The 144179-nt window shown below is 34.8% G+C and overlaps 8 protein-coding genes across 15 annotated transcripts in view; 4 read left to right on the top strand and 4 right to left on the bottom strand.

Moving 5' to 3' along the window:
• Window positions 1-37395: 37395 nt before the first annotated feature.
• LOC117337810 lies at window positions 37396-39062 on the bottom strand. Its single transcript, XM_033898932.1, is given in 2 exon segments — window positions 37396-38568; window positions 38570-39062. Coding segments are annotated over 2 exon segments (1092 nt in total). The 5' UTR covers window positions 39037-39062; the 3' UTR covers window positions 37396-37943.
• Window positions 39063-39710: 648 nt separating this feature from the next.
• Window positions 39711-43603, top strand: LOC117337809 (CCAAT/enhancer-binding protein gamma-like). Its single transcript, XM_033898931.1, has 2 exons — window positions 39711-39848; window positions 41170-43603. Exon 2 carries the CDS (start codon window positions 41252-41254, stop codon window positions 41639-41641), a length of 390 nt encoding a protein of 129 aa, XP_033754822.1. The 5' UTR covers window positions 39711-39848; window positions 41170-41251; the 3' UTR covers window positions 41642-43603.
• A 229-nt stretch (window positions 43604-43832) lies between these two features.
• LOC117337808 (39S ribosomal protein L38, mitochondrial-like) lies at window positions 43833-50840 on the bottom strand. Its single transcript, XM_033898930.1, has 8 exons — window positions 50658-50840; window positions 49615-49737; window positions 48363-48571; window positions 47596-47714; window positions 46685-46843; window positions 46325-46461; window positions 45499-45586; window positions 43833-44303 (listed from the first exon to the last, which is right to left on the bottom strand). The coding sequence occupies exons 1-8, from the start codon at window positions 50809-50811 to the stop codon at window positions 44102-44104; spliced, it is 1191 nt and encodes a 396-aa protein (XP_033754821.1). The 5' UTR covers window positions 50812-50840; the 3' UTR covers window positions 43833-44101.
• A 1014-nt stretch (window positions 50841-51854) lies between these two features.
• LOC117337807 (protein broad-minded-like) lies at window positions 51855-85054 on the bottom strand. 5 transcript variants are annotated; one of them, XM_033898925.1, is made up of 36 exons: window positions 84999-85054; window positions 82917-83145; window positions 81267-81425; window positions 78577-78772; window positions 78305-78379; window positions 77829-77954; window positions 77399-77474; window positions 76902-77005; window positions 76048-76109; window positions 75558-75702; window positions 75054-75110; window positions 74517-74622; window positions 74001-74141; window positions 73244-73333; window positions 72727-72866; window positions 72271-72306; window positions 70998-71125; window positions 70323-70524; window positions 69748-69839; window positions 69307-69445; window positions 68261-68348; window positions 67860-67978; window positions 67414-67533; window positions 66415-66503; window positions 65975-66085; window positions 64008-64119; window positions 63592-63682; window positions 63282-63305; window positions 59655-59789; window positions 58578-58661; window positions 58257-58326; window positions 57084-57205; window positions 55528-55682; window positions 54846-54986; window positions 54459-54647; window positions 51855-53923 (listed from the first exon to the last, which is right to left on the bottom strand). In XM_033898925.1, exons 2-36 carry the CDS (start codon window positions 83072-83074, stop codon window positions 53810-53812), a joined length of 3996 nt encoding a protein of 1331 aa, XP_033754816.1. In that variant the 5' UTR covers window positions 83075-83145; window positions 84999-85054; the 3' UTR covers window positions 51855-53809. The 5 variants fall into 5 exon arrangements, with proteins under 5 accessions (XP_033754816.1, XP_033754817.1, XP_033754818.1 ...); XM_033898926.1 differs by having other exon boundaries at window positions 84995-85051; XM_033898927.1 differs by having other exon boundaries at window positions 85004-85039.
• Window positions 85055-85162: 108 nt separating this feature from the next.
• On the top strand, window positions 85163-98828 carry LOC117337822 (protein NipSnap homolog 3A-like). Its single transcript, XM_033898944.1, has 6 exons — window positions 85163-85337; window positions 92694-92922; window positions 93990-94148; window positions 94801-94914; window positions 95285-95353; window positions 95599-98828. The coding sequence occupies exons 1-6, from the start codon at window positions 85278-85280 to the stop codon at window positions 95658-95660; spliced, it is 693 nt and encodes a 230-aa protein (XP_033754835.1). The 5' UTR covers window positions 85163-85277; the 3' UTR covers window positions 95661-98828.
• A 5387-nt stretch (window positions 98829-104215) lies between these two features.
• Window positions 104216-109777, bottom strand: LOC117338638. Its single transcript, XM_033899995.1, has 3 exons — window positions 107678-109777; window positions 106531-106807; window positions 104216-105797 (listed from the first exon to the last, which is right to left on the bottom strand). Exons 1-3 carry the CDS (start codon window positions 109757-109759, stop codon window positions 104479-104481), a joined length of 3678 nt encoding a protein of 1225 aa, XP_033755886.1. The 5' UTR covers window positions 109760-109777; the 3' UTR covers window positions 104216-104478.
• A 14314-nt stretch (window positions 109778-124091) lies between these two features.
• On the top strand, window positions 124092-127707 carry LOC117337964. Of its 2 annotated transcripts, none has more exons than XM_033899122.1 (3): window positions 124092-124203; window positions 126396-126471; window positions 127026-127707. In XM_033899122.1, exons 2-3 carry the CDS (start codon window positions 126430-126432, stop codon window positions 127659-127661), a joined length of 678 nt encoding a protein of 225 aa, XP_033755013.1. In that variant the 5' UTR covers window positions 124092-124203; window positions 126396-126429; the 3' UTR covers window positions 127662-127707. The 2 variants fall into 2 exon arrangements, with proteins under 2 accessions (XP_033755013.1, XP_033755015.1); XM_033899124.1 differs by having other exon boundaries at window positions 124113-124215.
• A 16272-nt stretch (window positions 127708-143979) lies between these two features.
• The window catches only part of LOC117337313 (proline-rich transmembrane protein 1-like), a gene marked incomplete at its 3' end in the record, with an annotated part of 6903 nt that continues 6703 nt past the window's right edge, over window positions 143980-144179 (top strand). For 2 of the 3 annotated variants that reach the window (XM_033898231.1, XM_033898230.1), the window contains 1 exon segment: window positions 144113-144179. This exon segment is cut by the window's right edge and continues 63 nt beyond it. Coding sequence is in view for 1 of the 3 variants with exons in the window: in XM_033898229.1 (XP_033754120.1) it covers window positions 144070-144106 (37 nt within the window). 3 annotated transcript variants of the gene reach the window in all.

Consider the following 144179-nt stretch of genomic DNA (forward strand, 5'->3'; position numbering starts at 1 on the left):
CCTCTCCTAATATTCCAACATTTTGTCTTTTTTCTGGATTTTGATGGATCTAACTTCTATTCGACACGTGCAGGAGGGGAAAAAGAATATGCCTGCTGATCAGGGGGATGGAGAGACCGATGATAAGGCCCGATGTACCTCACTGCATGTTGACCGTAGAAGGTGACTAACAGTGGGCCCCCTGAAGAATCGGGGGTTTTCTTCAGTGTCTTCTATTAAGGAGATATTGAAAATACCTAAATAGATCTTCTGTCCCTATTACAGCACTTGGAATCTTAAATCTTTACTTTTCTCCTCACTGATCTTTCTGTACTTTGTTTTCTTACTCTACTTGTCTCCTTGACAACCGTCCTCACTTTACCCTGGCTGTTGGTATCTCCTTGACAACCGTCCTCACATGACTCTGGCTGTTTGTTGGTGTCTCTTTGATAACCATGCTCACATGACCCTGTCTGTTGGTGTCTCCTTGACAACCGTCCTCGCATGACCCTGTCTGTTGGTGTCTCCTTGACAGCCGTCCTCACATGATCCTGGCTGTTGGTGTCTCCTTGACAACCGTCCTCACATGACCCTGGCTGTTGGTGTCTCCTTGACAACCGTCCTCACTTTACCCTGGCTGTTGGTGTCTCCTTGACAACCGTCCTCACATGACCCTGGCTGTAGCGAGGACGTTAAACGTGCAAAAAAAAAAAAAATAAAATCCAACCCGAAATTCAACATGTTGCTGCATGTCCTGTAAGGATATAAAAAATCCGCATCGTGCAGACTTACTAAGTATACATTACATATACGTTATCAATTACAAAAATAGTGTGTCGTTTACAGAATCTTTGTTACACTAGTATGTGTGTTAACATTGTTATTAAGAGTTTAACCAATGGGGTCAGAGAAGTTATGAATTAATGAAATGATATACTATTCCTTTTTACCTCTTTCTAGAAAATATTTTAAATCTTTATAATGTTCAATAATTGATCCCCATACTTTGACTAAAGACCAACAAACTGTCATCCTAAGTAGATGTTTCAGGAACTACATTCTACATCCTCGTCTGATCACCTGACACGACCTTCACTAGTCTTTTAATAGCTATTCAGTACCAAGGTTATGCACCTTACGTATAAAACCAACCTTATATCTGTACGTCATAGCATTCTTTGAAATTACTAAAGCCTCGTACAAATATACTTTAGCGTTCATTTATTGTAATAGCTTCAATAATATAACAATTCATGCTTATTTTTGGACCTTAACGCGACTTATTGTTTAACATTAATACCGCTATGAATACTCGTACCCTTAAATAGATTAACGTCTTTATTCGGTGTATTTAAATATGACGTATAGGACCTATACTATTTCTTTGATTTCACAACACATTCATTCATTTAAATCTGTATCTAAAACGTAACCAAATAAATAGGATTAATATATGACGCAAGTAATTAGCTACTTATTGAGATCTCGTTCTCAGTTATAAATGACTTCAATGCTGGAGTTCCAAGCATATTGAGATACATGATTGCATCGTGTCTCCAATAACATTCTCCCCTTTTAGATTTAACATGTATAGAAATAGAATCATTTAAAATGTCTTCATTTTAATGGCGTGACTGTAGCACAAAATAAATTACCTCAGCAGTGGATAAAAAATTGAATACAAAAAAGGCCGACTAACAAGAAATCAGGACAAAGAAATAGAAAAACAACCTCTAATTTATGTCAACAAATAAAGGAGAGAAGACGAAATAATTGAACATACATATGGACAAAAACAAAGGGAAGGATATCAAGTACAATACAAAACATTATCTCTGCATCAATATCAACAGAGGATATAACAATGTACACATTATCTGTACTATATAGCGTACATATCATTGTAGAACAGAATCGCTATCGTGTAGAGGTGTATCTGTATGTTGTGAGCCTCATATTGAAGGATTTGAATTTTAGCGGACATATTGTATTATTTTTCAACATAATCCCCTTCAGTATCTATACACTTTTGCTAGCGGTGTTTAAGGGCCTCAATGCCACTTTTATATAGCTCTTTTTCTTGTCTGTTCAGAAAGTCATCAACTGCATGTATGACGTCATCATCGGACTGAAAGTGGATGCCTGAAATATCTGTTTTCAGTTTTGGAAATAGATGAAAGTGTGATGTAGCGAGATCAGGTGAATAAGGCGGATGCTCAATCAATTTAAAGCCTTTAGTGTCCATTGTTTCGATTGTTGTTTAGCCTCTAGGTTAAAATGATGGACCCTTGTTTCATCCATAGTGACAAATCTCTGAAGAAAGTTGGCAGGATCTTCCTCAAAAAGGTTAAGATTAACACGCGATAATATGCGCCTGATGTGCTTCTGATCAACTGTCAGAAGTCTTGGTACCCATCGGGCCGAAAACTTTCTCATTGCAAGATCCTCGGTCAGAATGGAATGTACTCTTTCCTGTGAAATGCCAAATCTACTGGCTATATATATTCATGTGACTCGTCTGTCATTCATAACAATATCATGAGCTTTATTGACCATTTCTGGGGTTGCAACATTGACAGGCCTTCCAGGACGGGGATCATCCTCAAGGCTCTGTCGACCGGGGCTAAAATTCCGCCATCCACCTTTTCACTGTAGCAAATGAAGAAGAATATTTCCCTAGTGTTCCTATCATATCATTATGGATATCCTTAGGTGTTAAAACGTTTTTATGCAAATATTAGATCACAACTCTTTCATCGATTTTGTCCCTTTTGCAAAGCCACTTGTCTTGTTTACTTTAGAGTGCTACCTCGTCGATATAAACTAACCAAATTAAACCAGTCCTTGGGTTCACGGCCATATAAGGCCAGGGAATAGTAGGACTTAAAAGAACATCCTTGAGTACCTCATTCAGTACGAGGCTTACAGCATATCAATCAACCCTCGTAGCATGCCATCGCAAAATCTTAACCCTGACATTGGAAAATGGAGAATATTGTGCGAAAGTATTGTACCTTTACCGACGATGACGACAGACGACAGACGACAGATCAGAGTCTGGTTGGTTTTCGGCGATGACTACAGCTACGTGATGTCCCTAGATTCACTGACGGTTTTATACTTACTGTATCCAATACTCAAGGCACATTGAATGCCTTCCATGTAGGGCGTAATAATTGTACCTGCTGTTCCCAATTGCATGGTCGTAAGTGGCGACTAAATTTGAGATCTTGTCTTTCTCTTCTTTCTAAACGACATTCTTCTTCCCAATATTTCCCTTGACACAGCCTCAATTTTCGCCTTTAGTTGAGCGTTCGCCCATGAGGAAGGCTTTGGGCTCTGTCCCCTAGCCGAGACATACTGCAGTCTTTAAAACAGTAGCTGCTACGCCTGCTTAACGTTCAGCATTTTTGGGAGCGAGACAACTGGCCCGCTCGTTGTCAGTTTAATGTGACCGGTCGGGTGGGGTGTCCTGTTGATGTCTTTAGTAGTATGCTTCAGCAAGGAAGGCCGAGGCATACCAGAATCTATAACAATTGTAGTTGCTACTCCTGCTTAGCGCTCAGCATTTTGGGAATGGGACGACTAGTTCTCACGTTGTCACTTTAATGTGACCGGGTGATGTGTACTGTTGGGTGTCTTCGGCAGTATGCTTCAGCGAGGTAGCACTATAAAGTCGGCACCTGTTCCGCTCTATAACTAGGCGATATATATAGACTTTAGTTTGTCTGGTCATTGAGGCATAACATAAAACCTACTTCACAGGGACGGCCGCTCAAGTGTCAAGGGAGACGTTAGGTAGACAAAAAGTGAGGCAGTGTCAAGGGAGACATTAGGAAGACCAAAGGTTTGACGGTGGTAAGGGAGACATTATGAAGACCAGAGGTTTGACAGTGTCAAGGGAGACATTAGGAAGACCAAAGGTTTGACAGTGTCTATGGAAACATTAGGAAGACCAGAGGTTTGACAGTGTCTATGGAAACATTAGGAAGACAAGACGTGTGACACTATCAAGGGAGACATTAGCCAGAAAGAAGGGAAGACAAGAACCCAAGTTTAGATTATAAAAGAAGATTATATTAATCTGTAAACCCTTCAAGAAGAAGATAATAAGGCAACTGGTCATCTTACACTTTGTCGGCGATATACGCCATACATGTTTTCTAAGTAGGAACCTTATGGCACGTTTAACAATAGTTCACAATCTTTTGCACTTACGCCGCTGTTCATATCATAAATGCAAGATATTTCCTTAAAATGTCTTGATGTTGACCATAATTTTCATCAAACTTTTTTCACATTTTAATATACAGGAATACGTTAAACAATACAAACCAAAACCGGCTTAATTGTCATCCTGATATGACTTAAAAATTAATATTTTGTAATTCAACCTGTCATAAATTATCATATACAATTGTACTCCATTTAAAAACTAAATTTTCTGTATATGTAAATGTCCCTGATTATAAATGAGTGATTTCTTTTAAAATTGTATATTCAAGTTGTTTTCACGTTTGCATCAACAGTTCCACGGTTACAAGAGGAAGCAAAACCTACCGGAATACTCTCATTTATACCAATACTGACGAACAAGTTTTATTCATTTAAAATATTAATTAATATAAATAAAACCCTCACAGCTTCTTTCATCTGACAAGAACAAACTAAACTTCCGCAATTTTATTTTTTTATATATATTTTAGATTTCCGGTTGTAGTTATTGTGACCTTAATCTGTATAGCGCGTTCCTGGTTTTTGACCTCTATACTACGTCATAGTCACAAGACTAGTATTTAGTCTATTGTAATCAGATATGTGATTAGCGTAGTAAAGCATTCAGACAGTACAGTGTGTGTAAAGCAGAACATTCCGTACCGCCACACTCGTTTGTACGATCGGCCCTTATCTTGACCTTGGGTGTGTATGCGGGTAGAAACATTCATCGTTTATGTGGTTGTGCTAGTTCAGATCGTGACTACCTAACAAAACACTATTATTCATGTTATACAGGTTTACCTGTGCTGGCAATCCTCGCGTTAATTCTACCCGACTGACTCTGGAACATAACAAGTCGATATCACGTAGTCGTCCCATCAAGTCGGTTACAGTCACATTGATCATTTGGGTCTTGCACATTAAATAGACAAAACATCATTATTTGAATTGTCTTGCTGAATCAAAATTAGATGGGTATGTATGTAATTAATCTAATGCTTTTGATGGAATAAATTGAAACACAAATGCGACTTTTGTTCCAGTTATATGACATGAAACAGTGTATATCACTAGCAGGTTGAATTGGCAGGGTCATGGTACCTAAACATCCTGGTGGTAAAAATGTAAACTTAAACAATTGCTAAACAAGATATTATACAATGTATCAACTTTTATTAATCACACTTGTTGGCCCGGATTGAAGCGCGCGAGGGGTCTAACTGTAGGAGACCGGAGTATCCGTGGAAAACGCACGTGGTCGGGCAGGTGACCCCATTCCTTTTCACGTCCGACTGCCGTGGGGAATCGAAACCCGGCTGCCTGGATGAGAGGAGGTGTGTTACCACTGTGCCACCCGACCACTTCCTTGAAGTTCCTATCGTGATACCACCGATATCAGATACCTATAAAATTTAGCTATGTTTATTATTAATAGACCAAATTAAAATTTAAAATTTTAACATGGTTACAGCACTCGAAATATTGCTTATGCATTCTGATCTCCATGAATTGGATTTTTTGCAACTCTATATTCAAACTCGGTCAAATTTTTATCAAAGCTCTAGCGCGGGTTGATAGGACACCGAAACAACGCCATACTGCACACATGTTAAAACCGGTCGGAATGCATGATAATGGATGAATTATTCCCACACAACTTATGGTTACTACAACAAAGAGATCAACAAAACACAATGGTCAATCGATCTATCACGTGCAGAACTAGCCAAAATTGACAGAACGGCGGGAAATCGATTCACTAAATACACTTTATAATCTGGACCTAAGTTATACGGGTGACCTCAATTTATATCTGGTAGATATAACTATTATTAATGGTATTAACATTTACAAAATACACTTCCCGACACATGGTTACAATCGGTGTCATGATTAAGTAATATATGGAGTAACAAGATTAATTACCTGATAAATATAATCAAATTATGTTTTAACTGTCTTCCGATTAGCATGCTTTTAAAACCCAGGCTGATAATCCATGTATTACATGACGATTAGTGATATATTGGTATACTGATCATGCAGTGGGTGGTTGGCTGACCTAGGAGTAAGGTGAAGGTCACCTTTTCACATGATATCGGTCACCCGTCACAACTCCAGCGCTTTACTCGATACAAGTTAAGTCGGTGCAGTGTGTTTTATTAACCGTAAGCCGAGTAAATGCAGTCTCGTTGCCTTCCGATATGTTATAACTGTTTTATCATTGTTTCTATCGAAATTAAAGACAACAGTTAGATTGTTCAGTAGTCTAGAACACATCTGGTTTCCCCAATGGTATCTTGTAGTTTTAAAAACTGGGTATATTTTCTTCCAAACATTATCAAATGAGTCAAAAAATGGCAAAAAACAAAAACAAAAACAAAAACAAAAACAAAAATCATAACGTTGTCCACAATTTATTTTTTAACAAATTATTTGTATAAATTTATTTGTTTTATAGTCATTGAATATATTACAGATTTATCTGAAGACAAACAAATGTGAATAGGACATTTTAATATGACTTGAATATTTCCTACAACTGAATACATGACATCCTTTGACTCCTACGTCATCAGATGATGCTGGTTTGCAGTCGTCACATGATGAAGGGTACCGGAATCAGCCGAGGTTAGCCGAATGGCTGGTTTGGAAGTATCCACCGTAACTATACAGGCATAGAAGTGTAGAGTAGTTGTTCCACAATTCAACACTTGTGTTAGTTTTGGAAATTGTATTTAAATTAAGGAATTTAAAATATAATTTTCTTGTCTGAATTACTGTCACTGGTCTCATGATCATAGTAATAACTATTTAGTAAGACTGGTTGTTTATTAATGGAAGCATATACATCTATATCAAAATTAATCCACCTCCTTCTTCATGATCATAAAGATAGCACGAGTAGAACGAAAAAAGGAACATGAGAAATGGGAAAAAAGGAATATTCGACAATAATGGCTTCCCTATACAAAACTGATCATGCCGAAATACAAGTGATTACGCATAACAAGAGAAAAATTCTAACCAACACATTTTCTGGAATATAGGATTCTCAGAAGGAAGGGAAGATGTTTTGAAGCAGCGAATTGAATTTCCTGCTTTTTCGCGGTTTTTGACAAAACATTAGCTGAGCCTATTACAGGTCTCTTATTGTAAATATAGGAATAACAGAAGCGTTATTCAGTTTACGTCTAACGACGACGTATTATATAATTAAGCCTATTAATAAACCAATACCAATTGCTAGCTGTAACGAGTATGATGTATGATGTCTGAGTCATGCAATATTTGATATTGTCCTCCTCGTGCATGTCATGACAGACACTATCTATGAAAACGCTGTGTTTTCATAGGTCATCAATGCAAATTCGAGTAAACTTTGGCGGCATTCGAGTGTTTGCCATACTGCTTAAATCTTTCCCACAAGTGTGGATCGTCGCATAAACTATATTTATTTTACGAGTTAAACTTAGATTGCTTTTATATTTGGTATACCCTTTTGTATGAAATGCACGTATGAATGCATCGCCTGAAATTATACCAGGAAAAAATAACAGTCCTCAAACACCAAGGAAAAAAAGAATATACAGTTTTAATTTGGATATTTCATTATTGTTTATAAACAATCATTTTACTTTCCACGGTGCAAGCAATTGGAGATTAAAGGTTTGGTGGCGATGCTTCACATTTTGGAATATCCAACAGCACATTTGGAAATCAATTAACCAGGGGTCACCTCCTCGTCCAGGTGACGTCTCGGATGGCACATGAGACCTAGTTAGGGCGCGCGAGATAGCTAATCATATGTTTATAAGCAAACCGTCTTTGTGTGGTTTTGGAGATCTAAACACAGATGTGAGTCTCTCTAGAAGGAATGGAATTTTAATCGACTCGGGTAAAGACACCATCCACTCCATCTGAAATGTCATCCTTACTCTGCGCTGATTTAAATCATATTACCTCATTTAAATTCACATGTGTACACATTTAGGTCATTCAACATCACATTTCAATATGATATATACACTGATATTCTCTGTAGGATGAATTAGTGACCAGTCGTTATATGTCCTTATCTAGATGTTTATGTCCGACTATATAATACCACGGATGGGTGGAGGAACACAAGACTGGGACTACAGTACCAATAACCGGGCTACGCTGATATTTTTTATATACTCTTAAATTTCTTTTAATTAATTTTCGCCTGCTATAATATTTGTGTGATTTTTTATCCATGTACACAATTTAGAGTGTACAATTTTAACGCATTATACATGCAGAATAAAGGTGGCTTTCACGCTTAAAATGGAATCTAGCATAACAAGCGACAAGATACTGAAAACCACACAATTGCTATGTGACACTGGCGATACGTGTATTCTCAAGATAAACCACTGTCTAGATCTAAGATCTGTAAACTATTTCTTACTCTAATCTACCAGCGAGATCAGACAGTCATAAAGAGTATTTCTATGATGAAGTAAAAAGCCGAAAGAAAGAAAGTAAAAATAAATTCGGGAAAAGAATTGGATTCTACCGTGGTTGGTTAGTATAATTTGTCGCTGTGTCCTTTTTTGTCAGTAATATTTTCTAATACTATATTATTTGTTATTATTAATTTCATTAATTCAAATTTGTTCTATTGATACCCATGCTACCTTTCTGAAAAAAAACATCCACGACATTCAGACACTTTCCTGACAAAATATTCCCCGACATTTAAACACCTTCTTGACAAAGTCACCTCTCACATTTAAACACCTCCTTGACAAAGTCACCCCTGCCATTCAGACACTTTCCTGACAAACCAATCCCCGATATTTAAACACCTTCCTGACAAAGTCAACCCTACATTCCAAACAAACTCGACATTCAGTCACCTTTTTGTCAAACTCATTCCCGACATTCCAAACAAACTCAACCCAGCATTCAGTCACCTTTTTGACAAACCCATCTCCGACATTCAGGCACCTTTTTGACAAGCCCAGCATGGACATTCAGACACTTTTTGACCAACCCTCCTCCGACATTCAGAACCTTTTTGACAAACCCACCACCGACATTCAGACACCTTTTTGACCAACCCTCCTCCGACATTCAGACACCTTTTTGACCAACCCACCACCGACATTCAGACACCTTTTTGACAAACCCACCACCGACATTCAGAACCTTTTTGACAAACCCACCACCGACATTCAGACACCTTTTTGATAAACCCTCCTCCGACATTCAGAACTTTTTTTGACAAACTCACCACCGACATTCAGACACCTTTCCGACAAATCCATCACCGACTGATATTCACACAGTTTTTGACAAAACCATGATCGACGATCTTTAAATAAAGATTCCAAAAAATATTAATCTTAAGAACTTGAATCGTATATTATCATTTCCTTGTCGACAGTTTGTTTTACCGCCAACCACAGACTTGTATTAACAAGTGAAAATAAGTAAGGTGTTGAATTTAGATGAGAACACCAGAACGAGACGTTCACGTGGAAATGTCTAAGCTTAGAATGCTTATGGGCCCAGTTCAGAATATACAATAACAGTTGACATTCTTTTGAAATCCCACGTCAAACATTATAAAATGTATTGATTAACGGGACCAATACACATCCCCATCCAGCTCTGAGCGATTTAAAAAAAATACATATTATGAGTTTTCAGGTTCGGCTTCTTTGTATCAACAATTTAGTTCCTTAGCATCACTGTGAGTCCTAGAAAGACGAAACGCCTGTATTGTGCCACGATACTATCACTGACAGGCCCTAGAAGGACGAAACAGCTGTATGATGTTCCTAGTATCACTGACGAGTCATAGAAGGACGAAACAGCTGTATGATGTCCCTAGTATCACTGACGAGTCCTATAAGGACGAGGCAACTGCATGACGTGCCTAGTATCACTGACGAGTCCTATAAGGACGAGACAACTGTATGATGTCCCTAGTATCACTGACGAGTCCTAGAAGGACGAAACAGCTGTATGATGTCCCTAGTATTACTGACGAGTCCTAGAAGGACGAAACAGATGTATGATGCAATTTAATTCATTTTCGACTCAGATCTACTGTATCTTACTCTCGATTTGTATTGAAAATTCCTAATACCTTTTGTGCCGTTTTTACACTGCTTACATGAAAATACCATAAATAAACTTTGAAGACGAGTAAGCTATATAATGTGCCCCGTGATTACTTTTGATTAAATTACTAAACGTAATGCCATTCTGTATCTACTGATGTAAATCGTCATCATAAACATGACAATTGACAATAATTAAGGTTAAATGTTCACTATATGCTTAACCGAAATAATTGCATTCAGACAAACAGGTTGTACAAATAAGCTTTACTATGATGGATTACGAATACTGTCACACGTTTCGTAAACAATTTGCGGGGACTGATTATAACAAGGTTATTTAACGGAGTCCACTCCTTTTTCTCACGCAGTTTACGATGTTGGCATAGAAAGGCGGTTAAAGTTTATCCGGAAAACACTACTTCTGTCCAGAAACTAGGTTCCTGATTTCATCTACGAAATACCCGCGCTAAAACATACCGCCGAGTAATTATGTTATTCGGAAATCATTAACATATTGCGAAATTTAACTTCCAAACGATCAACCCCAGGTTTAAATAACAGAAATATCCTTAAATAAGTTAACTCATGTGTTCCTTTTATAACAGGTTTGGAATAAAACGAGTTTAATCTAATAAGTAATTCAATATAATCCGGTTAAAATACAGACATCATTAAAGTTTTAAACATGTTCACCCCCGACCGTGTTCATGTCTACCACATATGACTTCATTGTGGATTTGATTGATTATATATTTTAAAAGTATATTGGTAACATTTATCGTGCTTCCTTTATATCGTCTTTGATGTTAGTAGCTTTAACATGCATATTCCTATTTTAAATTCATAGTTATTGATTAAGTTTCTGTGTTCCATTTTCAATTTCATTAATAACCTTACAAATGGAAGCGTGAAGATAAGGGGCACTATCAGATGCTGATCTGTTTGCATTCATAGTTCTATAAATGCATTTCCCCAGGTGACGTCCGTATACAGACTCACAAAAATTCCAGCAGCAGAAGATATTACTAATAAACATTTTCTACTAATGAGAGATATGATGAATGTGTAGCGTACCAATAACATGGTCTACATATAAAGAATTCATGCAAGATGCTATTTTTGATAAGGGCAAGATATTAATAATCGTAAATCACATAAGTTGTAATTCTTCCCCTACAATAAAATGTAAAACTATTCACGTCAAACAATAAGGTATTTAACCTGTTTGGTACGATTCCAGTTGTCAATAGCATTTGTTGAATAGATTAGAATATTGGCCTATTGTTGCCCGTCCGTAACTAACGCCCACGAATAATGTTTACGTCTCAATAGCTTTGCACGAGGTACCTATTCAAATGATATTTACAACAGGAACAAAGCATTGAACATTTCATCCTGAGCTAAAGACACATATCAGTTGTACTTTAAGGTTGCTTTTGAATGGTTTTGTGATAAAGAAATTTTAATACACGTACATGTATTGTCATGAAATCCAGTTATCAATATCTTATGTTATCCTTGTAGGAAGAATTAGCATCCTTATTAAAAACACCTCATCACCATGCATTGTAATAATAGTAACATTATAGCAAGTGAAAGTATGATATGTGAAATATTTAAACAATCAACAGATAATGATAAGGACGGATGCATTTTCATTGTTAACTATGCATGCTGCAACTGACTGCAACTGGCTGCAACTGGCTGCAACTGAAATTGCAACAGGCAATTTTCCGAAAAAGATCATTTTCATTTATTTTTTTCGCCAACAATTGATCTTATTTTGGAAGCACAATATGTTACAATACTGTTGTAGCATGGATAGGATCGCGACGTGTGTTAGGTAGGCTAAAGAACAACAGGCGATGGATAATGATTAAATTACTAAACCAAAGTCACGCATCACGACAAAAACTTTAAACAAAACTGAGACTGGTGAAGTTCTGCTGATGTGGCAGAGCGAATTCACAATTACAATGACCGTTTGTTATTGGTGAACTTTCTACCCACACACTAAGATAACATGAGGCATAATGATCATACTGAACATTTCAGTGTCGTCAGGAGTCCACATCAGCTTAAACAGTGGACCAGCGCAGTGTTCACATCCTCATAAAAACTCTGACAGCTTCAAGAAAAACAATTTTCCAAGCCAATATAGGACGTGGATATAAAATGTTAAAATCATTATATTCATGGCCTCATTGCGCCGCTTTCTACACTGCACAGCGCCGCAATGAAATTTACTTCTGGACATGCCATTCATAATGCAAACCTTTGTCAACTTAAAGTACATAGTACAATGCACAATTCGCTTATAAAAGAAGCTTGACCAGTATCAAGACAAAGGCATTATTGCTGCCATAAAAAAGAAGCCTTCCGGGTAGAATACCTGGGTACAGGTCACCTTTATCTGACGTAAATCAATGGCTACACATTTGTAATACTCATTGCTCTATCTATCACCCACGCAACAACGGTTGCTAACGATAAAACCACAAGCAACATATATTTCGTAATAATATACAGTAAAAAATAATATATTGTCAGAAATATACTCTAAATACTTTACAACTCAAACACTAATTAGCGCTGCCTTTGGGAGATTTTATTGCGCCATACTGCTTCATGGACGAAGAACAACATTAGAAAATTAAGACTGATTAAGGGGCATCTAAACAGCAAATCCAGCCAAAACAGTTGATATTTTACAAGGCTATACATCCCTACTAGGGTGTTATTTAATAGAATAATTTTGAAAAAAATAATTTTGATATGTATCATGTCAAACTGTGGGCCTTGCTGTTGACATTCAATTTGTTCAGTAGTTCGTAAATTTCAACAAAACATGAGAAAAATGCATGTTTCAGGGGGACATAATTAACTCATTTGTATCTCATTTATTGTGCAAAACAATCATGTCGTTTTGATCACAAGGGTCTAAAGCACAACATAGGAGCATTGGTTTGACTAGATTGGACTTTATGATATGTATTAACACTGATTTTATTTAGACCTTGAAATGCAAATGGCGGTTGTGAATAAGATCAGACAATTATGGCATATAAGAAGGTATTTCAAACGTCAAAAATGCTCTTATTAGATACTATAGAGAACTCTAGACATGGCAGGAAGACTGTTTTTAGGGAAAAATGTTCATCCGTTGAGTTTGGGGTAAAAGATATATATTTCTGAAAAAGGCCCAAAACTCACCAGTTTGACAATTTGTCTTAAAATGGTCATTCTTACTATAATCAGATGTCTTAAATGTATTATATAGGAGAATTTTTAATGGCTGAAATGCCTCCCTTTATGCCATATTTGTGTGATATCATCCACAGCCGCCATTTGCATTTCAAGGTCAAAACAAAACATGTCTTTATACCTACATAAAGTCAAATCCGGTCAAACAAATGCTCCTACCCTGTGCTATAGACACCTGTGAGCATGACATCTGGGCTATTTTTCAGGTTTGGTTATTTTTGTGGCTTAGAATTATTCCATGCTACAACTTACCACAAAGTAACTCTATAGAAGAAATTGTTAGCATCTACATCAAATTATTTGTGATTTTAAGACACTACATGTCCAAACAAACATTTTGGTATATTACATGACTATTTTTGTGCAATGTTTAAGCTATTTATTCGTGTTTGAAATTCAACATTATTCTGCTATATAGATGACTCTTAATGCTGCATTTTGCTCTCAATTTTGAAACGAAACTAATTGTTAAAAAAATTAACCAGATAAATTTATCAATTACTTGATAAGATTTAAAACATTGAGTATGTCAAGGCAAAATCAAACACGATGTAAAACCAACTTGTCGACTTGTTCAGTGGGAAGCAACAGAGAAAAAAGCACAAGCTTTTGAAACTGCAATGCCCATTGCGAAGTTTAGGGCAGCAACCATATAAACAATAGAAACAACATCAACCATTGGATAGTCCAAGGCAAAACACCAACAGACAACAGAACATGCATTGTTTACTGAGTGGTCAGTAGAAAACACAAGCAACCCTGTATAAAACATTCCAACATACCAATACAAATGGTATTACTCACAGCTGGAATTCAAAAGAAAAGTGAAATATACACACCATTCTTATGACGATAGAAATATAGTAAAGGGAAATAAAATTCACACCAGCATACGTTTGTAAAATTTGTGTTGGTCGTCAAAAGAAATTGGAATCAATAACAAAAGAGAAAGCGAGACAAAAGGGAGACCATCATGATATCGTGATACCAGTTTTAGGGAAGGTAGCGTTACTTATTCCAATGTTGGTACCAATAAAGATCCAATACCAACCTTCTGTTATCGCCAGACAGCTTTGTAGGTCGTCACCGACTGTCGACATCATATAAATCGAGTAATTTCAGAAGAGTAGATACAATCCTGATAGAATATATTGACAAAATAGTTAATTCGTTAGCACTGTACATCTTATCCTACAATGAATAGTCAACCATATTGCCATTGTAAAAATTAATTAGTTTCTTGGGATAAAGTGAGATCAAATTGTATTATACATTGTTCGAATTTTTATTATTAGGAATCGTAATTCAACGGAGTTCCAAAGCGAAGTTGTCTCTTGACAGTATTTGATTCATTAACATTTCTCCAACCAGGACAATATAAAGTTCTATGACTATGAAATGCTTTCGCTGGAGCTCGTGGCAAATTAATTTTGCTGTACATATAACGCTCAACATTTGGGGTGTGGGGCGACTGTTTCACTCTTTGTCAGTATGATGTGACCAGGTGTCCTCTTTGGCGTCTTCGGCAGTATGCTTCTTTAAGGTAGCACAATAAAGACGGCATCAGTTCCCATGCCGCGCTATCACAAGAAGACAAACACGAACATATCACAGCCTTAAAAAAAGACGCGCACGAAACCACCACACTCAACAATATCAGTTGATATAACGTAAAACAATGCAAAACCTAACCAAAACAATGAACATTCTCAGCGTTAAACAATAGGTAAATATTTTACGATTTCTTCTGGCAAGGTTTTGTATGTTTCATTAGTAAACAAATATTTGATTGATTGATATGATCCATGGGTGGTTATTGAAGACATCGTTATCTATGTTTGTTTACACAAATACGACCGATATACCTCAAAGGCAGTTCTCGTTTTAAAATGTTGGGTTTGGTGTTATGCATTAGATTTGAAAATTTGCTTATAGATATTCAAAATAGAATGGTAAAAAGTAAAAGGTACATATGAATGATGTGTTGCATTTCATAAATATAAGTTAATTATTACATTTGTTATAAAGTGTATATAGAACCTTCGGGTTATAGGATAAAATGATTTAATATGCATTGGTGTAATAAATCCCCCTTTATCAACTGAATTGCCAAGTACAAAATGTTATTGGCTCAACAAAACAGCTTTTGCCAATGAAGCGGCGTGAATCATTTTGGTGCATAAATAAAATAATAAGTATCAGATTAGTTCGGCCTGTTTGATTTCTGTATGTAAAAAGTTTTGGGACTATAGTCCTGTGCATTTCCGAAAACATGTAATCCTTACCTTACGGGACATTCGAAAGGGAATTCATTTAGACCTAATTAAGATAAACAAAGGAGTCTATATTTTAATATCACTGATTTTGCGTTAGGTAAAAATACACTCTGACCTTTTCCTTGAGCCACCCCCTCCCTCCCCCAGCAATTAATTTGCATTAAGTTGTAACCAACAACAATACATTTCGAAATTATATATATTGGGAAATATTTTCGTATTTTTCTGCTGCACGTGTAATTTACTAGACCCGGTAGTGGAATTTCCCCGAAACCCAAGACGGCCTTAACACTGGTTAACCAATAATGTAAACATTTACTGTCTCTCCTAGCTACATCTGGTGAGTATTCCCCCACCGAGTGCTAATTTTAGCACACTCATGTGATCATTGACGTCATAAGGTTCATTCATTGATCTAAGTACGTACACTGTAGAGTGTATAGTAAATTTACCTGATTCAGTTAACAATACGAGACGTACTATTGGGCGGGTTGCCAAGTGTTAAATATAATCTGTCTCGTTCTAAACTTATCGTTAAAATACGTCACACCATGGCATGAATAGATATTTGCGTCAGATGACGCGGACTCTATCAGGGGGGTATGGCTTCATGTGACTATTAGTCATAGGGAAAACCCGATGTCTGATAAATGGGTCGAGGACATCTTACAATCGCCCTCCAACACAGAGTGCACAGGAAGTATTGGACCCTGTGAACAACAAGAGTGTATTTCAAAATCCAGCACCCAGCTACCGGATTTATTAGTAACAGAATCAGTATTGATACCATTGTTGCTTTTTATTAGAATTTATTCGTATAAACTGTGTTTAAATTCTTATATAGAAAATATTTCAAATAGTAATGTATTAACATATTTATATAGCATTCCAATTAAACCAAAGTCTTAATCATTCCAACATAATAAGGTAATTCAGTCGCCATAGAAACCATAGTGAAGTAGCATGTATAGCGATAGATAGCTGTTTATCATCTGATGGACTATAATCACATAAGTGATAATAATTGTGTACAAGAAGTACACAGTTACCATAGATATGGCTACAATTATAAGTATATCACTGATGAGATGGACAATTACATAATACTAAAGTGTAGTATTCCTCTGATGGACCGCAGCAATAGAGAAATTTATTCATTGTTTATATTTACTGGCCTAATCACCTGGACCCAGTTGTTCAAAAAGGTGATTAGCTTAATCACTTGACTAGTGCATGAAAATCTCATTTCTCTTTTACTGCAAAATCTGTGTATGCATATTCCTTAGAATAGGGCGGTAGGAAGAGAATGACGAGTGTTATAGTTTCCTGAAATTTTGTCAAGCTAGTATTGCCACAAATGATTTTGTCAGGATTTTTAAAATGGTGTTAACTGTAATTAGCCTAATCACCTTTAGAATGACTGGGTCCTGATATCTGAACTATGGTACTAATTAGTCTAAACATCTGATATCTGAGCTATGGAATTAATTAGTATAGTCATCTCATATCTAAACTCTTTGATATCAAATCTATTTTGTAACCGTAATCCAATCACCTGATATCTGAGCTATTTGAACTATTTTATTAACTAGACTAATCGCCTGATATCTGAGCAATGATATTAACTAGTTTTTAACTAGACTTATCGTCTGATATATAAACTATATCATTAATTAGACTAATTACCTGATATCTGAACTATTTTATTAACTAGCCTCATCGCCTGATATCTATTTCATTAACTAGACCAATCGCCTGATATCTGAGCTATTTTATTAACTAGGCTTATCGGCTGATATCTGAACTATGTTATTAACTAGATTTTAACTAGACTAATCGTCTGATAATACAGCACTGATTGAAAACAGTGAGCATACAGTAGCCGAAATAGCTGGATGTAACAGTAGTTGCAATAAGTTAATTTAACTGGTGGTCAATTACCATAGTGACCAGTCTGATGTACGTGTAATGGTTAGTTTCCATTTAACATGGTCTTCAGCTTGGTTTACGTGTAATGGTCAGTTAAACATGGCGATCAGTCTGGTGTACCTCTTGTGGTCAGTTATATATAGTAGTCAATTTGGTATACTTTTGGCGGTCAGTTACTATAGTGACCAGCCAGGTGTACCTTTGTCGGTCAGTTATATATTGGTAGTCAATCTCAATCTGGTGAACCTCTGGTGGTCAGTTACCTCAGTGATGAGCCTGGTGTATCTCTGCTGGCTAGTTACCATAGTGAAGAGCCTGGTGTACCTCTGTCGGCCATTTACCATGGTAATCAGTCTGGTGGTGTAATATGATGGTCAGCAGACATAGTAATCAGTCTGGTGTACATCTGATGGTCAGTTACCTCGGTGATCAATCTGGTGAACCTCTAAAAGTCAGTTTCTATTGTTTTCTGTCTGGTGTACCTCTGATAGCCAGTTACTATAGTGACCAGTGTGACCTATCCGGTGTACCTCTGATGGTCAGTTTTCACAGTGATCATTCTTACTCTGGTAAACATCTGATGGTCAGCCTGGTGTTCTGCTAATCGTCAGTCACCATAGTGATCACTCTTAATTGTGTACGCTTGATGGGCAGTTACCATATTAATCAGACTGGTTTATCTGTGTTGGTCCGTTACCATAGTAATCAGCTAGTCTGTTACCATATATAGCATTGTTAACCTAGTACATATCTACGTCGACTGGTTGTCATTGAGATAACGCCCATTTAACCTTTTTGTATGTGTGTGTCAAAATCACGTAATGACTATTAATAGACATTCACATTTCAGATTTGTTTGTTACAATAACTTTATGAATGGCGACAAATATTTCGGGGAATTCCCGATCCTTGCCACTCCCATCAGGATATACGTACTGTGACCGATTTTTTCGACTCGTATGAGTAAATAATTCACGCACCACAACGCGTGTCTCAAGTAAGTTAAGTTTACAACGTGATCTTTGTCCTATTCAAATATAACAAGAATGAATGAAAAGGGATGAATGAGTGAATTACTATTGTACAGCGAGTATTGACATTTTTAGTTATCTATTGAAACTATTACTTTGAAAAACGTATGTTCCATATTCTTTAGCATAATATATATATATCCCATTTTCTTATCAAAAATCTAAAAAGAGAGTAAAATAATCAATTATTTGTGAGGGAAGATGACTGGAGGATCGGTCTTGATGGACAATCAGTAAACTTTCAAATAAACATTTATCAGTGCATGTGTCATCGTTTACTAATGTACACATTTTCTTAACAGAAATTTTTCCATGGAGGAGTGTTTAACAGGAAAACAGGGAAAGTGCTACTTCATAGATAAATAGGAACAGTAAAAGAATAACGGAAGCTGTATCATGTATTACACAGACTGGTATTTATCTGTGTTAATCAAGACATTTTTTCCCATAAAGACGCCAGATTTGTTGCTTTCGATTAGTCCAGATATCTGGAATATCAATCTCTTTGTATATTTGTTCTGTATTGGGTTTAACTCATTAAAGCTTTTGATGAGGTCAATGTATACCGTACTCTATCAAAGATGTTTTTTTTCTGTACTAATAAAACCACGGATTAAAAAGTTAAAAAAAGTATATAATGTTTATAAGTGACAACATTCCTTTGCCTATTACTTGATTAGCTATTCAATATTATATAATTGTGAATATCTATTATTGCTAGTATTATGTTTAATTGTCAGTGTAAGTAAATCCTGACATTGTCAGTGAAAGTATAAATCCTCTGACATTGTAATACAATTTCAATATTGCACGAACAAATTGCACAGTTCAACTCCTTACATACCAATGACATTATTCAAGAGCTACTCACAAAAAATGATAATAATCCAGGGTTTGGCTTACCAGTAACACAATATTATATAGGTTTAGGGTAGGTTTTAGTTTATAATCAAAACAAAAACTAGCTTTGGACATTGGAACACTATAAAGATTAATACAATACCTGGATTCAATTCCCTTTTCTGACTGAATTAATGGATTCAATCGCAACCTTATGTAGTGTTCGTATAGGAATCAATTACATTCAATACAAATTATAAAGTGGTCAATATCGTCATCATGGCCGTGAGGACTAATGTTAGATAAACAAATTAATGTATGATATTGACAAACGAAAGTTATAGGAAATCGATAGGACTGTATAACGTTACACAACAATAATTCTCGTAAACATTGACTTTGACTACATACATATATAGGTAGATAGGTATCACCTCGGTAAGATGATGATCTATCCCATAGCGACTGTGTCATATCGACAGGGTACACGATATGAACTGATTATATTTACACGTATTTTGTTTGTTATCGATCTGATCGACAATGTAAATAAACAGAAGATATGGTTTACTAGATATTCAATCAGATAGTGACATAAACGTGTAGTCGTTGATTCCAAGGACAATAATATAAACAGCTTCAAAGCCTTGACTTCGATTCAGAATACAAATCGAAGCGTTGTACATTAAGTATATTATGTAACCCCAGCACTCAAACATAAACATGGCATGTTAATCCCTGTGTTGTTGATTAATTAATCAGGAAATCTACCGTCTTGATTACATTGCTGTTATACATGCCTTCATAGTTTGTTATCCATTACATTTTTAAATACAGATGTTTAGTGAAAATACAATGCGAATTGAGAGCCATGTGGTAACTATGTAATAGTCATCTCTCATATACCAGATAATATTACTGATGTTATGCACAAATAACAGAAAATGAAAAAAGGAATGATGGCATCAAATTGAAATGATTTGAAATTGAGCATGATTTTTTTTTTTTCAATAGGAAGACATCTGAGAAGGTACACCATATGATATTTGTACCTGTACAATACAATATAATGGTTAAAAGCTTCATAAAAAGTCATTCTCACAAAAGTTGTTTTATTGCAGTATTTCATATATAAAAAATGATCCAAAACAATTGAACCTGTGTTTATAATGAAGTTATATGATTTTAAATTAAACCAACATATTAGCTAGAATCATGTATGACAGTATGACAAACAGGACTGCATCAGGCTAAATCAGCAACCCGAATTCTTCCATCCCAGTGCATCACACATCACACCATACTCATCAATGGTATATTGTAACACCACATCCTTGACTTCCACTTAAGACCCTCCCGGTTATCGGAGAAATACGTTTCGCTGCGTAACCAGCATATCATCATGATACGTATGAACAAAATATTTAACGAATGAAATTAGTAAAAGATTATTGATAAAAGGTAGGAAGTCAGGACCACACTACGGTACATTTCCAGATATATGATATAAATATTTATTTGGTCGGCATGTAAGAATATACCCCCCCCCCCCCCCCCCCCAAAAAAAAAACCCCCAAAAACCCCACCAAATCCCTAAATAACAAAAAACGAACAAGCAAACAAAAACACACAAACAAACAAACAAACTAACTAACAGGCTCATATTCTCAAGACTGTCGTTATTTGATAGTTAGATAATGTAATATTTAAAAGTTCAATTGCTTAGTAGTATATCACCTATTAGTAAATAATTTGTAGTATTTATAACATTTCTATTTTATTTTGTCATACAGAAACCTTTGATTTAACATTTCACGACATTATAATATAGTGTTGGAATTATATTTAACTAATACTAAGATTGAAGAGATCTGACTATTACTCAGGAGTATATCTACAAACCAGGGATGTCGCTGGCATCTCCAGTATATCTCAATGAGAAATATAATCTTCAACATTCTTTATAAAGTATTATAATACCCATATTCGGAAAGGAAAGCATAATCATGTGCCTAGTTTGTGACCCGATAGTTACATCGATGCACTATACAGTGTATATACCTGTGTTCAGAAATGATTCATTGACTGATGATCTCGTGAAGCTCGCTAAGCGATGATATATGAATACAAACAAACTTATTATTAATGAAAACAATTTTGAGGCAAATCCCTCCTTTCTCGTTGTAACATGTAACTGTTTACCAGGTAAAGGCTTGTCCCCTGGAAAAACCAGAAAGCAGCTGGTCGATTACCTTACGTTATGGTCTATCAAGCTTACACCTGCCTAACGTTGTGTGAAGATTATAGCCACTCTTCACGTCAAGTGAAGTTTTATAGCTTTACATAAATATATCTGTTAACTTGATTCTAACTGCATCATAAATCCGTTGAAAGTAAATAGCTATTTTATGGAAGTTTAGTAATATTTACGTATCTAGAATATTTAATTATGCACAGTATTTGAAATGCATACAATTATATTACCACTACTTCTCCACGTGATATAAATGGTGTCTGAATTTATCAGAAATTACAGGATTTTCAAGATAGATATTTGTTGTTAATCGAACTTTAGTCACGTCGAGCTTCATGACGGAGTCAGAATAAGGTCAGAGTGCTTTAGTCAGTATTTTCCATGGCGGAATTGGCTAAAGGTCAGGTACCATATTCCAATATTTACATTAGAATTCAAGTTCTTGAAGCCTCGACAGCTTTAGTAGTGATTATTTTTATTAGTGTTGTTGAATGGAATACTCAACTTAACGCATCGGACGTGTACTACTGTATTGTAACCTACAACGATGACATCGTATAAGCAGTACTTTAAAACGTGCTTTGAGAATCTAACTGTTCATAATGGTTGAATGTGTTCCCTGTATAATCCCCTGTCTATTGATGTCTGATGAAATGATTACATAGTTCAATAGGGTTGTGTAAAATCGACTTTTTATTCCCCTGTTGAATGTTTGTGTAAATTTACTCAGTATTTTATTTATAAAAGCTTTTCATATTTGCTGGTTAAACACGGGAAAGCGCATGGCTTCACCTCATGATCAGGTATAAATGTTCTCACACTGATAAATTGGATGATATCAATAAAGTATATGTCTCTCACTTCCCTGTCACATGTACGTCTATTCACCATATAAGGTAAATGTTTGATACAGGTGTAATTAAAACCATTTAAACCCCATGTTTATTAAAATTGTGATATTTTCTTTCAGACATTTTTATTATATCGATGTTTTATTTTTTAAACAGACGTATTGTCGACTGGTTCTATCCATGTTCCCTGGTATGTATGCTTGGATTCCCAAATTAATCTGAATTACTGGGGCATGGAATTACGTGAGAGAATAAACTCTACCAACAAGAGCATGGCTGGTATTCAGCTGACATGTGCAACCTGACTTTTATATAATATGTACTAGATTCAAATCGATGAGAATAAGTTATGTAATGTGTACATTCCACTTTGACCTAGTAATTCCAACCGCTTAGATAAATTAATGTTGTTGGACAATGTAGACTATAATCGATATACAATAATAGCGATACACTAGTGTGGTGAAACAAGTCCGACAATATAGCACGCTCGAACTTTGGACTACGATAATACAGCGCTCTTACCCGAGCTGAAAATTATGTCAATATTTACCTGAATGTCGGAACGAAATATGATTGACCGATCTTCGCGGGGGTAAATGCTTAGTGTTTGGTTCACGCATAGATCAAATATGGACAAATGAGGACAAATTAAGAACCTACAACACACTGATATTGAACGATGGTTAAATTATTTACCTCACTATCATTATTATTTTACATATTATGAAATTGCTGGTTATCTCGAATAAACAATGAAGGATTACTATTAACAGCCTATATCATCATTAATACTTACACTGTTGACATGAAATGACCGTTAAAATCTAAAAGTATTTATAGTAAATATTTCCCTTAAGACATTAAAATGTTCGCGCAAGCATTAATTTAGAACTTCTCAAATTACCCTGAGCTTTTGTGTTTAATCAGTGTACAATTTATCACTGCCAAGCACGGGCCGTGGAAGTACTAGAATGTCAACGACCGTGCTGTCATCTTTACAATTAAAAGACACACAGTGTTCAATCTCTATCTTGTGTTTGATATACAGTATATTTCATAACCAAAATGTCTTTAACGCAGTTCTAATGTAAAAGGCTAAGGAGATTGATGTCATCATAATTAAGATAAAATGAACATAATCCGACGAAATTGTCACTTGATATTTCAAAACAATTTCCAGATATTTACATGATTATTATCATTTACGCAAATGATGAAGTAGCTTCCCACGAAAGTCATTTTACAAAACACAAAGCATTACACGTATACCTTCATATAGGACCTTTATGGGCACTTGCTATCCGTGACAGTGTTTATCGATGGATCAGGACTCCTTGCTGATGAAGCAGAACTTAGAGAGGAGCATGCTATTCGGAACAGGTACAGGCATTCTTTAGAAAGGAAAATTAATTGAATCACTTACACTTTCCCACTTACAATCACACAAACAGTTCGATTGTACTAGATACTTTAAAGGAAATTTACACAAAACCACTTGAAATTAACTTCTTTGACATATCGTCAGAAAAAAAAAGAGAAAACACATGACAAATGTGCAAGTGAAACTCTCACAACGGGAAAAGCCCCGGAAATGTGAATTATCATGATGATTACAGCTATTTCAGTATAGCGGTCCGAACCTTGTTTATGTTTTTAGTGAAGGTAATATTTGCCCCACAATCATTTGACCTGGGATCAATCGAACCTGATATCACCTCTATGGTGGTGGTAGACTGCCTCAGTATCGCTAAATAAACACTGTGTGAACACATTTTTACAATGTTGACCTAAATACAACTTTCTGATCTGAAAGCATAATTTACTTCAACAAAGTATATGCAAATAAACAACAAATAAGAAATCTTCAGAGTTGAACAAATACCGGGTAACTAAATATTGTTCACGAAATTTTCAACAAGAAAAAAAGGGGGTAACATTTTCGCCTCTTAAGTTTAATTGTCCATAGTTATATGTTTTATCTGATAGAGTGACGGAAACTGTAGACATATTGCTAAATAAATAACCATTGTTCTCTGTGTTTGCACATTTTTACACTGCTGACCTTAATATCGGATCTCTGTAGATGGAAAGCGATATATTGATTCCTTGATATGGAAACAAGCAGGTAATATTTTGAGTTTAAAAACCATGCATTTAATGTATTTCTTGTTGACGTTTAATTGTTGAATGTTCAAAATTTATGCTATTTAGGAAAAAGCAGTGGAATCATAAATTTGCATTATTTTTTTTCTCTCACCTGCTAGGTAAGCAAAAAAAATCCAGGTTGATAAATTTTCTGTTTTGACAAGATTTATTTTCCCCTATTTGTAAATGACATCTACATATATATTACGCCTGTCCCTTATTCACCTACGACATTATCACGAAAGGTTTACAAGAAATGAAAACTACAGTCAAACCTGGCTTAGTGTCCACCTGAATTAAGTGACTCCCTCTCACTCGAGACCGTATTTTCCCCTCCAAATGATAGTTACTACATTGGTTACCTGAAACTGGATTAGTAGACCACCTGTTATACGTGACCTTTTTTTTTATTGCATTCCTTTGAAGGCCACATATGACAGGCTTGAATGTCTTTGCAACGGCGTAAAACTCAATTTATTTCTAAATATATATATGAAGAAAAAAAGACTAGCACGGGTTGCTGAATTTCCTTTTACAATAAAATATTGATTACCTATGATCAATAGAGATATCAGCCATTAGTGTCATTCTTAGGTGTATGTACTAAGGGGCCTACTGTAGAGTACACATCAGTTACAATTCCTTTTTAATATATATTAATTTCTTGATGACATTTTCTTGAATTTAAAAAAGAATATCTCAACAAAAGATCAGTATTCCTATGGAGAATGCAAACACAACTTCTGACATATGCAACGACCATTAACAGTCTGGTTAGGATAAAATATATTGAATTTGTAGTTTCAAAAACAAAATTATTTGTAGGAAGTACATATTTCTAAATCAATTTTTCAAGTATTTTACCTCCAGTATGACAACAAAGGACATCTCAATAACCGTGGCAACATGCTATACGTCCCGTTATAGTGAAATATCAGCCTCCCCTTATACAATCCTCTCTCGACACATTCCAAGTATCAGGATTTCATCTACAGAGTCTTCATAATTATCTATATACATGTATACTATATCGGAGTTACGTACCATTCATAATAGTTTTTGTCATTGCTAATATATCATTGTGTTCGTCATTACATGAAATATAAAAAGGTCAATAGACAGCGTCTATGTACGTCATGGAAAGGTTCATGGGAGTCATATGCACTTAAACTTCTAATTTTATTGTTTTGATTAGCTTTGTCCCATATTTTAAATCATATAATTTTCGGTATGTGACGTGTGTCAGTTAGACCGGTACCACTTAAGGAGCATGAACCAGACTTTGAGAATCACCCTATGTTTCTAACGTAAATTCTAAATATATCTCATCTCTTTTATATCTGCCTTCTTATCAATATTGTCTGATAGTATAAAAGCACCAGATTATTGACAAACATAGGAACGTTCAAGGAGAGAAACACAATCTACATGAAACTACTCTCATTCTTATTCACAGATTTATTTTAACATATCAAAGGAATAATAGGTAGCATTAGAGTAAGGTGCGCTGATTACAAAGTGTAAATGTCAAAGTACAATGTCTTTATAGTAAAACATCTACCCCATTAGGGTCAGGTTAAGAATGTAGGGAACGACCTATATACTGGAGCCGCCGAACTGTATTGTTTAGCCACTATCTTTAGGAGGCGATAAGTCTTTCGAACTGTCCTACTAATCGTCATGTTCAGAGGTGTCATATCTTCGTACGCGGAAACAAGATCAATATTGACCCTGAGTGAGTGAGTCTTAGCCGAAAAGAAAACATACACAAAGTCTTCGGCCAAGAGGACACCGCTGAACCTATGACATCTTTACCTGGGTACCAATTGTAAGAAGAAAACCTGGCCAGAAATTGAACCTTGGACCTCTTGAGTCTAGACGGACGCTGACCAACTGAACTACAAGACGAATGCCGATTGACTATTTCGAGTTCTTGAGCATTAATATACAGCCTCGTACATCATAGAAGTAAATAAAAAAAAAAAAAAAAACCAGGACAATGTCAAGTTAAAGAGCAAAATTTACCAAATATTCAACACACCAATTCATAATTCACTATAGCATCAATAGATAGGTTTATATGTACATAAACACATCACGACGAAGTCTACCTAAACATATCAAGAAAAGGTCTGCAATAACATAAAGGCACATATCACGTACAATGATGTAGATGTTCTGTACTAGTGTATTCTCTGTATACATGCAAGTATTAAAGAATACTATCTTTCTTTCTCCTAATATTAATTGCCATATGCTTCAGAATTTTTGTATTATGCTCTGAAATTGAACTTGGTTAGTTGAATCTGGAAAATGTTATTATTACAAAAATAAATAAATAAAAATAATAAAAAATAAATAAGAAAATAACAATATACACAATACCGAAACTTTGACAGCCGCCTTTAATATAATAAACGGATACATTGTGATTTATATAATACATATAGTATGACTTGATAATGTGATAATACAGGTAAATATCTACCTGTATATATGCACATTCCCAGAACAGACTATAATTGGCGTGCCATTGTTTTCCAGTGTTTATATAATTCTTTTGATCCCCAAAATGTGGGAGAAAGGAGAACAAACCAATAACACCACCTCCGCCATAAAATAACACATCAGGACGAAGTCTACATCTGTCATAACATAAACACATCAGGATGAAGTCTACATCTGTCATAACATAAACACATCAGGACGAAGTCTACATCTGTCATAACATAAACACATCAGGACGAAGTCTACATCTGTCATAATATAACACATCAGGACGAAGTCTACATCTGTCATAACATAAACACATCAGGACGAAGTCTACATCTGTCATAACATAAACACCTCAGGACGAAGTCTACATCTGTCATAATATAACACATCAGGACGAAGTCTACCTCTGTCATAACATAAATACATCAGGACGAAGTCTACATCTGTCATAACATAAACACATCAGGACGAAGTCTGCATCTGTCATAACATAAACACATCAGGACGAAGTCTGCATCTGTCATAACATAAACACATCAGGACGAAGTCTACCTCTGTCATAACATAAACACATCAGGACGAAGTCTACCTCTGTCATAACATAAACACCTCAGGACGAAGTCTACATCTGTCATAACATAAACACATCAGGACGAAGTCTACATCTGTCATAACATAAACACATCAGGACGAAGTCTACCTCTGTCATAGTCATAAACACACCAGGACGAAGTCTACATCTGTCATAACATAAATACATCAGGACGAAGTCTACATCTGTCATAACATAAACACATCAGGACGAAGTCTACATCTGTCATAACATAAACACATCAGGACGAAGTCTACATCTATCTTAACATAAACACATCAGGACGAAGTCTACATCTGTCATAACATAAACACCTCAGGACGAAGTCTACATCTGTCATAACATAAACACATCAGGACGAAGTCTACATCTGTCATAACATAAACACATCAGGACGAAGTCTATCTCTGTCATAACATAAACACATCAGGACGAAGTCTACATCTGTCATAACATAAACACATCAGGACGAAGTCTACATCTGTCATAACATAAACACACCAGGACGAAGTCTACATCTGTCATAACATAAACACATCACGACGAAGTCTACATCTGTCATAACATAAACACATCACGACGAAGTCTACACCTGTCATAACATAAACACCTCAGGACTAAGTCTACATCTGTCATAACATAAACACATCAGGACGAAGTCTACATCTGTCATAACATAAACACATCACGACGAAGTCTACATCTGTCATAGTCATAACATAAACACTTCGGGATGACGTCAACAATAGACCTTAACACATCACGACAAAATCAATCGCGAGATGAATTCTACATAAGCTTTAATGCAAAAGAACAAAGTATACAGTAGCGCCAGCACACCGTGATATTGCAACATTACAACATGAAATGAAAAGAGCATCCACAACATCAAAAACGAGAACAAATTATGAAATATCGCCAAAGATTAAAGAACAGTTTATCAACTATACAGACACGTATGCGTTACGGCAGCACTAAGGCATTGGTATCAACATTAATTGATAACTTCATCAAAGCAAAGCATAGCAAGACAAAATTGGTCAATATTTCCCTAGTGTCCAAAAGTTACAAAATCTACCACACATTCAATCCATAAAGATAAAATCTGCGGCAGTTTAATTACACCGGGAAAAAATTTACAGCAATTTCAAGACAAAAGTACGATATATAAACCCCTGTTTCATCTTACACAGGCAAAACAACAGTTTAACACACGATCGTACCATCACAGATAAAACAACAGATCAACATACCACAACACCAACACATGCAAAACAAGTTAAACACACCACACCACCAACACAGGATACAAAATGTCGCATAATGCGCCACATGAACAACACACAAAGACAGCAACTCGTCAACAAACAAGGCAACATCTCCGCAGCAAGCAACACACAAAGACAGCAACTCATCGATAAACAACACACAAAGACAGCAACTCATCGATAAACAACACACAAAGACATCAACTCATCGATAAACAACACACAAAGACATCAACTCATCGAAAAACAACACACAAAGACAGACACTCATCGATAAACAACACACAAAGACATCAACTCATCGATAAACAACACACAAAGACATCAACTCATCGATAAACAACACACAAAGACAGCAACTCGTCAACAAACAAGGCAACATCTCCGCAGCAAGCAACACACAAAGACAGCAACTCTTCGATAAACAACACACAAAGACATCAACTCATCGATAAACAACACACAAAGACAGCAACTCATCGATAAACAACACACAAAGACATCAACTCATCGATAAACAACACACAAAGACAGACACTCATCGATAAACAACACACAAAGACAGACACTCATCGATAAACAACACACAAAGACATCAACTCATCGATAAACAACACACAAAGACAGCAACTCATCGATAAACAACACACAAAGTCAGCAACTCATCGATAAACAACACACAAAGACAGACACTCATCGATAAACAACACACAAAGACAGCATCTCTGCAACAAATAACGACACAAATTACCATCGACACAGAGTAGTGGGTTTGTACAAAAAGCTAGCAACGGGAGCTGACGAGATTTCAAAACGAAAGGCAAGATTACAGACAGAAACAATTCAACAAACGACTTCAAGGATGGTAGAAAATCGTCCTGATGTGTTACATAGTACGGGTTTGTCGGCTGATTTGTCCAGGACGTTAAGTAAAGTGTGTCAGAATTAAAGAGCGAGTCCTTCGGTCTGTTGTTTGTTTGAGATAAAACCTAAACGTCCGTGTCCACAATCCGTGTCAGAGAGAACTGGAGAAATATTTTAACAATACTTTGTGTTTATTGCATGGAAACCATAACTAAAAATCCTGAATCCCTCGGATATGATTGATATGGTCACGTATGAATAATTTATGTTCAACCGTAATTGCTCTAAGCCAATCTACTCATACTGCGGACGATCGATTGCCTGTGTACAATTGACACCACATCCTCTTGTTTAACGGGTAGTGTCAGAATGGACAGCTAGTGTGGTTCTTCTCGTCTCTGTTCCGAATAGCGTTAAACGGTTCGATATGGCATTAAATCTCATCATTTATCTGTTGGAATACGGGGTTAAGAAAATACAATCCAAAATGTATCCAATATCTATTTGTTTATCATATTGATGGAAGATTGAGAATTGAATGAGTTGCGAACTAAAACATAAGCTGTTTATTGTGGATATGCCTGCATTTGACAGAGTGTGATTAAGTAGGTATAATATGTCCCACTCCTTCTTGACATGTCATCGTAAGACCCGGATGTTGCTGTCTCCTTGACACCAGTCCACATATAACCCGAGCTGTAGATGTCTCCTTGACACCAGTCCAATTATGACCCGGACTGTTGCTGTCTCCTTGATACCAGTCCAATTATGACCCGGACTGTTGCTGTCTCCTTGACACCAGTCCACATATAGCCCGAGCTGTAGATGTCTCCTTGACACCAGTCCACATATAACTCCTTTACAATCATCATCATAAGATCATGAGTGTTGACCCGTCCTCAAGACCTGGATGTTAGTCAGTCCTCATATAACCCTCGGTGTTGGGCCGTCCTCACATGACCTCAGCTGTTGACCTGTCCTCATATGGCCATGGGTATTAGACGGTCCACATATGACCCTGAGTGTTGACCCGTCCTCATATGGCTTGGGTATTGGACGGTCCACATATGACCCTGAGTGTTGACCCGTCCTCATATGGCCTTGGGTATTGGACGGTCCACATATGACCCTGAGTGTTGACCCGTCCTCATATGGCCTTGGGTGTTGGACGGTCCACATATGACCCCGAGTGTTGACCTGACCTCACATGACCTTTGGTGTTTTGCACGTCCGCACAGCTCTGGCTGATGCCTATGCTTTTGTACACACGGTAATTGCTTTTGTATCAAACACCTATGTTTTGCATATTTGTCTACTTTTCATCTTACAGCATTTCAAATGAAATGTATATTTGAACAGCTATCCAAAAGCCAAAGTATGAATAATAGTATCTTTCTCCAAGAAATAATATCACAATAAGATATGATAGTATTACAGATATTGTGATTATGTGTTAAAGAGTTGAGTAAACTCAGTGTACAATACATACTACATTGTACTTAGTCTAGTAGCGTGTATTTTATTTTCAAATATTATATTCTTGTTATGGAGAACATCCTTGTACGTATACATGCCCGATATACCTACGCTTGTTTAACCACCTATAGGAACACGCGTCCTTATCAACTTAACCTGTGGCATGCCATTTATTTTCTGACCTAATGAGTCCTGGGTAGATCGATGTGTGAAGTAGGTCAGATAAAGAATTTGTCGGTCATTAACCCATGACATTCATAACTACCCACCAAACAAGTCCGTAACTCGTCAAATCAGGTTTGATGTGTACTTTATAAGGTAACATAAAATATGATATAGCTAAATACTATTTCGACATTGTTCTGTGCATGTGCAGTTGCACTTTCTGTTATGGTACATTTAAAGGGACATCACGGTAAACCAATTTTTATTTTGTATTTTTTCATATTATTGGGTATATCTTTAAAACAAATATCTTAATGGACAATAACCATTCGAATTTGATGATATATGTACATAAAAAACATCAATTATTAATTATAAAAAGGTTATCACAATTCGTTGATCAATAGTCTGAATATGCAAATTTTGTGACATATACGATAAAACGCTTGCGCACAACACACTAAAACACCTGAAAACAAAAATGGCTTCCAATGTGAATCGACTGCGGTTGAAAACGATAACAGCTTCTGCAATGAAGAGAATAATGGGAAAATGGGTCAAACACAGTCCTAGAATTAAACTGGGGAAGCAGTACAATACAGTTCAAACATGAAAACAGCAGTAATACGGACGCTGCTCGTATTCTGCTTGATTGTTTGATAATAGGTCATGACAATCTTGGTAATATTTACACAAACTCGGTAATAATGTAGCTACATAAACTCAGTAATATTTAAACAGTCTGTACCAGTACATCGCTACTGTCACTATACTATATGTACGGTGTTTACACTTATTTATATACAGAACGTGTTATTTAACATTTAAACCACTGTATAATATCATTATCCAACTAACTCAGATGGAATGTTTGTGTTGCCTCGATTTCAAAACAGTCACGTAATGATTTAAAAATAATTTCCGCGCTAAATTTAGAGGGGGATTCCCAACTAAATCAAGTGGTCAAGCTGGACATAGGGATCGACTGTAAACATTTGGACAGCACAGAAACATAACTGGAAAGGAAGAAAACACGTGCATTCAATGAAAATTATAACGTTTTTACCGTGATGTCCCTTTAAGTGAAAGCATGTAAAGAGCTCATAGATGTTACAAAGGGATATGGGAATTTATATTTTGCTGAAAAAAAGTGTTTATTGTGGAAACGACACGACTATTGAATTGCAGTTTCATTATTATTATTATTGTGTGTTTTTATTGCTCTGTATTGTAGATGACTATACGGGACGTGTGGTTGTATACTTTATCTGATGGCTTGTATCATGTTTCACTGTCTTGTAAACATTTGGTTGTAAATAAATATCAACCTCAATGCAGGAATATTTTAATATAGGTTGTACACATTAACGCGTCGCTATGTCAATTACTGTATGTCAGTTTACATATATGTATATCAAGTGGTCTTTACCTATATAGCTGTCCCTGCAAGCAGGGTTGAGAAGCCTACCTACTTCCCCCGTGGCATGGTCGTAAGGGACTACTAGATTTGGGATCTTATCGTTACTCTTCTTTCTAACAATTGTCTTCCTCCTAATGTCTCCCTTGACACTGCCTTACTTTTGGTCTTTAAACGAGCATTTGCCCCGGTGAGGAAGACTCTGGATTCTGTTCCTTGCCTGAAACATACCAGAGTCTATGAAAATGGTAGTTGCTACTCCTGCTTAACACTCGGCATTCTGGGGATGGGACGACTAGTTCGCCCGTTGTCGGTATAATGTGACTGGATATGGTGTCCTGGATGTCTTCAATTGTACGTTTCACTGAGATAGCACTATAAAGTCGACATTAGTCGAACATACTGCCGCCTCGTAAAACACAAACATGCATCTCACACACAGGGGAGGCTGTCCTTGAATGACCATAACTGTTGATAGGACGTTAAACAATACTAAACCATCTCACACACAGGGGAGGCCGTCCTTAAATGACCATTGCTGTTGATAGGACGTTAAACAATACTAAACCATCTCACACACATGGGAGGCCGTCCTTGAATGACCATTGCTGTTGATAGGACGTTAAACAATACTAAACCATCTCACACACAGGGGAGGCTGTCATTGAATGACCATAACTGTTGATAGGACGTTAAACAATACTAAACCATCTCACACACAGGGGAGGCCGTCCTTAAATGACCATTGCTGTTGATAGGACGTTAAACAAAACTAAACCATCTCACACACAGGGGAGGCTGTCATTGAATGACCATAACTGTTGATAGGACGTTAAACAATACTAAACCATCTCACACACAGGGGAGGCCGTCATTGAATGACCATAACTGTTGATAGGACGTTAAACAATACTAAACCATCTCACACACAGGGGAGGCCGTCCTTAAATGACCATAACTGTTGATAGGACGTTAAACAATACTAAACTAAAATTTACATATCTTGATCTATCCATTTTCATTCTAAATACACACATTTTAGGTTATGGCTTCAATGAAAAGAATCCTATTTTTTTCTTACAAGCATATTGATCACTGTCTGAAAATGTTGGCTGCCAACAAGTTTTCCTGGACTTTGCTTTGTCATCAGTCTATTGTAAATAAGTAATACAAGATTCCATGGTCTCTTCACCCTGACCGAACGCTTCCATCTCCCGGGAATTAATATCGGCTTTTACTTTCATTAGAACTACTCGTTTCTATCGATGCCTTCTTTTCAATGAATGAACTGAGTCCTAAATAATCTATCTTCCCCCGCAGTGATGTGTATTAGATTTCCGAATCCTACCCTGACACGGTGTGTTTTGTGAATGACCGTTACGTATCTGTCGTATCCATTCAAGGTCACCTCCCTCGATGGTAAGACTCAATTTAATCCCTTTAATCAATAGGAACACTTATTTATTTTTCCGAAAGTCTACTTCTGTAACTTATGTGACTTCAGAGAAACCAATGAAAATCTGTTACGATATCATTAAAGTGCGTACATGTTTCTCAATATGTTAATTAATATTCCAATTACATGTAATATCAATATTTCCTTTTTAGTTCGAGATATCTTTATCATTCTTCGTGTATGATAAAAACGCCTGTCGAATTTACTAAGGAAAACTTAACTTTGTTATGAAATTCAATAGATTTTCGTCATGCATTAACCTATGTTGCTCAAAATTTAAGGATAACAACGCTTACTGATATATACCTACACGCATGCACACAAGCTATTATTTTTCCTATTTTATATATATACATGAACGTACTTCAGCTGGAAGACAACCAAAATCCATGTACATTTCGAAACACATAAGATCGGCTATATGAATTTGGTTTAGTCATTGTTTTGTTTATAAATCTATTTCTTCTTTCACTTATTTCCATTTCTCGTGTATACGATTTCTTGTCTTTATATCCAAGTTTAACCGACATTGTTTTACTAACATTGTTCTGTTTTGTTTGGTAATATGGACCACAGGTCCTAGCCTCGTCGGTCAAGTGTCAATACATCCATATATATATGGGACGAGGCTAGGGCCTGTGTATGGACCTTAGCTAGTGACAGTTTACCATTTAACTGTTGGACTTTTTTCTTGTCCATAATAATATCAATGTTATGCAGCTGTGTTATTTATTTCCATAATCATACTTTAACTTTTTCGACTACATGTATTTTACATTCGAAAATTAGCCGAGTGTAGAGTTTTCTGTCTTGATTATATTATATGTTTTTTCGATACTGAACTGTTTAGTTGATAGTTAAATTCTTTTAAAAGGTGCGATATTCATCATTTCACCAGATAGTATAGTCTGCCAAGGTGAAGTTCTGAGAACCATATTTTATTTCATAATATTCTTAAGGAAAGGACGGTCATATATACAAGTTGTTAAGTATGGCGATTGAAAGATATATTCATAAGATTAGGAATTCCTCGTACACTTTACTACTTAGTTTGGGTCATTTTTTAAAAAACAGATTAGGTTGATTATGTACTTAGAACTCATTCCTAGCTCACCTGTCCCCAGGGACCAAGTGGGCTTATTCCGTCGTCTGTCCTGTCTTCAAATTTTTCTTTTAAACGACATCTCAAACATCGAGTGGCCTAGACATTGGGTAAAATCACATCATCATTATAGAGTCATCGTGGGTCTGTTACACAAACATGAAATAAAGGTTAAAAAACATGAATTTGTAGTGAAATTTCTCGGCATTTGATAAATAAACCCGTGCTTTTCTGTTAATCATCCGGGAGTTCACGTTCTTTAGATGTTTATTTCATGCTTTACTTATGAATGGTTGATGTGACCGAGCAGATTTGAAGGAAATTGAACGAAGATAAACCCAGGAAGTAGAACTAGATAAAAATATATATTCATAAGTATAAACAAAAACATAGAGAAGTTTTAAACACCAAACTACTTCAAATGCCTAGAATTAAGATATGTGACTGGTAGGTACCTTGGATGACGCCTGACCAAGTTTGCGAAGGTAAATGACCTCGACCCATTTTCAATGTATTAAGGGTCAACGAGTTCTTTTCATTAACTGAACAATTAAGTGGTACGTACATGGCCATTGGGCCTCTTGTATGTATTATTGACCTTTTTTCTTGTTGATATCTCTCTAATTCACTGTCCTCCTATCTAATACACTACCTTCCTCTCACATTATTTATGATTACTCCATTTTCAAACACAAATACCGTTAATAAGACAGACGAAGAAAAAACATTCTGTTATTCAATTCTAGAACGTCAAAACAAGCTATTTATTAGTTCTGTCAAAACTATGTTTTTGATATTGAAAGACAAAATGTTTATCTCCTTTTTTCAAATCTCTGCACCTGCATATACATATCATATGGACAATATATGTATGACACGTGAATGATCCAGGAGTTACGTATCCTGGTATCTGAAATGTTCATACTTCTGTAAACTTTCCGGTTTTTTTTTAAAAGAGATAAGCATGGGAAATGTTGTTTTGCGTAACGTGAAAATCATAAAAAAGTGGGACGATTCATTTCGGCTTTAAAAGCTGGTTCCGTATGAAAATACCAGAATAAAACTGCATGGCTTATTAAAATTCGATTATATGAAATATCTATTGTCGGTCATGAGTGCAGGTCGTTATAGAGTGCCATCTACCTGGCTGCTGTGCAGGTCCAAACCAGTCTGTGTCACTAGACATGTCAATATGGAAGGTGCGTCACACGCTTATGTCCCCTCTCCTGCCAGTGCATTTTCAGTCCCTAAATTGATTTTTACTTCAGCAATTTTTGTATGAGCCCATTTATATATAGATTTCTTTTAAATGCCAGAAGGCATGTTCTTTTCAAAATTGCCGACATCAGAAATATGGATTTAAAGATTTTCACTTCAGTATTTTGTACGAGTCCATGTTCTAATCACAATGAAAACATTAGAAGTTTTTTTGTTGTTTTTCATGGAAATTGAAACTGTTAAATCATTAGAATAAAACTGCATCGCTCCTATCTGGTAGTGTGTGAGGTTAATGAAATAAAAAAAATATGCAAAAGGGAACTTCCATGAAAGCATATCTGGCTCATACAAAGTTAAAAAAAATAAAATCACAATGCTCAGTTCAAAGATGCGACTAAATATAGAACAATACTAAAAATAAATTATAGAAATGCAAAAGTTGATTAAATGTAAAGATAAAATAAATTTATTGGCCACCACCAGAGTGTTCTTGTATCCATTTGCATCAATACATAATGCACGTGAATAAAGACAAACAAATATATATTGATTTATCAAATTTTATATAACATATTGTACTAGATTGTATACCAAACGTAGAAAAGCTAGCATGGAAACACTGTAAATGGTTCCCAGCAAAACATTCAGCACAAATATTAACGTTGATGTCACTTTTATATTTGTTTTCACAGTGTTCGTGCAATTGTCTGCAGCAGGTCTCACAGCTGTTTAAGACCGATAACACACGACAATTCAGTATAAAAGTTCTGGTCCATAGCTGGTCCCGTAGTAAATAATGTTGATGATGTTGAATATGATATCCATTTCTCCGTTGGAAACTGTCCAACTTTAACTTTGTCCATTTACACTTAAAAGATTTGCTGCCATTTTTTTCAGTGCCATTACTGTTTCTATTTCGATAAACACACCAATTATCAACATACAAAATATTTATAAAGTCAGCTAAACTATATACACAATTAAGAGTCAATTCTTTGTCAGGATTTTCCGATGTCGGCGATGAGTTTAAGAAAGTTCTCTGGTAAAGCTGCGCCCACATTGACGAAAAGACTTTTTAACACGTTCAGTTCTTTTGACAAAAGTTCAACTTTCTTTTGTAATGACTCGTTTTCACTTAGCAAACCATCAACACGGCCTTCTGTCTCGACTTGTTTAAGTTTTGCCTTGTCTCGGCTCTTCCTCACAGCAACGTTGTTTCTCATACGTTTATCCCTGTATTCGTCACTTTCCTTGTCAAGTTGACGTTTCCTACTTTGCCTGACTGGACCGGTACCAGATGGTTTCCGTCCCGGTCTACCCCGGGGGAGAGGACCCCGAGGTGAAATTGGCTCCGATGAAGATGATGCTGTACTTGGAGTCGGCGACAAGGGTGCCGGAGTACGCGGCGGCGTGGGTGGGGCACTCGCACACGTTGTTGATGGTGTCAACAGGCGAGTGACCGGTTCGAGGAGAACGCTAGACTGACAGGAGGGCAGTCCCAAATCCTCGGGCTTGATCGTGACAATCTGTTGCCACTCCGTCGTCTCAGTTTCCCAAAAGATCCTGAACAGCCTGTCCTTGCTGCATATATTCCGATTCAGGTTGAACACTTGATAGAAATTCTTTCACACCCGTACGAGGGTTGTTTTCATTCACAACTTCGTTTCCGGTATCTAAATTGCTCGAGGTGTGACCACCCTCAAGATCAAGAGAAATATAGTCCTCCAAATTTGTCTCCCCTATTAGCTGACTGTTTAAAAGTTTGTCTATATCTACAGAGTTCTCAAGCATAGGATCCAGGTCAGGTAACTGTAGTTTTTCTTCTTCTCCATTCACGACGAAAAATGCTTTCTTCAGCTCCTCAATTCCTATGTCGTACAGATGTGGGGATTCCGGCCCGAAAGTGGTCAAGTTTCCGTTCGGACATGGTGAACCCGGGAAGTTGTTGTCATTAACGGATAAAATTGGAATATCCAGCGCCTTGCCTGTTGTTGTTAACAGGTTTGCCTGGAATACAGACCGGGGTCCGTACAGCACGCGCGAATCGCTAAGATTGCGGTTAGAGAGGTTCTCACTTCGATTGTTAGACATACCCAATGACGATTCCCTCGTCAGTGGTTATATTTATAACGAAACACCGCGGACTCGGCCTGTATTCATACGCCAAATCAATCCACTTTCATTTCCTCAATCCTTTATAATTAGAAAAATGCAAGCACGCCTATAATGTTTTATATCATTGAGCAAAAGAAAATCACAAAACTAGAAGTTGTCACTTTCGTTAAAATTATAAACGTATTTCTGTAACCGGTGGAACTACATTTTAACCAACGCCATGTCAATTCAATGAATCACGTTATTTTTAGCATATGAGATCATACTGGTCTATGATTGGCTATATTTTTAGCCATGACGTCTGCCTCATTTTGCCAGTGGAATATCCCCAATGTTAGTATAACCTAAATATAAGTCGCTATCATTATATTGCTTCAAAATGATCGAAGTGAGTGCGTGAATCTTTGTACGTCAAATTAACTCTTGTGATTCTTTTTTGCCCGTTTAGTTGAATGCACGTTTTTATTCCAACAAATTATAACACAAACATATTTTAAACAAATTATGTTTTTATTTCATCCTTTTAATCATTTTCTATTTCAAAACGTTATATTTGTACGAGACATATATTTTTGAAAATAATTGACCAATCAAATGGCGAAATTATATCAAGTGCGTTGCTTCGTAAGTTAGGGGTTTTCCGTCTTTCATTGGCTGATTTGCTATTGCATCACAGTTATTCTGTGTAGATTATCAAGCTCAGTAATTTTCTTACCAATTTCCAGTGGTACGAAGTCAACATTTGAAGGAAGAATCGACAATTAGAGGGCTTATAAGCACGTTGTGAGGTGAACATATATTTAATAACGACTTATTTATATTGCAGATAAGTTTTCTGGTTATAACAAAGCAGGAAATCTGTGTTTTCGTTACGAAAGCACACCGATTCCCTTTCTAGGTTTCTGTTTAGGTTAGATTTGCATGTGATGTCGCAATCACTCGGTACTTGACAGCTGGTGTTTTGTTGATGTTATACCAGACAGTCGTTCTACATTTCACTGACGAATGCTATAAGAAAAGGTTCTTAGTCGTAGCGAAAGCTATTTTATGGATTTTCTCTCTTTTTAGTGTCAAACTGTCTTCGTGCGTATTTCATCAGATAGAAATATTTCTATTGTCTGGTCCCCATTCCTTATCGATACTGATTTTCCACAAAATCAATACAAAGTAGCACACTGTCTTGGTCGTGTAGCTTTCAATGGGACACCAAAGCACACTGATTTACCAGTTTAGTTTCTAGGGAAAACTTTGGCCAAAACTAGTTTGATCCCTGATGATCCTGTTACATTGGAGGTAAATAGAATCAGGATGTAGTTTTCAGAGGTGACCATGCTTAAAATGGTATTCCTCAGGAAAAACTTTATGCTAGAAGGTCCTTTTAGCTTGATTGGACCTCTGAACACTAGCTGGATGATCTACCAATTCAGCTACGTGGTCCCCTGCATTCATCCCAGTTCAGTTCCGCTACAATACAGTTGTAGACCGACTGGAAAACAGGTTTGAATCATGTTGTAAGCATTCGACATAGTGTACTTTTTGCATTACTGATACATTTGTTGCTGTTGACCATTCAAAGTTCAAGCTATAGGAGTTTCAGAGGCTCTGTAGTTAGAAAACATTGATTGATGTGCATTTGGGGTCTAACACATACCATAGTTAAGAAGGGCTTTAGTATAGTGTTCTAGTTTTGTGTTACATAAAAATTTTCTCAGAGCTGTGGACTGGAAAGCTGGTGGTCCATGGCTCCTTGCCTAAAACTTGCATTTGAATAGGAATACGATTCATATTTGAAATTCTTGTTCGAACTGATATTCAAAAATGACAACATCATGTAGTTGCTTTTGTTACAAAGATCTGACAGTGTGTTTATTCAATATCTTCATCAAAGATTGAACTAATGACATCTGGCATAAAGTTTATAAGTCATGAGTTAAAACTTTCAGGTGGTTGTATAATGTATGTTAATTTTAAAATAACTTCTCAAACTCTACTAGTACCACAGCCTTACTGAATAAGGAAAATGCAATATTTTGCTTTTGAAAAAAAACAAGTGTCTTTAAAAAAAGTGAATTGCAGTGTGATTAACTTCGACTATTTTTTATTTGGTAGGTTCCCAGTGCCATAGACAAGAGTGAACAGGACCACTTCAACAGCTGCACCACTGTTTATTTTCAGTTTAATTTTGATAAGTATGCCTCCAAAGAGAATTATGGATTACGAGAGCATGTCCGACTCTGACTCCGATGATGAACATCAATTAAGCGGAAATAAGAAGTCAAGATACCAGAAAGGCAGTGACGAGTACACAAAGAGGAGAGAAAGAAATAACATTGCTGTCAGAAAAAGCCGTGAGAAGAGCCGTGCCAAGGCTAAGGAAACTAGTGAGCAGGTTAACAGGCTTCGCAGTGAGAATGAAATGTTGGAACAGAAAGTTCAAATTCTCTCCAAAGAATTAAGTGTTTTAAAGGATTTGTTTTTAGCTCATGCAGGAACAGTTTCTCCGGGCTGTGGAGGGCAAGGCAACACCGAGATCAAAGAGGCCTCTACAGACCACGAGTACTCGAAGATGAATTCCCAGTGACTAGCGGCCCAGCTTCGTCTTTTCTTTAAAAACTTGACTTTAGTGGAGATGACTTTGTGCAGTAGTGTATTTAATTTTTTTGATAAAATACAGAAGCGTCTGTTTTTTATCAGTGGGTTCTTATAGCATTTCTTGTCCCTTAATCTATCATCTATATATTATTCATTGTTTAATCTGCATCAAACTTTTAAAGTAAATGTCATGATAGTGCAAGTACTTATATTACGGACATCCTTGGTATGTGTGTTAAATTATATTAATGACATTGATTGTGTAATGGTTTGTATATGTACATACTATAAGAGTTGATCTATAGAGGAAATACTGATTTTGTCATTTTTTAAAAATAAATCTTGAGCTGTCGTGAATGGTTTTACTTCAGGCAACAAGATTGAAATGTTAACTTTATTCGATCATTTTTTCATTATATATCTTTAATTGAATTTCTCAGATAAATATTATTTTTTCATTTACCTTCGAATCATATTATCTTTTTTAAGTTTAATTTATTCAGTTTTTAGTCATTAAAAAAGCTGTTCAATGTGTCGAGAAATGTTCTTGACAGTATTTTACAATGTAAGGGAGGTTAATGAAAAGAACATTTATAATTGAATTGAAACTAATTAAAGCTATATATTTTACACTTTTAATTTCCTCAAAGATAATAGTTATTGTAAGTTCATTGTTTATTATTATTCTTGCTGAACCCAACTCTTTTGTGAAGTTTTCTTGACAAGGATAATGGAAAAAAACTAGACAAATTTTGAATAATTGGACTAAAAATACTTAAAATTTCTCAGTTTTCATGCAAAAAATAGCAAAAGTCATATTTTAATTTTTTTTCATGTGTCCTACAACTGATTTAGATACATTGTATAATGTTTATGATATTACTAGTGTAGATATTCATGCCATCGAGTATGCTCTGATCCAGATTAAGTCAGGACTAGTTTCACTGTGGATATTCAAGTTGTTAAATAAAAGATGCTCTTTTTTTTTAATCTGTAGCTTTGATAGTATTAATATTGTCCATAATATTTAATGTTTGTTTATGGTTTAATTATTTGGTATGCCAAGAATTGTTTGCCCAGTCAGATATTCACACATCACAAACTAAATCCATAGTATTTCAGTGTTCAGTTTGTCCTTTACATTGTATGTTGCTTTGTGTGATAATGTTTCTAAATTACATTTGATTTTAGTTATGAGCTGTACAGTATTAAGAAGGTAGATTTCCCGATTAGTTTGCATTGATTCCAACAGTAAAATCATGAATATATTACTGATTATCGTGTTTTAGTCACGACATAAATTTGTCTTTATAATTATCTTTTTAATACATTTTTGCTTGTTTTTTTCATAGTTTGTAGCTCGCACCATATAATTAAACAGTTTGAAGTGTTGTAGAGTGGTACTTGATATATGAATGGTCTAGGGGAAACAACTCTCCAGTGGAAGAGGAGAAATTTTGATAAATAGTGCAACTTTCCTCTGATACACTGATAGCATTTGCTAATATTGATATAATAATTGGAATAACATAACAAAGAATAAAATATAAAATTTAAGTGTATTGTACAATGTGTAAGCTTTGAAACTCGAACTTGGTCTCATATTATGGCCATTGTTCATTTAACAATTTGAAGTGTATAAATTGATTCATGGACATTTTTGTGTGTGCTTCTATTTGTCAACTCGGAGCCTAAAAGCCAAACCCAGTGACAGTTTATGGTTTATGTCGTTGCTATAAGTATATATTGTATGCTTGGTAGTGGTCTGTCTCACTGCAACTTGGCACAAATTTCCAACTCAAATATGTGACTGTAATATTGTACTTGGTTACATATTACACAGGGTTGATAATTGGTGTTAAGTACCTGTGGTCAGTCTGAATTAAGTATTTCATTATACTTTATGTATACATATGTTCACAATATTGTGTATTAAATATTATGAATTATATTAATGTATTTGTTTTTAATTGAACGAGTCCGAGAGAAATCTTCGAAAAACTAATACATTGTATCACAACTAAGTACAGTATAGTGATTTTAATATCAAAAGAACAGTGTACCATTTGTTATAAAGTACAGAAATTTTGATATCACAAGAAGTGTTCCCATTTAATCATTAGACAGAATTTCCAAGTAGAATTAAATGTAGGCAATTAAATAAAAATACAATGTACAAATGTATTCTAATATCAATTTATTTACATAAATAATACACTACACACATACGTACACACATGCATTACACATTCTATATTTCCACTTTCAAGCCTTTTGTTTATTATCTTATTGAAGTACTGAACTTTCATTAACATTTACCCAATATTTCTAACACAAACATTATCATTATATGCATCGCTAAAAGATCTTTCAATATTATGAATGTTTTCCTACATTTCAAAGATCCGTGAAAACAAATCTCTACTGGACTGTAAAAAAAAAAAGTATTTCAATTCAGGTCTTCCCATTGCATTTCCCGAAGACGCTTGTGTTTGTTTTTAAGTCTTAGCCAGCTTGGAGCATATTTTTCCTGGACAAGGTTGGGATATTTTGGTCTGGGTGAAGGTGGAGACAGAGGTGATAGTGTCTTTAATTTCTCCTTTAATACTTCTTCATTGATATCCTTCACATCACGGTATCTGTCAAGGTACCTGTAGGGATTGTACAAAAGACAAGACTGAATAGCATCTTTATATATAGATTTAGTATCATATACCAAATAATTAATATACAAAATCAGTACTAAAGAGTGCTAAACATTACCTCTTATATCGACAGTAGCGGGTGGAGGTAGGGTTAAGTCCTACCAATATAATGAACAGTTTGTTGAAAATTTAACAGAAATGGAAAATTTGATTCCACAATCATGACAATACATCAAAGTAATCCAGTTAGTTGTTCAGGAAATGTGAGCTTTTAAAGGCTGATGAATACTGTGCCATAGCAAACAACTCAAAAGTATCGTAAAACAAGTAGAAGAAGAGTCCTTGTCAGTGTATGAAAGTATATATGAAAATTCCTTCGACAATTGGTCTACAGAAAATTGAAGTCTCATAGCCTAAGTCATTTTTCCATAGACCCATTTTGTAAACACATACTGTTGAAAGCAGCATAAGTATCTGTGTCGTGCAACCGCTTGCATCATATATACTCACTCAAATGTTTGAAGCCAATAACGTGCTGTTCTCGGTAAAAAAAACACCTCGATGGTATATTTTATATGATTGTTTGTCAGAAAATATAGGAATGTTGTTTAAATGAATTGTAATGTATGTCAGGACTCAAACTTTTCATAGTCAATGGGGCCAACACTTAGAAATTTTATATAGACTGATCAGGTTTTCTATAGCCTCTGACCATCGGACCACCTTTACTTTCGAACACTGCCTTGTTGACACAGTAATACATGGTTTAAACAGATTTTTAATCCCAAAATTCAAGCACTTTTCAAGCATTTTTTCTCAAGTTTCCAGGTGCATGTTTTGTCCAAACTTGTATTAGGAATCAAAGTAATTTTTGTCTTTGACATGATAAGAAAGTTTTATGTCATGTATTAGTCAAGTACACAAAAGACTGTTTGTAATAGATAACCAAATATCGTAATCTGGAAATTATCGAAAATTAAAGTAAATAATTCTGATGATTAAAAAAAATCTTTTTATAATTTTCTTTTGATAAATAACTCATTTTTAAGGAATCTGAAAATGCATGTTTACAGCAAGTTAAGAATGAATTCAAGTGCTTTTCAAGCACTCCTTAGCAAATTCAAGCACTGACTCCAGATTCCAGCACTTTCAATCATCTGTACGAACCATGTAATATATTTGTTCACACCATGTAACTTACAGGTTGAAGGGTTTTGCTTGGGGAAACTTCTCTTGTTTTGGATGATAGGGTGGTGGATGCATGAATTCAAATGATGGCTCCTTCATATCTGAAATAGAAGAATATTACTCAATACAACAGTTACCAGATACTGTAAGGTTTGAAAAAGAAAGTTTCCTTAATCTTTTTCTCACATTCCTTAATTTAGGAAACTATGGAACATTATACAAAGTAAATGATTTCCAAAATGTATTTGAATTCGTTAATGCAACAATTGCCAAAGATAATACACCTAATCAACATTGGAGCATCACCTGATATCAAAATTTTGTAGATTGAATGCTTAGAACCTGGACAATTGATTGTCCAAATTCAGTCTGGTTAAATGTTTTTTGTTTGAAATTGCAGCACAGGAAGAATCCGCAATTGAGCTTTGTATGCAAATGAGAAATTTGACAAAATATTGATAGTGTATAGTCAAAAATCAAGAATCAAAAAGTCAGAATCAAAGGCCAAGTTACAACTTTGATAAATGAACTAGTACGCTTGACCATTTTCGTTTATTGCGGTCCAAACAATTGGACCATTTGGACAAGGTTGTTTGTTTCTGAAATAAGGATGGACCTCTTGATTTTTTTTAAAATCTTCAAACGAGCTTCGACAGTACTTTCTTCAAGACCTGCATTAATATCTCGGTTCGTCAAGATATATGCTTGAAATATTACATTTGAAAACAGATGGACCAGTTTGTCCGCATAAACGAAACAGGCCCCTATAGTGTTCAAACTATCAAACAAAGCATAAGAACCATGAAAGCCCTGAAACATGTTTTGATCAATAAGCCTACCTAATTTGTTCCAAAACGTTTTAGTCACTGAATCGTCCCATTCACTCTGGAAAAATGCCATAGACACTGGTGTGATATCATCTTGTAGGTTTTTATAGAACGTCGATGTCCGGAAAGTTCGCTGCTGTAGTGACATGCTGAAGTAAAAAATAAATTTCATTCTTAACAATTTCTTATTGTGATATGTGACCAATACCGAATCCTCAAACTGCCTTGATGGTGATATGTGACTAATACCGAATCTTCAAACTGCCTTGAATGTACACTTATCATTCTTGACATCCTATCAAGGGCATAAATCATCAAGGTTTCTACTTCTCTGAAACGTTACACAGTACTTGCTTTTCTATACCTACTTACCAATTATCTGGTCTTTTCTCCTGAGAAAAGTCTATTTCTTTTTCCTGTTCATACAGGACAAACACATATCTGTGGAAACCTGTACCACGGACAGGAAATGGCGGCAGGTAGCAACAGAGTTCTTCCCCTTTACTAATATCATCACCAGGTATGTTACCACTAAAAAAAAGAGAAAATGGAGTAAATTGGGATGGGGGTGTCAGCGAAAAAAAGTTAACAAGAAGCTTGTTTTCTTTTTAGTTTCAAAAATCATTATATTGTCTGCTTAACTATATATAATTGGAAATCCACATCTAGTATATGAAATATGATGCTTACAATCTTGTTTAAGGATGAACCCCAGACCAATGATGAGAGTTGATTGAAACAACCCATCATAATCAGATTCTGATAATTGATGAAAAGGGTTTGTGTTGAGTATTTTATAAATTGGGTCTTTTTCATAAATAGACTCCCTGAAAATAAGTGGCGTGCTTCTAATTTTCAATGCTTCAAAGGCAATTTGGTGGGCATACTATTGTTGTATTGATGTTGTTTTCTGATTGTATTCCCCCATGAACAGCCAGGGTAGAGGTACAGTCTTGTTGTAATAGCTGGTGGCTATATTATTGGACAGCCTGAAAGCCCATAATATGCCATCCTGAGCAATGGGAATGAAGTGTCTTGCCCAAGGGACACAACCATAAAAACACAGGACAATTCATGATCCGAGCTTTCATTAGAAAAACAAACCACCACAGGTAGGGATTGAACACTCACCTCTGCATCTTAGCTATAACAACCCCCTGTACAATCTGATTAAATTGATATTTTCTGAGTAACAAAGCATGGACAGATAACTTTAATCAGATTGCCCCCTGTAAGAGCTAAGAAGACAGAAAACAGTTGAAGTCCCAATTTATAAAACTTACACAAGCCAGTGTAGGTATTCAACAGCATTTTTCTGAAGATGGCTGTCAGGAGCAGTGAGGGCCAGTGTGTACAGTTTGTCAGGAGCGAAGTCATACTCTACTTGTGGCCGTTCTTCTACCTGTCAACAAAAAAAGAATTTGAAAGTCTTGATTGTATTTAGTCAACAAAATCTGTTAATCTGTGTGATTCAAACCCACATCAGATATATACCTCTATAACTGTTTCTCTATTTCATCTTTTCGTAATGCAGAGTTATCTACTCTTGTGAGCAGGTATTGATTGTTACATCATTTGTTAGTGAGAATAAATTTGAAAAAAACAACTTTCTCACGCAAACTGATGATGTAACAATACCTGCTCACAAGAACAGATAACTCTGTATTACAAAAAGACGGAAAATTTAATAGACTATTATAGAATGATAAAAATTATTCAACTTTTGAGCTATTTATTGTGTAGCTATTCAAACATATTATCAGTATTGGTGTGTTCTTAAAATCCTGTGAAAACAATTCTGACATAAAAATTATGCACACTCCTTTTTTTCCAAAAATAAATTGATGAAAAATAGCTTTGCATAAAAAAGAAATGATTCCCTATATTGAATCTATAAAGAATGACACAAATCTGTTTTCTTGTTATATACCCTGAATATCACTGTAAATGCTTGTTTTTTCTTAAACTGTTTCCTCCAATTATCTTAACACCTGTATACAGCATACAAGTAGACTGAAAAAAACCTTGGTCATTATAAATGTTAAATGACCTCTGATGGAGAAATAATATTTCCATTGTAAACAGCTGTCACGGTTTCATTGTCGTATTCATAGAAGACATTCAGAGGGAATTGTGGATAGAAGTAAGCATCATAGAAGAGGTCACGATACACGCCGTAATGTTGTGCCACAGCCCGCATATTCTTGCTCCAACCCATGCCGTACCATAAGTCATTAATGGATTTCATTACAGTCTCGTCTGCAAATGAATACAAAAAATTTAATAAAAAAAAATATTTCAGAGATTATAATGTAATTTAAAAATATCAAAAAGATCAATACAAGATAGTATAAAACTGCAAATTAATAATTGGGATTTTTTTGTTGTGTTTTGTTTTTGCTCAGACAGGGAAGTTATTTTCCAATAGCAAATTATCTCCCCTTAATTTTTGTTTGCTAAATGCGTTGTACGCAAAATGTGTTGTCCGGTCAAAAATGTTGCTCTTGCACTTTCTCCCCCATGAGAATTTTTAAAAGTTGGCAAGTATGATGATTTAAATTGGAATGTCATGATGCATGCATTAGTTCATAACCATCATCCTTTGTACATGTGTTAACCATCTAGGTCCAGTTGTTCAAAAGGTGATCAGGCTAATCGCAGTTTAATATCAATTTTAATATCCTGATGAAGGAATTTCTGGCAAAACAAACTTGACAAAATTATATGAAAATATAGCACTAATCAGTCTCTCTAGTACCTGTCTATATTAAGGAATGTACACACACAAGTTTTCAAGTAGAAGAGAAATGAGATTTTCACTAATTAAGTGATTATAGTTAATCACCTTTTGAACAAATGGGGTCAAAAATTAGGTCACTGTAATTATACATAAAGTTTGGATTTGGATTTTTTCCTCTACGAACAACAACCACCTGAGGTAAAAAAAGGAGCCACAATGAATCAATTGCTATCAACATAGAATTCTAATCATTCTCACTCTACTGTTATTGAAGTCAAACATCAAAGCAAAACAATACTGATATGTTAAATGTTTTACCTTTCAATTATACACAGATACACAATTACTTGTACTGTACATGAATGCCATTGTCTATTGTTAGTTACAGCCATATGTAAAATCATCCCAATTCAGGCAACTGGATTTCCCTTATAAGATAAACAGGAAAACATAGCCCTCCAGTTACATGATTAAGCTTGCTTATTCAACTTTGGGGGAATATTAAATTCCCATCCTAGTATCTCTATTCTTAATTCTGGCTTTGTTAAAGAGATACACCTACCATCTTTTGAATCCAATAACTGCTTTTCTGAATCTTCCAACTTCTTTTCAGGAATGTCAAACTCCTTTGATGTTGGTAGTTTAAATCCAATGTTAATCACCCTGGGTTTCTCTTTGCTCAGTGCTGTATCAAGAAATAAAAAAATACAATGTACTTTAAATTTTAACTACACATACATTCTGTTTGCCTCTGAATTTCCAAACGATCAGAATAAATTTAGACTTAGCTTATTAATTACACAAACATAAACGTTGAGGACATGTGCACTCTATATTATAACAAGTTACAACCAGAAACGGGTATTTTTTGAAAAAGCGTTTTATAATCGATTCCAATGTTGCATATTGTACCGATGCATAAATAGACATGAAATGATGTTACTAATTAAAATTAGACAATTTCATTATAACTTAAGTTCCTGACCTGTGATTTTATTTTGTCTACATTGTATGTCGAACAATTCACTTTTTCTTTTGAAAATTATTCATAACTATTTCAATTTCCTTATATTTACATTGTAGTTTGCATGAGAAAGTTACGTTTTTTCTCTCAAATTTATTATGTTACTCTCACAAACAATGTACATTTTACATATCTACAACATGCTGAAAAACCTGTCAAATTTTTTCTTGTGGACCACAGGGGCATGTCTAGTTTTATATTACAAAAAATAGTCAGAAATACCTATATATATTGAAATATATATAGGTATTTCTGACTATTTTTTGTAATATAAAACTGGATATGCCCCTGTGTGTGGACAGAGACGTATATAGAACTATATGTCTCTGTTGTGGATAAGGATTGTTATTTAAATTTAAAACGAAGTTGTGCCATTGTGACAAGAATGTGATCTTCTGAGTCCCGAGGATGTATTGAAGTACTAGAATCGAGATTGAACTTTCAAATGAGCAGCTGTCATTCTCAACAGGTAATAAACAGATAACTCAAAGTACAGTAGATCTAGATCTACAGTACAGTACAGTAACGTTCGAGTCGAAAACTGTCATCGATACAATGCTATTCTGAATTATAGAACATACCCGTAACACGTTCATCATATGTTTTAGCTTCCTCGGGACCTTTCCCTCTATGTCTCCACTTCCACCGCTGTCTAATGTGTTGTTTAATTATTCCAACATCTGTACGCAGAAAATTTCGAACACATGCCGACCCAACTCGTATGGAGGTCGCCATCTTGGTTGACCTTGGGTTAGCTCCCCTGGACTATGCTTGATTCCTGAAAAATGGGGGTTATCTCCCTTGGACCATACTGCCAAATGAACAGGAGGCCATACATTGCTGAAAGACATTTGCACAACGTTACTGTAGTTGTAGCGCTATAACACAGAATCAAGCTCAATGATTTTTTTAGATCCAATTTGCTTGTTTGTTGGGTTATATATTGTTTTATATGAACAGCCATGTCAGGTTATTTTGATGCAAGGTATCCTTGTAGTAGGGAGTGGCTACATCACTGAACAACATTCAGGAGGCCTGTCGCATGCCATCCAGAGTAAAAAGGTTATTGAAGTGTCTTGCCTCAGGAGCATTGATTGGTCCAATTAACATCACAATGAGTGAAATTTAATGCTGTATCTCATAGTCACGCTAGGGGTTCCCACATTAGTTGCCTCTTATAGAGTAACCTTTGAATGGAGTTACTATTATCATTAACTATTAAAATTAAGTATAGCTGCTGCCTCATTGGCATTAGCATTGAGAGTATGTGTTATTCAATTGGGTTGTCGTGCTACAATATTTAGGTCATGACATTTTGCTGAGAAACCCTTAAATTGAGACTAGGTATATCATCAATATAGGTGTATAGATTTTTTTTATAAAAAGACCTTAAATGTTACAACTTAAAGGCTTTCATTCTTATCCCTGTTACTTACATTGATTAGCTTCAATCTCCCTTGTCTTAAAATATATCAAACTCAAACCTGCAAATCACGATCGAACAATATTTTCTAGTACAAATTATTCTAGGTCAAATCTAACACATCCATTTTAATCCATGCCGTAGGATAACAATTGATGAAAAAGTTTGTTTTTTTTGTTGAAATTTTTTCTTGCATTCAAATTAAGTCTGCATGTGCTAGCATTATTATGAAATGTGAAAACCTGGTTGATTATAATTCATTATGTATATCCTCTTGCTGGGAAATGGTAAGATTTATGTCATAGACCTAATAATATTTTATTTATTTTTTATTCAATGTAACAAAACACAAATGTAAGTTCTAAACATATCACTTTATTTCGGAATGTAAAAGTCATTACATTAAATAAATAACACGGTGAACACATGTATCATAGTCATCACTAAAATGTTTGCAAGTAGTGGCATTCAGTTGTGTCAGGTTGTGATTCTGATGACAGGTGATATTGTCACATGAACGAAGTGCATGATGATAGGACAAACTCAGGAATATACTTGAAAGCTGAAGACGGATTAGTGTCCTGAAAAGTTTAAAAGTTTTGAATTACAAAGACAATTCTCGACATCCAGAAAATCTGATAAAATAGTAGAGTTGTCCAAAAATTAAGTTACAAAAAAATTTATAATTCTGAATATAAGAAATGGATGAGAGGCAAACTGCATGTGTACATATTTAGGACCAACTTCTAGCAGTATAATCTTCAGGATAATCCCAGAGGAAGCCATTGTCAGATAAAAAAAACTGATACTGCTCTCTTCATTATTTTGTTTTCTTTTACCTAAAATGGTCCTCTTTAGTTTTGATAAAATAAAAATTGATAATACTGTATATAATACCGCCCTCAGTTTAACAATGGAACATTGTTATCATCTAAGTTTTCCTGAATTTGTGCTATGTACACAAAAAGCTACATGTAATTGCATGATAAATAGTTTTCAATATGAAGGTAAGTGAAATAATTGATGTTCAGATAAAATGCAGGGATGAACAACATCGCCTTTGTACCAGGTAATTGTTCAGGTGAGATGGGAATATAGAAATGGAGACATCAATTATTCTACATTTTAAGTGGGTACATGAGGATGAAGTGAAAAAAATAAACTTACTACAAAGTTTACAACCTCTCTTTATCAACAACTTTGTGATTATAAGTTCAGTTAAATTTACTGCCATTGTGTGAAGAAGTTATATCATGGAGGGAATGTTATATGGACGGATCATATGTAACAAAAATATCTTAAATTGTTGTCCTTGATTTGGACGATGATCAGGGACAACTTACACCACTGATACAGAGTGATACAGTACACATGGTAGGGTGTGGGGTGAATGAAATTACTGAGATTCACATCATTGTATGACAGGACATTATATTCACATACAAGGTATTTGAAATAAAATATTTATACATGTAACGGAATATATTCAATGAATTAAATTCTATGTAAATGTAACAATGATTCACAGTACTATTACTACAAAGTAGTAAAAACAATCAATTTAAATATCACAGAAGATACATAATTCACAACTTTATTTTAACATCTGATTTCAGTAGCTACCTAATCGTTATAAATCCTTTCATTCTTAAACCATTAATACAATAATTACAATTTACAATCTATACAGTTAATTACAGTTATTATTTCAAACTCCGCTAACTCAAAAACCTTGCTTAACTTGAAGGAAAAATTCAGTTCTGACAGTAAAGAAATCTCTCTGGCAAAGATTGAGCCACACACCTCAGATCTTTACCAAAAGTTGCATTAGTCGATACTGCACAGACCAAGATTTCCTAGCCTTGATATCTTAAAATTTCCATTACTGACTTTTATCATTGGTTAAAAGAAGTGTAAAAATTCTATGTAAAATATACCCTGTTACCTCGAATACACAGGACATCTCAAGATTTTCCATGGCCCCATTGACTTCGAGACAACAAAGTTAGACTGTACTTCATTATATATTTCAGATACAATAAATTAACTGGTTCATTATTTTCCTCCATGCATGATCCTTTTGGAACCAGATAACTTTCATGATTTCTCAGGTTTTTTTTTTTTTTATAAAAATGAGATAATGAGATGATTTCATGAATTCAACGTTTTGAAAAAATATCATTGCACCAATTTTTTTGAACAAAACTGAATTATTGTCTTTAGTATTTTTTCTGTTATCACTGTTTAGGATTTCCTTCCACAGATAGAAACTCCATCAAAGTTGGTCCTCACAAATCAGATTATCAGAAGTCAGGGCTTTGAAATGTTTAACATATCAGATAGCACTATTTTTCTGTAGCGTTTTTCCAGTTCGTTCATGAATCTCAAATTTGAGGACACATGGAAGCCATCTATAGCAGTTTCCTGAAAAAGTAGAAACATTAAAAACCAATCAGTCTATTAAGTACATTGTATATTAATAATAATGTCACTTTTCACACAAACAATTGTTTATGGTTATCAAATTTTTTACATCTTTCAGCAAAAAAAGAATTTCTGTAACTTTCAAATGCTGAACATTTTTCACTTTCAGGTATTACATTTAAAATTAAAAAGAAACCATTTTAATTCACTTACACAGAATTACATACAGAAATATATGCAAGCATTTCCACTGAATCCAAATATCAAGCACAATAAATGAAGTACATTTTTGTATGGCTGTTAGTTTTGATTTTTTTTTGACAAACAAACCTGAAAACCTTCATTCTTGACCAAACTCTATTTTTATAATTATCAGTACACTTTGTATGTCATTGTGTCACTCTGTCACCCCAGAAACAGCAACATCAGGGGTTGATAAGTGTGAGTATTGCCATTAGAATACACAAGTATCATTTTACATCTTTGAGAAAAATGATCCCAATTGATAATACTTGTTTAAGAATCAATTTGTTACCTTGAGGAAGATGATGAGATCTTGGGTCTGCATGTGTTCCATGATGCGCTTCTGCATGTGACGTAGGATGGCTACACACAGGTACACCTGATAGTCGATTCCCATGACGATACATACACACACATAGTGACAGATATCCTGCCAGTCCAGGTAGTCCCAGAAACATTGTTTCAGCCAATGTACACAGATCTACAACACAAAGACAACTATTTGTAGGAGAATTATTTTGGGGAATTTTCTAATCTGCATAATATGAACCTTGTATTTGTCAGTTATCAGTAAACATACTAATAGTTGGACAGTTAATGACACAAGGACCTTGGATCCGTACCTGACTACCAATATGGTATTGTTAATTTTCTATAGTATGTCTGATATGGAATTTACCTGTGCAGGTGTGTATCCTGACATCCTGAAAGCTGAGGCCACTAGAGGGAGCTCGATCTGAAGGATGAGTTCAATATTATGACCGGTACTGGAGAAGAGCGGAGATATACCGCTGGACATGAGAGCACTTGGCAGGTGAACCTGTAAAAGATAGCCATGGTTATAAATTCTAATTGCCAATGGTTTTGAAATCTGAATCACTTTGTGTACAAACTCTACAAAGTAACATTCATCTAAACACTGATGGCACAGACTAAATCTGTGTATCACACTTGTCATATGAGAATTTTTTTTCTTATACATGTACTTATATTTAATCTGCTTCAACAGGTTTAATGAATACAGAGTATCAAACTTGTCACATCAGAAAAAAGTTTTCTTATAATTATATTTAATCTGCTTCAACAGGTTTATTGAATACAGAGTATCAAACTTGTCACATCAGAAAAAAGTTTTCTTATAATTATATTTAATCTGCTTCAACAAGTTTAATGAATACAGAAAATTTCCATTTATGAAAATTGATGTAAAATAGGCTGGTAGCGACAAATTTGCATACAATGGTAAAAACATACTGTAATAGGATACATTTTATTTTTCAAACAAAATTTTTCCAAAATGTAAATACATCCACATGTAGTATCTTGAACCTCTACAGCTTCTACAGTAAATAGAGACTTACGGAGGAGTGGAGACGAGGAGTCCAGAGATAGCCAGAACAGCCAAAGGTGGAGAACTTATACAGGAACTGCCAGGACTTCTCTATGTTACCATTAAATATGAGAAAGACAGTGGCAGCAAACCAGTCAAACCCGGGGTAGTTACCCTGTAGGAACTCTACACACAGGTTAAGGAGTCTTATTAGATATAAACATGAGAAACTACATGTAGATTATACGTAACATTTGTTTGTTTGCGGGGTTTATCGCCTCATGAACAGCCAGTGTCATTTTAAGGCGGGGTCTCCTTGTAGTAGTAGGTGACTACCTCACTGAACAACATATGGGAAACCCACTGTATGCCATCCAGGGTAAAGTGTTGGACACAACCACAACAGCGCAGACCAGCTGGACACAACCACAACAGCGCAGACCAGCCCGTTTCTGAGCTTCCCAAGAAACACAAACTGACACGGGTAGGGAGCATCGAACCAAGCACTTCGATCTTCACCTGAGGTTACATGGTTGGCACTCTAACCAACGGAGCCTTTGCGGCCCTGGTAATATTCACTGTGGATAATTTCATTATATTCGTGGTCAATGAATATTAATAGCACAAAAGTAAATACCGAGTGAATATTAATATATACAAACAAATGTATACAATTGTTTACTGCAGAATGTTTATAAGGCGCGACTGCACAAAATTTATTACCCAAGAACTTGGTCTGGATGGGACAACTGTGAAATTTAATAACTATACAATATGGAAGAACCATCACTATTTTGATGGTGATGTTTTTGGATGGATACCTTGCAGTATTCAGTAGAGGTCTTCACTAAATGGTGAACATAATATCAATTATTTTTTTTAAATTTCAACATTCATGAAAAGTAATATTCTCTATTCTAGATTCCGTCAACATAAATTTGTACTACTCTGGTGGTGGTAACATATCGTCAATTTACTTTATCTTAATAATTTAAACATTACATTTTGCATCTGTTTGTCCGCTTTGCTCACAAATCTTGTCTACAACATCAGTGACTTTGTTATAAAGTAACTTGCTTTATCAGTATAACATTAATTAGCTTAATAAGCACACTTACACAAAGTATTCTCTAAAGCTTGTTAACTTCAAAAAGGTTGTTATTTGCTATTTTCAAGACAAGAATAAAATCACAAAATTAAAGACTGATTTAGAATAGAATCTATTTTTAATACTGTTCTGCACAGGGGCTTGGCACGATTTTCCAAATGATTGTCCATATATATATGTATTATAGTGTCAATACATATATATATATATATATATGGACCATCATTTGGAAAATCTTGAGCTATCATAAAAATCACTTTATGTTTATGCTCATCAGTGGCCTTGACTTGTGGGTTGACCTTGACATACAATAATTGTATGTACATGTATTTGACTAAAATCAATACTTGTTCACTTTCCTACCCAAATATTTTAATGGTATTTTAAAACTTAAATAAATGTAGTATTATTCTATGATAAAAAATAATATCTGTGAACATGAAGTCGCTGACAGTAGCTACACCTGGTGACAAGGATACTAATATTAGTGTCTGCCGACTTCTGCTGCTGCTGTAGGAAGCATGCACACTGCTTGATCAGGTGAGTAAGCTTCTCTGTGACATCTGACGAGGTGTGGATCAACTTCAGGTGTATCCCATACCTGTAATGTTAAATAAGGTTAAAGGTCACAGTAGGTCAATAATACTTAAATTTATTTCATAGCTCATAAAATAGCATGTATTTAATAGTTTAAGTTAGAAAAGGCTTCTCCAGTTTCATTTACCCGGTAATATGTGAATATACTTTACAGTTGCAAATTAATATATCAAGATCTTCGAAAAAAAAGTATTTAAAGTAAACAATTAAAATGTATGCCTAGTTAAACATGCAGTATATAATGAAAAGTATACACATGTATGTATATGTACTATTATACTTCATACAAACAAATTACTGAGGAACCTATCAACATGTAATGCTACAAGCCAGATACTTATGTATAGTAACAGTACATTCCAGTTAATCAGGTAACGCTTAATATATTTCATTTATTGGGGTAAAAATTCAAAAACCAAAACCATTTTCTCTTGAATCATGTTAAAAAAAATCGTTTAATTGGGTTGGAAAAGTCGTTTTTTTCGGTTATTCGAATACAATAATTTGACCAAAAAAAAATAGAAATGCTCCGATTTTCACGAAAGTCATCATGTATTTCTTTAAGTTTTAGACATTTATCAACAAATAGGGTAATTTAGATGGTTAAAATGTCAAAAAACGGTAAAATATTACCTTAAACGATAATGTTATGTCGGGGTTTTGTCATATTCAGAACTGTGTTGTTGTTAATTCTGCCTCGTGGGGTTTTCCCCCAACAGGAAATCGATTAAGAATTGTGGGTAAAATTAAATGTTATTTTTAGAGTCAGCAACAGGCCAAAGTAATGGGGGTTTAAAAGCATAATTAAGCTACTAGACAATTAAACTTTTACTTCTGGGATGTAAAATCTTCAAAGCAGAAACCAAAACAATTTGTAAGAGAAAGAGGATTGATACTAATTTTGGTTTATTATGAAAGTAAATCAAAATCCCTGAATTGACTCAGCCTTATATCTTAAAATCCTATTCAGAAAGAATGTCTGATATAATGAACCATCTCCTATAGTCCTTGAGATTCATTGTACACAAGTTTTACTGTACAAGGACACTGCATACCGGATAGCTATTTTGATTCCCAGTGTCTGGAGTGGAGACAGATGATACCCTTTCACAGCACTGTCTGTACCTGTATACAAGACAACACTAGTTATAGGAGTAATATATGTACAAGTGTATAGGAAATATTAAGAAAATATTACTTTATCTTTACCTGTGTACCTTTGGAAACTCTGCATAAATATCAAGACAATTTTGTCTTTTCAATATCTAAATAGGGGTAATTTGCCATTTCAAAGTATATTTTTGATATTTTTACATTGACAATTTCATGTGAGAAGTTAGAACTAAGGCCATTTATAGACCAGCAGACAGACTTACCAGTATAGTCCAGTAGGGGAAACACGCACTCCTCCGGGACTTTTGATATCTGGGGGACACACGTCTCCAGCAACTGTTGTATCACTGATAGAAAACATAAAATTTAGTTATTAATAGTTGTGCTGGGCTGAAGCAGGTCCATTATGGATGAAGGTACAAGGTAATACAAATCTAGCTTGTCATAGACAGAATTTGCTCTAAATCTCTAAATTTTCTCATTCAATGTCTTGCGGCAGTTTTGTCTTAACAAATTTTTTATTTTCTTTATTTTTGCACACAATAACATTTATGTACTACCTGGTGTCATTTCATTAAAAATACATTGTATCCCTGTTATTGACCTTGACCTCTACGGATGTAATAATCTTCCTCAACTTTACCCTAATATGGTCCACATATGACCTTTGTTTTTACATCTCCTCATCTTTGACTGACCATATGATATAATTCATGTAGCTAATATCCAATGCCCTTGCTCAATTATCCATGTCCTTGACCTTGATCACCTTTTCGTGTCCTTTGCCTTGAACATACCTTCTAATGCCTTTACCTATACAATGTATATAACTGTTTAGAGTTCCTGATGCCCTAGACCTATGTACATATTAACCTTAGATTTCCTAGTGACCTTTACTTTCGAATTCCTGATTCCCTTGATAATTTTGACTTACTAGTACTCATGCCATTGACTTTGGAATTCCTGATTCCCTTGATAATTTTGACCTACCCATGCCATTGACTTTGAAATTCCTGATTCCCTAGATGATTTTGACTTACCCATGTCCTTGAATTTGGAATTCCTGATTCCCTAGATAATTTTGACTTACCCATGCCCTTGACTTTGGAATTCCTGATTCCCTTGATAAATTTGACTTACCCATGCCCTTGACTTTGGAATTCCTGATTACCTCGATAATTTTGACTTACTCATGCCCTTGACTTTGGAATTCCTGATTCCCTAAATAATTTTGTCTTACTCATGCCCTTGACTTTGGAGTTCCAGATTCCCTAGATAATTTTGACTTACCCATGCCCTTGACTTTGGAATTCCTGATTCCCTTGATAATTTTGACTTACCCATGCCCTTGACTTGGTCTGACTTGGCAATAATCATCTTGGTGAGAGTGTTTTTACATCTTTCCAGCCATGTAGTCTTTCCACGGTCAGCTTTGAATGTCTTGGTGTTACTTAAAAACTTTGTTAGGTCATTTTCTGTAACACATACACAAGTTAATCAATTAAACTGTTCACTGTGGATCACACACTTCAGGGTACTGTAGTTATGCTGAGACCATGCTAGTGTACCGAGATAGATCACCTACTAACTACACCTTACTGGCTGTGGTAAATCTAACTCAGAAAGCATAACTACTGCACATAGTGTGAAAGGCACTAAAATAGATACAGTCTTCTAAACCCAGGTTATATTTCTGTACTCACTAAAGATACTATTCTATACATCTACATTCTCCATACTCCAGGGGTTACATTGACTTTCACTCTCTTCATCCCTGGAATATGTCATAACATTGAAGGCTAAGTTACCATCAAGTTTATGACAAAACTTGTTTGATCCTTTGATGTACAACTAACAAGTTTCTAGGTCACCCCACCGTAGAATTGACTGATTTAGAACTTGGTTGTCACTTCTCTGTGATCTCCGACAGCAATGCAGCATCAGCCTTGCGATTGGTCAGGTATTTTTCTGGACATCAATGAAATACAGCTAGCCATGTGCCTTTGATTTTGCCATGACATGTTCTGGGTGCTGGGAAGTAATAGTGAATGTAACCCCGTGTAGTATGGTACTTGCTGAGACCTATTTCAAAAAGTCATTCTTTTACAAGTCTTGACTGAATACAAGGCATTCCTAAATACTAGAACTATTATACCTAATAAAATAAATCAACGAACCATCTTCAGGTACAAGTCTGTACTCCTTAGAAATTACTCATCTATAGGTTAATACTCCATTCATTAATTCAACATACAATGTATGATATCAAAACCAGTTATTAAGAGTATTTTGTTAATAATGTGTACCAGGTCAATTTGTGTAACTCCTGACCACTAAGTACCCTTAAACAGAAAACTTTACATCAAACTGTTCTTAATTCTAATAACTACCTCCAATACTATTGTTTACTGTTGAATAACCTTCATGTCTATCTGACCATATCTAAGTCTGGATTCTAAACAGTGTTACTGGGATTTATGCTTAAACTATTTACAGTTATATTATTTATCATAACACTGAAACAGTTCTGCTTCAAAATCTCACCTGAAATAAAGATTTAATGAGTTCTCTAAGATGATATAACTCTGGGGCAGATTTGAAGAAAAAGCAGAAAAGGAAGCAGGATTTTTTTCCAGAAGATAATTTGCTTTGAAGTTCAACATTGATCAATTCAGCAATAAGCCAGTAATACATTGTCAGAAATGTAATATCATTGATGTGATATCAAGTCATTGATGTAATATCTAGTCATCGATGTAATATCTAGTCATTGATGTGATATCCTGTCATCAATGTTATATCTGGTCAATAATGTAACATCTAGTCATCAATGTGATATCCTGTCATTGATGTAATATCTAGTCAATAATGTAACATCTAGTCAATGATGTGATATCCTGTCATCGATGTAACATCTAGTCAATGATGTAATACCCAGTCAATGATGTAGTATCTAGTCTATGATGTAACATCTAGTCTATGATGTAACATCTAGTCAATGATGTTATATCTAGTCAATGATATAATATCTAGTCAATGATATTATATCTAGTCAATGATATAGTATCTAGTAAATGATGTAATATCCAGTCAATGATGTAATATCCAGTCAATGATGTAATATCTAGTCAATGATGTAATATCTAGTCAATGATGTAATATCCAGTCAATGATGTAATATCTAGTCAATGATGTAATATCCAGTCAATGATGTAATATCTAGTCAATGATGTAATATCTAGTCAATGATGTAATATCCAGTCAATGATGTAATATCTAGTCAATGATGTAATATCTAGTCAATGATGTAATATCCAGTCAATGATGTAATACCCAGTCAATGATGTTATATCCAGTCAATGATGTAATATCTAGTAAATGATGTAATATCTAGTCAATGATGTAATATCTAGTCAATGATGTAATATCCAGTCAATGATGTAATACCCAGTCAATGATGTAATATCCAGTCAATGGTGTTGTATCTAGTCAATGATGTAATACCCAGTCAATGATGTAATATCTAGTCAATGATGTAATACCCAGTCCATGATGTAATATCTAGTCAATGATGTAATATCCAGTCCATGATATAATATCCAGTCAATGATGTAATATCCAACCAATGATGTAATATCTCGTCAATGATGTAATATCTAGTCAATGATGTAATATCCAGTCAATGATGTAATATCTAGTAAATGATGTAATATGTAGTCAATGATGTAATATCTAGTCAATGATGTAATATCCAGTCAATGATGTAATACCCAGTCAATGATGTTATATCCAGTCAATGGTGTTGTATCTAGTCAATGATGTAATACCCAGTCAATGATGTAGTATCTAGTCTATGATGTAATATCTAGTCAATGATGTAGTATCTAGTCAATGATATAATATCCAGTCAATGATGTAATATCTAGTAAATGATGTAATACCCAGTCCATGATGTAGTATCTAGTCAATGCCGTAATATCTAGTCAATGATGTTATATCTAGTCAATGATGTTATATCTAGTCAATGATTGATCAACAACCAGTCATATATCATCTAGCCATCATAACACACCAGGCCAGGGTTGACGTACTGGTTTTGATTAACAATGGAGTATGCAGACTGAGGGTGTAGAAGTGAAAGCCTGACAGGATAGGCTAATTATATACATTAATGTACTTTATCTTCCTCTCAAGATAATAACCGTCTTTTCTGATCAACCACTCAATTAGTTGACATTACTATACAAATCCCTTTGTATCTATTTATAACTGATAAATCATAAACTCACATTACAAATCTCATCTTTCTCTCATAATTTTCCTGTCAGACACATACTACTATTATTTTTTGTCAACCTATAATATCTGAAGTACATTTTGTAACAGGAGAGAAAGGATAAAATGACTTGATTTGGACTTGAATCAGTGACCTCTGATTATAAGTGGGTACTCAATTCAATTGAGCATCTTGACCACCAGCAATGCATTTGCTGTAACAGGGTCTGTGACAGATGCAACTCAACCAAAAGCTACAGAATTTGATCTTAATCTTTGATTCAGGGACACTGATCCTTGTGACGCAGTGACCTTGACCTAAATTGGTCAGATGTTGTTAAATTCAGACCAAACTTTGCTTCATAATGCCATAACAAAATGATCATCACTGAAAGATACAAAATTTGATCTTGTGCTTTGGACCTACAATGTATTGACCTTTTATGTAAGTCGGTCAATAAATACTCAGACAGAGAGACAGCCAGCTGGCAAGACAGAGTGATTACTATAGGACACCTGTATTGCCAACAAGGGCCCTCATTAGATGCTGAATGTGAACCACTTAAACTCATCAAGTCTGTGCTTATTAAAATAGCTGTAGTTTATAGAACACAGTGAGTGCAGGTCACAGAGTGCATCAGGGAAGGGCGGGATTACACAGCTTGTCAACCTGCCAATCACTCTATACAAACCTTCCTCTCCTGATTCAACAAAAGCTGTAATCAAATCTCACAATGTTACAAAAATAAAAATAAAACATCACACTAAAACCATTTCATATGTAAGACAGTGATCATGTGTCTTTACCAGTTCCTTAAACTTTCTTATGGTAGTATTTCTTTCTTACACTAATAACTTATATCAAATGTCAAATGCAGACTTAACAAAAATTGAAAAACAAGACAAAATCACAGCATAACTTACCTTATACAAAACAAATAAAGTAAAATAATAAAACATCAACTAAAAACTTTCGGCTCTCTGCATGAACTAACATCTTACCTTGTTTCAGTGTGGTTCTTCCTCCCAGACTGGGTGTGTATTCCCGCGGAACAGGGAATGACGAAAACAACGGGAACGGGTAGACAGAATCCTGGGGGAAATATAAAAAATATTGTACTGGAGTGATGTCAACATGTCAACAATACATCGACAATATCTACAGAGTTTAACGAGGTTACAGGTACTTAGCTGACCTCTACAAAGATTTGACCGGTCTATATCAGATATTTTCAGGTTTGGTCAAGAGCTGATGATACTACTACAGACAGGTTGACAATGATTAATGTAAAAAATATCAATGCTGAATACAATTTTTTTTTTTGATATTCAATTTTTGTTCTAAAGACTTATAGATTATATAGTATTTAAAGATTATTTAGAATGTATTTTATTGATAATGATTGTGTTTGGCTTACCTCACTGAGGATACGGGGTGGTAGAACTCGCTCAGATGGTCCCCCTATTAGGTAAGACTTGACCAAAACATAGTTCCTCTCCACGGACAGCATGTCAACGATAAGGTCATCACTGTACAAACAACGATAAGGTCATCACTGTACAAACAACGATAAGGTCGTCACTGTACAAACAACGATAAGGTCATCACTGTACAAACAACGATAAGGTCGTCACTGTACAAACAACGATAAGGTCGTCACTGTACAAACAACGATAAGGTCGTCACTGTACAAACAACGATAAGGTCGTCACTGTACAAACAACGATAAGGTCATCACTGTACAAACAACGATAAGGTCGTCACTGTACAAACAACGATAAGGTCATCACTGTACAAACAACGATAAGGTCATCACTGTACAAACAACGATAAGGTCGTCACTGTACAAACAACGATAAGGTTGTCACTGTACAAACAATGATAAGGTCATCACTGTACAAACAAAGATAAGGTCATCACTGTACAAACAACGATAAGGTCATCACTGTACAATCAACGATAAGGTCGTCACTGTACAAACGACGATAAGGTCATCACTGTACAAACGACGATAAGGTCATCACTGTACAAACGACGATAAGGTCATCACTGTACAAACAACGATAAGGTCATCACTGTACAAACAACGATAAGGTCATCACTGTACAAACAACGATAAGGTCATCACTGTACAAACGACGATAAGGTCATCACTGTACAAACAACGATAAGGTCATCACTGTACAATCAACGATAAGGTCATCACTGTACAAACAACGATAAGGTCGTCACTGTACAAACAACGATGAGGTCGTCACTGTACAAACAACGATGAGGTCATCACTCATCACTGTACAAACAACGATAATGTCATCACTGTACAAACAACGATAAGGTCATCACTGTACAAACAACGATAAGGTCATCACTCATCACTGTACAAACAACGATAAGGTCATCACTGTACAAACAACGATAAGGTCGTCACCGTACAAACAACGATAAGGTCATCACTGTACAAACAACGATAAGGTCATCACCGTACAAACGACGATAAGGTCGTCACTGTACAAACGACGATGAGGTCATCACTGTACAAACAACGATGAGGTCGTCACTGTACAAACAACGATAAGGTCGTCACTGTACAAACAACGATAAGGTCATCACTGTACAATCAACGATAAGGTCATCACTGTACAAACAACGATAAGGTCATCACTGTACAAACAACGATAATGTCATCACTGTACAAACAACGATAATGTCATCACTGTACAAACAACGATAATGTCATCACTGTACAAACAACGATACGGTCATCACTGTACAAACAACGATAAGGTCATCACTCATCACTGTACAAACAACGATAAGGTCATCACTGTACAAACAACGATAAGGTCATCACTGTACAAACAACGATAAGGTCATCACTGTACAAACAACGATAAGGTCATCACTGTACAAACGACGATAAGGTCATCACTGTACAAACAACGATAAGGTCATCACTGTACAAACAACGATAAGGTCATCACTGTACAAACAACGATAAGGTCATCACTCATCACTGTACAAACAACGATAAGGTCATCACTGTACAAACAACGATAAGGTCATCACTGTACAAACAACGATAAGGTCATCACTGTACAAACAACGATAAGGTCATCACTGTACAAACAACGATAAGGTCATCACCGTACAAACAACGATAAGGTCATCACTGTACAAACAACGATAAGGTCACCACTGTACAAATAATCAAAGGTATCTTCTTTGGCATATATGTATCAAGTATTTGAATCATTCTTAACTTGATTTATGTACATAAAAACGGTAAGAAAATTGTTCTTTTTCTTAAAAAACTTAAAATAATCAATAATTTCAGGGTATACCTGGGTACTGACAACATCCCTAAACAACTGATGGTTTACTTACCGATCGCTCGGTTTGTTTTCGCCCTGTGCCTTTAGTAAGACATCCTGGAATCTGTATTGGGACTGTAGCAGTAGGAATGTATCTCGACACGAAATCATGACACTCAACACCCTGTAATGTCAGAGTCATATCATCTTTATTCAGCATTTCATAATTTATCAATCACATAAAAACTGTTTTAATAGTGTTTTTATATACAAATAATTACAAAACCGCAATAAAAATCCACTCTACACACAACATTAAAGTATTTCAAACTAGGTATGAATTCAGTTATAAATTATTAAATAAATTGTAATTAAATAATTTACAACTTGAACTTAATCAAAGAATGATTTTGTTACAAATCTGATGACAATTTCACTTTGTGTTCATTTGAATGACAATGGAAGAGCTCAGCCATTGTTCATGATAATAGAGCCCACACACTTCTGACCTACCTTAGACCAAACACATGGGAGTGCTCATAGTTAAAGAGAGAATGTATCTTTCCTGGGGAATCCACAAGGATCAGTCGATCAATAAAACCCTGTCAACAAAAACATAACCATGTTATATAAGGCCGGTAAAACCTTCTTTTCCAATAGCCTTCAAGATGTGCAGAACTCAATTTATCTACCAAAATAAAGACCAAATGGGCCAACTCCTTTTATCTGGAAATTTGAACAAAAATGATCTGGAATATTTGAAGTTGGTTCTCCAGCATGGTAAAAGACCAGACAAAGTTGCTCCAAAATTTGTGTGTACTGGTGAAGAAGTTAAATCTAACTGCCTCATAGTTTGTCAAAAGAAATAGTATGAAATTTTAACACATCTCATAATCGTGTAAATACAAGTCAAGGGCATTTGTTTGAACACACATTGATAGCCTTTTTTTCTAATCATACTTCAAGCCAAATATTTAACTACTCGTCCATATCTACTTATCTGTAAGAGGATTTTACACATTTGATGTAAATTTTATGGTGATATAAGGTAATTTATTGTGATAAACTTGATAGCCCTTACCAAGCCATGCTATGATATAGGCTACATATCACACCATTTATTCAACAGTCTGTAACAAGTAATCGGAGAGACAAGTAAGTCAGTTGAATTTTGTAATTTTGTCTGATAATGTCAGATCATAATACAGAATGTACATTTATAGTCTATCAACAGTTAATCTGGTTGTTGACAACAGAAATCCTCACAATGTAACACTTTTGCAATTTGTCTTTTTAGAAATTTGATTAAATTGAGAGTATCTTTTCACAGAATAAAATTATTTTTAAATGGATCATTTTGAGAGTGTAATTTTATGACATATTTGTAAAAGTATTTTGATGATTTTTTTTGTAATATCTTGGAAAATAGGTTCCTTCCTTTCTTGTGCACTTACAACACACCAACAAGTCAAAATATTGTGGATAGTGTTTTATGGATGGAAGTGTACTTACGGCAATGGTTTCTGGCATCTCACGAAAAGTGTACTCATCCTGAGTGGGAAGAGGTCTACGGGCAAGAACCTCATACACAGCAGGAAAGGAAGCCAGGACATTGAGGAGGCGAACCAGGTGCTGTAATCATCATATAACATATTACTTTATACAGCTTGTATCACATGGATTCACAAAAGATACTGTAAATGTACATATTTTATTGTTAATCTTATTTCAGCGTCTTTCGCGCTGGAAGCATTCTCCTTAATTATGATTGAGCTAATTGAAGTTTATCTACATTGGTTTCTATGGCAATAATTGTGGGTACGCCAATTCATCATTCCACTAATCTGTCTTAATTTGATTTTGCCTAAAATTTGGGTGCGTCAAATATAGTATGTATAGAATGTTTTCCTGACTGAACATTGAATTGATGAAATAAACAACAATGTGTGACCGTGTACCTTGTGAGAATGCCTATCCACAGCGTCTACAGGCCAAGTCTTAGCACTGTACAGCGGTGCATCTGATAGTCCACTCTCCATTACTGACCACAGTTCTGCTATCAGTGCTTTAATGTAGCCTACAACACACAATCCAATCATTCATCATAAAGATATCACAAGTATTAAAAAACATATATATATGAATTTTATCATACATATTATTACATGTGTAACTGTATGACAATACATATATAATTACTTGTATACATGGGGGTTTGACACATTCATTTGGCCCAGAATGAAATATTTACCTCCAGATCACTTATAATTAGCTCCTGTGCTATAACATCAACAAAAGATCCCCCAATTTCCATAAAAAAACTCCCATATAAACCTGTGACTCTCCAATTATTTTTTACCTGTTTTCTGTAGAGCGACCATCCCTGGAGCAGTCCCAGCCACCTGCGTCACCATGTAGCCATATCCAAACTTTTCACACTTGCTCACCTATAAATCACAAACCATATCATTTAGAAGGTATCCCTGAGCAACAATAACCATAAGTAAGGTTGCTTTCTGCCTTCAACACAGATAAGATATCTGGAACCAAAGAAATAAATGGTCCCATGAGAAAATGAATTTTCTATTTCGAGGACCAAAAACCTTCTTTGAATTGAAAAGGATGAGCCAGACTGACAGAATGAAGATGTTGTATATAAAGTATTTTCTATTTTTAGAAACAACCTTAGAAATGTTGGAATGGTGACAAGAGCTATCATGTTAAACAAGAAATCCCAGACGGATCTTGGCGCCCACCATTAAATCATCCATATCAGTCAAATGAAAGACTTATCTTTTCTCTTCTTTTCCCTTCTTTCACTCTTCCTTCATTTAATAATTTTATATAACACTATATAGCAGAAGCAACGTGCTATTGTCAAAATCCATGATGGCTGTCTATCGGCAATGTTGTTTTCAGATCTGTCCCAAAATGCAATATCCACAACTAGGGACCAAGGGGTCCCCAAGGGGTTCCATCATGAGATGGTGGGCTTATTTAAAACAAGAATAGGCTGTTGTTTATTTTCATATTAAACCATAAGTTACATACTTGATGCTATCACCACCTTCCAAAAGTTTGGGCATCTTTTAAATTCAGAATGGACCGAATTATAGCAATCTAAAGAAATTCTATCGTACTATGATTCTATATTTGGTTTATAACTTTCGGTCTTATAAGTGATCACTTTTACGACAATGTTATAATTTTTTTCATTTGTTGGTGTTGATTAGATATATTTCCATACCATGGAAGTCATTTTATTGACAAGCAGTGTTTATACACCATCAGCGCTGTAGCACCTTTAACCTTGGAAGCAATCCCCAGCAAGTACTTTTGGGAAAAGATACAATGAGAAGAAAACATATTTCCTGTTTAGATGTAACAATGGGATACACTATTTACCTGTAACTTCTGTTCGTAGCGTATATACATGTAGGACATACATTCGTTGATGGCACCAGTCTGCTGAAGGAGGAGAATACCTTTGGCTGTACTAGCGAAGTTCAACAGATTGTCTCTCAGAGTGTCCTCCCATACTTGTCTGTCAGTGGTAAGGGCAGATAACTCAAACAATAGATAGATATAACAAAGGGACAAGGCACATACTGTAAACAACCGTGATAGAAGTCAAGGGAAGACAACTCAGTATATACATATAATAATTATATACTTCATTTTATTTTATGCTTAAAAAATGACTTATATGATGTAAACTTATTTTTACAGAAAAACATTCTAAAAATTGAAAATAATAATAGCCATAAAAAAATAGATATTGCATTCTTGAAACTATTCGATAAATTTCAACAACAAGAGTGACGAAAGGATAGTAAGGCTACTTACATGTCAGCCTTGCCTTGTCTTGTAGTGATGTCGGTGTCAGAGCTGTTGTCTGACGGGGTGGGTGTCACAGCATTATCAGCATCTCTGTTAGCCTACGATAAAAACAAGTACATCAGTATGAAATAGGTGTCACATTTCTTGTCAATCCCTTCCTTAGAAAAAGTTTACAATAATAGAACAGAATTTTATGTCTCATTGTTCTAACTTTGACTTTCAATAATGACCAAGTCACATCAAAGACAAAAAAATAAATAAATGAGCCCAAATTCTGATTCATATCAAGTTAAAATGCATTTTTGATGTTCCAAATCTCATCTTTTTGTTCTGAGATGTGTTGTAAACTCTATTACATATAAAGTGCCCGTAATAGCGGGGTGGTCATAATTATGAGGTGGTCGTTAAGTGAGGTTTCACTGTACACCAAATTTAATTGCTATATCGTGTAATTTCTAAGAAGCACTTAATTTAGATGATTTCTTGTGGATTTCAGTAAGCTGATTTAAAGAGCTTAATTAAAGAGGCAATGTTGTTGGCTTACAACAGAAATGTGAGTCAAAGGTCACCACATGACCTACCTCTCTCCATGCGATGGCTCCTACGCTGTGAAGGTCGTAAGGGTAGAGTACCAGTAGACCCTCACAGGTGTTGTACAGCTGACGACAGATGTACAGGTAAGCTCCAATCACGGCCTTGGAAGGGGCGGGGCCAGCTTCGTGAGGTAACTCCCCTAATAGTGCCTTTCTCGTAAACTTGGCTATGATGTGAGCCGCTGATGACCTAGCCAGATAAAACATACATGTGACATAGACAAATTACTGAAAATGTTATATAGATGACCTGACTAGACAAGAACTTTCTGTGATATGGACAAGCTAGGCACATCATTCAACAAACATAGATGAGCATTTCTGATAAATGGGACAATGAAACCATGAAAAGTCATTCAAATTTAAATGAACTAGATCTGCTCTGAAGCTTGGCTTTATTTCATACATTTTAAATTAAAGAGTCCTTTCATCAGAATAACAACACCTGATTTCGTTATACTTCAAAGGGGTAGACATAGTACAACATCTATATGAACATTATCTTACTAGAGAATTACTTTTGGTTAATAACGGTACTTAACTTTTACAATGGGGGAGGGGCTTATTTGAAGACAAATATGATATTATTGTTACAATAATTCATGAAAACCTGTAAAATATCATGAAGTATTGAAACCGAAGCATTCCGTGTCCTTGACCTACTTTGTTCGAGTAAATATATCTTTCTTCTCTCCATAGATGAGATGTCGACGTCCTCTGGTACTTGAGGCAATCATAGATACAATGTCTGCTACATGTAGAAGTGTTGTTTCATTACCAATATGGTGGTCCTACAAACCAGAAGTTGTTGAGTAAGGCACACAGACCTAAGGAACATACTTATTGAACTTTAAATACAAGATTCAGTTAAAACTGTGATCTTGGTTCAAGAGGAATTTGACTGAAAAAGATGATAAAGCATGATGGTCTTGTCATGACTATACTCTGATATTTGTGGTCACATGACCCCTGACCCAGATGTGTACACCTGTATATACCTAATATTGATGTTATTTTCCTGGATATTGTAAATTTTTATTTATCCTACAACAATCGCAAAATAAGTTACAATTAACGTTTTGCTGAGATTTTTGCTGATATTGACTCGGAAAGTTTGAACTGACACTTATTTTCTAAAGCATAATTTTGCAGAATTTGAACAGGTTCATCAGTATTTATTTAAATTTATCTGAACTGACTGAATGTTTACCATATACCAACTTGGTGGCCCAAATGGAAGAGAGCGATGGGTCTTACTGTGAGAGAAAACTCACATGGTTGGGCAGGTGACCCCATATCTTTTCACATTCAATCTGGGAGTTGAACCTATGTGAAGGGCAAGTGTGTTACCACTGTGCCACTCAACCACCCAAGTTTAGAGCATTGACCATCCTCGAAAATGATTGTCTGACATACTTCTAGTATGATGTTTGATAACTGTTGAAATATTATTAAACTAGTAATGGATTGAATCAGAATTCTATAAGTTTAACAACAGACTACCTGAAAGGACAAACCCTGCATGCCAACCTCCACTAAATATGCAGCATTCCTACTAAATATTATTTCCCATTTGCAAAGGTTTGGTAAAAATAAAGCAAAAAAACTATTTGTTAAGAAAATTAAATGATTGTTATTAAAAATTGACTTTGTCAGTAGATTTTTATTTGAGTTATCTGATCTTAGTTAATGAGTTATAAAATTAATGGCAACTTTGTATTAATAAAAATATTATGAATACACAGGTTTAACAAACCATTAGTTTTTTTTCAATTAATCAAAACTTTCCTGAAACCCTGCTCCAACATATACATGCATATAGCAAAGACTTCACATCGGATGATTAGTAAATGTTCTTGGGTTGTCAATATTGGGATTCAAGTAAATAAGGAACCGTTAATAGGTCTCAGGGGAATACAAAACACCAGGTTCTCACCTCGTTGAAGGAATATTCACTTCCTGGTCGTGTATGCTATGTTTTGAGCAAAATAGAGACTGGCAGTAATACATAGCTGTATACAAGGTGTGATAAGGTAATCATCTTACATAAGAAAAAGTTGCTAATGAACAGACTAAATATCATGACTCTAGGTTTCATGGTTCTTAAGGCAAAGTTGTAGAATAACGAAGAGATTTACCTCACCAAGCACTTCATGCTAGGTGAGGTAAACTTAATAGGCTTATAATGCAGGTGTTATGTATCATAATGTCATGTAAGTGCTAAAAAATATTTTAAGTATTCAGGATGAACATAATGAGATTGTTTACAGTAAATGAATTTTTCTTATTTCTTACTGTTTGATCATGAATCAGAAGGTAGCAAGGAAGTAATTAAGTCAAGAAATCCTTCGACACTCACATACCAGTAATATGATAATAAAGTTTTACATACCACTGTATCTAGGTACTGAGAGACCGGAGACAGTAAAGTGTTGGTGATCTCATCCTTGTATAGACAGATCTCACACACTTGTTCAGAACTACACAGGTTCTTCAGGATCTCAGTCACCAGACTGCCAGGCTCATACCGACCTGTGAGGAAGAGTGAGAGGCCGACATTAGTGTACAGGAATATCACAGAATGTTATAATGAAGCAGTGGAAACAGAATCTGTCCCTTCTTACAAATAATAATTTTTAAAGTCATTTAAGATGAATATTACCGGTACCACATTTATCCAATAATAATTAATTCTGGTAATAACCCCATCAATGTTTACTGCAGTTCAGTAGCTACAATAACTCCACCCACTACTCTGAGTCAAAGTTCTGGTGTTGACTTCCTGACTGATTACGGGATAAATATGATATTTTTAATGTAACAACAAAAGATGTATCATGATGTTCCTTTTCAAACCTTATTTAACTGTTACATGAATCAATACAATGGATTGTGGTTGGTCAGTATACCTTGGGTAGATTTGGAGTTGCCGTGGTTGAGACTGGGGTCGACCACTATCAACACCAGGGCCACCAACAGTTTGGTAATGGTGACTGGTTCTGTAATAAAATATAGGTCATACAAATTGTAAAAACGGCTTTGTAATAATGTCAATGGATCTGCTAATCATCATCTGTGACAGATAAAATAGGATGTCACATAATGATATCAATTAGATTTTAATGACATCCAAATTTAACCACCTGACAGTGTGAGGTGACTTTACATTGTACATTTGTACACCGTCATATTGTATACACACACGTTTTTCTTCATTTGTAGATCTGACAAATTAATATGCAGTCTGACAATGATACAAAGTTACTATCCATTGTGAAATTGATAATCTATCACTAAATATACCAGGTAAAAGTATTCATTCTTTTCAGAGTAAAACTTAAAACACAAATTTTAAAGGAAATTTCAAATGTTACCTCTGGTATACTATTTGATGGAAAAAAACCATATTGAATGGTGTTTAATACAAAACTTAACTATTTCTAAATCAAATGTTATTGTTTAATGAAATATCAGAATCACCAAGTACACAGCTGCAGTAGTTACTGTGTTCAGGTTGAGCCATTTCAAAGTGAAGACACCTAAGATGGCCACTGAATGGTCCTATTATTTATAGACTTTATGCGAGGTTAGTTGTAAGAATGCAAAACTTCCAACTAAATACACAGATGTAATATTACGACATTAAAATAATCACTGTTACGGTACCATCTGAATCCTTCAGTTTGATGGGGAAGAGTTTGCGGCCGTTGGTAAAACACAGCAGGCGCCCAAGGAGGAATACGGAGTGTATAAAGTAGGAGTATTCCAGCTCTGCTCCAGTATAGTAGGGGCGGCCCTTATTTCCATCTACAAAACAATACATCTTTACAAATACTACTTTATTTAAAATTGACAGGTAAAATCCTTATACATGTAAATACTGAACCATTAAACTGAACAAGAGAACTACCAATAAAAAATGAATGCGTACCTACAATGTAGAAGAATTAAAGGCATCAGTTGATGTGAGTTTTAATTAAAAGAGCACTAAGTCTTGTAAATTTTCATTGATTATCATTGAATATTTAGAATTCTCTGGCTTTTGATTTAAACATTGCTTACTTGTTCAATCTAACGAATGGGATAAGGCACACATGATCACAACTTAGAAATACCTTTCTCTCTAAGTTTGTATGGGGTATCTTGTACCATGTTAAATATATGTCCTGTATAAAGTCTCACCTGCAATGGACGTCTTTGAGAAATTGTCGGACACCTCACTCATTAGATCAAATGGCATCTTTCTGTTGGCTGAGAACTCAAGACAATGGTGTACAGCATTCACTACCTAAAGCACATAAACAACTAGTAATTATCAAATCGTTTGTTGTAAAATGTGTCATGGAAAACTAAAACTTTTGTGCCTTTGATTATATTAGAGTTACAATTGATTTCTAAAAGTACTGAACAGGAACTACTGTAGAAAGAGGACTATTAATGAGTTTTTATCTAATTAACAGATGTGTTTGGGTAGGAAAAAGATTAACAGATGACTCATAGTTGTTTATCATGTTGCTGTAAATGTTATCAATTTTGGTGGTTCAAATTGTCTAAAAGCATTAAGCAAACAGAGAGCATTTTCCATAGGAATTAGGAAATGGAATATCTTCTATAATGGCAGTTTACTCTCAAATGAAAAAAAATATTATGTTGTTTGCATTGATAAGATTATGACCATATAAGATGGATATTTTTTTCCTACTAAGTGAAGACACCTACCACAGATTTGTATTTCTCTAGGAGTTTCAACAGCTTCATTCTACTGTAGTTACCATGCTGAAACAGATATTAGCAAAATGACAAATATTTATTATACTATGACTGCCTTTCAAAGTAATCCAAGCCCCAAATACACAAAAATACACAGAGCAACAAACTGATTGAAAAAGACACTGATGTGCTGTCTGTTTTGTGAAGGAAACCATATCATCCACTTAGTATAACACTTGATCGGTTTCGTTACTAAGTCGTTACTCATCAGAGGTAAAGTGAGCAGAGTCTGCAGCCCTTTATATAGAAATACATAGGGTGGTGCAAGGTATGTACGAGAAGATTGATCATAAACTATAAATCAAACACAATACTATTGTCACCTATTTCAAACTATAATGAACAATGTTCGTGAGAAGAAATTAATATAAATGAGATATTAGCATTTCTTGCTTAATATACCAAGATAGTCTAAATCATTCTAAGTGACATGTGATTCCCTATAATACATACCATCCACTTGATGAACCACTGGGCCTTTGGATCAATCAGGGATACAAAATGTATCGGTGTTAAACTGGACGAGGTCCCCACGGGGGCTCCTTGTTGGTGTATTGAGAACAAGTTTAGCGTACTTTCTAGAACCATCTCAAGGTATCTTAAACGACATGGACGAAATGGTGTTCATAAAAACCTCAACATATTTAACATATTGAAGGTTATATGGTGTTCAGTAAAATAACATTTTTATCACCTAGTAAGTCAGGAAAGCCATGTATTAATGAAGATTTTTGCTATCCAAAACTATTTCACTACTAAAGTGATGACAGATGTAAATGTGATATCAGACGCTATCAGAGTTATTGCTCTATCAAAATCCACATACCACAAATGTCATGATTCTTTATTGACCAATGGAAATGATTGAAAAGCTGTGGCTGTGTTTATTACTTGTGCAGTTTGTGAGTTTTACAATACAGAACAAACATCAAAAGGTACTTACTTGTCAGGATAACGTATCCAGTAATTTATTGTCTCCTGTTGGAACTCATTTAACAGACGGAACTATAGGGAAACAGAGTAAAAGATATGGACAACATTAATTACATTTAAAAAACTTTAAATATACAGTAACACATGTCAGTAACACATGTCAGTAACACTGAAGTCAGTAACACATGTCAGTAACACATGTCAGTAACGGTATAATCATATCCTGAAGAGCTGTCAACAAACATATTTGGTTTATTTGCTTTGCATGGACATTAACTGATACAGATGATGGTATTGAAAAATATTTCATAACTTCTTTATTAATAATGGGAAAAAAAATAATGATATGTTTGTTCTCATTTCAAATAATAAAAGAAAATTAACTTTGCCAGAAATCATTAGGAACTCAACTACCATTATTTTTTCCTAAAACAAATGTTGCTCATGTAAGTAAAATTTGATCAAGATCTGCATGCACATACTATCAAACAGACTGACAGCTTTCATGAGTTGATATTTACTCCAGTTATCACATTCACAAGGTCCAATAATAATATCACCTACACATATATACTATCAAACAGACTTACAGCTTTAATGAGTTGATATTTACTCCAGTTATCATGTTCACAAGATCCAATAATAATATTACTGGTACCTACACATACTATCAAACAGACTGACAGCTTTAATGAGTTGATATTTACTCCAGTTATCACATTCACAAGGTCCAATAATAATATCACCTACACATATATACTATCAAACAGACTTACAGCTTTAATGAGTTGATATTTACTCCAGTTATCATGTTCACAAGATCCAATAATAATATTACCTACACATACTATCAAACAGACTTACAGCTTTGATGAGTTTGATCATTTCTCCTTTTTGTACATCTAGTCCATTCTTAACTTTGGGAATTAGGCCACGCCTTGAGTTAAACTGGCCAATCAGATAGTCAGCTAGAAAAGACAAGGATACATGGAATAAGTTAGAGCTATCAGCATCCAACAGCATCTCCAATATCAGCTGTGTTCAGAGATATTCGGAGATATAACTGATAAACAAGTCGAAGATTTCAAAAGGCTCAAAATGAAATTGATTGTAGATCAAAATTAAGTTCTCAATCACAATGTTTTTATCATATACCCTGTATATTGCACAAATTATTTTTAAACATCCATGTTGGCATGAATGCAAATCAGCTGTATCAATATTATTGCAGATTTTTTTTCTTCAATATCATAGCATTAAATAAGATTTCAAACTTTTGTGTTGAGTTGTATACTATTAAGAAATACACATGTATGTAAATCTTTGCTTCGTATTATAAATATAGAACAATCTATACAGACCTAAGAGAGTGTACACTTCCTTGGTATATTGCGAGGTGGTCGTAAATGCTCTTACAATAAACTTCTGGCTGAGGTACTGAAACAGAAGCAGAGTGTGCAGAAATGTGCTCAGTACCAGTTTTCTCTCTCGATTATTTGAAAGAAAATTATGAAAAAAACCAAAACACTTGAGTAATACACTTTTAGGCCTTGTGACAGTAATGTATTGATCTAGTATTAGTATAATCAATTTTCAAATAAAATTATTGCAAAGCAAAGTTAATTAATATCAGAACCGAGCTAGTGATGGTATGAAATTTTAATGCTAATTTAAATCTAATAAGACTACTACCAGAAACAATGAAGCGTATTTCCTGTTATTAAATAATATCCTTATTAAGACATACCTGTATACTTTGATGGTATATTACTGATTATATAAATAACTTACAGAGAGGTGGTCATCTGGATCTGCCATCACATCCATTAAGTTTTTCCGGATCCTTCCCCACTGATCACTGTTAACAAAATCTCCAGGAGAGTTCTGATTCAGTGTCTGCATTCCTTCTATCCTTGTCTGAAAGTAAACCATGTAATCCTTTTTCATTAAATTGTCTTTTTATAAATTCCTGACAAATCCATTCATTTTCCCAATACACCAATGAAGTGATTTTTAGATCAATATATTGGTAGATGATTTATGTAATTTTATCTTCATTATAAATAGATAGATTTCATTTTATAAACACTGTACTTGCAAATGTAGTTCCAATACTTGGTATCAATATACTGACATTCAAGTAAAACTGATCAGAGATGTATCATCCAGGTCAGGTTTTAGAAATGAGGAGATTTTTTTGGTAGACTGTTTGAGTATCAAAGAAGTATAAAACGAACATATTGATTATCTCCCTTTGTTTGCCCCACCTGTGTGTCTTTGGTCTTGCCCAGTTTCTCAGCAACATTTTCTAGCATCTCATGGCTAGTGTACCACATCATACCCTACAATTCAGGACAATAATCTCTGTTATACAAACACTGTCTGACTCAACAAATTAATCTAAAGAAAAAAATCTGTCTAACAGCAATGATTAGTTTCAAATAACAATTAAAACAGAAATCACTTTAGGTGATACAATGCATGAAGAATAACAGATTAAGAATACACATATTTTACCATATCAAAGGAGGTTACATACCTGATTAAAGGAGCTGCCACACGATGATTCATCCTCATCACTGACTATATATGTCTTTCGCGTTTGCCTGTTGGCCTGGAGCTGATCAGCGGAGTCACGGTGACGTCCCGTACCAAACTCAGATTCAAAGTTCCTCATCAGATAATCAACTGCCTCCATTATATTTTTCTTCATCTTTCTAGATAGATCATTGTAGCTAAAAAATAGTAAGAAAAACCAAATATTAATTTTCAATTCAAGGTCTTGATCAATTGTCAATGTGCAGAACATCAATGTAGGTTCTTTTCTTTAAATCATTTATAAACTTTACAGAAATAACATCAATTGACAGTCAGTGATAAAGTTCTAAAATATTGCATACAAGTAAATCAATATATAAATAAAGGATGAGTAGTGAATGAAAAGCACATCAATTATTATCACTTTATACATTAAAGTGCACTCGGAACGAAAAACAATATTCAAATATGTTATTCCATGTAACCAACAAAGAAGAATGTCGCAAACCGCATCAAAATCGGTTGGCCGAGTGCCGAGATATCGCACATCGAAGTACGCGATTTGCACCTGTCGGTTGACTGCTAATCAGCGTATCGGTTCGGAGAATTACGAATTCTCAAGTTTGAGTGGGTTAGTATCCCGCTAAACAATTACCAGGTGTGAAATTACGGTCCACAAGCTCGTCACACCTGTCACTGCACCACAGGTGTCTGTGATTTCTGGCGTTCTAATCAGCACACGCCGATAATTGTTTGTGAGTTGACGCGTTTGGTTTCTATGCACTTCAAAAAGTTCCGAAGATATGCTTTTACAGGTTGTACGTAAATTGAGCTTGAATTTTATTAAGAATTGCATTTATACTATAGGGAATACATTTTAAAGTTGTTGAAATCAAACACATTATTTCTGGAATTCAATGAATTTCGTTTTCCCTACAAGCGAAACAAATTCGTATCTCAAAGGTTTGCCTATAGAATAATTAACCTAAGTTGGCTCATTTATATACATTTGTACCCACGATGTTGAAAATTTACTCTATGAATCTTGTCTGGGAGTTACTAATCTTTCATGGACAAGTTTTATCAATTTCGGACAATTATCTGAAAATCACAAATAACGGTATCTTCAAGTGTATTTGCAACGTATCCATTGCTGTTTTGGCTAGTAAAAATTCAAAATTATCAGCATTTATTTCAAATCGTGTATGAATTGCATTTTAAACTTCTATTACTAGAAGTATCATAACCGAAATCAATATTGGTATGTAACAAACCAAGCCCTCATAATAAAGGCTATATAATGCAAGTCGTTACATGTTATAAACGGCCCGTTATCAAATGTTATACTTGTTATATACGACCCGTTATAATAGAAAATTAGTAAGATGATACGGCTCTGATCCCGTTAAACCTGTGACGTCACAGGTCAGAGGTCACCGAAACGAGGTCAACGGCTTTGGGCTTCAGGTGTGTTTTCGAGAAAAATAGCAATTACTCTAAAACTAAAGTCGCTATGAAAGTCAGACTTTCAGCATTTTTTAGTTTCATCCTAAATTACATTTTTTAAGCTTAACATAGCAAATCGTTCCGGGTACACTTTAAATATTTTGTTATCTTCCTGGAACATGAAAAATGTTAATATGAGTCAAAAAACTCTACCATATTGTAGACAAATGACAGCATAGAAGTGGGATATCAGGAAACATGTTTTTGCTTTATATGGAATCATCTGCCAGAGCAAGTAATATCAGCACCAAGTGAATTACATAATTATATAGGCATTGGACAGAAAAATAACTTTTATATTCTGACTTCTATAATAAAAGTTCCTGGTCTGCCTAATGCTTAAGTCAGATATCCGAAATCCTATTGTAGTTGGAAATGTTGCCATAATAAATTTATTTCACTATTGTTATTGTATATTTGATTCCAGTGTAGAGGGACTAAAATGATCCTAAACTAGAAACTTAATATGGTACATTACACTTGGACATTTGTATAATGTTGGAAAACATTTCTTGATCAGTGTATCTAAAACTATATTTCAGACAAAATCAATCGAGTTGGTCCCACATAGAAATGAGAATAACAAGTTGAAATAATAGTACACAATAAAGTGTCTAAATTAACCAGAAAACAATATGACAGAAAATTGTTTGTATGTCCATTTGTTGTAAAAAGCAAACAATATTAACTGCCAAATTTAATAACCAATTACAGATTAGATGTCAAAATTTGACGTTTTTAAAAGCAAAGTTTTCTTTTTTCTTATTATTATTATTTTCTTATTAAATTTTCTTCTCTATGAAGGAGAAATAAATTAACCAATCTAAGCAGAGTGAACTTTACAGTACTGCTACCATTGGACATAATCTCCTACATACCATCTACTACCATTATGTTACCTGCAATTTGTTGACAAGATCCAAATGGAATAAACAATGTATTGCATTATTTTTGAAAAACATTTCAGTCATAGATTAATGATGTAGATCGGGCTATTCAATTTCGTCTTATAATCCAAGATGGCGGCCAATATTTTCCCCTCTTGATTAGGGTCTTATCCAGGGATAAGTCCACCCCAGACTTTTGCCCATTTTTCAGTGCACTAGCTCCCTGGGCTTATACCTGGTAATGCGGTAACAGAGGACCAGGTACCAGTCACTGGTGAGCAAATAATTATAAACTTACTGTTTGGAGTGAATGACACGATCAGTGATTCTGCTGACCAGTGTATCTTGACCGATGTCCACTGATCCAGTAGATGTGGATTGTTTTTCTATTTCATCCTCAATGATAGGACCCAACACCTCCTCAATCTTTCTCTTCAATTGACGCACAAATTCATATCTGAAATTTCATTTATAGAAGTTGTTTTATTCAATTTTTAGCTAGGTATGCCTATATTATAGCCACTTAATATTGTAAATACTGATTGAAAAGGGCAAATGAAATTTGATAAGAACAAATTAGGATCAAAAAAAGTTTCAACATCAGTAACATTTTTCTGAAACATGCATTCAAACTTGATATAAGATCTATATTGAATTCAGGATTTATTTATTTTTTCAATCTTTTCTGAATATTTTCAATATTTGATTTTTGTATTATTTTTGGAAATTACTACACATATATATATATACTGTTACAGTATTAAAGCCACATACTCCCAAAGAAATGCTTACATTTCGAACTCTTTACAGTTTTCGGACTTAATATATACCTAACAAATTATCGCGAATCAAAAACTGGAGAAAAATGTGTATTTATGAAAGTAAACGGGAAATTCCCCAAAACAATAACTGGATCCGACAGACCTGGCATGCAAGTTTCTATGCAAAATAGTCCCATAATGCAAGGGATAGGTTATCAGTCTATACAAAATGGCGGAACAAAATGAGCTTGCCAAAACGAAGACAGTTTCTGCCAAAAAAAACCTAAAGGGACTGGAATCGGCAAAACCCGAGTATTTCATGAGGAAAGGAAATGATTAGTTGGAACTAAGCAAGGGAATAGACTCAAATTTCAATTTTGCCGGACATCTATTAGATTGCTGGTTAGCTTTTGAACATTGTCAACTTCACCGATCTAAAATTTTATCGATGTTTTGTTGTATGCATATTGCTACATTTTCAAATTAAGTATTTAGATGTATGTTCATTTATTTTGTTCAGTTATTACAAGAATATTTTGTTAATATGTTTAAATGGAAGCCTTATTAGGCAAAGTTCACGTATGCTCGATATGTAAACAACGGCCCTGTGTGTAGTTAATGAGCAGTGCACATTGTTATAGTCTCGTTCTCCGCTCTGTGACAAACCTTACGATGAAAATAAATGCGGTGAGTTATTTTTATACACTGATGTCTAAAGGACTCCCCCGGTCAAGACTCCAGGCCAGTGGTCATTTAAATGTTAGAGTAGCATAAATGAGCATCTTGGATTACCATTAATAAATATGTGCAACTAGAATTTTAGGTTATTTGGGAGTATGTGGCTTTAAAATCATAGTATGATATGAATAATATGGATGGTGCTAGGGATACAGGACAGTTAAACTTCTTCTGCTATGATTTTACTATTGTAAAGTACTAGTCCTTTTGGTACACATTGAACTATTTATTTGCTATCACAGAAAATGTCTGGTATCCTCTGTCCTATATACTGAGTTGGAAATGAAGACATATAATAAATTTCTGTTGATGTTAGTCTTCATACTAATCACATATGAATTAAAAATTCTCATATATATTATTACTTGAATGGAAGGAGAATATCTGTAATATGGAGCTACTGCATACAGCTTACAAGTAATTTAGTTACACCAGTACATGTATGATACCTGTGGAAACTTTCATCATTTTCCTCCATATGTACCAAGGCTTCTTCCACCTGGTCTGAAGAGCCAGCCTCGCGTATAAGGGGGTCAAAGTTGATTAGCAGGTGACGGAGGTTCTGGAAAAGGTCATCCCCTTCCAAACCCTTCCAGCTACTTGACATGATGGATCTTTGTCACTTTCTCATGAAATCAATGCTGTCTTTTACATTGGTGTGACTTAGTATACTAATATCTGAAAGAAGGAATAAAAAACAATGGCATTACATGAACATCATAATGTCACCTGAAAGTCCACAAAAAAGGTATGGGAATGCTATAGATTTACAGGATTATGTGTAATTTTATTATTTCAATTAATGGAATATAAATGTTATGAAGAATACTGATGTTGAATTTGTCTCTCTTGATAAGAATTTAGATAAGGACATAATCATTTAGGCCTTTCAACTTGATCAAGTTATAATTAATCAGGAATATCAAATTGACTAATTTATACACTTAGTCGACATTACAATGCATATAACACAGACTGGAGCTACAATTGCAACTACTGTGCACCATTTAACAATCTATTGTTTTAACTATTTCTATAACATCTGTTTAAACATGTACATGTTCAACAACAGTGCATTAATATACATCCTGTAAGTGTAAGGTAATACCATTGTCAGGAAACAGGTTTCAATAGAAAATTTCTAATATCTAATGTTAATGCCATCTTCTCATTTGAAAATTCCCCTTAGTTTTAATTATATAATATATATATATATTGCAAACAATTCCAATACCTTACATTCATTAATAATTGTATACCCAGGTATGATTACCTGTCAATTTCAAAAGTCAGTAAAAGTTAAAATTATTAATGCATTTTTAATTAGAACTAATCATGTTTTGCACTTGAAATTGGCATTATATATATATATATTTATATTATATATAGTCATGTATATGTAGGTGGTAAACCAGTAAATATAACTAACTAATTAAGCACATTTTGTTACCTTTGGCAAGATGTTTTGGTAGGCCTACTTCTGATATGAAGACATTTCAGTACCAAAATTAATAAACTTCTTTATCCAAAACATTTAACGGAACGTAATATTGTAGTACCTGTAAGTTTTATGAAGAATATAATTAATTGTTGTTATTTCTATATGGGTCATAAGACATAGATATTTATAATTATACATCTGTAACAGCTGGATAAAAAGAGAAAATGTAGAAGCCAGAACGTGGTTAGAACCTAATACCCTCCGAACCCTAGTTTGACACTACCAATTGAGCTACCAGTTGGTCGCAAGTGATCAACCCTTCCAGTTCGAATTTGAATTCCTCCCTCCTTTTTTTCAAGTCTTTGCCCCGGAAGACCACATGCAAGTTTGGACATACCCTTGCTAAGCATACTCTCAATGCTTTAAACAAGGCCAATTATATAACAGTAGAAAGGGGAAATGTAGCAACCAGGCCGGGGTTCGAAACTGGGGCCCTCCGAACTGTAAACGCAACTTTGCGAACTGTCAACTGAGCTACCTTCTGACAGCCCGATGATCGACCCAGCCCAGTTCCGTTACATATTTGTATCGAATTATATTTTATCAGTTAATCATCCAGTCCAGTAGATCTTTCACAGATATAATTTACACTCCACGTGTTCAGCAGCACTTGTACTTTTAACTGATCAAACCTTGGAATTTTTTAATATGATCGTATACTGTAGCATAGCCTTAGGTGATATGGTTTTTGAGTGACCACACTGATCAGTAGCCTGTTCGTTTATGTAGACAAACCGCTTCGCCCACAGGGAAATGTCTAGAATTACCTGATAAATATTAGCAAAGAATACTTACATATATGTTTTTATGGTTATGTTTATCATATAAGACATGTCCCTGTACTGTATAGTAGCCTGTGCAGTGTGGTAAGACGAAAAAAATGTGCAATTTCACAAGGAAAATATTAATTTTAGATGTACACACGCTTCGAATTTTTACAATTATGATATCCATAGATATAAAACAACAGCTTATTTACGTTCATATGAAAGAAAATAAATATCCCTCTCAAAATATATCAAATACCTACTAAACCTTGTCAAAACATCACTTGTTTACAATCGCCACCATTTTTATTCTTCGGCCTTGTTGGAAATATTAGATCCCTTATGATTGGTTAAGACAGGGCACCTTGCTGATAAAGCGCCAATGAAAATAGATTTGTCATGTCTATATCTTGGTCTGGCAACCGGTGACCTATGACCCTAGTGAGGTTGATGATAACGTGCCATATCTTTTCACTCTTTTCGGCCGAGTACACAATTATAACTAGGTTAGAACAGTTTAGTAACGCAAAAGACTTTGCAATATGGCCATGCAATCTCGAGCCTTACTGGGTGGCATTTACAGAGCTGCAAGGAAATTAAAGGTGAGATATATGCACTTTATAGAAAAAATAATGCAAGAAATACAAAAAAATATAGCTTTATAGGGGTCCGGACATGCACAATGTCAAATTTAAACTAGGCCACCCTTCTCCCTTGACGAGCCGCGAGATCATTGCCCCGTCGTATTTAGCTACGACATATGCCTGTAATACATTTAAATCCTTTTTATAAAGTCTAGGGTTAATATAACTCGATTGCGGTAGTCAAAAGAGCATGTCAGAAATTAACGTGACACACAAACTATATGTATCAGGAGAAAGAGAAAATGTAGCAGCCAGGCTGGGGCTTGACTTTTTACTCAAATACACTCAAATATACTCAAATACATTCAAATACACAAAAAATTACTCAAATACAAATAAAATTCACTTCTATAACATCAATTTGTGTGTAATGTGATCATTAATGTGTAAATATTACAACATAAGGCCGGACTCTTTCCTACAAATTATTTGATTATTATTTTTTTTTTTAAGGATCTTAGTCTGCCTGTCTCTTTCTACTAAATGTATTAAATTACATGTAATATTGTTACTTGATCAAAATACTCTAGATTTCTATACATAAACCATAAAATGCCAATATATATACAAAGAATGTTTACTCATGCACAAATAGTTTTTTAGTTGAGGAAATATCAGACTTTTTTGTCAGGTTATAGTCACTTTCAGCATTAAACCAAATTATCATGGATTAAAGGAAAAGTTTCCGTTCGTCCTTGTCCAAGTGTCACTATACATGTACTAATGACTGTGTTTGATGCACTATTGTTCTTGTGTTCTTTTACTGAATACTATATACATGTATCAAACACATGACATGCTGATTTCAGATGTAATTTATTATGTTCTCTGGCATTAATGACAAGCGCTGATTATGAAGATTTTTATTAGAATGAACAAAAACATTTGTCCAGTCTCATCTATTTTTATGGCATATTGCAGCACAATTATCCTCTGTAAACTATTTAGATTTTAATTTTCTTCAAATCTAATGGGCAAATTTCCTTCTTCTGTTTCAAATTGGTGATAAGTTTTTGCCCAACTTTGGTCTGAGCTGTCTTTGAGCCATGTAAAGGAAATTAATTATGACTTCATATAATGTGTTCTGTGACCTATGGAGCACTGATTGTTGAGCCCAATAGGAAAAAATCCTAGAGATTTTCCTTTAATGTAGGAATGACATGGTTTTTCTTAATCAGGTACCCTAAAGTAATCACTCTGTCTGTTTGTTTGTCTGTCCATTCCCAATAGTTCCTTAACTTTCATACTTATTGACCGACTCCTGACCAAGACAAAGCTAGGTCACTCTGGGTGAGAGGTCAAGGTCATTTGGATCAAAAGGTGAAGGACAATGTAGATCTTTGATAATAATTCTAGCTGTTTGTGGGAAGGTAAAAGCTAACGTGTGTTTTATAGTATACTGTATTTATATTTCCATTAGCACAGAAAACTGTGATTATAACTGATAAAATGAATACTTTATAGTCCTTCCTGTGAAATCTAAAGCAGGTCAGCATTTTCTCAAGCCTAAGTTGAGTATAGGATACACATTCATGTATATTTTCATAATTATAAAATATGAAATTCCAAAAATAGAATGAAACCTCTAAACATTTTTATAATTTTTGTAGAGACCACTAGTCTTTCCCATTTTTTCCAGTCCTTATTAAAGATGTTAAGATGATTTCCCCTTTTACTGGTTGCAATATCTTAGAGTGTGGTATGTTTCTTTGATGTAATTTTTCAAAGCTGATAAAGACAAATTCTTTTCCTGGCATCTTGTGTTATATATGTATTTTCATCAAAATCAAACAATACTTCCCATTTCCTTTTTCCAGTAGATGCTATATTATTTTTACACAGATAGTTATAAAATTCTCTTGCTCCTCTTATCTGTTGGAAAAAAAATCCAAGTTGGCAGGTATGTAAGGTAGTTTTATGAGTTCAGTGTAGATATCTTCTTTGGAAAAATTCTTTTTTTTACAGCACTTTTGACACTTTGATAAGTGAGAAAGTTAGTATGAATATTGAATTTCTCCATTAAATCTGTATAGCTGTAAAATCTACCATTGCTATTTTCTTTGACTATAAACTTTTTTATATAAATCCTTTTTTATACCAATCTATATAAAAAAATGCTCTTATTTTCTATTGCTACTAAATTATTATACCGAATAGGTTTTTTTAGTGCATTGTTATTTTTCTTAGAAAATTTACTCCAACTTCATCGAAGAACATCTTTCCAAAATTAATTCTTACAAGTTTTTTGGCATTTCAAAAATAATCAAAACCATTATTTTCTAAATTAACTGTATTACCATGTACTGAATGTTTTAGAAATTGACTGCCATTTCGAATTCCTATTACTTGCAAACAGTCGTCGAATCCATGTAAGCTTAATGAATCAATAAGTTTGTTTTTAGATGATATGCCTACTTCACACGGAAAAAAAATCATCTAAATACATAAATGTACACATATATATTAATGTACAATCCTGGTGTATTTCTGTTTTTGATAGGAAATTAAAAGTTAAAACAAAAATATGTCTTAAGCCTTTACCTAATTATGGAAAGCATTAAACATACATTTTAAGATAATTCATTTTATATCTGGTTTAATTAGGTCTTACGAAATTAAATCTTCAGTATGTCTCACAGGTAAAAATTGGAGGTTATAGGACCCCCTCCCCCATCTCTCTCCTCTCTCTCCACCTGCTAACGGTTTAATCCTGTTTCTCCCAAAACTGAAAATCCGGGTAAAACTTTTTTGGGAGAAACAGGATTTGTTTACACAGGGGTCGAATTATTAAGTAAACACAGAAGGTAATTATCTCTCTCATTCATTTATTGCAAAATCCATGTAAATACAGGTAGATAGGTGATAGAACCATAAACATTTCAATTTAATGTTATACTTTGAGATGTGAAATTATATATTAAATTTCATTGACATAATCATATATATGTGAATATATATTTCAAAACATATTCTACACTTTAAAAAGTTAAAAATAATGCATATACAAACTGTATATAATACTTGTACAATGGATAACTAATATGCACTATTATCTTCAAAATACAATAATTAGCACCACATATACATACATTACAAATTAGCACTATTTATATCATAAATAAACCAATAGTTTACTTTCTCTGTACACTATTTGTACTGTATTACAAAAGATGAATTTATATTTAGGATGATACATTGTTAACAGAACTATATGTAACTACATATATGTAGTATGTTTTATTTCACTCCATATATAGTAATAAATATGTTGCTCAGTCGCCATAGTAGATGTTGTCGATGTCGCCATTGCGTAGAAGGGTTTTCAGTTTGGTCAGACGGTTGTTTAGTTGTCGGTATCTGCATCTCTTGGCAGTCCTCCGGGAGCAAGCTGAAGTCGGGTGATGTCATTTGTAGCCTGGATTTCTTTGAGTACACGGATGAAGATGTAAATGTTTGGGTGTGCGTGTGGGATCCTCTTGGTTGCTGGTAGTGGCAAAAGCTAGCATGCGTTGGTTGTCTGTGTTGTCATCAAAGAGGAGTAAGTCGTCACCGTTATTGGTTCGAGTTAATTCATCTTCCAAAATGATGTCTGCAGCTTTGGTAGTAGTTTGCTTCTGGAGTGGTAAAGGGATGTCTTACAGGTTGCGTAGGTGGGAATCTGCTCAAGTAGTGGTCTGTCAGCTGCCCAGTCCTGTGTCTGTAGTTTGGATACTTCTTCGTCGTAGATGTCGGTATGGGTTTTAGTTCCTTCCTACACCTCTTCTTGATGTACTTGATAGTTAGCCATACTGAGAATGCTGCATTTTCTGGTGATAGACTGTTATATATACTTATATTTAAACTTGGGAGTTCAGTGCATGGCATGTAGCTTGGGTGTTCAATTTTCTTCATTAGCTTAAATTTAGTTACAACATCTCTCCTGAAGATGAACATAACCTGATTAGTGACACCTCTCCTGAAGTTGATGTTTTGTAATATGGGGGATACATATAAAAATAAGTCAATTATATCAAAAATGTTAAAATATAAATAACTTAAAACAATTCATCATCTTATTAAAGTGCACGTTTTATTTTTTAAAATCAAACCATCTGTGAATATATGGATAAATCTATTATTTTTTTGTTTATTTGTCAACTGATACATTCAGTAATAGACACCTTAATTTACCTGTACAGGTAACTTGAACGTTGATTTACCTGTACAGGTAGCAGTTAACTTAAATGTTAAAACAACTCTCCTCCTATATTGTTTACATAAGTTTTTGAGAGAACCAGGATATATATTTTTCAGAGAAACAGGATGACACCCTGCTAACACAGGTGTGACACCCTTTCATTACCTGGACAGTTCAGTTATAGCCTTAGGTGGAATCTTTCAATACACAGGTCAATTAGTGTAAGTTACACAGGCGTGTCAATCATCTCCCCAGGTGTGAAAAATTGATCTACAAATATTGTAGAAATAACATCCATATCTGTGAAAGTGTTGAGTGGCTAAAAGGGACGTGGGGTGGAGTAATTTATAAAATTTAACTAAAGTGTGGCAAATTATTGTTGTCCAGTAATTAAAACCAAACAATATATCACACAGAAACTTGATCTGATTAAGTAGTCAACCATATTATAATGCTCATAATCTAATTACTCATCACCAAGTTAAGGTAATAACATAAATTGAACTTATACAACACAACCAATAGGACTTTCAACATTCTTACATATATTGGTTGTATTATATCACTTCAATCGTTTTTGGGAAACCACCCTAAAGAAAATGTTCCAGAAGATTTTCATTTCCTTTCGGCATTTAATAAATGGAAAGCAATGCAGTATACATGTATTATAAGGAAATCATTACAATAATCTGTTTGGGGATTAATTTTCAAATGTTTCTAACAATATCTGCATGATCCTACAGGGTACAAACACCTTTCTGAAAATGACAAGTAATAAATATTGAATATCTTTACAACATGATTTAGGATTGTACAAAAGATACAAGGTATTAATATCTTTCAAAATAAATTGAGAGATAGATGCTGTATAGCAAAAACCAATAATAGTTGTTTTGTCCTAGGATATGTGAATGGTGCTTAGGGACTTAACACAGTGATCAAAGGACCCGAAAGAAACCAAAAAACGTATATCAGATCAGTTGATGTTAAAGGACTAGTTAATAGATTATATCCAATCATCATACCATCACTAGTAACACACTTAGTTACAAGTAGTATTTCCTAAACTTAAAGAAAGGTCAAATGTTTTAAGTATTTATTTAATACCAAAAATGAAAATCTATATGGAATAAAGACTTTTTGCCATCATCAGATGGAAGTACATCAACAATTCTTATTTATCTTTTAGTCTGATCAGGAAAACAAAATGGCTTTAAGCCAGCCAGCCAGCCAGCCCACCATCGGTTTCAACAATTTAATCTGTTATTGATACATTTCCAAAAGTTTTTCTTAAGACCGATCTTAGACTTCATATGTAGGCTTCCAATATGATCAAATGAATAATAAGTAATAGGAGAAAGAAGGGAAAAGTAGAAAAGAGATCAATCTCAATGGTGGACGCCAAGATCCCCTAGAATCTCTTGTTGTACAGCTGATGGTTTATGATTATTTCTGATGATTTTTTTTGAATGGATATTATTCATGAGTCTGATTTTAAACAATGACGAAGTCTTGCTAAAGTTACACGGACATGTTGATTTCATTTGGATTTGTGAGAAAAAAAAATTCAATATTTTCAAATTGTTAAAATGAATTGTTTTACAAAATACCACAAATTTGACAACAATGTTATACAGAGAATCAAACACAGTATATCTATAGTTATAAATCTACAAGTAACAAGAAATTCTTGTAATAAATATTAATTATAACTATCTAGTATCTATCGAGTATTTTTGCATTTGTGAGTAGATAATCCGGATTTACTCGCGCCCAATGCGTAAACAAAAATTGGGTCGTTAATGGGGTAATTTGATTATCATTTTAAAATACTTCTTGAGAAAATAAATAAAAAAATATTTTACATGTGACCTCTATATATACCAAAGAATACTATTTTGGGTCCATTATATCATAAAAATATTGATTTCAGGTCCGTTATCGGCCATTTCGATAATTCAACTCGGACGGCAATGGGGTCGTAAATCGGATATTTTGACAATGTATTTCAAAATACTTCTAGTGAAAATTAATCCAAGATATTTTACATATTACCTCTATAGACACCAAGGAATACCATATTGAGTCCATTCTCTTATGAAAATATCGATTTCGGGTCCATTATCGGCCATTTCTGTAATTCAACTCTGACGACAATCGGGCCGCGAATCGCGAATGATTAAAACATTTATTTAAACTACTTCTCTGTCAAATAAACCCCTAATATTTTGCATATGATACAGTTGGGCATTTCAGAACATATATTTGGGTCTGTTCTCTGAAAATAATGCTAATTTAACCCCCTTTCCCAACGTTTCGATAATTCCAAGTCAATTTCGTTAAAGCCTAAATATCCCAACCGATCCAGGTATCATAGTTCGCAAGATTGTAGCCTGATCGTTTATTAACGACCATGTTACGCACAAAATGAGGTTATGTGTGTGAAATAGTTTGTATTTGAGTATAATTTTGTGTATTTGAGTATATTGTATGTGTATTTGAGTGTATTTGAGTATATTTGAGTGTATTTGAGTAAAAAGTCAAGCCAGCTGGGGTTTAAACCGATACAGTCTACCAACTGAGCTATCTGGTCGCTGATAATCGACCCAGTCCAGTTCATATTTAAGGGAATGATGACAAATGACCTATTTAAGGGAGTGATGACTCATATCATGACCTAGTTAACTGAGTGTCGCTCGTGACCAAGTTAAATGAAGGCAACAAATATATGACCAGGGCTTTTTCTCACTGGTTTGGGAAAGGGCCTTTTCGTCTCATTTTGGGAAGAAAATTGGTGAATGGGAAAGATTTTTTCAGGAATAAACTGCAAATTATGGGAATTTGGCTTAAAAAATGAAATAATTTCAATTGGGAATAGGGCCCATTAGCGGCCCCAAAAAGCCCTGATGACCAAGTGTCGCACATGACCTGGTTTACTAAGCAACTGTAGTTACAGTCAAGGATATTCATTAATTCTGAAATATCATACTTGAGTTTATCATCAAGTTTCCCAATGTTTTCAGGAAATTTTGTCTTATGGTTATATTAACTAATTAAATTAAATACAATACTTTTAATTTTTTTTTTAAGTATTTAATACATGTACACTGTACACACTAGATTTGTTTGTTCCTCAGACCCCCTCATGTAGCCTTCTGTCTGGGACCAGACAGAGCTCCAGCACCAGTAATGGGCTAGGAAAGCTTTATGAATTGCGCATTTATCAAATCTGGCCAAAGGAGATGAAACCTTTCATTGAGCTGAGTAAGGAGTGGATACATTTGAGGACTGCACACTCGCCTCTGGTTGGCTACTGGACCAGCGAAATTGGCGGCATTAATGATGTTGTCCATATATGGGAATATGGTAAGTAATTCAACATGCGTCATGATGCGTGTAGCTGTGATATGAATACTTTTGAACTTTCATTTAACCTTCAGCTTCACCATTCCTAAAACAATTTATGAGCAATAAGTAAAGGGTATCTAAATAACAAATCTAGTGATATCTTATAAGGCCTATAAATCACTAACTTGGGTGGAAAAGTAACTTAATCAGTTGTTAGTAAGCGTGTATCATGGCTAGCTGGGGGCCTTATTATTGTTGATTTTGAGAAACTACATGTCCATGCAGACAAACATTTTGGTAAATTAAATGATCAGTTTTGAGCAACTGTATAGATAATTTTTTGTGTTTAAAATTCAACATTATTTTTCTATATAAATGACTCTTAAAATAGGTTCTATATAATGCTAGAGAGGTGATGTTATTGGGGTAAATTGGTTTGTGATCAGGATAAAATGGACCCACATATACATAGGTCGTAATTGGCAAAATTCATCAGCTAAACTAAAATATTTACACATATATTAATAAAGTATGAAGGATAATAGTTGGGTACTCTTATCAAATGGGATATCCCTCAAGGTACTTCGACAAAATTTCGTCTGAGGAATCTTTGGGTGAAGGGGACTGAATTTTATATAAACAGGGTCTGGCATTCTGAGGACAGAGAAGCATAGTGAAATAGAGGATAATTTTCACTCCTTTTTCATACATACCCCATTAAGGCATTTTAATTGGTATTGGCCTAGAGAATCCTGGGTAAATTGAACTACATGTATTTTTAGAAATCGGAGTGTCAATTAAGGTGTAATGACAAAAATACAGATTTGAGCAATTTAATCCTTAAAGGCTATTTGGACCTAAATTAATGGTCTTTAGCATCCTTGGGTTAAGGGGATTCAATTTACATAGAAGGAACCGATAGTTCGACAGACAAACATACAGATATGAGTAATGTTCTACACCTCCTGAGTTTTGTCGGCTGTGAAATGATACAATGAACCTCCATTTATTACACTTGCCTTAAGCTTTGGTAGCACTAGCTTGCCATAGGTTTACTACCAGTACCCAGTACTTCCTTCCATCAGATAACCTGAACCAGCGGGCGGAGGTGCGACAAGCCTTGGCTGGAGACTCTCACTGGATCAGCAGTTACTTCAGCAAGATACTACCAATGATGTCTCGCCAGGAAAATATGTTACTTCACACTGTTGGTGATAGCAACCTTGTCCAGCCTGACCTCAGAGGTACCTATAGAATGTGTCACACCAGCATGACATCAGTGTTGTCGAGACAGACAAATTTCAAAAGGTCAATAAACCATCAGAATAATTTTGAGTAGTCTTCCAGTCTGACATCGGCTGTACGCCTAATTTAGAAACGGTCACATTGTCGGTACCATAATCTCACCTAGTGTGACATCGGCTGTACGCCTAATGTAGAAACGGTCACCATTGTCAGGACGATAATCTCATTGTGTCTGCCATTGACTGTACACCTTATTTAGAAACGGTCACATTGTTGGTATCATAGTCCAGTCCGACATTGGACATACATCTATATTAAGAAACCGTCATATTGTCTTACTGTAATCTCATTCAGTTTGACATCAGACATACACCTGATGTAGAAATTGTCACATTGTCGTAATGATAATCTTGTCCAGTCTGACTATACACCTTATTTATATATGTGAACTGTTACTTTATTAGACCTAGCTATCTTATCAAATATTATTTCTAACATTAGATGTACATGTAAGTTTAATCCAAATGTTTGTGATCAATTCTTTATCGGCCAAAATGATATTTTATAAATGCTGATAAAACATCAGAACGTACTGTATACCTATTTGCGCCTATAAAGATGTATGACCTATATTGTCACCTTTCAATACAGGTGTTTATGAATTGGACACAATAAACCAAGGGTCCTGTCACCAGTTTGCTACCAACAAGGGCGATGCAAAGCTGCTCGGCACATTTCAAAGTGTTCTGGGACCAACTAACACAGGTGGGAAAATGGAAGTCTATATTAATGACGCATTTAACTATAGACTAACAAAAATTTCTTATGTTTATTCTAAACAAAATTATGTAAAATATTTTACAAGATAATATTAATGATATACATGTACTAGAAGTCAGAAACATATGAAGTACGTGTATACACTAAGTGACCCTTATTATATCAATAATTTACACCTGTATAATTTTGCATCACAGTAGTTATATGAGTAGCTGGCTAATTATAAGAATAAAGGTAATATAATTTTACTTGTTAATAAGTTTAATGCTAAAATGTTGATATATTTTAAAGGCTATAATGCATTAATAATCTTTAGATATCTAGAACTTTAATTACATATGCGTGTATTTTCAAGGATACCAGTTGTGGTTCCATAGCACCTCCCAGAAGGCTGTTGAAAACCAGACAAAGGGACACAAGGAAGGTAAAGGAAAACTTGTTACACTCAGATTGTTTATGAAGTGGTACATTATAGAATCCACTATCAAATTTAAGGTTTGATTTCATGATGGTGCTTATTGATTTCTATAAAAAGGTTTATTTAATCTTATATCACTTCATCTGATCATTGTCTTAAAGAAATGTTGAATTAACTGTTATTTAGGAATTAAATAAGTCATGTTGGCAGTAAATCAGTAACTGTTAAGGTGTTAATTTCTTCTGCTACAGTTGGCCAGGCGACAGGACATAGACGACTTCTAGTTTCAACGCCGTGGTCTCCCTTACAGTAGATCTTCTCACCATAACCCAGTCTCCTGTTTAGACATAGTCCCATTAATCCAGTTTGCTAGTTCATTTTGAAATGACTGGATTTGATCAACCAACCTAGTAAATCAGCACTATTCCTATTTTAGACATATACTTGCATTTCAGTATAAATGGAAAATATATCCTATATCATATATGTATAATATTTTAACGATATTTTTATTAGAATGTTGGCACAAATGATGGCCTGGTAAATTCTTAGTAACACTATTACTCAATTAATACTCAAAAATTGGTAAAAAGAAAAACATTTTTCAGATCTCATCCATGTACATACCATATTCTATTGAAAACATTTGAATTTGATTCTCAATGCATGTCAGGTACGTAGGTACGTAAAATGTCAATCCTGTTGTGAAGAAATTAAGTGTCTTAACTGTTTTTTTGGTTGTTGAAGATTTTCCACTGCGGATATTCAACAGTGATACACCAGTTTTTTTATGTCAATAATGTGTTTTATCTAGGTGCTGTGAAAATTTTGAGGTTGCCAGCTTTGAAGTTTAAAGCCGAATATTGTCATTTACCTTTTAGTGCCATATTTATATATCAAATATTTACATTTTTTCTTTTTTAAATTGTCTTCAAATTTATATTAAAACGTGCTCAAATGATTTTCATGATAAATCAAGTGTTGCTGCTAGTCCCGTATTGCATTTTAGTGGTTTTTGTGGACGTTTTTGCTGATTTGTTTGGCTATTGTTCAGAATATAAGTCTCTCAATTCCTCTTCTAGTCATTCATATTTAGATGTCTGTAAAAGTGTTATTTACATTGCTAGAGTGCCATACACATACACTTCTGGTCAAGAAAATATGTTCAACAAAAATGGATTTAGAAATTTCACGTTTAATATACATTTCCCCTTCAAATTGATTTTATAACGTTTTGGTGTAACTCTTTGTATTCCGATGTATATGAGGCAGTCACATGTAATGAGGGTGGTCAGTTTGCACAGTGGTAACACAATTGCATTTCACCTATGTGGCATGGGTTCAATTCCCCAAACATACATGAACAGGTATGGGATCACCTGCCAGGCCACGTGGGTTTTCTCCTGGTACTCCAGTTTCCTCTCACAATATTGGACCCCTCCATGTATTTCCATCGGGGCCAACAAGAGTGACCAATATAAGTTGGTATACAGTGTAACTTGTTAAGCAGTTGTTCTAAAATAAATGTAGTGTGGATTTTTATTACATTTACCGGTATATGTTCCCTTTGTATACTTCCTGAATTATCCCAAAGTAATGAGTAAAATAATGAGATTTTTTGTGTGTGTGACTCCCATTGCTCAATATTTTATGTTCATGTAAGTCTATATGTACGGGTCTACTTTTTTTTTTTTTTTTTTTATCTTATTCAGTAAAATGTGTCTCATCTTTTACATTAAGATATCTCAAATGGAAATTTACCAATCTTTTTTAGTTAACTTTTGCTTCACAAATCAAGATCAATACATACTAGTAGATGTATTGTATTTCTGTGTAACCGGGTTACCTAGATTATGAAATATTTGTTTATTAATTGTTTGGTTGATTATTACAAATTCTTACAAGGTGCTATCTTGTCATTTTTTATCCAATTAATATATATCTGATCAAAATATTTTACATATGTATTTTTCTATATTACAGAGTAACTGTAAAGTCAGGTGAATGCCATTCATATTTAGATCATTCTCTTTTTTGTAATGGGTAATTTAATTTGTTGGTCAAATTATTTTTACTCTCAGCATACAAAATAACTAAAACTACTGGGGGTATTTGTTACACAATTTGTTGACAAACAAAAAATGAATACCCAATACACAGCTTTTTAAGTTTGAGTTATTTTTATATTAATTTTTGAGTTATAGTCATTTTAAACATTTTAGGTATGACGTCATGGCGGCCATTTCGAATTTTCTGACCTACTTAATTTTGTTACATGAACATCTTCAGACCTTCTTATTAAACATACCTACATCATTTTAAACATAACGAAATATATAGATCTTACATATTATCAGATTACAGATCTGAAATAATTACATTTTAGTTGTCTATTCATTTGTGTATTGATTTGAAAAATTCAAGTCATTATAGACACCAATATAAAATAATTTGAAGTTATCTTTCAGTCATTAAATTTCATGTTCAGATTCTGGTTATAGTCTTGGCGTCTAGGAACATTTCAACCCTTATATAAATTACAAGAATTATTCAAATTATTTGCTGTCAGATTTGCTCAGGTTTGAAATTTTTCAGATTATTTTTTCCCCAGAGTTCTTATGAATACCGTCCAAATTTATTATGTAAAGATTTGAGAATATTGTCCGATTACATCATATGGAGATAGATTGCTGTGTATTGTCATCACTTTGAAGCATTGTATGGACGGGGCAATACTATTGCTCTCAAATATTTCAAAATGTTTATTTTATTTTGGGTTGAAAGCTTCATTGCGGGCCATAACATTTTTCTACAATTTAAAGTTCTGTAGATTTAGCGAAAGACCAAACTAAAACAGATTAGAGGACTGATGAATTAGTGATCAACAATCAATGATTGCCATAGAAAACAATTTAGATAAATTAGAATAAGAGCAATCATAATTTAGCAGAATGCTGCTAGTTTAAAAAAATGTTTAAATAAAAAATTACTGCTAAATTATGTATGATTACAGTACACTGTTAGTAGAGTAGGATGTACCAGAATCTCGTCTATATGATATATTGGCCCATGATTCTCTAATTATCATACTGACTGTTTATACATGTATATTGTAATTAAGCTGCTTATTTAGAACTACATGTATAATATAAGGTTAAGGGTTATGAAACGAACAACTTTATTAATTAACAGTAAGCATGTATGGTACCTTCTAATACTACAACACTCATTTATCTGGTATGTTTGTGTTGTCTGTGACACAAATCTCAAAATAGTCAACATCCAGACAATTCTTGTCAGATGCAGTTAAATTTTTTCATGGAAACAGATACACATTATGCTTCTTGTTATCTTTTTTTTTAATATCTTTATAATCATTTTATTTTTGGGTGAAAATGATGTCATAATTATGAAAGAGAATATAAATATGAGCCGCATTGTACTTGCAAAATTGAATAAATAAATATCTTTGCATATAAAATGTGTGTGTGTCTTGAAGTGAAAACTAAAAGGAAAGACAAAGATTTATTTCTGGTTATACATTATACAAAGTCATGTAAATATGAAAAGACTGAAATACTAAAATTGCATTTAGTCCCCTGAACTTGTTACTTCAGGTAGCAGTGTACAGTAAAAATGCCAAATTCTGAAAAATATGGCACACGCTTTAGATATGTAAACATTGCCAGTTAACCTTACATATAACCTCTAATAAAGTATATATATTTGAAATCTGTACAACATTTGCAATTTTAATAGAGCTCTGAAGGATAAGTAAACTGATATTTTCTGTGATTTTTAGAGCTGTGAATACCATGGTAACAGCTTAAAAAATTCTCAAAAATTGCAAAATATTATGATATTTGACCCAAAATGGCACAATTCTCTACACAATTTTTTTTCTGAAACCTATTTAAAATTAAATATCTCTATCCCAAAGACAGAATTAATCTTGTTTGGACATATGTTGTAAATTAAGTTTTTCCGCTATCTTACCTTTTCTGTGGGCTTCCATTTTGCGCTGTAGGCGAAACTAAATTTCCTGTGTAAACACACGTTCGGAAGATCCGGATATTTAAAATCCGGAACCAATTTATTGACTTTTGTTTTAATAAATGTGAAGCCTGTATGTACTACTTCATACTGGATATACCAATTATAGTGTACATTTATTTTTTCATTTTTTATACATATCATAATACAGGAGTTATTTGCTTAACAAAAAAATTGCCCATGGCCAGGCTGTCTTACTGTGGTGTGCTACCTTATACATCACTTTTGTTAATTCTAATTTTACTAAAAAACCCATGAATGTCTAGAATATGTTCCGACGAACAAAATGACATATCGGGTTAGTGTGTATCTTTAATAGTCACCGAGTATTGCTGATTTCCCTGAGAGGTGTATTTTGACAACTTTTTCTCCCAATCCAGTAATAAGGGGAGGTAATTTTAAAGATGAAAACTCCCATAATTCTGTATATCTCTTGAATAAAGTTGTGTTTTGAGTTGAATGTGGTACTTTGAGTCTCTGTGCATGTAATCAAGCAAAAAAATACTATACAACTATCAAATTTAGCCTTGTAATATGACGTCATAGTTATCATGACGTCATCAGTAACTATGACGTCATCAGATGGTATCTATGACGTCATAAATACTCAATGGTGTCATAATAAATAACCAAATTCCTTTCCAAACCTCAGCTTAGCAACACATGCAATATTCTAACTGATAAATCATGACATGACATCCAAGATTTCAAAATGTCATGCCTATGACATTACAGTCATCTGTTTCCACCCCGGTAATTCAGATATGTACCAATGATCATATGAAAGTGTCCGCTGATCCCATTTTATGCGGAAAATGCTATTTTTTCTGCTTTACCGAAGGAAGTGACAATAATTGACAATATTGTATCAACCGTACACTCCATCAATTGAAATTACATGCTTACCAATGTATAAATAAATTGAAAATAATGGTTTCACCAAATATTTCAAAAAATAACACTTACTGTAATAGTTTCCATGGATACGGGGTAATAAATCAGGTAAAACAAACCAGAATTCAGTCTATATGGTTTGTTAGATACCCAATAAGTTATTTTGGGTTTGTTATAAAACATAGAATATCTTTTCAATTTACACTGACTCATTAACATTATGCTTAATTAACCCACCCTTAAAAAGGGTAAATATGCGAGTTACCTCCCTTGATTCCTCTAATATGACAAGCCAGATAATAAACAAGTTTTAAATTGTTTTTATGCATTTTTCAGCAATAATGAACTAAAATGAAGCTTAATCAAGCATAATTAAGCACAATTTCCAAAAAATTACATTTTTCAGCCCTTATAAGGTAGCAGTGTACAGTAAAAATGCCAAATTCTGAAAAATATGGCACACGCTTTAGATATGTAAACATTGCCAGTTAACCTTACATATAACCTCTAATAAAGTATATATATTTGAAATCTGTACAACATTTGCAATTTTAATAGAGCTCTGAAGGATAAGTAAACTGATATTTTCTGTGATTTTTAGAGCTGTGAATACCATGGTAACAGCTTAAAAAATTCTCAAAAATTGCAAAATATTATGATATTTGACCCAAAATGGCACAATTCTCTACACAATTTTTTTTCTGAAACCTATTTAAAATTAAATATCTCTATCCCAAAGACAGAATTAATCTTGTTTGGACATATGTTGTAAATTAAGTTTTTCCGCTATCTTACCTTTTCTGTGGGCTTCCATTTTGCGCTGTAGGCGAAACTAAATTTCCTGTGTAAACACACGTTCGGAAGATCCGGATATTTAAAATCCGGAACCAATTTATTGACTTTTGTTTTAATAAATGTGAAGCCTGTATGTACTACTTCATACTGGATATACCAATTATAGTGTACATTTATTTTTTCATTTTTTATACATATCATAATACAGGAGTTATTTGCTTAACAAAAAAATTGCCCATGGCCAGGCTGTCTTACTGTGGTGTGCTACCTCAGATCTAAAAACATTTGAATTTCAAATGTGCATGGTGACCTTGGCCCCCTGAAACACCCAACTCATTCTAAGTATTCTCATACTTGACCAATTTATGAAGTTTGATCCATTTAAAAATGGCATGGATGGCCAAAAAAATAAATAAAAAATCCTAAATAATAAGTGACTTTGCCCTTGGCATTCAGAAACACCAACTTGGTCCCATGGGGATAAGACACCTTTGTTCTCAATTTTGATGTCAAATTATGTTTTCTCAATAAGTTGCCTCTTCACCTTGCAGGGATACTTTTTTCATGTGAGACAGAATTTCAAGGATGCCTTTAGTCCTTATTTGTGCTTATTAGAATCATGGTAGATTTTGAGATTTGTCTGGTGGCTCATCAGGAAAAACTTCAATAATTTAATGGGATTACAGTGGTCAGTTTGATATCATTATTCTGTTATCATTAAATGAAACAACTTTCAGCAATGTATAAAACAATGGTTCCTCTTCTGACATTTTACAATCTGTATAAAAAATAACGACACACTGCTAAATTTGAAGTTAGAATTTCTTTATTCTAATCCTTGGTCTTGCACCAACTCTGGTGAAATGGTTATTTTTTAAAACCAGCTAGATATAACAATAAAATAGCCAATTCTTCAATATTCTTAACAAAAACAAGATGTAGGTACATATTTAGTTACTAAAATTGATTAGCGTTTTAGACCTAATAAGCGCATTGTGCCAGGAAAAAGTTTCCATGGGAAATTGTGAAAGAAGAAATAATTTTTTTCCCCCTTTACATACCAAGGTATATCCATCCTTTGGTTAAAAGACAAATTATATCACAGATCAGTGAGAAGGAACTTTTGATATGTTTCAACACATCCATCCTCTTTTCCTGAAAAAAGATGGGGGTGCATTTATAGGTGTAGGTGCGCTTATTAGGCTGAATACGGTACAAGTCTTCCAACCTATCACTGGAATCTTAAAATAAATATTCAAAATATTTTTTGGTAAATTATGTTCAAAACACTTCAGTACAATTTGCATAGATTAAAAAAAATTTGGTTCATTTACAGTACATATACATTGAAATAATTCTATACAATTCTATACATACGGTACATGTACATTTCTATACATACGGTACATGTACAATGAAATAATTCTATACAATTATATACATACGGTACATGTACAATGAAATAATTCTATACAATTCTATACATACGGTACATGTACAATGAACCAATTCTATACAATTATATACCTAGAGTAATGTATATGTACAATGAAATAATTCTATACAATTCTATACATACAGTACATATACAATGAAATAATTCTTTACAATTCTATACATACAGTACATGTACATTGAAATAGTAACCCCTTTAGCTAAATCAATTTTATAACTTTCATAGATACAACATAAATATCCAGCTAAAACTGTAGAAGACTTAAGGTTTTAAGAGATAATGGTCATCCATCATCAAAATCAGCAATGGAGAAATGGAGAAATGACAATTTCAGATATATATAATCTGTAGAGATACCTACAAGCTTCTTTTAATTTACGGATTGGCATTGCTGTGAGGTCAAAACTGTACATGGTAATGATTCTTAATTTTAAAGAATAAAAAAAGAAAAAAGAAGTTAAAACTTAACAATTGTAAACAGGAAATCACCTGGGAGTCAATTAAAATTCGAAAAGATCTTTTAACCCCCCCCCACGCAAAAAAAATAAAAAAAATGGTGTATAGAATTAATCTAAAATTACTAAACCTAATACAGTTACTAAAGGTGTTCTAGAAAACTGGATAACACCAAAAGTTTTAAACAATAAAGTAAACTATGGTACATAATAACCCTTTGATATCAAAGGTTATTTAAGGATTAACATCAATTATTTTTTCTGTTATACAGTCATAACAGAAAAAACTGGAGTGTACTCTAAATAAACCGCAAAGCGGTTTATGAAAAGAGTACACTCCAGTTTTTTATGTTATGACTGTATAACAGAAAAAATAATTAATGTTAATTCTTATAATTTAATTTCGTCTTATACACACCAAGATATTTCACTTTCTTTGGCGAACTCTTTTCTGTGATAAATTATTACGCAACGTCATCAGCCAATCAAAAATGACGTTACATTTTGCAACGTCAAAAATTTTGTTATGGAGGTATAACAAAATTATTTCAGCCAATGAAAATGCGTGTTTCATACAAAAATAAATTATTCTGTTGTCAACATTTAAGATGTGCATAATTTGCACTGCACTTCAGGACAAATATGCACATCATTGTGTCGACAAATAGATAACTACATTTATCTTGGTTGTAAAACTATTTTCATACATTATCAAATTTAAAGTTGATAGTAATTTGCTTGACCTTCAATGATATAAACTTTAAATTTTGATTTTTATAAAAATTTCAATAATAAGTATAAGTTTCATCTACCAACTTATATACATGTATATAAATTTGTGGTTTAATCTTAATACATGTACAGAAAATACCTAATTTTAGATGATAGGAGATGAATCTAACACATCTTTTATACATTTAAAAATTCAGTATTGGTATTGATAAAGATCTATAGCAAAAACCTTTTACAACTTCTAATATATTTTTACAACATCATCACACACATTTTATAAACATATTTCAGCTTCCTGCTGTCATTTAAGTCTAGAAGATACATATACAATGTATTGGCATAGATTCATTTTGGCACAACACCAAATACACAAATGATGTATGAAATGATCACTTAATCAAAGTTAAGCATTACAAAATGTATTGACAGAAAAACTGAAAATATATAATACATTTATATATACAATTGTATATATATGATTTATATCCCAAATATTTTTAAAGTTTTCATAAGTACAACAAATTGTCTTTTCTTCTAAAGTATTATAAAGATAAATTTTGACAACAATTATAATCACAACAATTACTATAACTTATATATAGCCCCTGTGATGTCAAACAACATTCAAAGGATGATATCAAATGTCCCTGTGATTTGAGTCCTCATTTCAGATGAGGTAACAGTGTCCCTATCATGTCAATTTTCATTCATGGTAAGGTATCACATTGACATTCTTGTCCCAATCTTTATTCCTGACCAGATCTTGTCCCCAGGACATCGTTTCGAATATCACAGAGGATTTGAGCATACTTAAGTTTGATAAGTTCTTGTGATTCTGGATCATCATCATCATCTTTACAATTGAATTGTGACTCTCGTGAAGAAGAATAACTGTTTAATGGTCCTAACACATGAGTACTACTCTCCTTGGACCGACAACTATCAAGGCATTCAACTGGGAAAATATCTCGGGTACCATTTCCACAATGACCAGGAGTCTCTGGACAAGTATTATTACAAACTTGGATCTGCTGTCCACTATCCAAATCCGTGAAACTTCTGGTATCTGTAGCAACTGTGCATCTTGTAGATGTGGATGGAGTACTTGTATAACGCAAGACTGGAGAGTTTTTTGAGGTGGAGAGCTCATTAAAGCCAGAGACATTATACATGTCAGATTGGCTGTCCAGGAAATCATGGACCCGATAGTAAGGATCAGCCTCAATATCTTCAATGGCCCGACTAAGCCAACCCATCTGGCCCTGATCCTGGTCCATATCGGAATGATCACTGCCACTTGTAGACAGAATCCTGGAACTGTTCCTCATCAGCTGACATGGTAGATTCCCTTCATCTGACAGCTGATAACTGTTATCCAAATTACTCTGGATTGGCACCAAAGACAAGTTATTATGAGCGACAGAATTTCCTAATCTGTCTGGCACTAATACTTGTGCTGCGATTTCCTCGCTATATGTATTCGTTTGGTTTGTGTCACAATGTGACATAGTTTTCATCTCTGAATAACCTGCTGATTCACAATCAGGAAGGGAATGAGATCTGCTTTCTGCAGAAAAAGTTTGTGTAGAGCTAGCACTAGCCACTGCTGAATCAGTATAATTGGTGCTGCCACCTGCTGGATCAGTATAATTGGTGCTGCCACCTGCTGGATCAGTGTAACTGGTACTGCAATCTGCTGGATTGTTGTGCATGCATTGGATGCTGCCAGCTTCCTGTCGAGCGACATAATCAGAACCCTGTGTACAAGCAGTGAGAAACTTCATCATGGAGAAATTGGTCACTACAGCATATGGTTCTTCACTTTGTCTCTCTTCGTCGGATGAAGCAGAAACGTTCTGCAAGAGAATTTCCTGCTTTTTGATGACCTCTAACAATTCCGGCTCACGGTAGTAGTAATGTATGACATTTTTATCCGACTCCACAGCCTTGATAAACTGTTTCTCTAGCTCCTCAATAGATATGAGATTTTCTGGAAGTGTCCACATCTTCAGTGATTTGTCCTCTGCCCTACACCATGTGTTTTGTTGTTGAAGGAGCTGTTCACCTAGAAAAATATTGATCGAGGATAAAAACATACCGAAAATAATGTATTGTTCATATCATGATATTTAAATTTCAACATGTGACATTGAAAGTAGATCAAGGTTTGTTCATTTGAACAAACTTTTATCATTCATCCCAGTATGCTTATTGACAAATGTCATGACCCCAAGCCTCTTGGTTATTGAGAAGACATCTTAGTTTTTGAGAAGTTGTTTAAATCAGGTTATCTGCATCCAAATGTGCTACTGGCCCTATAGGATGACCTCAGGCCTCTTGGTTACTGAGAAGTTTTTTTTTTTAATTTTAACAACTTTAATCAATGTGACCTTGAAAGTAGGTCAATGCCATTCATTTGAACAATCTCATGCAGCATTACATCCATGCATGCTACTGACCCAATACCATACACCGGGCCTCTTAGTTATTGAGAATACGTTATTGTATGTAGAAAATGTAATATATTTACTGAGAAATGTGATTAGAATTGCTAGGTCACTCAAGACTTCACCTCAGGTGACCTAGCTAAAAACATTTGGTTTGTTAATGAAAACTGTCTGTTTCACATGGAACTCAATCTAATTTCAAATGATATTAATTTGACCACCTGTCTATAGTGACCACTTTATATACCAGCAGGCACAGACAATACACCATTCCCCCTTTTCTTTAGATCTTGAAAATGACAATGAATAATACTTTAGGTTATGGTAGATAACATGATATAGAAGTGGTACCTTCCTCCTCCCCATTGTCAATGGCGTATAGGGTGCCATGTTTGGTCTGACTGGGCTGGTGAAAATGACTTCCGATCATATTCAAACATCTGTTCTGTATATGACGATTATAGCCATGTATGCTGGTTTGTAGATGACGCTGGAACACCTTGATGGTGACGAAGGATTTTTCACATAACATACAGTGGAACAGTTCACGCAGCTTGGATACCTGAGAAGTCTTCTTAGGCTTTTCACTGTTCTTGTGTTCTTTGATGACATGTTCACTCTTTTCCTTCTGTATTGAAAACATGGGATTTAATAAAGCAGTTGATATAGTTTTATGCAGTGTTTAAATGTAACATAGAAGTGAAAAGCAAGTTAATTATGAAATAAGTTCTTGAAATATTAAATTATGGAATATTAGGTAGTCCTTTGAAATATTTTACCATTAAGTAGACATAGGATATCGATATTACAATTCAAGATCTATGTTAGACTGTAGTGGTCAAATTATGTACCCTTCATTACCCATTGTTACATGTCCAATTCAAACCCTGTCTATTCTGGAAACCAGTATTGTTTTTCTGTTATTTGTGTTTATACATCTATCAAAGACTTATATATTCTGATCCAAAATTTTTTCAAAAGTATTTTAAAATCAATTGTCTGTAGAAGGATAATGGCCATAAACAAACAAACAAAAAGAAAATAGGAAAATTTTCCTTTCTATGCATAGAAATATCTGATAACCCAAAACAGGACACCGGCCTGTATGCTGTATAAACTGGCTATATATTTTGATCAATCCTTATGTCATTTGGTTTAGAAAATTAAGATTGTACAATACACCGGTTGCTACCAGATAGTCTGGATCTATACTATCATCATGGTCAAAATGAACAGAATATAAGCGATCACAATTGACAGGTTAGGAATACACAAGATATCCATGCCATTGTGTGTCATAATGGATAGGTTAAGAAATAGGAGACATTCATACCATTGGGCGGTCATAATTGAAAGGTTATGAACACAAAGACATTAATTAATACCATAGGTGGGTTGTAATAGACAGGTTTGCATGAAATGTACCCACGGTATCAAATTTAATACCTTTTTGTCGTGATAACAGATACTCTTTACTGAAGAATTATCAAAATCTTACCTTTGTGCTAAAGAATAAGCAGCAACGAATGCATTTGAATTGGTGCTCCTTCTCATGCACCTTCAAGGTAGAAAATGCAAAGGTTTCCTTGCAGAAACGACAATCAACTGGTCTGTTGGACATGAGTTCTGCTCCTTGACTTGGGTTGGTGATAATACGAAATTTAGCATAGTCATCAAGAATTCTTCTCTTATTCTTAGCAGCTATATTGTGAATCTGCTTTGTAAAATTGTTGGATTGGGAATTTGAAATTTTACCCAAAGCTTTTTTCCCCCCTTTTGAATTGTTCTTTTTCTTTAGATCAGTGTCATTGTCATTTTTTAATGTATATTTCTTTTTACTAGATGTATCCTTTCCATCATAATTCTGCTTCAAATGACATTTTTCCAGTGAATTGGCAGAAGAATGTTCTTTAGACAGGCTTCCATCATCCGTTTTCTCTTTTGAGTTCTTTTTCCCATGGGATTTCTTTTTCTTACTTTTTGGTCTTGTAGGATCACCACCAGGCTCTCGCTTACCAACAATGTTCTTGTTTTTGGATTTCTTTTTCACACTTTGGTTGGTATCTACTTCTGCAACAGCTAATGAATTCTCCTTCACATCAAAGCCAGGTAAATCTGATTTTTCCATCCTTTCTATTTTTCTTTTCTTTGATTTGCCTTTAGATAATAAAGTAATTTCCCTTTTCTCATTGTTGTTTTTCTTTGGCTTTTCTGGCAATGGAGAATGGGCTGATTCTAACTCTGTGGTGATGGCAGATTCATGCTCCTCCACACTTTCTGCATTCTTTCCCCCAAAATGTCCAGACACATTATTGGCTTCAGTGCCCATTAAAGTTGCTTTCTTTGGTACTGAACGAAGATTTTTAAGTGGACGGCCTTTCTTTTTCTTTGCAGGACCTTGGGAAAAAGATACACTTTTCTCAAAAGATTTCTTTGACTTCCTTTTGTTTCTTTTTATGTTGTGAACATTATAACTTCTTACTTCACATGTAGTTAAGACAGGTGTTTCTTCATGATCACCTGTGTTTGATACCTTTGAACTTTCCAGATTTTCTGTCCAAGTTATCATATCTCCACTGGTCAAAGATTGGCCCTCCATGATGGTATCCTCCCGAGTAATGCAAACAGTGCAGTTCTGGGTCACTGGACCTCTGTTTCTCGCTGGAGTTACCAGGTCTGTGGTCCTATCAGATATGGAGTCACCCATATTACCCTTGGTTGGTAGGTTACTGTTTTCTTCAAGAGTCACCGAGTACATAGGTATATCAGTACTGTTATTATCACAGTTGTCCAAGGTGTCAGTGTCGTCAGAAAGATCAGTGTTCACACCAATATCACTACTGGTTAATTGTGTCTCCTGGGATCTTAGTCTGGTTCTCTTTTGAGTTGATCTAGGAACAAGATTACTTGTCAATCTTTTTAACATACTCCTAGTGCATGGAAGGGTTGACTTTAACAGGCGATCATCATCAATTCCAATATCATGGTCCTCCTTATGTGAACAATTTTCATTAGTCTTTTTTTGATATCTTGCTTCAATTTCTAAATTGGTGGATGGATTTTCACCTTCTACAACAACATCATCTTGATACACCCTATTCCAACTAGAATCATTGTAAGTACTATCAAATGTTCTGTTACCAACCTCTACATCACTCTTTGTTTTCTGTTTTTTCCGCTTGTTTACAGGTGTTTGAATGGCTTCAGATACATCCCCACATTCACTTAAGTAATTCTCTAGCTTTTTTGGAACCCCTCTTTTCCTCTGTGATCTTCGACTAAATGCATTGAAGTCCTCCCCTAAAAAATCAGCTGATTCCTTAAGAAGTTGTTTCTCTTGGTTTGATGTAAGCTTTTCTTGGCGAATTTCGCTGCAAGACTTTGAATCCTGCCAAAGGGAAGGTAGCTCTTTCTTCTCCAAGGTTTGTGTCCGACAACCCGCCTTACCTGTCGAAGAATTATCTTTGCTACATAGTGTTGGCAGGTTCACTGTCACCTGATAATTTGTACTGTTATAAGAAATTGGATCCGAGATTGAACTTTCATGATCCTGTGTACTTTCAACAGATGCAAAAGTCATGGTTTCAGAGGAACATTTCATCTTCTGAATTGCGCAAGAAATGTTCCGGGATAACCTTTCAACATTTTTACCAACTTTATCCTTAGATGTTTTGTTGAGATTTTGGGAAAGAACAGTAGCAATCCTAGTAAGTGGGTTACCTTGATGAACTCCTATGAATGCATCACTGGTATCACTAAAAGATGAAGCCTCATTACAGGGTAAATGGTCTGGTGTAGCAGCCTGTACAGGACTGGACGCCTTGTTACTAAGGGAAACCACTGTAGCCTCTTTGCCCTCAGGTGATTCGGTAGCTTTTGAAATTGTTACATTTTCTGCCGTGTCCTTTTCAATTATTGCGTTTTTATCTGTACCAGTCTGTACAAGATTGAACTTCTCATTACCAACAGAAACCAATGTTGATTCGACAGCCTTTGAAATTGTCTCATCTTCTGCTCTTGAAGAATTCTCAGAATCCTTTTACAACCCTTGTGTTTTTTTCTGTATCAGAATTTGCCAGTTCATTTTCAGTATTTGTGGAATTCTCTTTGATTTCAGGTCCTTCGCAACACTGGTCTTTAATTCTGGACGCAGGAAGGTCTACACCCAACATTTCCATATTTTGATAATAGTCATCAAGATCTCCACTGGTCATCTCCCTTAGAATAGCTTCACAGCTCACTAAATGTTCTTCCTTTTCCCCCGATTCCACAACTCCAATACCACTTGAACCTCTTACTGTTGAGTCTGTGCTGCATACACCACTTCTGTTTTTATCCCAGGACTGTTGAAGACGTGGATCATCCATCTGTAACGGTTTTGCATCATCTGGCACCAATTTGCTGATTGGTTCCTGTTGGATAGGTATCAACTTCCAATCCATCAATGTCAATGTTTTATCTAAATGAAGGTTAAATTTATCCTGGCCCATCTTTGCCATGCGTCTGCCGAGTGATCCTTCCTGGCAGGTAGTATCTGACTCAGTGTCACTGTCGTTACACTGGAAACATCCCAAAGGAAGGGCAATTGGATGGTACTCTGCATTGTCAACACCTAAATCACTGGATCCAACACTTTCAATCTCATCTACCTTTGTACAGGGAAACAAATTGAATTCAGCATTGACATTGGTGAATCCAGAAGTGGCAATTGAGTGTTGTGCAGCTCCAGAACTTGAATTATCAGTCAGAAATTGTGGACAAGTTGGGAAAATTGAATTTCTCTTCAGATTTGGAACTTCTAATTCTTCCTTTTTGTTGGCCGATTTTTCCAAATTGTTTTCATCACTCTGGGAAGATGGTACTTTTGTCTGCTGAACTGGTGATCTCACTGAACTGGCACTGCTTCCTCTGTTTCTAATACTGCTGAACTCACCAGTGCTAAATGTCTGTGAATTTTGCAAATCTGAGAAGGTTAGAGAACTGCAGGGTGCAATTTTTGTAAGATCTATTACATCTTGTCCTGCTCCTTTTAGTTGATCTACACAGTCTACATAACCCAATTGACTGTTCTCTACAACTGTGCTTTGAAAAGATCTAGATCTACCATCCAGAGGCTTAAAGGGACTTTGTAACAATGCATACTGGTTGCGACTTGGCATCCTTTTTCTTCCAGGAGAAATCTGAGTTTCAGCACTATGGAAATTTTTAGTATTAGTACTTCTCCATGCACTTGGGTGATTACAAATGGAAGATTTGAATCCTAGACTTGGTGATATGATACTGGTGTTCTGGTATATAATTGTCTGACAGGCTAGTGTATTAACTCCACCAAAGGCTGTCTGTTGGTACCGGAAGTTGGAACCACATGGAATATTTGTGGAACCACATGGAATGCTTGTGGAACCCCATGGAATGCTTGTGGAACCCATACTATTCACATCCACTGGTGGACTCTGGATGGGGATTTGCTGAAAGGTTTGAACATTATGAAGGCCACACAAAACATGAGGTGGGGGAGGAGGAGATGACATCGGTTGCGGAGTTTTAGTCTTTGTTGCATATGAAGACACAGATGTTTTGTCGCATTTGTCGAATTGTAGGGTTGAATTTAGCAAAGGGGTGCTATTCTTCATGAGTGGTGGAATGAAGACAGTTGCCATGTTTTCACACTGAGGAGGTATTGATCGGTTTGAGACTTTCAGGGACTTCTCATATTTGACTGACAGCAGAGAGGAGATGGGAGGCAATGGAAGCTTGTCATTCCCAACTGGATCCACACCCTGTACATCCTCCATCCTACAATTACACATGATATAGAATACTGAGTGCTAACAAACCTCTAAACTGTGTAATCTACTGACTGCTAAAGCACTCAGTTTTTCAAGGACTTCTATAAGCATTCAATTAAACAATGTGAAATATTGTGACAATTAAGGTACATGTACAGGGCTTTTTCTGAAGACTTTTGGGGGCCGTTGATGGGCCCCATTCCCAATTAAAATTATTTCATATTTGAGCCAAATTCCTTAAATTTGCAGTTTACTGCTGAAAAAAACGACTTTCCCAATTCACTCCCCAAAATGAGACATAAGGCCCCGTCCCAAACCAGTAACAAAAAGCCCTAGCTGAATTAACAAGACCCCAGAGGGGTTTTGGTGCCCACCATTTTAAGATGTTTATTGGTTCTATGCAAGTCAGAACATTTAAGAAAAAAACTACTTTTTTCCTTTTTTCTTCTCAATCTCAATCTGTTTTAGTATGATGACCATTTTGTTGTCCCAGATCATTTAAATTCGATGGGCACAACTCATTGCTTGTCAGGTGGTGGTGGGCCGATCATTGATTATAATCGAAAGTTAATTGATTTGAACCACTTCTAGCGACATCGATCTGAAAATCCAACAAGAGGCCCACGGGCCTTAAAGGTCATCTTCCCTAAAAACCCTTGTACTATTGTAGTATACATACTCAGTAGCAAGTATGGTGGCACTGTTTGCCATGGCAGCCATCTTGGATTTCGTACTGAGCCAAAAAATAACACTTTGTCAGGACCATCTCAGGATAATTTCAGGCAAGTATCAGCTCAATACGCCAGTGGAACTTGAGAAGTTTGAAATAGATGATGTTCAGGAAAATGCTGATAGTGCAATCATGTTACAAAATGGCCACCATGGCTGCCATGTCAAAGGTTTTACGAAGCTGAAAAATAACAACACTTTGTTAGCTCCCCTCCCTTAACATCCTCACCAATTTCCAGCTCAATGGCACCAGTGGAACTGGAGAAGAAGTTTAAATAATATTTTTCAAGATGGCGGTCATCTTGGATTTCAGATTGACCCAAAAAATAACAACACTTGGTCAGGGCCATCTCAGGATCTTTCCAGGTAAGTTAGCGCTGAATCTCACTGGTGGAACTTGAGAAGACGTTTGAAATAGGTGTTGTTCAGGAAAAGCATCATTGCGCAATCATGTTACAAAATGGCTGCCATGTCAAAGTTTTCACGAGGCCAAAAAATAACAACACTTTGTTGACTCTCCTTCCTTAACATCCTCACTAATTTCCAGTTCAATGGCACCTGTGGAACTGAAGGTTAAAATATGTTTTTCAAGATGGCTGCCATGGCGGCCATCTTGGATTTCGGGGCAACCCAAAAAATAATAACACTTGGTCAGGACAATCTCAGGATCGTTCCAGTCAAGTTTCAGCTAAATCCCACCAGTGGAACTTGAGAAGAAGTTTGAAATGTGAAAAGTTTACGCACGGCGCACGACCACGGACGAAGCAGGATGACTATAGGTCATCCTGACCCTTCGGATCAGATGACCTAAAAATGGATTAGTGAATTTTCCATAGTGGGTTCCCGTTTTTCGAAATTAATCCCCAATGTTGTTCTATTCATTAGTCAACGGGGTCCAGCTTGTTTGGCTGCTTGCAGACGTAGCACTAAAGAGTCCGAATGACCCATATGTGATATACAAGATGACCTTTCAAACTAGGAACTAGGAATTCGGCGGTCATCGGGTGTGGTGTTTATGTATGAAAACTTATGCGAATAAAAATATCAGGAGTAGATGAATGTTGGCACAACACTCGGTTGAACTATAGATAATTCACAGGGTATTTCAAATTTACATAGATACATGATACGTGTCAATAAAGTGAAGTTATTATGTAGTTGTGATCTCCACAGTCAAATATCAATCAAACACAGACTTGTATTATCTGATTCCATGATCAAAGCAATAATCTGTCTGGTTAATATTTTGTCATCTTTGGTATATCTACCTCAAATAAAAACAGCAGACTTAAGTTTTGATAAGTTGTTTTGCTCCTGAAATTAACAAACAATAAAATAGTGCTGTTTACTACATATCATCTGCATAACTAAGACACATTTTGGACAATTATTTTCAGATTAAATCTGATGCTAAAAAATCTGATTAAAATCGATAATTGTCAAATCGGACAATTATCCCCGATAAATCAATCTTGAAAATCTCATCCGATTCCCATCACTATTATCAGGATTGAGAAATATAATTTTCAGTTTCAGTACTTCTTAAAAAATAGTGATAATTCCCCGGTAGTAGGGGTTAACACAAAGACTGTTCACGGATGGATTTATATATTTAATTACTTTATAGAATGTGAAATTTGTTAGTTCCAAAACATGAATATCCTTCCAGTAGTTTTCAAGAAATAGCGATAACAAACTTCAATTCTCAAAATCCAATATGGTCGCCTGTTGGCCATTTTAATTGTTTTTCTGTTGTGTAATATAAATTAAATTAGCACAACTAGGGATCAAGGGGAACCTACACATGAAGTTTGAGAAATATTCTTCCAGTAACATGTGATGATAATGGGCCTTCAGTAGTTCAAACTACAGGTGGACTAATCCTTTCATTCTTGAAAAAATATTTTAAAGTTGTATTTTTTGCTATATTTCCCCTATTGGGCCCTCTTTCTCCTGCCACCAGGGTGTCTCATCCATTGAAGATTATTTGGCAAAATCCAATATGTCTATAACATTGGATAATCTGCGATCTTACAATGACGAAAACTTGAACACTTTCTTGGGAAAATTTTATGCTGAACTACGGAGAAAAATGGATAGTCATACAGCTGAGAGAGTAAGTCTAATATAACAGGCAATTAATGACTTGGGCCGCGGGCAACATCAATTTTGTAAGCACACATGATCCCAACTATTGCCTGATGTGAAACTGTAATCAGGGTCATGAAATTCAGTTTTGGTGAAGCACTTAATTAAAGACCCTTCATCTATGAAGAGTACTTGATACCACCATATTGGTCTAAAGACGATTTTTGAATTTCAGTCAATTTGAATTGATCCATTTTGGCACTACCAATCAGCCCCTAGGGCTCAGTCAGGGCCAACATGTGCATATACTATCAAATTGCCATCCAAGTTTGAATTATTTCCAATGGCAATTCAACAAATGATGATAAAATTGTTTGATAAAGCATCTAGGGCCCTTCCATATATGAAGAGTACTTCACTCTTATTGTAATCATATCTGGTTCTTGAGAAGAATTTTTTTTTTTTATTTCCATCATCTTTTCATTTCAGAATATTTTATTGTGCAGATCTTTGCTACAATAGAAATTAGGCAACAGGCATAGCCTATACAAACCCTCTCCCTTCAATGATAATAATAGTACATAAACATCAATACAATGATATATAATATTATTATGATAATAAATTACCATGAAAGTGATAAATTATTATATAAATAGCACTGTACCATATCAAACAAATCATCCTCACATAGAAGTAAGTCTTATACTTATATCATTATGTATAAATTACAGTTTATAAAATATCAAGGTAACAGGTAAAGCAATTTGTATCTCTGACGTGACATTGAACCTTCTCTAAAACAATTTTGTTTGTGATAAGATTGTACGTTTCAGATCCGTGCAAAAAAGTTTGGATAGTTAGCAGAATAGTGATATCTAGTTCAGAAATAGAGTTGAAAAGAAGTTGTCTTGGGTTAGTATAAAGGGGACAGTGCAAAAATAACAATGAGCTGATAACAATCTTCATTTGGAAAACCACACAGGCAGGCTGAACTGTCACTAAGATGAGAATTAAAAAGATGAAGCATTATGGAGATTTAAACAAAATTTCTAAGCTGTCATAGTATAATATTAATTCTACGATCACCATCATACTTAGGCCACACCAAATTAATCAGTTGTTCTTCGGGGAACTGGTAAAAAAAATTGGGGCGAGCGAGCGAGCGAAATTTTTTTTTCTAGCAAAAAATTTCCATTTAGAGATTTCAAGAGGCGAAGCGTTCAAATGATGTGCGAGCGATATTTTTTTCCATTATTTTTTTTCATCAAATGTTGGAAATAAACTGAATACCATATTGAACAGATGTTTGTGTCTATTTGTGATCAATTCAAGTACATGTATATCATGAAGTGATTTCATACACAAATAACTAAACAATTGTATGTAAAATCCAACAACAATTTAATACCTGATCTACTTGATCAAATCAAACTTAACACAGTTCTCTCATTTGTATGGAACAAATACCGGTATAATAGAAAATAATGTATAAAACAAAAGAAAATTGGAACAGAAAAAACAAAATCACTATATCATATATAATTATCTGGAACAAAAATAATAATACCATATAAAACAACAGAAAATTGGCATATTAGAAACACAATCATTAAAATGTATATGGCTGGGAATTCAGCATCTATCAAATATAATTGACTTGTATTTAACAGTAAAACGAAGGGCTTTTCCAGTAAAACATCTACCCTACCCCAGGAGTCCAGTTTGTTTTAGGGGTACCACCCAAAGAATTTATTTAATTAATTTTAATACACAGAAGTAATTGGAGCGAAATCTAACCATGGACAGAGGTGAATTGTTTTGGAATCCTGGGGTCATTTAGATATTTTAATGGAATAGCCCTAATACTAAGAGGACAACTGTGAAATGATGAAATTGGAATAAAATAATTCCACATTTTCTGATTATTATTATGGAATACAAATAAAAAAAAATATCACATAGGTACTGACCTGGTTTAACAAAAAATATCATTCTTCAAAATAAAATAAATACTTTGATTGTTACCACATTACAAAAAATTTCCAAGGTGGTAGTTTCCAATTATTGTATATAATGACCCATGTATTGTATATACCATTGATAATAAAATACTGTTTAAACCAAGGTGGTAGTTAATACTGCGGATAAAAAGGTCATAAAACGTTTCATTGTTCTCCGCTTCGATCGCTGTATTTAACATTAGTGCACCCGACCCCCTCTGTACACTTACTATAAAAATACCCATACTATTCCAAGAATTTACAGCAGACTATCCTCTACTCCTATACGTATATGAGGTCTTATTCCACCTGATTACATTGGTGGATATCGTTACATGACAGCCTGTCAAAAGTTTCCTGTCGTGTAAACATCTAATGTTATTGGAGTAACTATCCTCGTGCTAGACCGGAGCCTTTCCGCCATTTTTTTCATCTCTGCATCAGGTATCAACGAAACGCTTGTTTGGGTCGGTGTTTCAAGCGTCGAAATGTGTTGTAATAACCGGAAAACTTAAACCAAGAGGGCCTGTATCGCTCACCTGGTTGGATTTGACCAAACATCAAAATATTTTCATGTTCAATATTTTAATAGCTTTATTTTTCAAGTTGAAACAATGCTATATATGGTTATGGGGAAGGGATTTCAACTGCTTCAAAGATATAACCCAGAAACAAAGTCTAGACTTCCTAGGGGTGGGAAAAGACCCCTGGGATTGCTTTTACAACATGACTGTGTTTAAGGAAACTAAGCCCCTTTGGGTGGGTAAAGACACCCATTTTTACATCAGGATTGTGTTTATGCCATGATGTCAAGCAATGCTTTATATGGTTATGGGATGGGGATCTAAATAGTTTCAAAGATATCATAAAGAAACCAAGTTTCTAGGGGTAGGAAAAGACCCCAGGACCTATTTTTACATCATTTTGTTTCTATCCTGTTGCCCAGCAATACCATTATGGTTATGGGGTGGGGATCTCATCTGTTTCAAAGATATATCAAAGAAACTAAGTCCCTAGGGGTGAGGAAAGACCCCAGGGCCTATTTTTTTAAAATAGGATTGTGGTTATCTCATGGTGCCCAGCAGTACTATATATGGTTATAGCATGGAAATCTCAACAGTTTCAAAAATACAAAATGTTGTTTATAGCAATATAGCCAAATTGCTCCCTTTTGGCCCCACTCCTCAGCCCCCAGGGGATCATCCACACAATTTGTAGCTTTTCGAATCCCCATCATCTAAAGATGGTACCATTCATATGAGTGGCATTCATTGTTTAGTTCCAGAGAAAAAGTTGTTAATAATGATATAGCTAAATTGTTCCTTTTGGCCCCACCTCAGCTGGACCATTTGTAGGTTTTTGAATCCCCAGCCCCTAAGGATGCTACCAGTCATTTAGCCAAATTGACCACTTTTGGCCCCAACCCTTAAGTCTCCGGGGTTCAGCCCCACCAATTTTGAGTCCCCACCCCATACAGATGCTTCTGACAAAATGTGGCCTTCCAATCTGCGATTATGAATAAAAAGTCAAATATTGATGGAGGGATGATGAACGACAGACACAACGGTATAGCTTAAGCTAACCTTGGTCCTTTGGACCAGGTGAGCTTAAAAGTGTCTGAACATTGGGTATTCGTATCAATTATATGTGTATTTACGATACTCTTTTTTAATGATCCAAAAGATGTCAATGTAGGAAACGGACAGGTAGGATCATTCCACTCCGTCATAAGGGATGGGAAGAAGCTTTTTCCATATAAATTGGTTCTTACAGCTGGAATATTAAACAATCTACTATGACGGAAATTATAGCTGTCTCCTGTATTGATATAGGGTTGTAAGAGTTTGTGAATATAAGAGGGGCAATTCTTATTATAGATATTAAAAAATGCAATATTTCTATGTAGATGTCTTATTTTATCAAGTGATATTAAGCCAGATTCTTGATAAAGTAACCCATGGTTTGTTCCCCGTCTTAAGCCCGTAATGATGCAAATTACTTCTAATTGAATAGACTCCAGGACATCACACTCAGTCTGATTACAATTTGACCATATAATATTTAAATACTCCAGAATTGGTCGAATAAATGTGGTATAAATAGTTAAGAGAGATTTTCTATCAAGTCTGAATTTTAGCATTCTAAGTATATTGATTCGTTTATAGGCTTTTTCATCGATATAATTTATGTGGGTTGACCAGTTTGCCATTGTGTTGAAGAAAAAACCTAAGTGTTTCTGATGGATAACATTGTTGATAACTAGGTTATTAAAATACAGATTAGGCTGCAATGTCTGGGAGTCAGTTCGCCTAGAAATAAGAGATACAGTTTTATCAGGATTGAAAATAATGCCCCATTTCTCAGCCTATTCAAAAATTTTTCTCAAATCATCATTTAAAATTGCAGCAGATTCCTGTTGATTATTTTCAATAATAGTGTATAAAGAAGTATCGTCAGCAAACAATTGAACATTTGAATTTATATCACCACCAATATCATTGATATACAACAAAAAGAGATCCTAGGACAGAGCCTTTGGATACTCCTGTCTGTATTGCTTTCTAAGTAGATTTTAAACCATCTATGACCACCCTCTGCCTTCTACTACCGAGATAGGATGAAAACCATACTAGCATGTTACCAGTTATGCCATACTTTTTTAACTTGTAGAGTAAACCATCATGCCAAACCCGATGGAAAGCTTTACTGATATCACAAAAGATCATTCTTGCCTCTTTACCTTTATCCAAATATTTTGTAATTGCATCATATATAGCTAGAACTTGATATGTTGTTGGGTTGAAAACCAGATTGATTTTTGGAAATAACTTTGTTTATAGAGAGATAATCAAACACGTATTTGAAAACAATTTTTTACAATATTTTGCTGAAAATAGGAGTAACAGAGATTGGTCTATAATTAGATAGATCACACCTAAGCCTTTACCTTTATATATATAGGTAACATGGGCATATCTCCAGACATAAGGAAGTATGCCAGAGGATATCGACTTATTGAATATTATGTGAAGAGGCTTTATAAGTGAATCGGAAACACCTCTTATGAATTTAGAAGGGATGGTATCAGGGCCTGCGGATTTGTAAGTATTGAGAAGATGTAGTTGGTCAGTGATATCTTGTTCGGTGTAACCGTGTTGTTGAAATTTTGAAATCTTGACTACTTTTTGCTCGCATCTCACTCCCCGGGGAATGGGAACAATATAATTCACATTTTTTTGTTGACCTTTTGCTATGGAAGGTTTTTGCAAAATTTCATTGAAATTGTTTCAGGAGTTTTTGATAAAAAGTTGAAAATGTATTGTGAATTGTTTACAACACACAACAGACAAAAGCCAATCACAATAAATGACTTTGTCTCAGGTGACCTAGAAAAAATATCTGTCAATTGGGCAAGGTAAAAGGTCAAACTCAGTGGTTTAGTTTAAACAGTTTATTACCAAAAAAAAACCTACAATGGACAAGACAAACATTTGACATAATAGGAATAGCTCACCAACCAAGAACGCGAAAGATACACATTCACATCTCCGTAAATTTAATAGGCCTCTGGCAACAGGTACATGGTATACTATTGAGAGTAAATGTTTATGTCTATGATGCTTGTTGCTGGACCAATCGCGTGTACCTCCATCAATCAAATGAGGGATAAGTTTGGAGGGAGTAAAAGGAAAGCTAAGGAAGTAATGGATCAGTGTTGGAACTCGAGAAGCATGCAATGCAGGTGCTATGAAATGTTGAGTTCATATGTCATTGAATGTCACATCAGACCAGTTTGTCCACATTTCACAGGACACTTACACTGGACAATTATGTAAACAAGCCACACAGGTACATTACACAACATATATGTAGTTCAACTATACATGTATCGAAATAAGACTCTGGTCATATACATAGTTTTCTATTATCAAAAGCTTACATTTGTACTTTTTATGCTTTAGGACCAATAAACTCTTCTGTGCATGATTTTCACTTCATCTGTTTGGATATTATTTGAATTCCTTTTAATATGGCAAGTTTTCTATCCGATATTTTTTCATGCAAAATTTTTCACAGAAGTAAAATGATATCCTAGACTATATAGGGCTTTTCTCACAGGTTTGGGATGGAGCCTTTTTGTCTCATTTTGGGAAGAAAATTGGTGAGAATTGGGAAAGATTTTATCAGGAGTAAACTGCAAATTTTGGGAATTTGGCTTAAATATGAAATAATTTCAAGTGGGAATGGGGCCCATTAACGGCCCCAAAGTCATCAGAAAAAGCCCTGCTATATTTCTTAAACGAAATGTGCATTTCATTTTATAATGTTAATGATCTATTTAATATTTTTAAATAACAAAATATTACATGACTATGGCATCATCTGCCTTTGAAGTGTCAGGCTTTGACGTATATATATATATATATTGGGCCTCCTTTAATTCAGCCTTCAGAATTATGGACTTTCCGAGTATTGGGCCTTCAGAATTAAAGCTGGCCTTTCATTAGGCTTTTGAAATAACGAACCTACAGAATATTTGGCCTTTGGAATAACACACATGTGGAGTATCAGCCTTCAAAATACAGACCTCCCTGAGTATTAGTGAACCTTAATTCCTGGTATTTGGCCTTTGGAATAGAATGGATCTGGATTATTTGGCCTTCCGAATACAGTCCAACTTCGATGTTTCAAAGTTCAAGGGACTAACAGAAAAACTTCGAAACAGCAGGACTTCGAATTATTCATGGTTGACAATAGATCAATGTTTTCTTGATAATGATGATATCTCTTAACGTTACATGTCCTCAACAACCGCTGATTTCAATGGCGGCGGAGATCATCAAAGACGGCTACCGGTATGGTTTACTGGAGTGATTAAATGCCATGGCTTCTAAATACACCATTTATCTATCAATTTAGTCTGATTATTAATTAACCCCATGATCGTGAGTGACAACGCACGCTATCGTTATCCCTATTGTCAGTCAGGGCATTTGTGGGAAGGGTGTGAAATCTTGCCGTGGGGGTCACGACAAACACCTGTCCAGTGGTCAGTACAGGTAAACTTTTTGTTTGAATCATGAGATGTCAATGACCTATAATATCATAGCTAACGGGCCATGAAAAAAGTTCGATACATCGAAAACTTCGATTTATAAAAATTTGAATCTTACATAGGTTCGTTAGTAGAGTTATATAGTGAGGAAATTCGGGACCAAGCAAAAAGTTTGATACAGCGAGAAATTTGAATCAACGAAGTTCAAATCTTCGAGGTTTGACTGTATTATAATCCAAAGGTTTCTATTGGCCTTTTTTAAAAATCTAATAAGAATCCCATATGGAAAGGCTGATAAAACATCAGAAACCTGCAGATTACAAATGTTGGTGCCTTCCAGCTTACACCCAGTAAGGCAGTAAAAGGTTTACCAGCGAGGTGTACTTGGGGGTCAGGATTTTCTAAAATAAGAATTGCCTTCATGAAATGTCTTGAGTCTTGACATTATCCAGTGTCTATTCATAGGTGGAATAAGAACAGACACTTGCTGAAAGGAATATTACTTTTAATAAAATAGAGAATAAATTGTTCTATATCAAATCAGGAGTTCATGATCAGCATGCTGAAGGTTTCTGGCTATTTTTTTGGTTCTGACGCCAATTCAACTGTTACAGGCGGCCGTCACAAGTTTCTCGCCGTGTTATCCTCTAACATTGTTGGAGTAAACAAATATGATGCTTTAATTTCAAAAGTTTATGAATACACGTGGGAATAAGCAATGAAATCCCCTCTAACATAATTTATAAAGACAATAGAAATCCCGACTCCAGGCACCTGTGTGGCGCCTTACACAATGAAAATAGTAAGGCCACTTCAGGTGGAGAAAATTTCATTACAGAAATGTATTTCGGGGATTTTCATTTCATTTCAAATCATTTGAATATAGACTTGAAAAAGATTCACAGTGTACATTCAGCCGTGCTTTTTTTCTGGATGCCACTAGGAATTACTGAAATGTGTGCATACTTAAGTAGGTGAAGCCTTCTGTGCGTGACCCTTTATCAAAATACTACTTTTTTTTTTAATTTGTTAAAGAAATGATAGAATACTCACCTAACTTACGAACCTACATCAGCTATTTAGATGACAAAATCTGCATTCATTGCGAACTGAGATGCTTAATTCGTTGATTGCTTACACACTTGAACTATGGCGGGATCGTTCTTATCACGTGCATTGTGCGCATTCGCGCATGTCTTTTCATTTGGGCGTTTCTAGTGTTTTCCTTTCACTGCAGTACATTCGGACAACCTCGAACTACACTACTCTAAATCATAGGCGTCTGCTTCTGGTCAGTATTGATAGAAAAAAATATTAAACCCCTACTCATACTATATCAACAAGATAAACTTAGAAGTAGGCCTAGGGCTAATATATATATTTTTTATTAATACTAACCAGAATCAGATGCCTGTGTCTAAATGTAATACTTTATTTATGTTTTTTTTTAATTATTATTATCATTAATTTAAAGGTGAGTAAGAAGAAATTAAATCGTTTGATAGCAACCAGATGCTTAATTAAAAAAAAATACAATAATAACAACACTCCACGTAGTAGCCTAAAAGTAACCTACGTGGAGTGTTTTTATAGATATAAACTTTTTAAGTTAAACAAGAGGCCCAGAGGGCATGTTCTGGTATATTTAAGCAAACATCAAAATAATGTAATGTTCCATTTGATCTAGCTTTATTTCTTGATGTATGATTATGTTGTGGGGATCTCAACTACTTTAAAGATATAACCCGGAAACAAAGTCAAGATTCAACATGATTGTATTTAAAGAAACTCCCTTGTCCTTTGGGGTGGGGAAAGACCCCTGGGCCTATTTTTACATCAGCATTTTGTTCATCTTTTGATGCCTAGCTAGGCTATATATGAGTATGTGGTAGGGATCTGAATGGTTTCAAGGATAAAAAAAAAAAAAGAAATATGTCTTCAGGGGTGGGGAAAGACTCATTTCTTTAGAACAGCCTTTTCTCATGGTTACAAAAAGTTTCTTTTTCTTAATCGTGTACTGTATATTTCCTGTGCAATCTTCAGCCCAAACCCTATTTAAACTCCGAAAAATGGACCTCCTAATTATTATTCCGAATTATTCTGATGTTTTATCAACTTTGTCTATATCGGTACGTCTGGCTATGATAAACCGACGCCAGACCGATATCGAAAAAAGTCGAATTATTTTTACAATAATCCGACTAAGATAAATCCATACTCTAGATATATCCTAACGCTGTTTAGATGCACCCCATTGATTTACCCATAATGCTATGCTGTAGCCTAGAAGACGTCACAAGGACGATGATGTCATTTTCATCGCATCACAACATTTCATGATTTTGGGAGTGGTACTGATGTAAGTTTCGGTGTAAGTTTGTTAAGAACGTAATAAATTTAGCCTAGATATTGGCTATATGTTGATGTACAGAAAACGGCGGATTAAGGTACAGTACGTGGATGCGAAACGGAAGTAAGAACTAGGCCTACTAAAAGGGGACTAACGTTTCTGAAGACTGCGATTTTCTAACCACAGGTGCTCGGGCTCTGTAGAACATAACTACTCCGCTATCCATGATTTATAAATACATCGTCTTATAATCAAGAACCTATTTCGTATTTTGTATAAATTGGTCATGTTGACATTGGTCATTTCAAACACGTATTTTTGTACTTTAAATACTGTTGTAGAAATATAATATCACATTATAATGACAGAACTGAAGTTAAAAATGTTGGCGACATCATGAGAGATACAGTATCATAATATATGTATTATCACATTTATAATTTCAGTTAAACTATATCAGTATAGACAGAGACCTATATACTAGGTCTCTGGTATAGAATAGCTACAGTTCATCTAAATACGAATTACGAATTTTATATTGTGACAATTTGTTTTATTAAGAATACATTAACAGGTTAAATTGGATGTATATTTCGGTAATACAAAGTTACTTATTCTGGTAAATAGCAGACTCAACATCTAAAAACATGCTAAGCAATTCCATTTGGGGGGGGGGGGGGGGGGGCTGTGACTAAGAGTTGCTTCCCTTTGCACGTTGGTCGTAAAGCAAAGCAGGGTCTCGGAACCGGAACTCAGCATATATTTTGCTTTAAAATGCTACTCCTGTATCTATGATTGGTCTGAAACATTATATTAGGGGAGGTCATGATCAATTATTACTTAAAAGTAAATAAGGCTGGCTCGACTGGCTGGTTTTGAAATTTCAACCTCTGGACAGAAATATATATCATGAAAGGAGAGACAATCATTTCTTAAATAAGTAAGTTTTTATTATTTTAACTTCGTGGACTAAGAAGAGGGCCTCAAAAGGGGTGTTAGCTTTTTGGATTCAAATTCATTTTCATGACTATACTGGCAGCTATTCAGTATTGTCACCCACGCTGACAAAAGTCATTGTGTATAAAATATATATAATTCATGGAATTATACAGGTTACTAGTTAGATTAGTATACGTCTTGTTGAAATTTTGTTTCCATTGCTCCAATATTGATTAATATAGTAATGCCTCTCAAAATTTAAAGGAAAAAAGTATCGACAAGAGGGTGAAAATCACTAAAAATATAAAACAAGATGCCAAAAGGACCTGTATCGATCATCCGTATATATTTCAGCAGTCATACCAACATGTAACAATATTACATTACACTGATATTTCAATTTAAGAACCTGTCTGTATGGAGACAACGAATTGAAAATTGAAAATTTGAAAAATATCCAACTTCAATATATAAATATCATCTGCGAGCCAAGTATTCATAATCCATCATACCGTACCTAAGGTGAAAAGATTATTAACTTTTATTCCCCCTTTCGGACCACGCCCTCTGCCCCCCCCCCCCCCCCCCCCCCCCCCCCTCCCCCCTTCCCCACCAGATTGTATCTAAGATATACAAGATTGAGTTTCCTGAGGTTCATCCGGTGTAGCTTTAGATCACATGATCAAAATCTTGTTATCCGAACAGAAGAAGGAGTGTGAATTGATTGTCACTGTTTTCCATAGTTGGTCCGAGTCTGTGTCCCCGTGGGCAGACCCCTCCGTTTATGAAATATACAAAAGAAATAAGTTATCTTCACCCACTGCCGATGGACATCAAATTAAATTTGATTACCACTCATTATTCGAACAGGTGAGGGAGATGGCACAACCCTCTAGCCAAAGATAGCTGAATTCTCCTTTCATTCATTTTCTTTTTTCCATTGATGCTGCAGACTTATTTTGGTTAACGAAACTTTGGACCTGGTGATCTTAATGTTCTTGTATATCGTCGATCACATCAATTTCAGGACGGTCTAACACTAAGATACCGCTGTTAATATAATTGAGCACAATTATATGATTACCAAGATGAGTCAGTGCCTTTGTCTTTTGACCGCTGATTTGCCATTCACATTAATTGAACCTGAACAAAAGTTTGATATGTAGCACTTTTGGAGCAGCATCAGCTATATTTATAAACACAAATATTTACATATCTATTAATGGTACAATTGATTAATTAATCGAATCCCTCTTTTTCAGATTAATTAGTTGTCCTGCCTAATTCCGCCACGTTATGAGTCAGCGACGTCGCATTGTAGTGGACCAAGACACACAGGAATACAGTCTTCACATTGAAGCTATCGGCATTTGGACAATTTACAGGTTTCACAACATAAATAAACTGAACACTCAACGTCTTTTAACTACACGTATCTGACTCAATCATTTGAAAATAAAAAAAAAGTGATGAAGATGATATTTAAAACATAATGTGTTATAATTATTATAGATACACATTTTAAAATAACACATTCGCGATCTTCTGTATCAGTATCGGTCTGTGTACTAAACATCTCTCACGCGAAACAGTTGACACCCAATTGCAACCGTCAGCGAACCATATTAAACACTCTTGTGTTGTCGACAAATGAGCATCTCCAACACAATACACCTCTGGCTACTACCCTTAGCGAACCATTCCAGTCTTGTTTTCCAGTTGTATCTAGCTAGTTAATCGACAATGGGATGTTATGTATGATATCAGTAGGTCTTTTTGTTTGTGTTCCAACGATGAGAAGATTATTTACCACTGGTTGTCTCTATTTCGTACCTTATGTATAATATACATCCGTTTATACGCTTGCTTATAACTTAACTTATAACTTGTAGGTTCCTAAGGATGTGGAAAGTCTCGATGGCACTGATGGCTGCCCAGCGCCACTTCTGGGCAGGTGTTTGAGAGAGTGTTATTACACTTTCCGGCCAAGACGAAGACCTAAGGACTATCACTTTGACCCAACAGAATTTGTCGAACCCGTTTGGACTGACACCCACTCGACGGACGTTCAGGCAGAGGATGATGTTGTAATCGACAAATTGGTGGAATCTCGGCCACTACGACTCATGTCTACCGTCTTTCCCAACACCTCGGCACCACATATTGGCCAAACAAGGGTGGTCGAGCTAGATGATATCGAATGGTTCTACACAAAGAGACCGGGACGAGAAGAATTCACGAGCGCTACCAAACAACCACAGGGCAATGCGGAACCTTCTGGCCCAATTACAGGGAGGCTGAATGAGAGGTCACATGATTCGACCTACGAACACAGAAAAGAGTTTGTATTGGCAAATTCCGAGAACACACGACAAGTAATGGATAACAGAATTGTACGAAGAACAACGAAACTCCCCGACGATTGGGAAGCCGCTGGAAGCATGGTCAAACAGGAAGTGAGGTCTCCGGAGGCGTCCGCGCATCAATATAAATGGTTCAGGTCAATCCTCGGATGGACCACTTCCTAATTAGAATTATATTAATCTTTCACTCTATTAAAATCGTTTCACTGAATTCAATGGTTTTATCCTTTTATTCCCCAAAAATTACACCCGGACAATACCGGTCGTAACTCAAGTTCAAATGGACTGATCGAATTAAAACTTTACACACTGCATACTTTCTCTTTAGTGCTTATAATTAACTACTTAGGATTTCATTTCGTGTCAAAAAGTCTGAATAAGGCCACTGTTACCATATACATATATATAATTTTGGTAAATCAATTTGCAAAAAATAATAATGTAACTATAGATATGGTTTCCGGACAATAACTCGAGTTCAAGTGGACAGATCCATCTCAAACTTATCATACTATTGCCTTATTAGGACTGCTTGGTCTTCTTGTCGGATCAAAATTACTCGGAACCAATTTGAGGATTCGTATCGTTTGGAGATAGGTTGTTATGCTTTATTTCAACACCATTACTCTTCGTATTTATAATTAGCTGTACGTTTATAGTAACTAATAGCCATCCTCAGGGGACTAGGTTCTCGTACAACTTCTCCAAAGAAAAGATAACATAATAGCTGACAGTTTACACCGACTGGCCGTTCGTTATAGTATGTATATTCCCCGACGATTAGGATGCCGTCCTATTTCGACCACTAATACTATCGTCCCCCATCTCTGAGTCTTCCCTTCTTTTGTCTACATGTGTACCAACACTGTACTGAAACCGCTTATCAATGAGACCATAGTCATGCAGCCGCTTAAAGAGATTTAGTCCCAATTTTTGCCGTTATCCTGTATAACATGTATCCCCATTTACAAATACATTATACTTACAAGTTATGGATATCTGATGAGATGATTATGGTGTTACATCAACATGGTAAAAACTTATTTCATCCTCGGTTAACATTTTTCTACCAGGCTGATATAACGCCATATTAGCCGAATTCAAAGGCCAAAAATTCTATATTACATATGGACAGTAAATTGATAATTACCTTACAAGAATAGATATTTTTCAAATTCAAATGACCAAAACAGAACAAAATACCTTATTATCAACAAATAACTAATTAAAATGAAATAATGATTAAAAAAAAAAATTCAAACAAATAACATACCTCAGTTATGTATCACAAAGTATCTATTATATAATATTATGATATTATAATAGTATAATATTAGATATTTTCATCATATTCCGTCATTTTGTATACATTTAATATAGAAATACTGAGTGTGTTGTGCTCATATGGTTCATTGTTCTTAATTTAGGAACATGGAGTTCATATGCTCTGGCTGTTTTGAATTTCGAGAAATTGGCGTGGTTGTTCAAAATTTACAAGCACGGGATCATCGACCTGTCTGATCTCTTATCCAATCAGAACAACGACAAATCTTGACACAAGTTATATTATGAGATTTCTTCTCTTCACTATAAACATTTTTCGATCATTCTGATCTCCGACTGTATTTCCATACTTAACCAAGTCACAAATCCCAGAAAGACTAAATTAATCTATTCATATTCTACAATATTGTTATCTCCTCCTCCCAGTGACATTGGATATTTTACCCTTTAATTATCCCATAAATTATTTAAATAAGCATAACGTGCATCCACTGACGCAATAACGAAATCTGCTACATTATTTAAACTTCCGTACGAATCTAATTAATGTATTTTCGTCACAATAAGACAACCTTTGACCTCATTTCTTAAAACTCCATTATGCTGGCAAATTTGGATCTTCCTTCTGATTTCTGGAAAATCCATATTAGTTCAATGTTTTTTGCTAGTTGACGCGTGCCTGAAATACAATATAACACGAGAAAAGTTTGATCTATAAATACCTTGTGTATTTCAGTATTCTTTACAAAGTAGGCACAGGCAAGGCATAGTGGGTGTTAGTTGACTTTTCATTCCATTGCCTTTTACTCATCTGTCACAGGAAGCCTTGTACATCAGTTCTTCGTAAATATGGCACGGCAATCTCGTAAGTAAATTAATTATGTATGACATAAATATGTCATTATATACGCATGTGTTGATTGTGCTTATATATAATGAGTAATTACATATGTGGGTATTTTTTATGAAAATAGTAAACCAGTTATTTTAAGTATTTCCAAACATTTCCAACAAGTCATTTCAGAATCTCGTTTTTTTTTCTGTGTGCGTGCCATTGTCAAATAAATATAGTTATACTAAACGTACTACGCTTTTTAGAGGCGTGATTATTATTGACAGTGGTACAGTTTTTCTAAATTTTAACGATTATTATAAATAAAACACTAAGGAGATTGTTCATGGCGTGTGTTTGAGAGTCTGCTTTAGAGATAGGGGATTCTCGAATGTTCTGGTGTGTTCAGCTAACACAAGGAGAAGTTCCATTGTTCGTGAAGGAAGTGTGATACACACGTGTACTAGTATTTGAAGTCTTCCTATTGTTTTGCTATATAATGTTATATGTATTGACTGTTACATTGATGATATGAATTTGTTGAAAGAGGGCTTGAATAAGTTGACATGACTTGACCACATCACCACTTTGAAATCTATAATTAACATTTTAAATGTTTTTATTATGACGATTTAAGATTTTTGTAGTTCCAATTGTACAAATACCTCCTGTTGGTAACGTGCCTCCTCAGGTATTTCCTGGTAAGTAATACCTCCTGTTGGTAACGTGCCTCCTCAGGTATTTCCTGGTAAGTGTTTAATTTTTTTAAATTTAAAATCAAAGCATAATGTCATGAATTGTAACGGGAAAATCACAATATCACGAAATGAGCACGAAAAAGGAAGCATTTAACTTCAGCAACAATATGTTCCCAAACCAGTCCCAATTCCCCGACTAATTAAGCCCCATTATCGGGTAGTGGTACTATATAGAGGGACGTATGGGTATCACAATGGTGTACCTCACCCTTCATTGTGTAAAATTTTCACTGCCTTATAAAACTCTATTGGGATATAACAATATACGTTACATGTTATTACATTACGGCGGCATCGGAGGAATGATGCCGTCATTAATTTTGACGCACACCCAATGAGCATTGCAGATGGCACGATAAAAATACTTTCATAAAAGATTACATTTTATTGCAAGTATGTGAGAAAAATAATCAAACATGGGTATGTTCCTTGTGCTGACTGGCCAAACTCCTACACTCGGGTGGAGATATCCCTGTCCACGGAACAGACCCATGCTAGATTCTATTAATCTTTTTCCTAGCAACCGCGATGTGAAGTATGTGAGAAACTTTTATTGCGCCCGCTTATTATGCCGCTTATATGGAGAACACAAATTACATGGGCATTATCGCTGGTTTGAGTTATTGTATCCTAAACACTTTATAATAAGACCTACCCCCAAGCACCACGGACAGGAATATAAAGATGAAAATTAGGAGGTAGATAGAAAAGTGAGCCTACCAGCAGGTCAGTGCATTTATACCCAAATCTACAATAGAAAGAGCGAATCCGATGCCGTGTTACGTAACGATGGAAGTAAATCTACTGATTGGAAAGAAGTTTCTGAAACCAACTAGCCTACCCGTATGACAGTCTGAACCAGCGGTAACAAAAATTCCCGAGTCGACGTTAATACATGATAGCATAAAATATTTAATGAACAAATATATACAACCGTTTTTCAAGTATTTAACAACTTTCACTCCCATATACACATGACGTACACTACACACTCCTTTAGGCGAGTCAGCGGTAGATCCTACCGCATAGTCTGTGACTAATTTAAAGGGAGGGGCCTGTTCCCAGACAGCAATAAAAATAGTATCAGCAGCTGTGTATGTAAACACACACTGATAAGATCACACACTGACCAGTGGCTGGTGTATTGAAACACTTTACTACTACAAACAAAATACACCATATTTTCTGTAGGTTATTATATTTAATTAACCGATTCAAACTGATTAAGACAATGATTACATATATATTACTTATCCACATATATATACACATGTGTATTTATACAATTTGCATCAAAAACTTGGATGTGCCAATACTGTAATACTTACTTAATTAGTACATAAAGCAGATATCCTAAATCACTTCTATTGATAATATTGATATTCAAGACACAAAAAAGATCAAAGTGTCAGAAATATGCACTTAATAAAAGTATGAAATAAAACTGTTCCAAAGTCTTTCCAGGTGTGTTTATTTTAGTATACTTTTCTTCTTTATAACAAAAAACAATGAATTTGGATTTAAATGACCGCAGCCTCATTTAATATGAAACGTATACAACCTCAGAATATGGCGAGCAGGCTTATCAATTTATGAATTTTAGTATGACAATGGCCGCAGCCAAAACTTATTATTACAAGTGCATGCAAAGGCAAGGACCCATGCTAAATGTCTACCCGCAGGTACCCGGACATAAAGCCCCTTGCCCTCTAACCTAGCAGATTTTGCCTGCACTTGTAAAAAACCGAAACCACCTCTCGCAAGAGGAACCAACATCTCCAGCCTGGAGAAAACCATAATCCTGCCTTTAGCTCCAAGGATATCACGTGGCAAGCATAACAAGATCAGGATTATTATATTTAGACTTAGCACTGTCCTGCCAGAAACTCCTAGGATACCTCCGTAGCAAGATTTAGTCCCCCAGGGTAAACCATAGCAAGACTATTGGCCGAACAGAGCACAGTCTAGTATAATTAATACCACCAGAATTAAATAATATGACACAAAAATGTGTAATTATATGCCTGCCCGCCATATCCTGCCCTGAAATAAAGACTGCAGCATAAAAGTATAGCACTCGCGATCGTAGTCCAATACACAGTATTCCAAAACCGCTGACCCGCGTTCCAGTCCTTATGCCGTAATGTAATTGCCTCCTTTCACCAAAATTCAAAGTCACTCAAGATACACAGATCTCATATGGTTGATGATTGGAGACAATTCACAGAAAATGTTGTTACACTCAAGGCCCATGTCAACCTGATGATGTGTCCACAATAATCAAGTACTGAAAGAGATAAACTCGACAGCAGAAAAGTGGTTATAAAACATAAAAGCGTTAAACTTTCAAATGCATTAAGTAAATAATTAAATATCAACTTTGAATATATGCGTATAGATTTGTATCTGTACATCAGCCACAGATACGTATACACCGTCATCGGTAAACACATTTATTTATATATATAAATAAATATGTAATCTATATATATAAATAAATAAATATGTAATCTAGCATATATGTAATCTTTACTTTATAATCAAAATACTTAATTATTTGAAATAGGGCGGTGTGAAAGGGGAGGATGGTGGGAAAATTTTGATACTAAAAACCGGTTGTTATAAGAGTGCTGCTCATGAACAGTTTCATCGGGAACTTTTGTTCTGTTGAATGCTGTAAAACATAATGTAGAGACAACTGCGTTTAGAGGTCTGTCTACTTTATTGGTCCGAATCAAAGTGACATACAAATTCAGTGTTACAATCAATGACACATATCAAATGTACATAAAAGGAAATTCAAATAAAGATTCAACATCTAATGAGCTTCAGTTGATTTTTACAAATTCGAAGGGAAACAACAGACATAATAACTTACAAAACTATTCGAAATAAGAATGATTACACACAACTGACTTTCACAATTTGGGGAAAATTAGCAAAACATTCAAATATATGGTAGAACTCGCTTGACAGTAAGAGGGGTGATGAAGGATATTTTCACTATTAAAAATGAATGAATGTATAATCTGTTTCTGTGTTTTGTAATATTTTAAACATTTAACCTTGCTGAATATTGTCACTTATTACTATATTTCATTAAAAGGTACTTATCTGAAGTTGATTAAGTTTCATTACAATAAACAAGAAAACTTCCGGTTTATAAAAGTTATTTCCGGTTTATGAAAGTAACTTCCGGTTTATGAAAGTAACTTCCGGTTTATAACAGTAACTTCCGGTTTATGAAAGTAACTTCCGGTTTATAAAGGTTTAATTCCTGTTAGCACATTAAATAGGAACAATAATATATGTAGCATACTAAGTGTTATAACTGAATAATAGAGACTTGAATCATAAAACATTTTGTAATTAATAAGTTTTAAAGCGAATGTATTGCGCTATCAATATAAAAATTGATGAATAAGAAAATCACTGAAATTACAGAGGAGAAATTGATAATTTGTTAACCGAATAAAATAGTTATGAGTGAAGATAGTTATTCGTAAAAGTTGTAATCAAATGTTAAGCAAATAATTAATTCGCCTAAGGAAAATCTACAAATTAGAGTATTCTATAGTAAGTTAACCTGTTTATTTCAATATGTGGTAATTTAAATTATAGATCAATCAGTATGTTATATATCAAATAATAATAGTAGCCATATTTCCAAATCAGGCCTTTTCTACAGAGATATCTCTGATAAATATTAATCATTCAACTATCTGGAAGTATCTATTTTCTATAACAGGGGAGACAACTTTAATTTATTTTTCTTAACAAAGGAGCTGTCTCATTATCCCTAATTAGATATTATCAATTAATAATCTACTTATATAGTATCCACAGAGATGTTTGCCCACAGAGACAAAATCTAAATGCTCGATACATTTCATATTGTATATAACATCAGTAGATTAACAAGATTTAAAAGCATATAAGCAGATAATAAACCTGAACAATAAACTTTGATTAACAGTGCAAACTATAGCCAGTGATGCCTCTTGTGCTCTCAGCGACAATGGAAAGAACTGTATTAATCAAGTACAATCTCTGAACCCGGGCGGACGGGCCCTTACACATTACATAACACGCTTACGTTAAAAGCAATTAGTCACCTTGGGATAATTATGTACAAAGATGCCAAAACCAGTGTCCGGTTTGGACAAAGGCGAGTATTAGATAAAAGACCCGACATCATTAGCTCAACAGATTTGAATTAGGGGTTCGAGCAATAAAATCTGTGGCATGGAAAGCTATTCTTTGTTCCATTTCCTAAGACACTAATTAGAGCGACTGATAAAATCTTTCATGACAGGAAGGAACTGGATAATATGTTGTGTTTGCTAAGATTATGTATGTAAACCAGTTTTACATTCTTACAACCCTGTCCTGAACTTATAAAATAATTTACAATTTCTGAATTACAAGATATCAAAATATAAAATAAAAGCACAGTTTTTCACTATGAAATATGTGTCAAGTGCTACGGGGTCTACTGAGAACTGATCAGCTTCATACAGGATACTCCTGATATACCTTTACATCAAAAATGCGTGTCAAGTGCTACGGGATTAATTAAACAATTATCAGATGCAATAGGCATGAAGCTAAGTTGTGCCTCCCTTACCCCGGAGGGGTCATCAGTTAACCTTATCTGACATATACAAACGGCCACCGAGACCGGTGCCCTGACAGCTATAAAATTTATATCCCCTGCACTGCCTAATGGCAAGACCATCTATAATTGAGAGATAACTGAGCAGCCATTAAATTAACCTTTGATATCCGGGTCATTATTTCACTCTTTACACGCGCCCTTTACTCAAATCTATTGATCGAAAATCCAAAATAAATTTGTTTAATTATATATTATTAATTAAACTGTAATAACTTTTTGGAGTTCAGTTTTTATGTCCTGATCTTTTCCGCGGTTTGCGGGGATCCTCATACCAAGTTATTGAAGTGAATTCACGATAAACATTTTGGTTCCAATCTAGAACTGCCATGTTTGTACGCCTCTGGTATCTTGTCATGGTATCCCAGTGCTGCATTATTGAATGATTCAACATAATGCGTGTCAATACAATGTATATAGTCCTCTGCATTTTAAATCATGTTAATTAATCTACACGTCCGATCGGGGAATCGCCTAGGGCCGTTTTCGTTTTTGGACCGGTGTTGTTCGTTTAGAAAATATAGACGGACTTTGTGATTTTACATTTTTTTCAGAAGAATCTTAACAAATACTTCCATGGCCTGTATTAACATTTGCAGGTCTGTCAGGATATATGTTTGAAATATTACATTTAAAAACTAACGAACCGGTTTGTCCGCATAAACGAACAGGCCCCCGATGAAAGGCAAGCGTATTATGACATTGCCACTCGACCACCATCATGATAATGTTATCATAGGCATACAGTGTATCACTGTAGATGGCAAACTGGAAATGGTAACCCTGATTACGCAACAGCCACAGCCTCTCTGTTATCCTCTTCCAGAATAATATATGATATATACCCATTGGTTATCATATTACCAGGTAAACTTGCTGTATTCGCACAGCCTCTCAATCATCTGTCCCCACAAGGCAAATTTGTTGGGAGGGTGGAGCGTTTTTGGGGAGATGCACATTGGAATTGTGGAGTACAGTGACACCTTTAGATTCTAGATACACAAACCAGTTATCTACATCCATTGCATAGTACTAGTTATTTCCTGAAACAGATTCCATTTTGATACGGACCAGTACTACATATGTACATAGCTAAATAGGCAACTATCATGATGAACCAAAAGAGAAAAAATCATTCGTCACAAATACCGGGACAATACTCTATCAAAAATGTAATAATGTTATCATGAAACCACACACCTTTATCCGAGAGGATGAGATGAAAAAAGGCAAGATATGGAAAAATAAAACATTGACATCGATACCACTGAATGATTTAAGGAGAGGAAAATCAGGTGTTTCAGAATGGCGTGTGTCTAGACATGGACAAATCATTCTTACGATTATATCATCATAAATTTATCGTTTATGCAGGACGTCAACGTCTAATGTATATATATGACAATGGTTTTATTGATCATTATCTGTTTTGTTATTCCATGCATCTAAGAAAGACAAACCATTTACCACCTATTGGATCAACATGACAATACTACCCAGACGCCTCAGTATGGTAGGTGTTTGTTACATTTGTACTAAGTTTTCATTTTCATCTTTTTTTTTCAATAATGAATCGAATTTTAATTTGCGTAATGTATACAAAACTAAATATGTATGCATCTGTATAATGCTTTTGATAATGACGGCTTGCAATTTTTGATTGTACTTAAACTTGTACATATAACCCCAGTTGGTTAAGTGACGCCTCAGTTATTCTGTTTGTGATTTGAAATAAAAGCATTCAGTTATGGATTTAAATGTGAATCTCACAATATGATATAATGATATGAACAAAGAAAGAACAGAAATCAACTTCAAAAAAGTAATATAATATAACCAAATTATTCCATATTCCGGACGAGTCATTAAGCCAATTAAGTCTTACTGATATTTAACGGGAAGTACATGTGCAGTTTAAAGGGAGATATAGATATCATATTTCACCTCAAGGTTTCTTACTCGTGTAGGCCTTTGTATTAATATACCCGATAAAGCTCTATTGTGATGTTACAATCTGTTTGGTAACGGTATATACCATCACATTAAGGTAATTGAAGAAGGGAAATGAAAGTTGCAGTCAGAAATATCACATGCTAATAAAGTAAATTCCCAGCTGATATACCGATAGTCAAGTACTCAAGCTTTGAAACAGTCTGTCGTGTGACGGAGTGTCTTTCCTGGCGATGCATTGTATACAATCTGTCTGGTGGTTGGCTTGTGGTGGACTTCTCAAGAAAGACACAGCAAATTATCTAAAAATAACGTGGACATTTATTGAGGTAATTGCAAACATGGACTGACAGGTTTGTTAAATATATATAATGTATATACCAACTCCCACTTCAGTAGACCTCACGATCACTTGTACAAAATGAGGGATTACAGACGAATTGTCTCCCTTGACTTGACAATGTCAATAAATGAGCAGGTTGTTACAGATAATATAAGAGTTAAGTTTTGTATATAATACATTTTAGTAACGTTCTTCTAACTCCTCATATTAACTCATTTCGCCTTGTTTCTCCATGTAACTCCTTGTTTCTCCTAGTAATTTCTCATTTCTTCTAGCAACTGCTTTGAACTATGAGGTATGAAGAATCAAAATTAAGTTTGATTCCTCACACTGAAGTCATATTTCGCTTAGTAACTTGTAATATTGAGCTTTAATGTCTTTCAACTTTGATCACTAAGTTGACACTTTGTATATAAATTAGTTAAACATTAATTTTGTAAATAGACTCCTACTGCAACTCATACCTTCCCTTTTGCTGCCACATCTACATTATCTGATTTCTCCATACTGCTACTGCAAGTGTGCTTCACTACAGGGCCATCTCTACTGCTGTTGAGTGAGGTCAAAACCGCACTGATTTTCATATCTCCCGGCGCGCAATATATAAGGAGTACGAACCGATGAATTCGCGTAAGAATTCAAGCACGAAAGATCTCCGGCGCTGCTATACTATGGAGGGTTAAACTTTTCTTGTTTGTTTTAACCATTTAACTTATTATTTTGATTATTGTTCCTTTATCTTTTATTTTTTTCATTTCTTTATTTTTACATGGTGATAAGTGTTGATATTTTATTTCTTTTATTCAGCGTTAGAAAGTTTTTGTTTCTTTATTTTACATTCCTATTGCTGCAGACTGATGTTATAAACTAAGTAAAATTGTGTTGAACAAATTTAGATATTAGTCGCGTATTTCTATTTTGTGGCCAAAAACTTTGATTTAATATGTCATTTTTTTAGTTTCAGCTTGATAGTTTTATGGTTTTCAAATTCATTGGTTTAATATTGTATTTTCTTCTTATCCTATTTGGTTTTATTTAAGTATATTTTATTTCACAACAACAATGTTAGTGTTTCAGAATTATGTCCCAAAAAACCCTTGATGAATTTTTTCAAACTATTCTAACACCAGGGGGCAGTAAAATCTAACATAAAGATATAATCACGGGGCGCTCCCCAACAACCACCAACTGGTAACTTCATATTATGATTTTATCAAAACGGTTAAATTCAAGGCATTGTGCTACTTAGATATCACCGGGTGATACCGGAAGTTAAGAATCCGACGGGGAGTATATACAAATCCGACGGGGAGTATCTACCCGAAGGGCGTAAGGACATGGCTGGGTTATGTTTTATAGTGATACATGGCATTTTAACATACTCTCGGAAATATGATGATACCCACGGAATTCTACGCTATTTCCTTTATACATATCAGTAATTCGTTAATCTCATAAACTTGCAATGTTTGATTGATGCTCAATATTATCCGGCTGCCCTACTGTCAAACGACGGATTTGCTATGATTTTTGTCGAAAATACCCCCAAATCGAGATCAAAACACGATGGACAGAGTTTTGGCATTAAACCTTGACTATAATAAACTATTAGTAATCAACAATTCATTTGGATTACAGCTATAAAGTACCTTAATTGGCTAATTATAATGACACGAAAAAATTCCGACGGGGAAAATCTCTCCACAATATCTGAATCCGACGGGGAATATCAGTACACAGGCTTTCATTTGATTTTCATTCAGATATCAAGAACTTGTAATCAATATGACACATAATTTTAATTATTTGAGAAATAATTAACGATGATTCGTGTATTATTGCAGGATATACAACGAGGACGAGGATATTTTGCAATTAAATTAATAACGAAGGCCGCAGGCCCGAGTTATTAATTAAAATTGCAAAATATCCGAGTCCGAGTTGTATATCCTGCAACGATACACGAGTCAAAGTTGATTATTTCTATTCTACCATGTACTGTTTAGTTCTGAGATCGACCTCTTTCTAATAGAAAAACAGCAAAGAAACCCCGGGAAAACCTTATTTCTTGAGTATTGTATTATTTGTTGATGAAATATACAGGCAATACAGTACTACGATCAAGGGTATCTATCATATGGCATTGATTTTGAAAATTAAAACAAAAACAAAAAAGGATAAAAAAAAAAGAAAAGAAAAAGAAAAAAAAGGAGGGCCTCCGTAGGATTCGAACTCGCGTCGTGATAAAAATATATTGAAAGACGATCCCATTAGCCCACTCGGCTATAGTAACCTTTTATGAAACGGGTGAATATTAGATATTTAAAATTGTGACAGCCGTGACTCACGACCGTGTATTATTGGCACGAGCGTGGGTTATTGGAAAATAATACATGGTTTTAAACCAATCAAAACCGGCGTTTCATAGCAAACATGGTAGAATTCCAGATAATTCTAGATTTACCTAGTTATTGGAAGATTATGAGGTTTTACATTTTATCCAGGGACTTCTTACCCGTTGACGTTTAGGCGTATTTTTTGTAGGCGTAATAAAACGTTTTGGAGTTAACGAAATTGGATTTAACCTTTTTTTGGGGCGCGTGAAGCCACAACGAACTCTTTTTTATGTGTTGGCATACACCTGAAAATTGAAATAAATAAGTGTTGACATTATTTAAATCTCTACTTCAAAATTCATTGGTAAGGGATTACATAAATTGATATTCTATATTTGATCAACAATAGCTTGAAAATGGGCGCACCGACATATGTTTTTCACCATTATCTGCTATGGCATGACATCCGATTTCCAAAAATAGGTAAGAGAAAACAAGTTTAATACAGGAAAATTCTGGCTTCTCAGAGGTGTACGATTCCTGTTATCATTTATATGATACAAAAATGTATTTGTCAATTGGACATTTTCACGTGTACATATACAACATAGTTTCACAGAATATCTAACAGTAAATTGTTTTGCAATCTATAATACGACATTTAAGCGTCCGAAAGAGGCAGTAGCTCCTGGGACACAACAATGCATAGAACGTATTGAGTAGTTGACGGGCACAATTGCAGATTTAAGTGATTTCACTTGGCGTACGGAGGAGGTTAGAAACATTTTCTGTTAGATGCCCATACTCCGTGGAGCTTTATTCATCAAATTGTTGTATACAGGTTTTTTTTTTTTTTTTTTTTATAGTTTATTGGCAGTTTTGCTAATCTGAACAATATCGTAAGTGGAATTTAGCTTCCTAAGATCGATAACAACTGGACCCATTCAGTTTTCAGTTAGACTGATTACATTTTAGAAATTGAGCCCTGAACATGCGTTTGGCGCAATACACACTGTACACTGCAGCCCAACTACAGTGTATATAACTTTACCAAGCTCACTTGAAGGTAACGAGTCCATAACTTCCAAATCTTTATTATGACGTTATTACTATAGTGACGTCATAATTGTAACGTCTGCGATAACGAAAGATGGCTGTTGAAAAGGCTGTTCCGTCTTAATTCATTATTCCTGGATATAGTCTATAAAAATCGTTGTCAAATGTAAATATAAGCATTGAACTGCTTTCATTTGGAAGTTATGGGCTGATGAATGCCAACTGGATAAAAAAAAATGCAACATGATGCGCTAGCGCACTTCATTAAATTTGCCTTTGTCCAGTTGGCATTCATCAGCCCATAACTTCCAAATGAAAGCAGTTCAATTCATAAGTATCACACAGTCGTGACTTCGTGTACTGATATTCCCCGTCGGATTCAGATATTGGAGAGAGATTTTCCCCGTCGGATTTTTTCGTGCCATTTTAATTAGCCAATTAAGCTACTTTATAGCTGTAATCCAAACGAATTGTTGATTACTAATTGTTTATTATAGTCAAGGTTTAATGCCAAAACTCTGTCCATCGTGTTTTGATCGTGATTTTGGGGTATTTTCGACAAAAATCATAGCAAATCCGTCGTTTGACAGTAGGGCAGTCGGATAATATTGAGCATCAATCAAACACGGCAGGTTTATGAGATTAACGAATTACTGATATGTATCAATGAAATAGCGTAGAATTCCGTGGGTATCATCATATTTCCGAGAGTATGTTAAAATGACATGTATCATTTAAAACATACCCCAGCCATGTCCTTACGCCCTTCGGGTAGATACTCCCTGTCGGATTTGTGTCGGATTCGTAACTTCCGGTATCACCCGGTGGATATGTAATTATTAGTATTGAGATACCGTTTGTGTACCAATAATATGTTTGCTTTTAACGATTTTTCCGTGTCGTTTTACGACATCGCTCAACTTTCGTGACGGAAGTGGGTCTGATTGGCAATCAGAGCAAGGTGCTTGACGAGGCTCTTAGATCGTAAACGGCACTACTATCATACCTCATCAACCATTTAACTTTAGGCTTGGTTTTTTATGAAAAAATAGTTTGTTGGCAGTTTTGACGGGAAAAAAGTTTGTTTGTATTAGAGCTAAAAAAGGGTTTGTTCCTTTAAGATTACAAAAAAGTTTGATTTGATGCATTAAAAAGATCGAAAGAATCCAAAATTCAAAAAATTACTAGGTGATAATTGTTTTTAATACATATCTAATACATGTGTAATTTGTGAATTTCTTCATAATGATATATTCAAAACTATTGTGTGAAATCTGTTCTTACATCAGCATAATAAAAGTGATTGTGGTGTATTAAATTGTTGTTTTGTTTCAATCTGCATGTATACCAGTTAGTATTGCTTTATTTTATTAAACTTATCCTTCTGATCAATTAAAAGATGGACTGCTGTACAGGAAGAATGATCAAATTTGATAAACTGATATAGATAGGAACGAATGATGAAATAACAAAAAATAACACTTTATTTTCAAAACGAATGATATATTCACAATGCCATTTTTTCATTCTAGGCAGAAAAAATAAACTGTTTTCCACTGAGTTTGAAAAAAATGACCCTGATAAAAATCCAAGATTACAAAACATTGAAGGTGAACTGGAAAGAACAATTGATATATTAAATCAATTTTCGGCAATATCATCGCTTGATATATCCGAAGTCTTGGAACTGGCAGCGCGGGCGCTGCATGATTTGCCAGAATACGAAGACCAGTCTAGTACTTCGAGCTCTAGGCCTACTGCCTGTGCCATTCAACCGGAGCACGAAACGAAAGCAGACACGAAAAAACGGGTTCGGTGTCGTAAACACTTTGTTTTCTAACTAGGATTTTATCATCTGAGGATATAATATTGATATTATTTCGAATATTAAGGATAAAAAGCAGTGAGTGTATAATTCAGGGCCTAAGCTTAATCCAAACAATGATGAAGTGTTTCAGTCGGGCATTGGTAGGAATTTGAGTCACTGTTGCCATGGCTTTAGGGAGTAATCCTTACTTCCGAAAGCGATTGATTTGAGCACCCTCTGGCGTTAAAATGAAGATGAAAAATGCATTTGGGTTCTTTGGGACATAATTCTATCTTTCTATTTCTTATTTTTCCCCTTTTTTCTCTCTTCATTTTTAGTTTTCATCTTTCATGTAACATGTTTAAGCAATAATAGTTATTTTACAAGTTGTAAGATTGGAGAACAATAAAGTTATATTTCAAACTTTAAAGTTTAGATATAAAATCTACACAACAAAAAACAAAAAACAACAAAAAACAGATAAAATGCGAAATTGAAGATAAAATGTTAAAATAGAGAGTTTTGAATTCAAAATAGCAATAACGTAAAATGAAGCATTAAAATTGTGAGAAATAAAGCAGTAATGACAAATAATGAGAAGTTGCAATTAGAATAGTAAAAAAAAGTAAGAAATAAGAATGAAAATATTAAATTTGCCGTATGTCCCTTTAAACCCTCCATACTATACAATAATGGATAAAATGCGAGAGAACCTAGTAGATATTAAGCGAATAACTCTAAAGAGGTCCCGAAAAGATAAACAATGACGGCTGCTGGCAAAGACGAACCATGTTTACCGAGATATAATATACTAAAAGCCTGTAGCGGCTGATAAAACCTATGAACGAGAGGAGATTAAATGGAATAAATGTCAGGTATAATATCATGTCCTGATGCTGAACAATTCCCATAAGTGAAAATATGATTCACCCGTTATATATGAGATTATCAGTACCACATAACGGTAAAGCTATCGTTCGCTCATAATCATATATCGATGACCAATTCAGAAAGCTCAAAATCTATATATATATTCTTAATTATGTTGTAGTGCCCGTTTACGATTTAATACAACGATATTAATACAAAATTACAATAAAATATCAACACACATTCTTATAGTATACATAGTACATGTATATGTCAGTTTTATAGCTACACGATCGGAAGTGAAAGATATGACTTACATGTGATAATATTGTTCAGTTTACTAGAAACATTCAGGCAACAATAAATTATAAGTTATAAAGATGATATACACTGTATGTGCATTGCATATTATTGCGAAACCACGTCAACAGGTAGCATTGCGTCATTGGTTTCTGGATGTGGGGAGGGGCTGCAACAAGAGATTGGCTCGAAACATTGTGAACCAAGTACTCCTAATAGGATGTGGTGTTACCACAAGTAAGAATATTTACATGACATCGATCTTTTTTTTAATGTATACTTTAAAAAGATTTTAGAGACCTGAAAGGATTGTCCACTGTTAGCAATATAACTAGACCGTACCCTCGCTAAGTAACAACAGGATGACACCACCTGAACTTAGCCTTCAAACTTATTCCGGTATGTGTACTGTCGTCATTTAGTGTTTCCCGTCGGAAAATCGAAGGCTGTGTAAGTTTAAACAGCCATATTG

The sequence above is a fragment of the Pecten maximus genome, chromosome 11 (genome assembly GCF_902652985.1).
Source record: "Pecten maximus chromosome 11, xPecMax1.1, whole genome shotgun sequence".
Classification (NCBI taxonomy): domain Eukaryota; kingdom Metazoa; phylum Mollusca; class Bivalvia; order Pectinida; family Pectinidae; genus Pecten; species Pecten maximus.

Bases quoted from the DNA above. Each gene is read 5' to 3' on its own strand.
- LOC117337809 (XM_033898931.1), top strand. From the start codon at position 41,252: ATGCCTCCAAAGAGAATTATGGATTACGAGAGCATGTCCGACTCTGAC.
- LOC117337822 (XM_033898944.1), top strand. From the start codon at position 85,278: ATGGCCATGCAATCTCGAGCCTTACTGGGTGGCATTTACAGAGCTGCA. The intron at 94,915-95,284 runs GTGGGAAAATGG...TGTATTTTCAAG, and splicing joins TCTGGGACCAACTAACACAG to GATACCAGTTGTGGTTCCAT. The intron at 95,354-95,598 runs GTAAAGGAAAAC...CTTCTGCTACAG, and splicing joins GACAAAGGGACACAAGGAAG to TTGGCCAGGCGACAGGACAT.
- LOC117338638 (XM_033899995.1), bottom strand. From the start codon at position 109,759: ATGACTTTTGCATCTGTTGAAAGTACACAGGATCATGAAAGTTCAATC. The intron at 106,808-107,677 runs GTAAGATTTTGA...TTTTCAATACAG, and splicing joins GCTTATTCTTTAGCACAAAG to AAGGAAAAGAGTGAACATGT. The intron at 105,798-106,530 runs GTACCACTTCTA...ATATTTTTCTAG, and splicing joins TGACAATGGGGAGGAGGAAG to GTGAACAGCTCCTTCAACAA.
- LOC117337807 (XM_033898925.1), bottom strand. From the start codon at position 83,074: ATGTCAAGTAGCTGGAAGGGTTTGGAAGGGGATGACCTTTTCCAGAAC. The intron at 78,380-78,576 runs GTATGTAACCTC...CCTGAATTGTAG, and splicing joins GTGGCAGCTCCTTTAATCAG to GGTATGATGTGGTACACTAG. The intron at 77,006-77,398 runs GTCTGTATAGAT...TGTCTTTTCTAG, and splicing joins GGAAGTGTACACTCTCTTAG to CTGACTATCTGATTGGCCAG.
- LOC117337808 (XM_033898930.1), bottom strand. From the start codon at position 50,811: ATGGCGACCTCCATACGAGTTGGGTCGGCATGTGTTCGAAATTTTCTG. The intron at 46,844-47,595 runs GTAAGTTTTATA...TCTTTTTTTTAG, and splicing joins GAATACCTACACTGGCTTGT to TGGTAACATACCTGGTGATG. The intron at 46,462-46,684 runs GTAAGTAGGTAT...TTTTTACTTCAG, and splicing joins GAGAAAAGACCAGATAATTG to CATGTCACTACAGCAGCGAA.
- LOC117337964 (XM_033899122.1), top strand. From the start codon at position 126,430: ATGAGTCAGCGACGTCGCATTGTAGTGGACCAAGACACACAG. The intron at 126,472-127,025 runs GAATACAGTCTT...TATAACTTGTAG, and splicing joins TAGTGGACCAAGACACACAG to GTTCCTAAGGATGTGGAAAG.